At 37.8% G+C, this 121,625-nt stretch overlaps 1 protein-coding gene and 1 pseudogene across 1 annotated transcript; one reads left to right on the top strand and one right to left on the bottom strand.

Annotated features, from left to right (window-relative positions):
* Positions 1 to 4,145: 4,145 nt before the first annotated feature.
* Positions 4,146 to 96,398, bottom strand: LOC125124706 (uncharacterized). The gene is made up of 5 exons (XM_047774732.1): positions 96,261 to 96,398; positions 96,097 to 96,166; positions 95,623 to 96,029; positions 49,043 to 49,150; positions 4,146 to 4,289 (listed from the first exon to the last, which is right to left on the bottom strand). Exons 1-5 carry the CDS (start codon positions 96,396 to 96,398, stop codon positions 4,209 to 4,211), a joined length of 804 nt encoding a protein of 267 aa, XP_047630688.1. The 3' UTR covers positions 4,146 to 4,208.
* Positions 14,764 to 14,860, top strand: LOC125126620 (uncharacterized; annotated as a pseudogene).
* Positions 96,399 to 121,625: the final 25,227 nt, after the last annotated feature.

The following is a 121,625-nucleotide window of genomic DNA, read 5'->3' as shown; positions in this document are numbered from 1 at the left end:
ACCAGATCAGAGCTGCATCTGCGACCTATACCACAGCTCACAGCAACGCCAGATCCTTACCCACCGAGCAAGGCCAGGGAACAAACCTGCAGACTCATGGATACTATCAGAGTTGTTTCCTCTGAGTCACAACAGGAGCTTCAGCCACTTGTTTTTCAAAACAAATTAATGAGTCTATATTCTCAAGTTCAAAAAAAAGAAGTCCTAGTGAGTTTCTGATTATGAACAAATTTATAAATACTTTAGGGCATGCTCTATATTTTTGCAACTGTTAATTTATACCCCTTAGAAAAGTTATGAAATGGCAGATTGAAAGAAATGGTTGAGAACACTCCAAACTTACTTGAAGCACTAAAATTCTCTCTTTTGACATTTAAAGCTCTTTAAGTCTTTAGGTACACACAACAAGACTGACACAATTTTCAAAGGACAGAAGAGTCACAGACTGTACATGTTGTGATAAGTACTTAGTTCTGATTGCTTTAAAAAAAAAGAAGAAAATAATGATTCTCGAGCTACAAAGTAGAGAAACAACAATCTGTGTGTGTGCATTTGATGGTGAGCAGGTGGAAATAGTAAAAAAAAAAAAAAAGCTTGATTCTAGGTCCTAGAATATATAAATAAACAGTGTGCTATTACTCCAAGTGCAGAGGACAACTGCCATAATAAATGCAAATTGAAATCATTTAATCTGGAAAAAAAAGAGATAGTATTAACCCAGCAATTATGCGAAGTACAGTTTGTTAGCATGAGTTGCCCAAAAGAATCAGGTAATTTCACTCTAAATAACTGAATTTTAACAAAGCTTATTATGTGTGTTATTTCTTATTTCTATCCTAGTTTGTTTACTATTCACAATGACAAAAGAATCTCTAAAAAAAAAAAAAAAGCTGCTCAATGACACACTATTTCTATACTGAAAGGGACAGGTAAAATCAAGTAAAGAATTCATTTCTTCTAACTTTCCAACAATTAAACTGGTTTAATTATTAGGTGAAAATATCCTCCTATAACAAAGATCACTAGCCTTATCATATTCCTCTCCCCTGCCACTTTCATCATAAGAATCTAATTTTTAGTTGGTCACACTGTTGCTCAATTAAAAGACATGTCCCAGCCTCAAAAGCAGGGAGGTAAAGCCACATGGCAAAGTGTTGGTTGTGTGTCCTTTTTGCTCCTTCTTCAGTCTTGCTGGATCAAAGATGTGTAGGCTGACTGGAATCTTAACAGCTGTACTGGACCAAAGGACCAGGCTTATACCATAAAGATGGAACAAAGTGAGCCAGGAGGAATCTGGGTCCTTGACAAATATAAGGAAAAGTCATACCACCTTATCTCCAAAATTCTTTCAGTTATGATAGAAATTGAGCTGTAGCTTACTGAAGATATTTCATTTGTTTTGTTATATGCAGCTGAACCCGACCCCAAAGTACACAGCAGTGCTACCGCCCAGTAAAATATCATAGTTTGTGGGACCCAATGTATTAAACTACTTGTGTACAGAAATTTCTTCTGAAATTATCACTATTATAAAGATTCATTAGGTCCAAGTTAATACATTTTAATTTTATGTCAAAAACTCCCAGCAAAATATAATTATTTTCTCTCCAACACTGCTGAATACAAAGAATACACAGTCATCCATCAGAATCCATGGGAGATTGGTTCCAGGATGCTGGTGGATACCAACATATATTTCCATTACATTTTCTGCTGACTTTTTTTTTCATTAATTATTGAGATTTTTACACTTTAATTTAGAATCCTGACTGTCTTCAAATGTTACCCTACAAGTTCCCTTAAAGTCTTCTAATATATTGACCCAAATAATAACACTTCTCACCTCTGCCATAATATGTAGAGCTGTCGTTTTACTTAAAATTTTGCCATAAAACAATTTTTCTATATTTTTAGTGTTTATTATTTATTGTCAAACTTTCTCCTAAAAACTGTCATCCTTAAACCTGCTATTTTATTTCCAAATCTATGAAATACAAAGCTACCGCAGACAGAAAGTGTATATCCCCCCAAATACACTGAATATCCTAACTCCCAATGTAAAGGTATTGGGAAGTGAGGCCTTTGGTAGATAATTAGGTCCTGAGAGCACAGTCCTTGTGAAGGAGATTAGTGCCCTTATACAAAACACACTAAGGAACTCCCTCACCCCTTCCTCCTTGTGGGGATGCAATGTGAAGATAGCCATTTATGAATCAAGAAGCAGGTTCTCCTATTTGCAAAAAAGAAGCAGACTCACAGACTTTGCAAATAAACTTACAGTTACCAAAGGAGAGAGGTTGGGAGTGGGGATGGGAGATGGACTGGGGGTTTGGAATTGGCATATGTACCCTGAAGTACATGGAATGTTTGATCAATGGGGATCTGCTCTATAGCACATAGAACTCTACCCCAAATTCTGTGGTAATCTATGTGGGAAAAGAATCTGAAAGAGAATGGATATGTGCACATGTATAACTGAATCACTTTGTTGTACAGCAGAAATTATCACAACATTTCAAATCAACAATACTTCAATAAAATTTTTAAAAAATTAAAAAAAAAGGAAGCAGGTGCTCACGAAATCTGCTGGAGCCTTGATCTTGGACTCCTCACCTTCAGAACAGTGACAAAAAAATTTCTGTTGCTTATAAGCTACATAAGCTTTTTTTTTTTTTGGCTGTACCCATGACATGTGGAAGCTCCTGGGCCACGGAATGACGGAATAATCCTTAATTACTAGGCTGCCAGGGAACTCCAGATAGTATTTTATTTTATTTTTTTTGGTATAGGCCACACAACCAATGCTCTTCTGTTATAGCAGCCCATTGGACTAAGACAAGAGAATTATGATAAAATTTCTTATACTATTCTGCATTTGTTCTAAGATTCTCATTCCTCACTCCCCTCTATAAATTAAAGGAGAACCTTATTACACTTAGAGGTGCACAGATATCAAGGATATTAAATTTAGATCAAAAGTGTCTCCTGTCCTTTAGCAATTCCTTTCTGGAGCCTAAAGAGATAATGAAAGGTTTGTAGATGTTTTGGACAGAGACAGAAATAGGCTGTTATGATCACTTTAAATAGTTAAAAGATATTTATATTTGAGACTCGCTTCCTTTTTAAGTTTGTTTTAGTATTTGGTTTAGGATGCTCTATCTAAGAAAGCAGATTCATTTGTGTGGCTACAGGTAAGGGTGGCTGTGAGATTCTGGAAGGGGGTAAGTAATAAGTAGTGGGGAGTACACCAATCATTCATTTTATAAACCATCCTGTATGCAATACATAATTTATAAGGATCTATGCCATTGTTGGGGAGAGTGAGAGGATGAAGTGTGGGACCACCATAGGAGCTTCTTTCTCTGCATGGGCTCTGGGGGCTGGTACAAACCACCACAGCCATTTTGGACTCCTGAGCCAGGTACATCCTGCCACCACTAAGGGTCCTGTGAACAGGCACTGACTGCGGCTTCAGTCACCTCAGGGGTCACAGAAGGCCCTGTAACTGAGCAGCAAAATAGATGAAGATCCTGGCCGTCGCGTAGCTTACATTCCAGTAGGAGAAAGGACAATAAATACACATACATTAATCCTATACAATTTTAGAAGGTGATAATCATGGGGAAAAGAAAAAAGGAAAAAGAATGAGAGAGGAACTGTTGGGGTGAGATGTAGGGTATGCGGCAGGACTACCAGGGGACATGAGGGGACATGTGACTAAGACTCGTAGGTGGTCAAGGAATGAGCAAAGTGCCTATCTGCAGATGCCTCCAGGTGGATGAAAGAGCTAGAGCTAAGCTGCTACAAAAGGAGAACAAGGCGGTTGAACCAAGAAAGGGGAGCAAGGGAATTCCCGTCGTGGCTCAGTCAGTGGAAATGAATCTGACTAGTATCCATTAGGACACAGGTTCGATCCCTGGCTTCGCTCAGTGGGTTAGGGATGTGGCGTTGCTATGAGCTGTGGTGAAGGTCACAGACACAGCCTGGATCTGGTGTGGTTGTTGCCGTGGCGTAGGCCAGAGGCTATAGCTCCAATTCAACTCCTAGCTTGGGAACTTCCATATGCTGCGGGTGCAGCCCTAAAAAAGACAGAAAAAAAAAAGAAAGAAAAATGGGGAGCAGATCAGACAGGTAATGAAGAATAGACTGTAGGTACTTGCAGGTCATTTGCTGTATAGACTCGTTTGTTCTCTGCATCAAAGGGAGAGTCACTGCAGAGTCTGGGAAGAATAACATGGTTGGATTTCCATTTCCAAAGGATCACTTTGGCTCCTTAACTGAGAATGGACCTGAGGGAAGGGAAGAGGAAGGTTTATACCCTTCTTGCTTATACAAGGAAATTATGTGATATTTTTGTTTTCCCGCTATAACCCAGGTGGCCTGACCAGGGTGGTTGAGATAACAAGTGGTTAAAAGCTGGGTCTATTTTGAAGGTGGAGACACTGGGATATCCTAATGGATTGTATATGAGATATGGGAGACTTTAAGTGCAAAAGATTTCACCCAGGAAAAGTAAAGGAGAAACAAGAAGCAGATGGGGTTGTAAGACACCCAGGGAGAGAACTAGGCAAGTGTATTCAATAGTTTTTGTTCTTCACCCCAGGTGGTGATGATAAACCCCATGACCCTTTAACATGTTACAGAATACACTCTAACAAGAAGACAGCACTCCATTCAGAGATGCCTCTTACACCAGACAAGTTTTTTCAAACACTGATAAATGGTGTAATGAATTCCTTTGGTTTTCTTTTCAAAATGTAAAGAAGAGGAAGAGACAAAAAATATAGTAATAAGATACCGTGTAAACCTTGAAGATGGATATCATCCAGAGCTACTGACTGGAGATATTTTGTGTAGTGATATTTCTCACAATAGTATATGTTTTATAGGTCAAAATAAAGAAGACCTGTTCTGTCTTACACCACATTTAACGTCCTCTGTGTCTTGAAATGCCAAAACATCTCTGTGAACTGTCACCTCTCGGTCTGATGACAGCTTTACCCTGGCAGCAATGATTATTAAGCAGATCTGTGACAGAGTATAGAACAGTACAAGGTGGGCAAGAGAGAATGAAAACAAAGAATGAAATGGGAGAGATATAATATTAAATCTTACAGGGCAAGTGTTTATTATACTTCATAATTATAATAAATACATATATTTAAAGGCAATGGCTTTTTTTCTCTTTTTAGAAAAATACAGATAAACTTGCATACGGCTAATTTGCTTTTTTTCCTTCCTTTTTCCTTTCTGTTGCAGTAATCTGATTACAGATTGTTATACTTTGCCAGCAGCATTCCCAGGGGGAATAATTTAAAAAAGGAAAAAAACCCTGCAAAAAACAGCACCCATCTGCTCTTTCATCCCTAGTACCATTTCAATGATGTTTATAATTCCCTTTACAGTAACAAAGTTATCTGCTCAGTGATTAATAATTCAAAATACAGTAGGACAAAACCAAACAAATGGCCCAATGTAAGAAAGCAGAATAAGAAGTAAGTTTGAACACAAAGCAGTATCTGTTAAAATGAAGAAAAGCAACATGTTTTATGGTCAGAGTACTGAGCTGTATATTTAAAGATCTAGTATCTAGTCAAGAATGCAGTGGATATTTTTTCCTTCTGAAAAACCTGATTATATTATTGCTACATCATTTGTCTGATGTCCTATTAATTGAAAATTGCCTTATAGCTGCCTTCTACCCTGCTACTTCCTAACTGATTGCAGTTCTACTGGATTTGTTATATCATCATGAAAGAAGGATTTAATTGGTGACAATCCAAGAATCTTTTCTCAACTCCATTCACCCACACCTCTTTAACTTTTCATCTTGGGCCTCTGCATTTTAAAGACAGAAAGAAGGCTGTTCTCTGTAGCTTATCCACCAAATGCATCAAGGGGCACAATTACCTAACTGATCCACTTTTACATTTAACCACTAAAACATTTCAAAAGAACCAGGAATGGAAATAACTCTTGCCTCGACAGTATTTCTATGGAGTTTAACTCTTCCCAATTAAAAAAAAAAAAAAAATCTCTGAAACTGGAGAAAAACGTGGAACCCTTGAATGCAAACTCTTAAAACAACTGGAACTAGTTTTGATAGAAAGTGAATGAAATTTCACATGGGACACTAGTAATGTTCAATTCTGTGACCTGGGTGGTGGTTCCACAGGAGTTTATAGCTATTCAAATTGTCTAAGTTCTATGTATGCATCTGTATGTATGATATTATCACAATAAAAAAGTAATGAAATTTTCTTTAAAGGTCTTTAGGAATTTAAACTTAGGAGTACTTATTCTAGATTCAGGGAGTTGGAAGTGATATTTCAAGGATTATCCCAGACCTCTGACTCTGTATTTATTACACATTAATCAATCCATCACTGTCAACTCTCCAGATTAAAGAATATTTAAAGGTGAAAAACCAGAAACTCTTCCATCTTAATCAAGATTTTTAATCAAGAATTAAGGACATTCATGATATATGTGTTATCACTAATAGATTAGAATAGGAAGCAGAAGCTGCAATTCTACCATCTCCTTACTATCTTCTTAGTATTATTTACTGATCATGGACAGAAACTAATTATGAAACAACCATTCCCTTTGAAGACATAATAAATCAAAAATAAATCAAACCAAAAACAAACAAAAAAACCCCACACAACAACAGACATTTACCTTGAGAGTAAAATTACAATGATGCCATGCTTCTCTTTTAAATGATAAGAATTTTGATTCAACTAAAACCTTAAGAGTTGAAGTAAGTTTCTCCACCACATATGAAGAAAACAAAAGAAATTATTAAATCATAGTCATTTTCTTCCCTTTTCTCTATTACATTAATTTGAATTTTTTTTCTTCTGTCTTTTTTAGGGCCGCACCCATGGCATATGGAGGTTCCCAGGCTAGGGGTCTAATCAGAGCTGTTGCTGCTGGCCTTCACCAGAGCCATAGCAATGCCAGATCCAAGCCACGTCTGTGACCTACACCACAGCTCACAGCAACACCAGATCCTTAACCCACTGAGCGAGGCCAGGGATGGAACCCGCAACCTCATGGTTCCCAGTCAGATTTGTTTCGGCAGCACCACAATGGGAACTCCATATTCATCTGAATTTAAATTTTTACTATCTAGTAATTGACATTTTATTTTAAATTTATAATTATTTTATTTTTCTGCTCACTTAGATTCATACCTTAGCATAAAAGTTCCACAGGGGCTAATACAGTGCTGTATTAGTTTCAGGAAAATCTACTCAATAGTTTGTAATCAACTGTATAGGAAAAAATGGATATATTTATATGTATTGACATTTTAGAAGGAATATAAAAAATGGTCTATTCATAGCTATGTTCACAAAAAACAAACTTAAGCATTTGTGTTTCTTATAGTCTTCCTTCTTTGGGGGAGTAATTCATGTACAAAGAACATAATGGCCAGTCTTTAAGACTGGTCTGACTAAAAATGATGAAATAATCTGCAGACATGAAAAGAATTTACCAGGAAGAGTGGGAAAATGTCATGTTATTTAAAGGCAATGATTGCTAATGTGAAAACTGGTGATACTCAGGTACTTTTTTTTTAACTAATGAAAAACGTGGCAAACCAGGTTAAAACTGAAAGAATGAACTCACTGTGATTAATTTCTTTCTTAGGGGTGGGCAAACAAAAACATGGGCAACTATATATTCAAAATGTAATTTCTTTTAAAATGTTGCTTTAAAATGTTTTAAAATTTTTCAATGAAAAGTTATAAATATCTATATTGATTCCTAAAACTACATGACTTCACCCACACAAAATCTTTCTTTAAGCCATGGTATTTTTCTCTGTGTTACATTATAATTTAAGGTAAGCCACATAATTGATTGCATTATAATGAGTCATACAGATCTTCAAATGACTTATCTAATTTCACTTTCAGTCTAAAAGTGCATATATAATTATGTTGTTTTCTATATGTCTCTAATGTTTCCTCTGATTAACTCTAAATGTGGTTCAGCATCCTGCCCTCTTTGGTTGAGAAAAATATAAATAGCAAAAGAGAGGAAACTAGTTATTCAGGTACCTCTTGCCTTTTACTTGACAAGAATGTGTTAAGATATTTAAATTAATCCCTTACATTTTATGCTTTCATTAGATCACTTAGGTATTGGAAACGAGAGAAGTATACTTATGGGTTGAAATTATCATAAAAGCAAAAACTGTAAGATTAAATAATTTATTAATTTGGTTAAAAAATACAACATTTTTTTAAACTTGTTTGTTTCAGACACTGTGTTAGCCTCTGGAAGAACAAAGATGAATAGAAATGATGCTTATCTGGTATTTAATGGGGCAGGTAGGGATGGCATTTTGGAAAAGGATGGAAGACGAAAGTTACAAGGCAATATGAGAAGGCCTGTAATAGCAGCAAATTCAACATGTTGTGTGGTGCTAAGAGGATGAAGGAAGCAGCTGGTGGAAGGAGAGGAAAACCTCCTAAAACACATAGTAATTAGTGAATTTTTATAAGGAGTAAGAAAGTGAAGGCATATAAGGGAAGGACAGTCCATTTGTACCTCTGGCACATCCCTGGGGAGAGAGAAGAGGTATGGTGTGCCCTTGGCTTCAACTCTGGGTACATGGAAAGCTGTGAATGCAGCCAGGCTATTATGTGTCTGTGGGCTAGAGTGATGGAAAAAAGGAACAGAAGGAAAAAACAGCTTGCTCTTTCTTATCATTCAGGATCCAGATTCCATGTGAGGTGAGAGGCCCTCCCTCATCTCCTTAAATCACCCCCTCCAACCCACTATTACCCTGTTCTGTCACTGCTCTTTGCCTTAGCCGACTCAGAGTGAACATATTCACATGTTTAAGTTGTTCGTTGTTGCCCTCCTCAAGGGATGTTAAGTTTCCAGAGAGCAGGGAGCTGTAGTTCTAGCCCCTAGAATAATGCCTGACATATGGTTGACACTTGATAATATAGGGTTTTTAATAATGATTTTTATTTTTTCCTCAACATCACTGATTAGTAGAGAAATGCAAATCGATAATATAGTTGAGTGGAGGAATTAAATCAACAAGAAAAGGGAAAGGAAGAGGAGAGAAGGAGAATAGGAAGCGTGGCCCACATAAAAAAAGGACAGAAATAGAGAACAATAACGATAAACCAGTCTCAAATGTCCCCCATGGCAACAATTCTTCAGCTGCCCCAGAATCCATTCCTACCCAAAAGTTCAAAAAGAACATTTTGAGGAGTTCCAGTCGTGGCGCAGTGGTTAACGAATCCGACTAGGAACCATGAGGTTGCGGGTTCGGTCCCTGCCCTTGCTCAGTGGGTTAACGATCCGGCGTTGCCCTGAGCTGTGGTGTAGGTTGCAGACGCCGCTCGGATCCCGCGTTGCTGTGGCTCTGGCGTAGGCCGGCGGCTACAGCTCCGATTAGACCCCTAGCCTGGGAACCTCCATATGCCGCGGGAGCGGCCCAAGAAATAGCAACAGCAACAACAACAACAACTACAACAACAACAACTACAACAACAACAACAACAACAAAAAAAGACAAAAAAAAAAGAACATTTTGAAAGGACTATGCCCACCACATAATCTACATATTGCAAAAGCTTGTCAGATTGAAAGCCAGATCATCAGTTGCATTTTATACATATTGCTATTTCAAATGAAAAGTGAAAAAAAATGCAGCTTTAATAGGGAATATTATAATTGAGATCTCAGCCAAGTAAGAGGGTTTTTCAACATAAGCTATTAATCTGTTCAATAATCATATTTGTTAGAGAGTTATGGAGTACTATCGTGTGAACCATAAGTTCAAATTCCTATCCTGAGCACTTCAATTTTTTTTTTACAAACATCACTATATTAATCTGCCTTTTTTGCATTTTACTGTTGTTATATTCAAAAATTCAATCTCCTAGACAAATGGCAATTCAAAAATACAATTCAAGTGATATATTACTCCCCTTGACTACAAAGGTATATTTGCCCATTCGGTTTTTTTTTTTTCCATTCAAATTTTGCAGCAACTGTTACATGATATATTTCTGAATACAAAATACACATTCTGCTTTCTCAATTACTATAACATATAGCAACTTCTACAATCTTTCTTCTCTGAAACACTTAAAATACATTTTAAATTTAAATTAAATCACACAGAAAAGGTACTTATGCTATGTTCTTTGCCATAACTTGAATATTTTAATTGTACTCAATGTATCCTATAGGTTAAAAGTAAAATGTCATGAGCCTCATTATTTAAATTCCATATAGGAAAACCATATTTGACTGAAATATTTTGACATATAAAAGGAAACAATGTACCTAGCATTACTGATCAGCAAAAATTAAATATCTTTTGGTATTATAATTCCCCCTACATTTGAGAAGTTCCTCCAATTTTAGTATACTTTTAAAATTTCATCTTTAGAGATATGAATCCTATGAAAAGATGAACTTAAAAGGAGAAAATTATGAAAGTCCTTGTTCATAAAGAATCTCCTCTTGGAGTTCCCATCATGGCTCAACAGAAATGAATCTGACTAGCATCCATAAGGATGCAGGTTCCATTCCTGGCCTCAGTGGATTAAGGATCTGGTGTTGCCATGAGCTGTGGTGCAGGCCACAGACATGGCTCGGATGGATCCTGTGTTGCTGTGGCTATGCTGATGTATCCTGCGGCTACAGCTCTGATTCAACCCCTAGCCTAGGAACCTCAACATGTTGTGGGTGCAGCCCTAAAAAGCAAAACAAAACAAAACAAAAAACTCCTCTGAACAATTTACAGCCTCACTTCCAATAACAATAAAGTTTTTTCAGCTTAACAAACCAGCCACCAGCAATGGCAGATTTGGCAGATGAGTAAATTTAAGTGTACCCAAGCTCCATCCTCCATGGATAGATGATAACTGGTCACTGCTTATTCTGTATGTATGTACTGAAGCCAACAGGCACACCCTTGAAAAGAGAAGGGACCACCTACATGACTCTGGATATCTTAGAAAACTGGAAACCACTATCCAGCAAACAAGTCATTGTGAGGGCTAGATGTGGCAATACATGTTAAGAATGGCTTGAAAACTATAAATGCAAGATTCATCATACATGCAACCACACCCACACACACACACACACACCCACACACACACACACACAAGATTCATATTACCAGTAGTAAGGACTAAAAATATAAGTGAAGTCATTGATTTCTCTCTTTCCCTTCTATGTAAGATTTGAACCACAAGGGGGGAAAAAAAACCCCACAGATTGAAAAAATAAATCAAAATGGCCCCTGGCACCAGTGTCTCTATACAATACACAGTGTTAAATGCACAGTAAGTAGAGAGATAACCATCTCTTCATGCCCAACTTATTGTAATTGTCTCCTTACTCATCTCCTCACTTGTACCCTTGCCACCCAATAATCTGTTCTCAATACATGGCAATCATAGTGAGCCTTTGAAGCTAAAGCAGTCCATAGCACTCCTCTGCTTATAACGCTCCCACTCTCGCCCCTGCAGCTTCTCATATGAGTCAGAGTAAAAGCTAGAGTTCTTTCCCTGGCATGCAAGGCCCTACAAAATCAGCCCCTCCATTCCCACCTGACACTGGCCTTCCTGCTGTTCTTTACACAGCATCTCCCACCTCAGGGTCTCTGCACTTGCTCTTTCCTCTGCCTAGAATAGTCCTGCCCTGTGTAACTGGTGGGTTCCTCTCTAGCTCACCTTTAGGTCTTTATTCAACTGTCATCTTCTCTATGAAGTCTTCATTGACCTTCATATTTAACACTGCAACCTCCCTGTGTTCTGAGCCTACCCCATCTGCCTTTAATACTCCCTAGGACTTAGTCTCAATTCAGTATTTTACTGTGTCTAATTGCTGACTCTAAGCTCTAAGAGAGGAGGGATTTTTATATGTTTTGTTCACTATTATACCCCTAATGCCTAGCACAGGGGATAGCAGGATGTCACTAAATGTTTGTTAAATTAATAGACATGTAACTTTTCCATCATATATATATATACATATATATATGTGTGTATATATATATATATATGCCACCCGTAAACTTTTCCATCATATATATATATATATATATATATATATATGCCACCCGTAAACTACTACATAAATTCATGTTCAAGTGAAATGTTCCAGAAAGGAGAAAAGACAAGAAATGCAGAACAAAAATGAGATTTTTCTCTTTCTAAAAATCATTACAAAACAAACCAAATCATGCCTAGTGAATCAATAAATTGATCAAACTCAGGAGAGTTCTAACATATCCATAAAATCTTTTATTTAAACAACTACTCAATGTAAAATTAAAGAACACATTTTAAAATTTATCTTTGACTAGAATTTTCAAAAACAAAAAAAGGGAACCATTTAATGCCAAACATTTAAAAATTAATTATAAATGCCTTTGATTCTCCTCTATATGAAATCAGAATTATCACTAAAACAAGTAGAAGATTATAGTACCTCTTCATTTTGGTCCCACCAATACATACACACATAAAAATGAAGTTTGTATTCTGGCCATTATAACAGCTTATTGTACAAGCACAAATAACTCAATGTAGGATCTGTTCCCAGAAAATGTGAGTCCCTGGGGACAGGGGAAGGAAGCATGGCATCCGTTACCTTGGTAGTTCTAGGCTCCACTCTTCGGAATGTGAAGAATCCAAGCCTCTAGCTGCCTTTCAAGCATTGATGGCAAATGAATCAAATACTTGAAAAAAATTTCTTCTAGGAAATCACAATCTTTCAAACAAGATTTCACAAAATTATGATATTTACAGTAGCCGTTTCAGGATTAAGCTTGCTGAATCCTGGTGTCGAGCATACTTTCATGCCATTTTATTTCAATGACCGCATCAAAAGAGAAAAGTAGAGATGTTTGATACCCACAATGTGTTAATTCCCTAATGTCCTGTAGCACTGATGACCTTTATGGAACAAATTTTGTATTTTATTTATTGTCCTTATTATTTCTATACAACTCCTTGAGGGTAGAAATCTTCAATTAAAAAATACTTAATTTGGAGTTCTCTTCGTGGCTCAGCTGTTAATGAACCCGACTAGGATTCATGAGGATGCAGGTTCGATCCTTGGCCTCGCTCAGTGAGTTAAGGATCAGGCATTGCCATGAGATGTGGTATACATCGCACACGCAGCTCAGATTCCAAGTTGCTGTGGCTGTGGTGTAGGCCAGCAGCTGTAGCTCCGATTTGACCCCTAGCCCAGGAACCACTATATGCCTCAGGGTGCAGTCCAAAAATAGCGAAAAAACAAATGAACAAACAAAACAAAACTTAATTTGATGAGGATGAATCCATTTATAATATTATCAAAGAAAAACAAGCTGAAATGTTTATAAACCACAGGATGTAAAGCTGCAGGCACCAGCATGATGTAAAGAGCAGGGCCTGTGCATTCCCCCAGCAAGTAGGAGGGAAAGAGGAAGGACTTCTGGTAGAAATGATCCCCACAAAATCTGCCTTTCGAGTCCTCAGCTTGTCCTTTATTCACTCTCCCTCCCCCTTCTGTTGTCCAATGCATTGCTAGTTTTTGTTATATTAATTGATACATTGAGACAATGACTCAAACCAAGCAAATCGATTTCTTCAATTTTTTTCATATGCTTTTCTTTTAATCTTTCTAATGACACACTGGTGAAACATTATTATCTTCATTTCACAGAGGAGGAAACAGTGGTCTAAGTGAAGTTATATAACTTTAACTTGTTCAGATGTCTTAGAGAAAAGACTTAACCACAGGACTGACTGACTCAAAGCTTATGCTCCTAGTTTCTTACCTGTCTCTCTCCTCTTTGTCTAGAGTTGATTATATGCCCACTTGTGCAGTTTATACACTTTCACATAAATGAGTTTCTCATGATTTATCATGTCAACCAGTTCTTGCAGGGAAACTGTATCTAGTTACAGAATGAAGAGCAGTATATAAGAATAACAGAAAATGGGAATAATATTTGGAAAAGGGGAACATGCAAGGCCCTAAAAACACACTGGACTAGCTTGGGCACACTAGGTGTGGGCATGGGTCAGTGTCAGGCCTGTCTTGAGAGGATGCTAGCTCCAGTAATATTGTTGCATTCTTGTTAAAGAGGAATTACTGTATACCCCCCAAATAACTGACACAGTGCTAGACACAAAGTGGGACTCAAATACCAGGACACAAAAAAGTTTGGAAAGTTGTGATCATGGTTAAAATATGGCTATCCCCCAATTTTTCAGGCTACAAAGAACCACTGAGAAAAAGAAGTAGAGGAAAAAGCCTGAGTATATCTTTAAAGCTTGGATTTCTTTTTTTCTTTTCTTTTTTTTCTTTCTATGGCCATACCTGCAGCACATGGAAATTCCTGGGCTAGGGGTCAAATCAGAGCTGCAGCTGTGGCCTACACAACAGCCACAGCAACACTGGATTCAAGCCACATCTGTGACCTATGCTACAGCTTGCAGCAACACTGGATCCTTAACCTACTGAGCAAGGCCAGGGATTGAACCTGCATCCTCAGAGAGATAGCATCAGGCTCTTAACCCACTGAGCCACAACAGGAACTCCAAACAAAGCTTGGATTTCAATGGACTGTAGGATTATGGTATCTCTGATTACTAAGGTGATAAGATGAAAACATGAGTATGAGTATGTCATAAGAAAGGCAAATGACTAGAGAAAATGTAGTGTGTGCATAAGAAGAGAGAGAGAGAGTGAGACAGAAAAAGAGAGAGGAAGATCGCTTCTCGGCCTTTTGGCTAAGATCAAGTGTAGTATCTGTTCTTATCAGTTTAATATCTGATACGTAAAAACAAAAAAAAAATTAAAAATTTTAGAAAAAAGAGAGAGAAAGAGACATTAACTGAATATTTAAAAATGATAATACCGTAACAGAATGCCATGAAATTCATTTAGCATCTTAAACTCTAAAAATTGTACCACTTGAGCACAACAGTAAACTTTTTTTTTTTCAAGTAAATACTCTCTGTGAAAAGAGTTATCATTATTGTTAGATATTTACTGTGTGCCAACAATGTTACCCAGGGAAGTGCACAAACTACACCCAGTGGGCTTAAAAACGGTATGAAATACATTTGTATTATTCATAATATCACAATATAAACAATTACTCTTAGTTATTGATAAATATATTTCTATTCCACACACAGATATATGCATGTTTCAGCAATTACAGGCATATCTTTGTTTTATTGAGACTTGTGGATATTGCATTTTTTACATTGAAAGTTTGTGGCAACCCTGTTGTTGAGCAAGTCCATCGGTGTTATTTTTCTAACAGCATTCCTTACTTTGTGTCTTTGTGTCACATCTCAGTAATTTTTACAATATTTTGAACTTTTTCATTATTAATTATATTATTATTATTAATTATTATATTTGTTATGGTGATCTATGATAAGTGATCTATAATGTTACTATTGCAAAGAGATTACAACCCACTGAAGAATCAAATGATGGTTAGCATATTTTAGCAATAAAGTATTTTTAATTATATGTATTTTTTTTTCAGACAAAGTGCTATTGCACACTTAACAGACTACAGCAGAGTGTAAATATAACTTTTATATGTACTGAGAAACCAAAAAAAAATTTATGCAACTTGCTTTATGTGATATTCTCTTTACTGTAGTGGTCTGGAACCGAATCCACAATATCTCTGAGGGATGTCTGTACTTATAAATAATTCAAGCTAATTCTCCAAAGATTTAATCCATGTTGAAATGCATCCTTTAAAAAGCTGATGGCACACTTTATAAAAAAGAGCTTAGTAAAGAAGGGTCATATTTAAAAGATGTGCATATTAAGCTACATTTCTCTTTCACACATTACTTCTGCATTTTCAAATTTGAATAATAAGCATGATATTTTTAACAAGATAATTTTCATTTTCTTTGCATATAATAAAAATGTCAGAATCTTAACTTTTCATGTCTACACAATGGATTACAAGGCTATAAAAATGTATTCAATATAAAGGTTTTCATGAGGTTAATAATAAAATGACTAGGAGAAATGAAAATGAGATCAGAAACCAAAAGAACCAGGTTCTAGACCAGGCTCTCCCACATACTAGTTATGTGACCTCGATCCAATTAAAGAATATCAAATCTATGGCTTCCATTAGCCCAAATCTCAACTGATTAGAGCTGACCTGGAAGCTGAAATTTATCCATCCCTGAGCTAGTAAGTTAACTGCTCTGAATGTTGTATTCTGAACTGTAAATAAAAAAAGTTGGCTTCTGGGTTACTCTGCAACCCTAAGACTCTCAGGTAACAAAAAAGCCAGTCAGAGATCTAATATCTGTTAAAAGCACTGTTCCTATTAAATCTGTGAGACTCCTTTAGCCTCCCCCTCTCCATTTTTTTGAAGCAAAAATGCTTAATTTGTCATGTGCTATCGTATTATTAATTAACAGAAGAATACCATTTTGTAATATAACCAACATAACAGGGGAAATGGACATGAGCCACATTTTTTGGTAATCTGAGTATTCTAGGGCCAGTTAGAATGTTAACTAAGATGATTTAAATGCTCCTTATGAAACGAATCTGATCTCTAATATTATCAAATGTCCTACAAAGACCTCTACCACTTGAGCTTAATGATTAGGACTTTCTAGGGTATCTTCTCATCAGAGGAATTTCAGGTAATAGGAGAGCCATGGAGAAGAACAGACAAGCAGTTATGAGTCTGTATCTAAAAATAACCTGAAAGAGTCAATAAACCATGATGATAGGTGGCCCAACAATACATTTCAGTGGTGATGTGTATAAAGTACTGAGATTCAGTATTGTGACAGATGAAGCCACAAGCCAGCAGATACTGTAGTTCTTCAACAGAAAGATCTAGCCAAATGATAGAAACCTTCTCACTCTAATGACTTGAACCTTCCTGCAGTAAAAGATGAAAGAATACATACAAAAATTACATTCTCTTACATAAGAAAACAGGAATACAGATATAAATAATTCTGGACAGAGGTAATATTCAAAACATTTAACAACTGGTTACTACACGAACTGATCAATCAGAATGAATGCCGGCCATGGAACTATGACAGTCACACCAGTGCCTGATGGCTACACATGAGGCCTGGTTATAGACAGGAAATATTTACCTAGTGGACAGAAAGAAATCTATATATGTTGTTAGATAAGTAGAATATTGACCTGGTATAATGGCAAGGCCCAGAAAGAGGGACTAAGTAATCCTTTCTAGATTCTGAGATTTCTAAAGTTAATACATATATGAACAACCTGTATATATTTGAATCAAAGATAAAGTATATTCAAAATTATTTCTCACAAGTATAATTTTCTAAAAACAAAAGGTTCCTATATGCTAATTTTTGGCTTGTTAATTTAAAGACTGCATATTAAAGATCCAAAAGGAGCAGTTTATATGAATATATTCTCAAAACCTAGCTATTTTAATTGTTAATTATAACCATTTCCAGCTTAGTTTTTAAAAAATGAAATACATAAAGATTAGCCTTAAGTGGAGTACCTGGAAGGTGTTTTGTATACCTATGACTTTTAGTCATATTTGGAGCACCCAAACTCTTATCACAAGGATCAAATCTTTACATTAGTAATAACTTACTGAGAGCTTAGCATATGCTTTGAAGTGTTATATCTCTCTTTGAGACTTTTTTTTTTGGCTGTGGCCAGGGCATGCAGAAATTCCTGGGCCAGGGACTCAACCCATGCCACAGCAGTAACCACAGCCATAGCAGTGACAACACCAGATCCTTAACCTGCTGAGCCACAAGGGAACTCCTAAGAGTGCTTTTTATAGTGACCTTCAAAAGATACTGTGATTTATATTTTATATTCCACTGGAATCCTATCTGTAAAAAGGTATGCTTCATGAAAACAGAATTGGGATATTTCAAATTTATAGAAATTTTCTAAAAGTAATATTTACTTAAAATGTTCATTAGGAATTCCCTGGTGGTACAATGGGTTAAGTATTTGTCATTGTCATTGCTGTGGCTCATATTAGGATATAATTAAAAATAAAATGTAGTAAGAATATTAGAACATGATCAGTAAAGTGTCATAAAACAAGTTTACTAAAATTTTATCTTCTTTTATTCTCCAAAGATCATAGTATATCAACATCCCTATATTATCATTCTGGGAAATTAACAGCTTGCTTGTTGAAAGAGGATAGAATAGAGAAGGACAGTATTCCTCTCATAATAAATTCCAACCAAACTGCCTCAGAACATTTTTAATTATCAACTGAAATATTTAAACTGAAAATATTCCTTAGCACACGTTTCTTTTTAAAGTAGTAAAAATTGGAGTTCCCATTGTGGCTCAGTGGCAACGAACCCAACTAGTATCCATGAGGATGTGGGTTCAATCCCTGACCCTGCAGAGTGGGTTAAGGATCTGGTGTTGCTGTGAGCTGTGGTGTAGGTCACAGACATGGCTCAAATCCCACATTGCTGTGGCTGTGGTGTATGCTGGTGGCTCTGATTTGACCCCTAGCTTGGGAACTTCCGTATCTGTGGGTGCAGGCCTAGAACGACTAAAAAAAAAAGGAATAAAAATTAAGGACATTAAAAGGAAATTTTTTCATGTATGGTTGACTGGCTTAGAAAAGCATCCCTACATCACTGTATTCTAAGTTCAGGTTACTCATTACACTCCTTCAATGATGCCAACATTGAAGAAAAAAAGATGAGGAGAAACTAATTTTAAGTATCTCAAGACAGAATACTTTCTAAGTCTTTGAATTTTCTAATCCACTTTGAATTTTCTAATCCAACAGACAGAAAGAGGCCTAAGGTCTGTGTTTTCCATTCCAAGAGTGTGTCAGTTACATGTAAAACCTGTCAAGGAGCATAGGATTACTGGCTAGAACATTCAGAAACAAATTTGTATCCTTAAGGATTGCAGTTCCAACAGAGTGCTAATCCCATTACCTCAGGAAAAAGGCTTGAGGTTGACCCTCTAAATGGATTGTAAGAGGTAGGTAGTAGCTGGTGCATCTCAAAAATGTTCTCTAGAGAAGGCACTAGCAGTTCATAGTACCCTCAAAGGCTTTTTCCTTTCAAAATTAAAAAAAAAAAAGTACATTTATACATTCATAAACCCCTCTTGTTCTATACTTAACCTGCCAACAAAACAATTTAAATTATTAATTATTGCAAACTATAAACAATGAAAGGATTTTGGATGTCCATCCCTGCCAAGTCCCTTATATCAGACAGCTAAGACATTACATACAGAGTGGACATTATTCTTATTATTCATTAGGAATAGGATTTTTTAATTCTATGTAAAAACTTAGTTTAAAAGTTATTTAATTTATAGGAAAATGTATGTAGGACCAAGTTTTCAAGTAAAAATAAACACCTATTCGGGTACCTTTAATTAACTTTAAACAAAATAAAATTTTATATTATTTTAAGTCTCTAGATGACACTAAATACATTTCAGAGATTAAGTAAAAATAAGTGGTAATAGCAATTAACATTTTTTTGACTTCTTAATCTATAGCAATCAGTTTACAAACATTGTACACTTATCCTCATTTTAAGTTGTGGAAAATAAGACTTTATTGGGTTAGGTAATTTATTCAAAATTATAATGCCAGAAAACGGTAGAGTCAGAACTCAAATCCAGATTTTACAAGGCACAAATAAGTTTCATAAACAAGCTTACATATGTTTCATAATACTCTACTGCTAGAAAGTAGTATTATTCTCATAGATACTTCTACTATCTGTGGTGAAATTGACACTTAAAGAGGTTCCCTGACTTGTTCACAGCCTGTTCTGGAGCTTGAACTAGTGCCTCATAACTCCACATTAAATGGTCTTTCCAGCACAGCTTGCTGACATTTAACTCTGGTATTCGATATTTGATCTCAAATCAAATGTCAAAGCAGGCAAACAATAAATGGTCAGGTTCTTATGAAGACTGTTGTTGATTCTCTTCTAAGTATGTTCTTCTGAACTATTAATAAATAATATGTTTGATTTGGGTAACATTTAATTTCCCACCCAAAGCTCAGATCTAAAATTTGCAATGTTGAAGGAAAGATGGTTTTATTACAGAATCTAAAACCACCTGTATCTAGGACGATTCACTATCCAAAATTTCTTCTCAGGAGTTTGATTTTGAAAATAAAATTATTAGTCTTTTAATTCATATATTTGAAAAGGGCCCCAATTAGATTCTTTTTTGTTTACTTATACAAGAGGCTAACATGTTACAGGTCAGGACCCTGTGGAGTTGCTATAGAGCACCAATGCTCAGGCAGAAAAGGCAATTCCTCTCCAGCTGCTGAGATCTCCTGGATCTTTCTTATTTAGAAGACCTTCACAGATCTATCATTAAATTGGGATCAATATCAGTAGTGGATGATTTCCTATTTCCTTACCGTGCAGCATCCTGCAGGGTCTTCTGAAGTCTAATTGGCATCTGGACATGGGTTTTTAGATCTAGCAACAATATGCTAACTACATGGATTATAACCCAAAAATGCTCATTTAGAGAGAGTCCTTATTCCAAAAAGTTTACATTTCTTAATAATAAAAGAGGCCAAAGGAGCTCATGAATTTTTAAGTGATTTATTTCTGCTCTCATAAAACTAATTAGGAAATGCTATCACCTGTATTTAACATTGCTTTGAAGACTCATTCTTTACCTCACTGGAAAACAAATGTTTAGCATGCATTAAGCAAGAAGCATAAAAACTGTCATAAATTGAGTGGTTATAATAAGCAAAATAGTAAAAAGCAGAACAGGAAAAGTAACCAGATGCCAGCTATCACAGTTATACATGGTACCAATTAATTATACTAAGCTTTTTAATACTGTAAGTGTTGGGAAAATAAAGTTAAAAACTTGGAGATTCTATATTTGGTGTGAGAGAGTTTAAATATACAATGCCTCTTTATATCAGTGATTATTACAAATGACAACTTCCATTTGTACAGAGAATGAAAAAAATAAAGCAATGGTGCTATAAAGTTTTGATTGGATTCATTATAAAATTCTCTTCTCTGTAAGTTTATTAAAATGTTATATGAATAGGAGTTCCCACTGTGGCTTCGTGGGTTGAGAACTCGGCTAATACCCATGAGGATGTGGGTTCAATCCCTGGCCTCACTTAGTGGGTTAAGGATCCAGAGTTGCCGCAAGCTACAGCATAGGTCACAGATGCAGCTCAGATCTCGCATTGCTATGGCTGTGGCATAGGCCAGCAGCTGCAGCTTTGATTCGACCCCTAGTCTGGGAACTTCCAGGTGCAGCCCTAAAAAGGAAAAGCAAAAAAAATTTGAAATGGCCCAGAATGAATTCAAACCAGCAAAAGTCTAGATGGGCCAACTATGTCAATGGCAATGGGATACTGTAGAATGTAAGAGCAACATAAACAGGGTAGACACTGATACCTTCCTTTATCTTATGCTTTTTTCCAAGTTTCATTCTTCTTCTTCTTCTTCTTCTTTTTTTTTTGACCACACTCGAGACATACAAAAATTCCCTGGGTAGGCACTGAATCCAAGCAAGACCAGTGACAGTGCTGAATCCTTAACCACTAGGCCACCATGGAATTCTAATACTTCATCTTTTAAGATGAACATCATTCCAACTTCTTTTATCTATTCCCTTTCCTTCAATCTTTATCCTGTTTAAGCAAGACATTTTACTATAATATATTTTAATTACATTATCTTCTAATACTGGTGTCATCAGACACAGGAGATCATGCATTGCTAACCACATTTTTTACTTGTAGACAGAACATAAAAGAACCAGTTTCAATCAACGTCACCTTATTTTGCTAACAGACGAGTTAGCTTATCACCAGGGTGAAAGGAGGCAGTAAAAATAATAGCATAGGATTTTAAATAAAGATAGGAATTTTAAATGGGAAAGAACAAAGGCAACTTTGTTACAAATCTTTGAAAGTATATTAACACATCTCTCTATAGAAAAGGGATAAGGGAGTACCCTAGTGGCCTAGCGGGTTAAGGATCCAGCATTGTCACTGCTGTGGCTCAGCTCAGTGCCATGGCACAGGTCACTGCTATGGTGCAGATTTGATCCCTGACCTGGGAACTACTTCCTTCCCTGGGTGTGGCCAAAAAAGGGTTGGGGGGGATGCAGGTTAACTAAATGATTAAACAGAAAAACGTAGCACACTGAAGCTCAAATAAACACTGAAATAAATTCAATGGTTCAATGTAACAAAGGTTTATGAAGTGTTAACTATGTGCCAGGAACTGTCCAGATGTGTAAACTTCACACAGTAACTGCTAGATCTAAAAAAGAAAGAATTTTTTTAAAAAAAGGGAAGGACAAACAAAAATGTAATTTTTAAAAGACAGAGAAAACTCAAGTAACTTCAAAAGTATTTCATGAAGCAAAAATAGTTAAGGGAAGCAAAATAAGAGTTTATCACACACACAAAGAGCATCTGTTACTGGGTTATCTTAGGCCACCTTCCTAAGGCAGCAACTCTGCAGAATATTTAGCCCTTACAAATCACTGTATTGTTTTCTTTGCTGTTTATTTGAATGAAATGTACATCTTAAATGTACAATTCGATGAGTAACCACCATACCAGTAGGCAACTTCTGCTCCAATCAATCCCTATACCCTCATGGGCAATCCCTATTCTTATTTCTTTCCCTAGATTTAATGTATACATATTTACACATTATACATATTTCTCATGTCTGCTCAGATAGACTATAAGCTCCTTAACCATCGTAAACTTTTTTTCAGAGTTGGTAAGGACTCTAGAACTTTTAATCCAGCTCCCTCATATTACCCACAAGAAAATAAGGAACAAGAGAAAGAGGTGAAAAACCTGGGACTGAGACCAGGGAACCCACATTCTCAGGCCTCTGCACTTTCTATCATATTTGCTAGAAAGGGGATTCACTTTTGCATATCCCATTCAACACCTAGTCCACATGTTCAGAAATCCCTTTTAACTTGAAAAATAAATTAAAGAAGTGAAACTTCTGTCCCACTCAGGAGTACTTTTCCTCATCTTGTCTCTCAGGTGCCCCTTAGCCTTTAGAATAGACACAGGTGGTGTGGCATTGACTGGGGTGAGGTGGAGGGAAATGATGGATGAACAAGTGTCCAAGGAGTCTGAACCAGCAAAGGCAGCTGTGTGCTGGGTGGGTGCCTCTGCATAAACAAACCCTCCCTGCCAGTCTCTCCCGACTAAGTGTCCTTCTCAGCTCCTTCTCTCTTGTTTCAGTTTAATTTCTCATCATGAGGCTGTCTTATCAGCTTCCTCTGCTCTCCCCTCCTTAGGTTTAATCCAGAATGGTTGGGGATGGGAAGGATGCTTACTGTTTACACTCAGAGCAGTTTTAGGAACTGGGTGAGTTTAAATGGCACTAGAATACAGTCATCTGGGGCCAGTCTGCTCAGAGTAACTCCAAGCCCTATACTGAAATAGCTGAGTTATTTAGGGCAGTTTCCTCATTTGCAACATAAGGTGAGAATGAAATGAGACAGTACTTCGGAAAGTGTTGGACACACACTAAGTACTCAATAAATGTTGGTTGTTATTATCCAAAGGACATTGAATAAAGGTCCCTGGTGATCCATATCATATACCCACATTATATAATCATAATAAGATGGATGTATGCAAGTGTACACTATATAGAAACTGTTGACACAATAAAACTGGAACGGAAGGAAGAAATGGGTTAGGAAAGAAGACAGCACAAGTTAGAGCAGGAAAACCTAAATGAAATGATTGTATATATCTTCAGGTAGTCAGGGCTCTGCTTAATTTAGGGATCCCTTCTCTAAACTTCTGCAGCACCTTGTTTACGGTACATGTCTTAGTCCACTGTATCCTTCCCTTTAGGTGAATGTAGACTTCTCAGAAAAAAATGTTTATTACATGAACTAAAATGCATTTTAAATAAAGTTAAAACCCTTTTCTTCCTTCTCAAGCTCAATCCTCACCCTGAAAAATTCCAAGCTTGAAGTGATTATATATTTTATTTATTTATTTTTGTCTTTTGAGGGCTGCACTCGTGGCATATGGATGTTTCCAGGCTAGGGGTCCAATCAGAGCTGCAGCCACCAGCCTACACCACAGGTACAGCAATGCCAGATCTGAGCCACATCTGCAACCTACACCACAGTTCATGGCAATGCCAGATCCTTAACCCACTGAGCGAGGCCAGGGATCGGACCGGTAACCTCATGGTTCCTAGTTGGATTCTCTTCCGCTGTGCCACAATGGGAACTCTGTGATTATATATTTTAAACAAAATGAGAAGGTAATTCAAAGTTTATCTTCAAAGTTTCTTATAATAGATGATGATAAATTTATATACATTCATATTTTCCTTCTTTTCTGTTGGTTTGCCTGCAAAACTCATCCTATTTTTTAGTCCAACTGTGGAGTGATTAGCTTTAAAAATTAATCTTGAAATTCTTGCCAAAGTCCCCAAAATCACTACTGCCCTTTACCATAAGTGTTTCCACAGGAACCATAAGCAATAAGTGCATTCCAAGGTCCTTAAGAAAATCTCTTTCAAACTAGTTCCTTTATTCTTTGACCTAACATTCCAGGAGCCATAGTCTAATTCATTCAGTTTCCCCCATCAGTATTACACTGCATGTTTTTCTTGTCAGCAATCATAACTATGTATCTCTTTGGACAGGGAAGTTTTCCATTATTTAATTACATATAGAATTCATGTTATTATGCACAATCATCTTTATAAGTCTAGACTCTATATGTTTGCACAAGTATCATACATGCCAAAATGCATTTCTAGGACAAGAAAATAATTTTCTTTTTTTTCTTTTCTTCTTCTTCTTCTTTTTTTTTTTTTTTGCATTTTAGGGCCACATTCATAGCATATGGAGGTTCCCAGGCTAGAGGTCAAATCGGAGCTGTAGCTGCCAGCCTACACCACAGCCACAGCAATGCCAGATCCAAGCCACATCTGTGACCTACACCACAGCTCATGGCAACGCCAGATCCTTAACCACTGAGCAAGGCCAGGGATCGAACCCGCAACCTCATGGTTCCTACTTGGATTCATTTCCACTGAGCCACAAGGTAAGACTCTGTCTTCTTTTTAAAAAGTCATTGTTTTTGTGTTTCTAATGTCTTGAATGTATGTTTTACGTAATAATCAATGCATGTTTTACTTAATAATCAACACAAATTTACTTATTACATCAGAACTGAATGAACCTAAATTTCTATCCAATTTTATTCTGATATTCAAATAAAGAAGTATCATTTATCATAATCCATTTCTACCAGTTATAAACGTTAAAAAAATTTTACATCAGCATATTCTTCTAAACTATTTGTGTTGCATTTAGGAGACAGCATGATGAAGTATTTTTATTTGTAGCTAATAGCTAGTGCTTGACCTAATGGTCCAGAACTACAGGACCCTAATTTGAAATAATTTCCAACAACCTTACTGAAAATAAAATGCCCCATCAGCTAAATCTGTTTAGAAACTTTAAGTTTTTAAGAAGCAGTAATTTTGTTATGCTCTAAACATGTTAACCAGAAAAGGGGAATAGTGGATTTCAAAAAAATATTTATTAATGAATATTTCATTAAGTTGCAAACCAATTATCATGAAAACCCCTATACATTAATGTAAACTTTCATAAATCATTTGATGGCTTCAGCAAGAGGAATATATTTTATTTAAACTGACTCATGTGATGATCAGGAAATTCCACTGCAACCACTCTCCCTAAGTCAACTGAAAGCAGATGGTGCCGATGTGTTCAGCTGAAAGAAGTGTTGATCACAGAGTATCTGCCAATCAAACACTTGGGAAAGAAACGAGTTCCATCTGTGTTTTAATTACTACAGCAAAACCATCCAGTGTAACTGCCAGAGCTGCACATTTTCTTAGAGTACAAGAGATATAACACGTACTTTCTTTCATAAATAGAAATAGAAATAGCCATATATAGTACTAGCCAGAACAAAAAATAAAGAGTTCTGTCAATTTAGAATAAAATCTAGTGACAATATGGATATCCTCTCAAAAATATTTGTATTTTGCTGTAGCTCTCTGTGTTATACTCTTTCTCTAAGGGAATTCTAGTAAATGAAAGAATTATACACATAAAAGTGAAGATGTGAGATATGAAAAGTAAAATATTTTTCAAATATTTTGGACACGTAAGAATATACTACAAAAATTTAATAAAATGAGAAAATTAACAAATTTATAAATATGCAAATTTATATTATTATATTTTTATAATCTCATATTGTATTTTAATATATTTGTTAATACATTCTTATATTCACATTACTATAAACATTTATTTTATAAAAAGAAATACAGAATTTTGGAACTCTTCTAGCAAGGAACATCCTGTTCTATTTTCTCCCAAATGATGTCACATTGTTTCAGTCATTCTACTTTATTTTTCTAGTTGCTATTATTCTCATAAATTAATTTATTCTGGGACTCACTTTATTTCACTACTATGCAAACAGAAAATGCAAGATTACAAATACAACTTAAAGTTGGCACTTCTACCCTGGAAGTTTCAGGAGCCCTTAATGACTGGGACATGCTAAGTGAGCAGAAAGGAACAGAGGGTGGGATTAAAGGGAAAGTGCTCTCCTTTGTCTTTCCACCCTCTCACCAGCACCAAATATTTGGCATTAAGGATGTGAGGGTAAATTCAGAGAGTCATACCAATCTCAAAGTTTCAGTTATGTTTTGAAATTTGAGAAGAGGTATGAGTACACACAAATATTGATGATGTAAAGATTTCTAAACCCCACATGTGCATCACAACAAAATAAATTCATTCTTCCATTGAGTACTTATTAAGCGCTTATATGTTAAGAGTTGGAGTATAAAGATGAATAAAGAGATCCCTGCTGTAAAGGATCTCTGAGTCTAAGTGGCCAACTCCTAACTAACCAAATGCAAAACAACATCACATATATAATAACATATACGAACAAAGTGCATGATTAGTGGCAGCGAGGAGGGAAGAAATGATCTTGTTGGGACTTGGGGAGACTTCCAGAGGGAGAAGTGGGTTTTCACTGAGACAAATAAGGCAGAAAGGAAAATCATAGCAGACACGGGGCAGCATATGGAAAGGCAAGGATGCCTGACAGTTCATAATGATTCTCATGCTACTTATTTCTTGGGAATGATGACCGATCGCTTCATATGCTACCAACAGATTATTCAGGACTCAGTCTAAAAAGGGCATATTAAATTTAGCCATTTGATTGTTATTGATGCCTTTTTACAGAATAATTTCAAGTTGAAGCAGGTAGAAATGAGTGAATGAGAAGTGAAGAAGTAGGTATCAGTTTGGCAGTGCAAAGAGAGGAGAGGGAAGTGGGGACAGAAGAAAAAGAAGTAGGAGGGGAAAGGGAAGGGAGAGATGGAAGGGGAACAGGAAGGCGACTGGGAGAGAGCAGGGCTGGAGGAGGCAGATGGGTGACTACCTTGAGGAAAACATAAGGTGGCGAAAAGGTTTAAGATTTGAGCATGTTGAAGCTCATAGATAGGGAGAAGAGACTGGTGGTTGCCAGGGGTGCGGGGTGGGAGGTAGGCAGAATGAGTATAATGTATCAAAAGGTACAAACTTCTAGTTACAAAAATAATCATGGCGATGTAATGTATAGCATGTGACTTTAATTCATAATATTGTATTGCACATTTGAAAGTTGCTAAAAGAGTAGATCTTAAAAGATCTCATCACAAGAAAAAAACATTATGGTAACTATGTACGGTGATGGATGTTAACTGTGGTGGTCGTTTCATGATATATACAAATACTGAAACATGTTGTATACCTGAAACTAATATAATGTAATGTGTCAATTACATCTCAGTTTAAAAAAAAAAGATTTGTGCATGTTGACATGTGACAAAAATGGCTATTCACTGACACTGTGTAGAGGTTCGGATTATTTTTATAATTAATTCAAGAATTATATTTTTATGTTGAATAATCAGAGAAGTTTATACAATCACATAGAAAATGCATATTTTTTCTAAAATAATTCAGTTGATTCTTTTCTTATTCAAATTATCCCCCATATTTAATACTATCTAACTTCTCATAATATTTTTTTTTGTCTTTTGTCTTTTTAGGGCTGCACCTACATCATACGAAGGTTCCCCAGGCTAGGGGTCAAATCTGAGCTGTAGCTGCTGGACTAAGCCACAGCCACAGCAACGTGGGATCTGGGCCATGTCTGCGACCTACACCATGGCTCACAGCAATGCCAGATCCTTAACCCACCAAGTGAGGTCAGGGATCGAACCCTCATCCTCATGGACACTAGTCAGATTTGTTAATCACTGAGCCACCACAGGAACTCCAACTTCTCATAATTTTAATTGTCACTTCTATCCCCAGAATAAGTAGTGACAGGACAGTCACTGTACGCTACCTTGGTACTGGTGAAGAGTTGGTCTTGCCTTAAGTCAATTTTCAGATTTACTATGTAATTCTGGTATCAATTCATTATCAGACTCCGACAGGTGTACAGAATTCAGAATTGAGTATATTAGGATAACACTTACAAAATGTTCTAAAAAACACAAAACTTTAGGAATAGGTCACAGATCATCATTATAACCTTAAAACCACCACCGCTTTACCTCAACCCCGACCCTCAATTAAATGCTATCTCATCCACCTACAAAAGATAACCAGATAACCAATATACTACTGACAGTGAAACTTTTCAATAATAGTTACACTTTTTTTCCTTTTTTAACTTTAAGTTTTTCAAGACTAGTAACCACATTATTCAATTCCTTTTCCCTGCTCCAACAAATCATGATTATTTTTTAAAGAAAATGTCTTCTCTATATAATTTATTTATTAGAACCAAATTACTAAATTTGGAGTAAAACAAGATACATTATTTCTTTGTTATATTGTTACATTAAAGGATTTTACCCATATGCAAGTAAATGTATATAATGATAGATTTATAATTGGGGCCAACATTCCAATTAAATAAAATGATGAAGAGGTAGTTACAATCCACTATAGCAATGGATAAAAGTTCCAGAAAATAATAGATTCTTTACACAGGAGGAAAGCGGAAATTTTAAATTAAGAATAAAAAAGAATCTGGGGAATGACAGGTGAGTAATGGCAAATTCTTCAACATTCTTAAATCTTGGAAACTAAAAAATGACTCAAAGCTACCAAAAACCAACCCAAGTAAATGATTTTATATTTCACTGAAAGCAATAAGGAAATGTCATACAAGGCTTTATGATTTGCTACACAGACACTCTATCTTGTCAGTTGTTCATGCCAAAGAAGTTTGAGTATTTCTTATTCCTCTTTCTTTCTTACTCCAAACCTTCAGCAGTTCTTCTCCACTTTACCTTAAAAATGCGTTCAAAGTCTGATCTCTTATCTCCATTGACTCCGGGTCCCCATCATCTCTTGGCCCGGATCATCTTATTTCCTCCCAACCCATCTCCCCACTTCCATCCTTGGCTCCTTAGTGTCTACTTTCAAAAGTGCAAACAAGGTGAACCTTGTGAAAGGCAAGTCAGACCATGTTTCCCCCATGCTCAAACCTCCCGGTCATCAGCAGCCAGAGGCCTTGTACAACGTGGTCATCCTTGCCTGTCTCACCTCATCTCCAGCTACTCTCAGCCTCATTCATCCCACTCCAGATACACTGACCTCCTGATTGTTAATCAAACACACAGCTGCCCCTAAGGCCTGTGCCCTTGCTCTTCTCTATGAGGAAAGCTCTACTTGCAGCCCTCTGCCTGGCTTGTTCTTTCACCTGACACCTCCTCTAGATCTTCAATCAACTGTAACCCTCTCAGTGCCTCATTCTCTGACCACCCAAACTACAGTTGCAAACCCAACCACAAACACCTTATCACTCCTACCTCTACCTCCCACTTTATTTTGCTACTTAGTGCTAACCACTCTCTAACATTCAATGTACTTTAATAATTTGCTTATTGTCAGTCTGCTCTCACTAGAATGTAAACTCCATGAAGTCAGGGATTTTTGTTTGTACAAATAGCGCTTGACATATGTTGAATCACAAAAAGTATCTGTTGATGAATCAAGTCAGACAGTTTAGAGAGTAGAGAGTTGGTAGTAATACACAAATCTCTTCATTTCCCGTTGGGTGGTTAAGAATTTAGCTAGGTTAACTTTTATGAGTGTTTTCTACAATCCATGCTTTCTTTAGGTGAAATATCCTGCAGCAAGCTACCTCTGAGGTAGTCATAACTAAATGAAGACCTGGCACTTATAATCAGAAATAAGAGATAAAGTCAGGGTAATGTTAATAATTAGAATTTATACATAAATAACCAGAAGAAATTGGTGGGATTATCTCTGATACCCACAAATACTGGCCAAGCATTCAAAGCCTCTTTATAAAAGGCTCCTGGAAATCAGTACAGAAAATATTTAAATGAGCAAGGATGTAACATACTTCATTCGTAAAGACTATATGAAGTCAAAAAATAAAATATCACACCCAAAATAATTTGAATGTATTCTCGACATTCTTTGAAAGCATGACTAAAATAATTCCGTTTGAGTGCCATTGACTGCTACAAATATGACAATCCTAATTAGCACGAAAGAAACTAGAAATTGTCTCTTTCACTAACGTTCCAGGTCATTAGAAGGCTTGAACTTACTTGCAGGTAATTAATATTTCTTAAGTATGCAAATATAAAGTTGAGTTCATTAGATTTCCATTGGAAAATAATAGTAAAAGCAGTGTCTTCATTCTTTTTTTTTTCTTTTCACGGCCGCACCTGTAGCATACATAAGTTCCTGTGCTACGGGTCAAAGAACAGCTGCAGCTGTGGCTGCAGGCCCACACCACAGCCACTGCAACGTGGGATCCAAACTGCACCTGCAGTCGACACCCACAGCAATGCCAGATCCTTAACCCATTGAGGGGAGCCAGGGATCAAACCCACATCCTCATGGATACTATGTCAGGCCCTTAACCTGCTGAGCCACAGTGGGAACTCCAATTATTTTTACTGTCATTCCCAAAACACCTGCCTAGCACAAATTCAGAGGCAGCAAGCTCCCAAGTTTGGTCAAATGTGCACCTATTACTGAAAAGAGCTGAAAGGCACATGAACACATTTCAGGAATGCAGGGACATCTCTTTTTCTGGTAAAAACTTCCCAAGACAGAAATTATCAATTTCTCTCAAAACTTGACTTAGGTTTCTCCACCTCTTCTCCTTATCTGTCCTATGGACTCTATCACTGAGGAGAGAGCACAGTCATCTTTAATTACTCTTGCTTCCTTTTCCATATGCAATCAGTTGCCAAATCCTATAGCTTCTACCAGTGGATGGTTTCATGCATCTTTTTCTCTTATTTTCTCAGCTAGCAAGCCCTTAGTTATTAAATGAATGACTGCATTATCCATTCAACTAGTCCTGTCTCTTGGTGTTTCCATAATCTGATCAATGATTCTTTCATGCACTGATATCAACTGTCTGTTTGTTCATCCACCTATTCTCTCAGCTACAAGATTAAACTCTAATCTTCTGCTTAAAGAATTTCAATGACTCTCTACTTTCCATTAAATTAAATATAGATCTCTTGGCCTAGGATTGAAAGTCCTCTCTAACAATGCCCTACTCTGACCACCCAGTTCTATCTCCTCCTAGTTAATTGCAGTATAGGAAGCAGCAGTGTTCTTATCTCCCAAAACCTCATAGTCATTATCTTCAAATCCCTAGAGCACCTGTAGTATTAATAAATTCATTTACTTATCCATTCAACCAGTACTTACTTATCATCTAATATGTACTAAACATTGTTCTCAGAGCTGGAGGTATCGCAGTGAATAAAATAAAGGTTTCGGCTCTCATAGAACTTATGTTGTGGTGGAGAAAGAAAATAAATCCAGTTGATATGAAAAATATATATTGTTAGATATTAACAAACACTAAAAGAAGAAAAGCAATAAAGGGAGTTATGGATTGTTGTGTTGCAGTTGGGCAAAGTAAGCTCATAATTTTAAGCAGAGTGTTTAGCACAGGTTTCACAAAGAAGCAAAGACTTGGAGGAGATGAGGGCACAGGTCCTACAGAGACCTGAGGGAAGAGCACGCCAGGCAGGAGAAGAGAAAACCTAAGACCCAGGTGAGACACATGTTTGGCTTATGACAGGAAGAGTGTAGAAATAAACTCCAAAGGGTAGATGGGCACCAGCTACTTTAGACCTTGACTTTTGCTGTAAGAAGAAAAGCCATTGGAAGGTTTCGAGGAGAGGAGAAACATGACGTGACTTTTTTTTTAAATCAGTTTGATCATTACACTGAAATTAGATAATTAAAGCCTGGAGTAAAGCCAAAGAATGTTGCAAGACTCTAAGCAAAAACTAGTGATGGCTTGGACCTGAGTGAGTATACTGCGGGTGGTGAAAAGTGGTCACAGTCTGGATATATTCTGAATGGAGCACTAAAAGAATATGGAATATAAGAGGAAGAGAAGAAGGAAGGATGACTTCAAGGTTTTTAACTTGAGCAACTAAAACAGCACTGTCGGAGAGGATACACTGTAAGCCACACATGTAATTTTTAATATTCTGAGAGCCATATTTAAAAGATTGAAAAGACAAAGAGGAAGTTAATTTTTAATGTATATCTTATTTAGTCCAATACAAGAAAATATTTCAACTAGTAATCAATATGAAAAATTATTAATATTTTTTCAAACTCAGTCTTTGAAATCCATATTTTACTTTTTATAGCACATCTAACTTTGGAATAGCCATACTGAGAGTGCTCAACAGCTACATGTGGTCAGTGGCTACCATAGTGGGATAGTGCAGAACTACAATGATGAAGTGTTTTTTTTTCTTTCTTTTTTTGTTACAGGCATACTAAATGTAATGGGGGTACTAGTCATAGTTTAAATTTCAATAGTAAATCATGAGAGGAAATGCAATGTTCACCAAAAAGTGTAGTTAATAAATGATGGTACAACCAAGTAGCTACCAAAGGCTAGATTCCCAAAGAATATATAAGAGTATATAAAACATGCTCATGGAGTTCCCGTCGTGGCGCAGTGGTTGACGAATCCGACTAGGAACCATGAGGTTGTGGGTTCAATCCCTGCCCTTGCTCAGTGGGTTAACGATCTGGCGTTGCCGTGAGCTGTGGTGTAGGTTGCAGACACGGCTCGGATCCCGCGTTGCTGTGGCTCTGGCGTAGGCCAGTGGCTACAGCTCCGATTAGACCCCTAGCCTGGGAATCTCCATATGCCGCGGAAGCGGCCCAAAGAAATAGCAAAAAGACAAAATAAATAAATATCCTGTGAGCAGTAAAGCAGCCCAAAGAAATAGCAAAAAAAAAAAAAAAAAAAAAAAACATGCTCATAGTAAAGTGGGGTGGAGTTAGAGAAAGAAAACAGTGCCCACAAAATTATGTCATGAATGGTGGTGAGAAATAAATATACATACCCATGTGAGTCTGGAAAGGCATAACCTAAAGTAGTGTTAACATTGATTACTTCTGGGATACCTGATACAAGAGAGACTAGGTTTGACACAGGGGAATGGTCAGGAGTTGTGGACACATTATATTTGGGATAATTATGGGATACCCCAAGTGAAAATACGTTGTCTTGAGTCCAAGAGAGAGGTTCAGAAATATAAATTTGGAAACTGTCAGTGTATAGATGGAATTTAAAGTCAAGAGACTGTGTGAGGTCACAGAGACTGAGTTTCAACAGAGAAGAACTTTCAGGGTTCTGAAATACTCCAGTTTTCATAGTCAGAAAGATGATGAGGAACCAGCAGACTGGGAAGAAGAGCAATTTAAGATGAAGCAAAACCAGAAGATGCAGTGTTTGAAAGAGTAGAGAAAGACCACCTGTTTCAAATTGTAACTACAAGCCAAGTCGGGAGGACTGAGAACTGACATTGGCTTTGATCTGAAAGCCACTGTGATGCTTCCTGGAGCAGTTTTGGTGGAGAGGTGGGTTCTGAAAGGAGTGGATGCAAGATTAGGAGGAAATGAACTGCAGAGAACATGTGTACACTTCACATGAGCAGTTTTGCTGTGAAAGGAAACACAAAATAATAGGGGTGTTTGTGTGAGTCTGGTATCATATCCCTTGTATTCTCATCTCTCCCACACTGTCTTAAGTTCCTGGAAGTGCAGAAAGCCTCTGAGTCCAATATTGCTTTTATGGCAAAGAATTTTAAATGTGTGTCCAGCAGCAACAGTAATTTTACACAGGCTAGCACACTGACTGCTGAGGGAAGCAAGTGAGTTACCATGAGAGTAATTCATGATTCAGATCATCAATAGGAGAAACCCCTCAACTCAAGGTAAACACTTCTGAAAAGTAACTGCAATCTGGTAATTACTGGCTGTCAGAAAAGCAAAGTATAAATGTCTTTGTAACTCAGTGAGGGCTTTCATCAAGAATGATCATTTTCTCTTTGTCAAAGCTCAAGTTTAAAAACCACTAAACCCTCTATTTCTCTGACCTTACTGCAAAGATGAAAAAAATCCCAAATATTGAAACTTCAGGCAGATAACTAGTGGTATATCTATATAACACAAAAGACCACAGACTGTAAAACAAATCAATACAAGAGATTGGTAAAGTGAAAAATACACTTGACTAGAAAAATCAATTATTCTTTAAATTTTCAACATTTTACTAAGTCTAGATAAATTTCAAGCTATTATTTTTATACAATCAGTCTTTCCACAATGTTTCAACCTAACTGGGAAATCATCATAGAGCTAATATGTCAGAGGGTAATTCTGGGTAACTATGATGTCTAGCATATTTGATTCTTGGCAAAAGAAGGTCTTCCTCTTTAAGTTAAATTTGGAAAACACAAGGTGTTTCTAAATAGAATGTAGGAACATTATTTTAAAAACTTAGCACCCAAGACTGGGAAATAATGGCCAGAGAACGAGCAGGATAGTGAAACAGTGATGTTGAAGAAATGTCAACTTCTGAGGTTTATAAACTTAGATTTTAATCAAATGAAAACTAACTGGCAATTTAGTGCAGAAGTTTCAATGGGTACATATGACAATCTATTTCACTCACCAAGAAACACTCAAAAATAATTCTACTGGTGCTGCTTCTTTATCTGGTCCTATTGACTTAACAAGACTCCAATTTTTTTTTCTTTTTTTCTTTTTGCCTTTTCTAGGGCCGCTCGCTTGGCATATGGAGATGCCCAGGCTAGGGGTCCAATCAGAACTGTAGCCGTTGGCCTACACCAGAGCCACAGCAACACAGGATCCGAGCCATGTCTGCGACCTACACCACAGCTCATGGCAAGGCCAGATCCTTAACCCACTGAGCAAGGGCAGGGATCAAACCCGCAACCTCATGGTTCCTAGTCGGATTTGTTAACTACTGAGCCATGATGGGAACTCCAACAAGACTACAATTTCTAAGCATAAATCTCAGTGCTCTGTTTCAAAGCCCCTTTTCCTGGGTTACAGATTCTAACTTCAACTTCTCTCCATAACCAACCATGTCCCTTCCTTCTGCCTACTCTCCTTTAATTTCACCAACCTCCTACCCATCTCAAGGAAATACTGATAACTGTACAAACAAGAGTGTGCAGCAGGAGATATGAGGGCCAGAATCCTCGGTGTATACCATGATGCTTTATGATCAGTAGTTCAATAAACAGGATTGGGGTTGATTAAAATAAATGTCACTGTGTGGCCAAAGCGAGATGGAAGCAAGAGTAAAGAGAAGGACTGGGATGGGACACATTCACTGTAAAGTAATTTTCTTTTTTTTTTGGCTTCACCCATGGCATCCGGAAGTTCCTGCGCCAGGGATCCAACCTTTGCCACAGAAGTGGCAACACTGGGTCCTTAACCACTAGGCCAGTAGAAAACTTCTCATTGTAAAGCAATTCCATGTTTGTGAGAGCATGTGTGCTGCATGTGTGGACGTGTGTGAAAAAGAGAAAAAGACATTCTATGATAGAACACAAGAGAAAGATATGGGAGTTTTTAAGTCAGGCAAATGGGACTAAGAGAGGTGGGGGGGGTAAAAAAATTAAAAAGGATAACAATGGGTCTGTCATCAAGTAAATATATCAGTCCATTTAGAGTTTCAGGAAAAATTTACTTTTCAGGCAAATGGAAATACAATGAATTTCTCTAATCCCAAACTGGCAAGCTGGAATTTGCCACTTGGCAAAAATTACCATGAAAATAAAGCAATAATAGTTATTAAGTGATAAGAAAGTTATTCTCCACATATAGTTCTGTTCTTAGCTGAAATGCCTTGAAATTTGAGGTCATGTTGTCCTTTAATTCTGCCTTGTGCTTAGTGCACCGTCATGCACGTGAGGGCATTCAATAGTAATCACTGAGATTGCACTTTGATTGACGAGAGCAAGACTGACCTTTGCCAAGAAGGAAAACAATGCCACCTGACTCCTGTCATACTTTAATATTCCAACTGGCAAGTCATATTCCTCTATCATTTTCTCTTGAGATTACTGGGAAAATTTTTTAGCTTAAATTAATGATGTGTATTCATTCTTGGAAGGTTTGAATTTATAAAAATCTTTGGGCTAGTAAGCTTATTCCCTTCCTCATGAATACTGAAGGCTGCTTGAGGGTCTCCCGTAGTCCTGCCCTTCATGGAGAAAAGGCATCTATTTCTCAGCATGGCCGTGGCTAAACCCAGGAACCAAACCCCTGCCCCCACACCAGTTTTTCTTTTGCAAAACAGACAATAAGCACCAGGCCTGAGTGCAGTTCTCTCTAAACCTCCCACCTCCTGACTATTCCCATGGTGCAGTGGTTGCAGCAACAAATCACCCCTGCACCCCTACCTGCCCCCTGCAGAAGGCAACAAGCATCAGTCTTCTTGTCTCCATGTCTTTTTAGGTCCTGCTGCTCAAACTTTCTTTTCTTTAATTTGCCCCAGGACACAGATTTTGTTTGCAAAACCAATACCCTTTATTTTCATTAATCCTCCCTCCAAAGCTATCTTAGAGGAGTTGATGGGGAAAAAAAAAAAAATGGTTCAGCTATAGAACCTCACAACCCTAACAGAAATAGGGGCCTTCCACAAATTAAAAAAACAAAACTTTCTTTGTAAATAATCCCAATAATTGCTTTTCTTTTTGCAAGTTTGACCCATCTTAAAGGTTGAAGTCAAATTAAAGCAATAATAAATGAAAGGAAAACAAGCGAATGCAAGGTCAGTAGGCTTGTGGTAGTTCTCTGATCTGCAAAGCCTTTGGGAACAGGAAAGACTTAGGACAACTTCCCAGTTCCATCACTTACTTGCTCATTGCCTTTACCTCTGTTACTAGGAAAATCCCCCTAGACACAAAACCCTGAGCTGGTTTTCAAAATAGTCAATGAGAAATCATAACAGTCTTTGAAGTGTCTGATTCTGAAGTCTCCTTCCATCTTCTCCACCACCCACCGACCAAATGCAATTCAGAACCTCAAACTCTCGTCTCCATTAGTTCCTTTATCTCTGATCTCTCTCAAAGATAAACTTTAAAGATAATTTTTAACAAAGTTAAAGGATCAGTAAAGCAACTGAGCCAGTTCAAAATGATTTAAAGATTAAACAGTCTCTTCTATTACAGAGAAGGCAGCTGCTCTGTGAAGCTGTTTTTTTTTTTTTTTTCTTTTTTTCTTTTTCTTTTCTGTAATGAAACAGAGAGATTTCATCTCTACTCACTGTAATTTACCATCGCTGGGGAAAGTCAGTATTGAATTGAATATTCCGTATATGTTTAAAATATGTTTAAAGGTGTTTGGGTTTTGTTCATTTATATTTTCAGTTTTATTTATTTATATCATTTATCAAATCAGTTAACCAGCTGATTTTAATATTTAACTTCGTTGTCAAATAACAGTTTTCCTTTAATGATAATTTGAAAGACAAATCCCATGATGGCATAAAATTAAATTTCGCTTTTATACAGAATTCTAAGGTTGTTTTATCTCTCCAGTACCAAATAGAACCAATGTCACAATAACTACCTCTTGCAAAGAAATGCGTGGCATTCCACAAGTCCTTTTTTTCTAAACAAGGGTCTTAAGGTACTGTCCAGTTTTCCTCCAAAAAATTATTCCAAAATTAAAAAAGAATACTTGCAGAAAAACAGTTGATTTTCTTTCCATCTCCTTTCCTTAGAACCACAGCAAAATGTGATTTTAGGCTTTCTGTCCCAAAGTAATATGCTTGAGTACTTTCTCCTCTGCATCTTCTACTACTAGTGTTTAACAAAGAAGGTTTAAAACTACTACTAACTATAAATTATCTTATGCTTAGTATAGATGGATTAATGTGCTATGAATTGTCTTAAGTTTAAGATAAATACAGGATGTGAACAACATGAGAAATTATATTTGCAACTGTTGGACTTAAGTCTAGTGTTATGATTATGGTAACAGACTGTGTACCTTTCCTAGGAAACCGCATAGGGCATACCTGCCAGATTCATTTGATGGGTCTTATGACTCACATGGCTTAATGACGGATCAATGAACGACAGTGTTATTCAAAGCTCAGGGCTACTAGATCTCAGGCTCTCTAGTGGCCCAGCCATTACCCTTCGGCTTCTAAAGAAACACAGGCTCATTCACATAGGAGTTAACTAATGGAATTTTCACAATCCCAAATCAGCTTTGTTTAATTAACTTCATCTAATGTGAGACTCTCACTAAAAATATTAAGCTGAGAATAGTGTCACTTTATAAGGCTGACATCTGTGCCTCAGAGTTTTGAACATTTGAGTTGGTGAAACATTTTTTTCCTAATATGATTTTCCCTCATTAATTATCTTGAGGCATTTTAACATCCTGGGGATGATGCATTTACTGAACTAGGTCAAGATTTCATGGCTTCTGTTGGCAATCACCAGTTTAAGTTAGGGTTATCAGTAAAAAAGTCTTATTTGCAAATTTGACATTGATAGAATCAGCCATGCATTTTGTAATCCCTGGGGTGGGCACAATAATGGTCCCCAAAGATTTCCATGTCCCAATCCCCCAGAACCTGTGATTCTGTTACCTTACATGATAGAAAGGATTTTGCAGATGTGATTAAGAATAAGGATCTTAAAATGGACTATTTATCCTGGATTATCGGTGGGAGAGGGGGTTACATCTAATCACAAGTCCCTGAAAATGGAGGACCCTTTTTGGCCTCAAAGAACCAGAGAGAGGGCCATGTAAAGACTCATCTGTACCTTCTAGCTGTTAAGATAAAGGAGGGGGTCCATAAGCCACCAAGTCTGCAGTCATCTGTTACAGCAACAAAAGAAAAATAATACACTTTCTGTTATTATACTGGTTTTTAATCACTCCTTTTGTGGGAGAAAGTAAAAGTTGACTGGGAAAAAGTGTTCAACCCCAAATGGGACATGTGGCACCATGTAAATGAAAACTAGACTGTTCAAGTGTAGGCATCCAGGGCCCAAACCTGGCTCTGCCATTAAATGAACACAGAGATTTGGGATAAGCAAGTAACCAATCCCTCACAATTTGAGCTTCTCTCCTCTCACTGGACGAAACGTTTATTTCTAGGTCCATGTCCTCTATACTTCTTCCTCTCATTCTTCTGGACACTGGTTTTATTTAGCTTGTTATCTTTCTAGTGAGAGCCAAAGCAATCCTTTTTCTGCCATATTTCATTGCCTCACATTGATCAAGTCTACAGAGCTGGCATTTCTATATTTCAGCAGGAACAAGTGCAAATATGTGAAAACTCAAAAATTCTTAGTACTACATAAAAATAAAATGAAAACTCTCCTAAACCAATTTTTATAATCACCCTGCCTAAAACTGCTTGGAACCACTTCTTAACTCAAGCATGAAGTGTAATCTTTATAGCACACTCTATATAAAACTGCTACTTGATGGGTTAAGTCAGCAGGAGTATATTTTCATGGATATCTTAAGAGTTCAAAACAGCAGAATGATTTTTTTATTACAAAGAGTTAGCTACTCAATAGATTATATTACCCAAAACATTAATAGAACAAAGAGCAAAATCTGATGTATCATAGCCCAGATTACAATAGTCTTCTTTCCATCACAAATATCATGAAAGTGTTTTAATAAAAGGGTTTTAGAAAGTATGGAAACAGTTAATGTTGACTTAATTTCCTTAACATTTAACATATCATAATCTAAAATAGGTAGTATCATAATTTCTCTCTACTTTTCAGGAACTTTTTTTGATGGCAATTAATGGCAAATTTTTAAACACAAACAGGAATAAGAGTTACAAATAGTTTTAAAAAACATCAAACATTTTAGCGTATTTTTAAGGTAGAAAGGAATACATATAAACATTTATGACATTCAAGATAAGACAGATAACCTCTACATAAAACTAAATTTTTAATTTCAACCTTTTTGTTACACTCTCTCACAACTACATTTTTCACTAATTCTTTAACGAAAGGTGACTAAAGAGCACCATCAATCCACTAATAATACCACACAAAAACAAAGCAAAGGGAGAAAGCAGGATATATTCCAGAAGACTACAAAAAAATTTAAGCAACAAAATGCCAGTTTTAATCAACATCTCTCTAGGAATGGACAGTCTAAACCATTTACTGACCTCTCAGAAAAGCCTGTCCACCTCTACACAGAATAAAGGTTCAGTTACATAAAGAAATGGGAGAATCCCTTTCCCATCCACTCCCCTCCCCTTTATTCCCCTGCAAAGCTTTCCATTAATCAATTAAAAACAGCCTTTGCCTACCATCTCCATTTAAACACAATATTACATTCTTCACAGAATATGCTGAAAGAGTCCCTTGGGAATCAGCAAGAGGAAATAAATGCACAACTAACTCTGCCATATGGACAGAACTCTGGGAATGGAGAGATTCAGACAGAGGCAGTAGAGAGAAAGCTGTGTGTCTCATCATTTAGTGTTTATTGACAGCACACATTATAGTAGAAAACTAACTTTTCAAAGGAAATATCCATTCATGGCTCTTCTATTTGAATGTTTTAAGTGCTTCTACAGTATTCTTTTTGTAAAGCTTAACACAGCTGTCTTAGCCTTAAGAAGCATGGGTATATATTAAAGGAAAATCTTATAAAGCCCTGATTTCATTTGTGACAATAATAGGAACATTATGTTTATTACCAAATTGCAAGATATTTTGAAAAGCATTAAAAGTATGAAATATGTAGGAAATGATGGTTATCAATGTACTTTAAACTTCACATATACCCCATAACTAAATCTTTGTTTTACAACTTAAGTTTTAATTTATTTAAAACACAAATTCTCGGAGTTCCCGTCGTGGCGCAGTGGTTAACGAATCCGACTGGGAACCATGAGGTTGCGGGTTCGGTCCCTACCCTTGCTCAGTGGGTTAACGATCCGGCGTTGCCCTGAGCTGTGGTGCAGGTCGCAGACGCGGCTCGGATCCCGCGTTGCTGTGGCTCTGGCGTAGGCCGGTGGCTACAGCTCTGATTCAACCCCTAGCCTGGGAACCTCCATATGCCGCGGGAGCGGCCCAAGAAATAGCAACAACAACAACAACAACAAAAAAGACAAAAAAAAACACAAATTCTCAATCTGACTTGGCCCTTCTTTTTCATAGTATCTTCCCATAACATCTTAGACAGTCAAATATTAATACTGTTTAAAACTGGAAAAATATATAAAGTATCAATAAAAATATAAAATTCACACCCTTAAAAAAACCACATTTGTGCTGTGACACCTGTCAAAATATTTTAAGGAATTCATATATTTCAAATAATTTGAAATAAAAATCTCTACTGTGTTTGCTATTGCTTCTTACCAGGGAGAGTAGCAAGCATTACATTGTGCAATCACAGTTATTTTATAAGCCCATCCCACATGTGTGTGATTATACACACAAACACACATTTTAAGTACAAACTGTAAGTCTATTCTAGGTAATTGGCTGAAAGGTTCCCATATACTATGATTTCAGTCAGGAGTATATCTTAGAAAGCAAGTAACCATTCATACACTTGAAAGAGAATAATAGAAGCATGGTAATTCTCTGATATGCAAAACAAGGCACTTACCTTCCATTTCTAGGGACGTCTGAAATCAAACTGGAAACCGAGCGGGTGAGGGGCTTTATTACAGGGTGAATCATCCCCACGTAAATGCTCTGAACAACCCCTGGATGCATACTGACATCATCAGGAGAGACTTGGAGGCAGAGGATACTATGGTAACCAAGCAATGTGCTGGGAGACAGAAGCCTTTAATTGCTTTAACAACTTCCTGGGGCTTGAGCTACCAGGCTTGGATTTGCTAAGTAGGAAATGAAGGTTGTCACAGAAGCAGCGAGTGTGACACAGAGCAAGGGGACTCAATGAATTCTGAATCTATTCACTGTGATGTGACTTTTTAATGACAAATGTCATTACATGATTCCATTAGCAACATTCTTCTCACAGCTGAAGCTCTGACGAAGTCACAGGTCAATAAATAATGCTCCTGGGTAGCAACAGTGTAAGTATTCATAGATAGTTTTCTCACTTAAAACACATTAATATTATTACACTACAAACATCCTTTTCCTTGAGGGCGAATACTCGATTCCCTTGAAAAGAAGGTTCACATCTGTGCCTTCGGAGGTCAGAGTACTGACAACAATGAAAACTGATGCTCTCTATTTACTTCTCCAGGAGGCAGCAGCTGCCTGGTCCATTTATCTCTGAACTCCAGTAAATCCCTGCCAATATATCGCTTATCTAGAAAACACTCCCAACGAAATACCTAATTATGACACCCAGATAAAATCAGCAGAACTCTGCTGTCTTATTGTTCCACACAGCCTTCTTGATTAAGTCTCCTATCACAGGCAGAATTACTTCTAACAACCCCAAACTATACATAATTTAAAACTTCCCTTTGAACTATGTCCTCCCCTGCATCTGTCACCCCTTTCACAGGAACATAGCTCCTCTTAAAAATACCAGATTTAAAGTAATTGCTTAAAATAACAATGTTTCAACATCAAACTGAGTCTATAATGATATATCATGCTTATTTGATCAGAGATGCTTTAATAAGTATATAATTTATCTGTACTATAAAAACTATTGTTTTCTTCTTTATGAATATTGGATTGACATGTTTTTAAATAATATCATGGTCCAATTTTTCTAGTACAAAGACTACAATTATAAAGATAAGCAAATAACTTTGCAGATCTTCTTTAAGATACTCATGATACAATAAAAAATGAAGGTTGTCATTCTGTACTGTATTCTCAGGTCCAATCTATTTCAAAGAAACTATTATTATCTCTATTTCAATTAAGATGAAGCTAAGCCTACCTTTTAATGTTTCCCTTGTGAGTAAATACTATATAAATGTATAGCAACAACACTGCTTACAAAAATAATAAAGTGGAATACCAGAGCACCACTTTACAATCTGGATAAATGTAGAGAATTTTAACCTAACTGACAAGTTGGACTGTTCACTACTGTTGAGTTTGGGGAGAGTTCTAAAAGAAGAAAGGTAAGGTCAGCCCTCACAAAGAAATAATAATGCCATTTTCCTTAACTTAGGTAAAGTGAAAAAGCTTTCCAACAAAAAGGAATTACTCCTACCCTTTCGCATGTTTTTCCTGAGATACCAAGTTTGAGAAGCAAAGCATGCAAAATTTACCGTGAAATTTGTGGAAATACCGTAGCTATATAATACCTCTACATATATACACATACATATACATAACATACGATTCAAATTTCAAAATAAATATTTGAAAATGCATTGAAAAATGTGCAGAAGATATATACCCAACTGCTAAGAGTGGTTACTTCAGATAGTTTCAATTACAGAGAATCCTCCACTTTTTATATCATATACTTCTAAACATTAAAAATTTCTTTTACTATAGATATGAATTACTACTGTAATTTAAAAATTAGAAATTCATCTAAATGTGTTCTGAACTTGCAATCCTAATTTACTGGCTCTCAGAGAAGACCAATGACATTCAGTGGATTGGATCCTAACATACCAGGCAGACTAAACGACTCTTACCAGGAGATGATCCACCTATCTAAGCAAAATTAGATTGTGGAAAGCAAAGAAAGGTTATCTAGACCACATGCACACAAAGGGAGCAGGTGTATCGAGTATTCTACAGATGGAATGGTCATAAAGTAAGAGTGCAAGAGGAAAGCTAGTTTGTTAGGTTTTATTAGAAAGGTATAGCTTAGAAAAGAGCCTCTCCGGGTCCTCATGTGCTGAATGCTGAGGAAGCTCTAGGTCACCACCTTCTGCCTGCAGTGCTCACCCCCTGGGCTGCAGGCTAACCAAAAGATAGTTTTGATTGTTCTTGACTTTGAGCTTAATATTAGAATTGTTTTTTAAAATCATCTAAGTTAATTTTTGGAAGTTAATTAATATGATCTTTTCATTGCCATGGTTCTTATAAATATGTAATTTAATTAAATATTTTACACATCATTAAAAAAAAAAAAAAAAACAGAGCCTATCCAAAAATAACATCTATCCAAAAATCTGACGACTACACAAAGTTGAAGGGAATATGGAGGAACAGAAATCAAGTGTCAGTGAAACAAATGGCGCCAGATGGCCAGATTTTGTGCCCTGTTAAAGGGCCTCATGTCTCCAGTGTTCATTCCCTATACCCAGGCTTTATTTAGTTTTTATTCTCCTCTTACTCTACAAAGACAGCTTAATGTTTCATGTTCTTAGTGTTCTATTTCCTCTTGCCACTCCACTAAATCTCTTGATCTTACCATCTTCTTAAAGTAGATCATAAACTCTTAAATTGACAACTATCTCCTGCCCTTGGAGTCTCAAGGATAGCACAGAGAGGCCCTGTGAAATGCATGCCCACATTGGCTACTCTCAGCCCACAGCCGGGCACTAGGACAAAACCTACCCAATAAGAGCACTTGCTCCACCAGGCTCTTACATCTTACTGGTTAACTGCATACCCCCTTTTATCTGTCCTAAATAACAGAAAACCCACTTCTTATTTCCCAGTGGATCTTAAGGCTTCATAGACATCCAAACAATATTATAATTGTCTCAGACAGAAAGAAAATAAAAGAAGGCAAAATATTTTTTCACAAGAAAAAAGATTTAGCAAAGAAATCATCTCATAACTGTTAAAAGTATTATAAACCTCATCTACAAACCCCTGAATCCTTAAATTGAAGTTTAGGGCTCAAGACCCTAGGCTTATTTCTTAAACTGAAGTAAATTCATGTGGCAAGTGCCAATTCAGAAGCAAATGGAGGTTAAACTGCCACTTCTGAGGGGCTATTTGGCCAGGATTTCTAAAGCCTTGACTAGGTAGCTACAGTGGCCAGTCTTCCTTCTCCCTGAAATGACTTTTCTGATAAGGCAAAACACCCTTAATCCTCACCTAGCTTTGCCTAGCTTTGTTAGGTTGAACCTACTTCCCTCCAGCCCAGATAAGCAACATTCTTGGCTCCTCCAGTCTTGATACAATACTTTTGCTAATTCCAGTTAAACATAGGATAAGGACTGAAAAAAGACAGTATATATGGGATTTTATTATCAGCATTTGAGGTTAATAAAACAAATTTATTTGTTAATAAAACAAATTCATACTGATTTAATGAAAAAGCACCACGAGAACTTCCAATAGCAAAGGGTTCTATCTTTCCATCACCCGTAAACCCAGGCATTAACTAAAGTTTCCTGATCCATCTCCTCTTTGCTCCAGTCCCACACTTATCCCTCCAGCTTAGATCTTCTCTAACAGTCATCTCACGACACACTGGTCCATGGGCTTCCCGACTTCAGTGTCTCACCTCTTTAATGTATTACTTTGTTCTTAACAAGTCTTCACAAATCATTGCCTTCACCAGATTACCAGAAAACTCAAAATCTTGACGTGCTCCCCCTGTGGGCCACTGAATCAAGTGCAGATTTTATAGCTTCACTGTAAACCCATCTTGGCCTGCCTTATCTTGGGGCACCTTTGGCTACAGCCAGTTAGACAATCTGATACACATAATTATTTATGCACCCATATTATCTGCTCTTATTGTCTCCTCCTCCTGGAATTCCACTCTTATCTCTCCATTCTGCACTCCCTATCCCAACTCCTCCTGCCTCTCTCCCCTACCAACCTAACCCCACCAGTCTCTCAAGACCAGAGATTGCTTCCTGCCCCCAAATTTCAGTGTTTTCCACCTAGCTAAATGGGTTTAAAATATGCTATTACTTAGTTATTATCATGTATGTTATTTCCCTCTTCCTTTAATCTTCTGAAAGGAAGAAACAAATTCTACATTTGCCTCTTATTCTCAATATAGTGCCACAACTTGCCTTTGGCATTCACTTGATACTTAATGAATAAATAAACAAAAATTGTATTATGTCCTAATATTTTTACTTTGGAAAGTGATATTTTGATTTTTCCAAAAATTAAAATATTTCACTTAATCTTTGAAACAACGTAGTATGGCAGGGCAAGGCATAAATTGGATTTTCACCCCTTAGAAATGAAAAGTAAAAACAGAGTCTCAAAATGATGCAATGATTTCTCTTGAATCACACAGTTTATGGGTCCCCTGGTGCCCCACAGGCTCTTCACCTGGACATCCACTGCTCCGATGACAGCCAGAAAGGAAGTGCTCTCATAGCCCTTCACAGCAAATCCACTGTTTCTGAAGAATTAAGGCTGTTATGGCCTTAATTTTTCTTCCTCACCAGTGACCCATGGCAGAGTCATTCACATCACCATAACATTCTCAAGGCAATTCATGAGGCTTGGGAGAAACACTTCTTGGCACCCATTTCTCCTCCCTATATCCAGCTACAAGCCTACCTTCTCAAAGGAAAAAAAAGTATCTTACCTCACTGATTCAATTATTCTGGGCAAATCCTTGACTTTTCTAAACATCAGACCCTCATTTTGAAAAAGAAAAAAACACGGGTACTACCTCATACTATAATTTTGAAGATAAAGATAATGCATAAAGTACTGGCTCATCAAAACTCTCAATTAAAAAGTTATTACAATTAATAATAATGAACAAAACCACAGAAAATCAGATTATACCACTTTCTTTGAAAGGCTTCATTTGTATTCCAGGACAGTCTTGTAACTGGATGATGAGGAAGCAGAAATTGGCCAAGTTAGAGCTTGAATAATTAAGTGGAGGGGAACTCAGTTTTTTTGTTGATTAAATGAGGGAGTTGGTCTTTTCCAGGCTACCATTCTATGTGCCATGAAAGCATTCTATAGCAATGCTTTAATTTCTCCCACACAAATAAATGCCCCCTTCTACAACCAACTCTAGCAGAGTGCCCAGTGTATGGGTTCTTTTCTCAGTCCATGTAATAGACTAAAATTACTCAAAGTTTTTTCTTAATTTAAATCTTGCTTTCATTAAAACATCTAGGACAATATCTTTATATGATCATTGAATTCATCCATGATTCAACTACCTTTTATGCTTTCTGCAAACTCAACACTGATTATTAAGCCTTCAATGTTTTGAAAATAAAAGCCAAAGGAATTATAGATAATGGCTTACTCTAATACCAATAACCTATTTCAACATTTCATGATTTTAATTTTGATTATAATTCCCAAAGAAGCACTGGATTAAGTTCTAATATACTTTTTCTAAAGAGGTCAGTTGAAGATAAGTTCCCATTTTAGTTTCTCAATTAGTAGAACTTTAAAATACCTTTTCCCTAGGATACGAATAAAGTACTTCAAGAGAAATCTAGAGCATTTGTATGAATCCAAGCATAGATATTGTTTTCATGAAATAAAAGGAAACATAAGAGAGGTTAAAGATGATGGCTGCAGCCTAGGAAGACCAACAGAGCTGAAAGGGTCTGACAGCAGGATGTGGGTTATAATGCCTCTGAATGAAATCCTTTTGTGCAAGGGTCTTGCAAAGGGCATCCAGGCAGGACTGTGTGTTTGGATTTAAATTAATCAAGTGGTCAGTTCCACAATGCTAAGATTCCTTCCGTTTAACTGATGAAGGCAGGTTTACCGGCAGTTCCTGAACGATGTCAATAGTTTTAAAAAGGTCAAATGCAGCAACACACACCAAATGTCCTAGAGTGAAAAGCACCAGTAACTCCTCCCTCTATAATCTGCTGGGTGTGATTTATTAAATACAATAGATATCCCATTTTTAATTCACTGCCCTGGTTTAATTTCCCTTTTTACCTTTTTCCCCCAAAAGCTGAAACACGGTTATGCATTTTAATGATATACATTACAAGATTGCCTGTTTTATTCTATAGTATGTCTGATGAAAACAATACAAATAGCCCAGCTTCCCTACCTCTTTTTGCAAGGGGGTTGGGTGATGGGGCGGAAAGACATGGAGGTGGAACTATTCTAGTCAAGAGGGACCAAGTACAACCAAAGAATTATCTGTGTTATTAACACAAACTCACAAAAAGAAAGCTATAGCCACTGTCAAATAAAAAATGCTCAAGAAACAGCGTTATATAAAAAGTAAGCACTCCAGCCAGGTGGAAAATTCCAGCTGGGTTCAAAACCATGGATTCTAGCCCTTTGGGAGTGTCTTTAAAATCTGGTGTTTCATTGTTTTTCCAAAGCAGTAAAGGACTGAATGCATTCTTGTAAAATATTAATCATGCGTTTCTTGGGCACTGAGTTGAAAAGGGAAAGGGCAGAGAAGATAAGCCAAGGATACTAGAGGATGAAGTGATCAGAACCAGCTCTTGTCTTACAATACCACAGAAACAACTTCCGGCCCAGGGACTCAAAGGAAGTTCCAAGAACTCAACACAGCCCCTCCCTCAGGCTGATGTCCCTGACCTTCAATCAAGGAAAGGAAGGCATTGTGGCATGGTTTTTAGAGCACAGCACTGGGCCTAAATTCTAGCTCTGCCACCTCTAATCCCTGTGATCTTGGGCAAGCTACTTAAACTCCCAGGGCATCACTCCTGTCACCTATAAAATTAAGGAAAGAATAATCATACCTCTGAAGGTTGTTGAGAGCATTCCTCTGAGCCAGGTACAGTTTCAAGTATCAGGAATACAGTGCTGAATAAGCCATAAAAGGCCACTGATTTCAGGGAGCTTGCATTCTGGGTTGGGAGATAAAACAGCACACAATTAAATAAGTAACATAATCTTATATACACGGCAAAAGGCTCTGAAGAATATATCATAAGATGATGGGATAAGAAACTGACTAGATGGGAGATGACTTAGATACAGTTGTCAGAGAGAAACCTTAGTCTCGTAGAAATGGCATTTGAATAAGGAGAAAGAGCAAGATACATAAAATCAAAGGACAGAGTCTTCCAGGCACAGAGATCAGTAAGAACAAAGGTCTTAAGACAGGAATGAGCTCAGAAAGTACAGGGAACATGAAGAAGCCCACAGTGACTGAAGGATAATGAGCAGTGAGCAATAAGTGTAGATACCTATTAGACAATTAATTGAAGGAGTCAAGTAACAAATTAATTAATGAATAGAGGTTAAGGTAGAGGAGAGAGCTGGAAATATAAACCTGGGATTCACTAAAAACACAATTTTCTGTAAAGCACCCACCACAGTGCCTGAGCAGTATGATTATGGGTAACCAATCTCTTCATTCCCACTTTTCCAAGTAACTTAATTGACATTTGCAGTAGGGAGACTTGTCAGCAAAAAGAAAGAAGGAAGTCAGGCAGGGCTGGACTGGTTCAGAGAGAACAAACAGGTCTCATGGTGCATGCCAGCATCTACAAAATAGTAGGAGGCTTCCTGGTGTTCTGAGTTGAGCAGGATTCTGAGGCCAGCTAGGGACCTGTGCAACAATGTATCCCATTATTTGCAAAATATAAAAATGTTACAGAGTTCCAAGGCTCTGGAATTGACATTTTTTGTTCACCATGAGTTTTAAATATTTTTATTTTTGAGAATAAATAATATGAACTAGATACCATCACTATTCCTATTTTATTTTATTTTATTTATTTATTTTTGTCTTTTTTCCATTTCTTGGGCAGGCTCTCATGGCATATGGAGGTTCCCAGGCTAGGGGTCTAATCGGAGCTGTAGCCACCGGCCTACGCCAGAGCCACAGCAACGCAGGATCCGAGCCGCGTCTGCAACCTGCACCACAGCTCACAGCAATGCCGGATCATTAACCCACTGAGCAAGGCCAGGGATCGAACCCGAAACCTCATGGCTCCTAGTCGGGTTTGTTAACCACTGCGCCACGATGGGAACTCCACTATCCCTATTTTATAGTTAAGAAATCTGAAGCTCAGAGAGAATAACTTATTTGCCCAAAGTGACCAGCCTTCAAGTAGTTAAAACTGAGAACCAAATCTGGGTGTCTCTAACTCCTGAGACCATTCTCCTACCTACAGTCAATATACACTTGTTTTGCAATATAAGCTTCTCATTTGCTTTCCCCTGATTACACTTTAAGGGTCTTTCCAGTGGGGCCAAGTACTCTGGCTTTGGGATGAAATCTTCAGTTCTGGCATGTTCCCTGGTTTCTAAGTTCACATGCTGCTTTCTGAGGAAGCACCCAGGCTCAATTCTTTTCTGTGTTGATGTTGGTGAAAAAAATCTTATTTGTTAAAATGCCAAATCCTATTTGATTTAGAGATTAGATAATCTATAAGCAAGCTGCCTTAATTTCAGCAGCTGTTAGAATTCTAAATTATTTTACCAACCACCTATCTAGTATTCAACGCCAACCCTACTCTTCAGCTGATAAGCATCTTATCCAGTTGCATTTAAAAACACACACATAGACTTTATCAAATTGTCACTGTCATTGCTGTTATTGTTACCTTATCCACACAACATCAAATTCACACACTTTGACTAAAGAATAGGAATGTTTAGGAATTTAGTCCTAAGGAACAGGAATATTATTTTTAAGGATTCCAGGGCAATGAGAAGTAAAAACTCTTGTACAGGTTACAGACATGACACAATACATAGGCAGAAGAGCTAAAATATATTTAATCCTGAATTGCTTTGTTCTTTCCCTCCACTGCATGCTTTCCCTCCCATTTATTTTTTGTGAGAAGACTTCACAACAGGAGAAAAGTATGCCATAGACTACCTTGATTTGATTCCAACAAACTAACCAGAATTTGAATTTTTATTAGCAAAAGCCATAGGCAAGAGAAATAATATGCTATACCTATCAGAGTGGTTAGTTTTATTCATGAACTCATGCTGGGTTACGGAGAAAAGAAGATGAAGAAGAAAAGCTAACTTCAAAGCACTGTAGAAAGATGATTAGCTCTCTCACCACAAATGAGAATCACAAGCTACTTTGATGTGTGAGAAATTTTAGTGCCTAAATTTAAAGAAAGGACAGCTATGATACAAGCTTAACCATTTAAATAAATCCAATAATATACTTCTTTTGCATTCTGAGAGCCAGTAATTACCTGAGGGAATAAATAAAATTAGAACTCAGCCTCAGAAATTAAGGCTTAAATGCAAAGCACACAAACAATATTCCTCCCTCATCATATAGTTCAGTGGCAAAATGCCAGCTCTAATATGTTCAGTGTAGAAAATATAACTCTCTATATTGTCATTTTCTAACAGTCACCCACTCCACAAGGTACCATGAGCATTAATGGATGGTACCATTAATGGATGCATATCTTCATCTAAAAAATCCAACTATGTATGAATCAGAGTATTATTCACTGTATAAACCATGTGGCACATGACTTCAAAGACTGTGGTTGTATAAAAATTTGCGCCAATACCACTAAACTTGACAATGATCTAAAATTGCTAACCTTAGAACCCTAACTAATCATTGTCATTTATATGCTGTATGCCACGATCCATCTTCATACAAGAGTTGAGAATTATTAGTATGTATAATTCTTAAAGGTGGTGTGAAAATAGGCTATGGAATATACTGTGTAAATGCCAAGAGAAAATAGAATTACTAAGGAGAAAAGTGAATGGATTAAAATGTGTGATTTTTCATTAACAATGAATCAAAGATATGGGAAAACTGGAAGGTTGATAGCATGCATTTTAAATGGCTTTTAACTTATAAGTATATTAGGCCTGATATGTGTTAAAATACTTATATTTACCAATATGAATATATTTAAATACTCTTCAAACCTAAATACTGGAACATCACAATTTTCTCTTCTCTCTCTTGCCAAACTTACACGTCTCCATCAACATCTACTAGGAAAAATATGCAAGGCAATCTCAAAAAGAATTACTGTGCTTCATTATGCAAAATGAAAATGCAGCTTTTAAAAAAATATTCAGACATTCAGTTCTGCATGCTGCTACAGCAGGTCAAAAGCCATTAGCCACCTGCTGAAAATATATACAAGAAAATAAAATGTCCTTCAAAATTATTTCACATATAGTATTCTCAAAGTAAAATGGGTGAGGTTGTATTCTAAATGTTTAAAAATGCGATGCCTCAAAAAGAAATACACGTACCATGGCAGAAATTAATGAATATTAATGTCATAGACATTATTTAATAATGGTCACATAATTTAGAATATTCACATTAGATAAAATACTGTGCCTACTATGAGAGAAATGAATACATAAAATAGGCAACCACCTGGGAGTTTCTACTGGGCTCAGTGGTAACGAACCTGACTAGTATATATGAGGACGTGGGTTATATCCCTGGCCATGCTCAATGGGTCACTGCCATGAGCTGTAGTGTAGGTTGCAGACATGGCTCAGATCCCGTGTTGCTGTGGCTGTGACGTAGGCCAGCAGTTCTGGCTCCAATTCGACCCCTAGCCTGGGAACTTCCATATGCCATGTGGCCACAAAAAAAAAAAAAAAAAAAAAAAAAAAAACCTCCACCCCACCAAAAAAAAAAAGTCAAAATAGGCAACCACCTCAACACTACATGGCTATTACTGTCTCTCTCTCTCTTTTTTTTTTTTTTTTTTTTGCCATTTCTTCGGCCGCTCCCACAGCATATGGAGGTTCCCAGGCTAGGGGTCTAATCGGAGCTGTAGCCGCCAGCCTACGCCACAGCCACAGCAACTCGGGATCCGAGCCGCATCTGCAATCTACACCACAGCTCACGGCAACGCCGGATCCTTAACCCACTGAGCAAGGCCAGGGATCGAACCTGCAACCTCATCGTTCCTAGTTGGATTTGTTAACCACTGCACCACGACGGGAACTCCCTGTCTCCTTTTCTTATAAAAGTAATAGACTCAATATGATTTCTGGGATTCTCAAGACATCCTCTCTTAGCATTCAACAGTCTTCTGAGGACTGATCCAATAATTCTTTTGTATCTTTAAGACATTCTACAAGTCTATTTGAGTAAAAGAAGCAAAAAAGGAGTCCCTATGCTATTGAGCATCAAAAATAATTCACAAATATATCCTGTTTAGCATTTTGAAACTTGGCAATGAAATGTATGGCTCTCTATAATTTTTCTATTAATAAAACCTATTGGCAATTATTAGATAACTGGCCACTTGGCACTTTGTGCAACCAGGTACTAAGTTAAGTGCTTGATGCATCTTAATGTTTTTGGTCCTCAGAACAACTTTATGACATAGGTAACATCCTATGGCCACCTTACAAGTAAGGATATCAAGGCACCAAGAGGTTAAGTAATTTGCTCATGGTTATACAAAGAGCAGGTAGCTACTCTTCAATGAGGGCAACATAATTTATAGAATGTGAAGTCCTGAACAGGATGGGGAATCCAAGAGAAAGAAAATAAAAAGGGCAAAGTATAAGGAGAGTCAAATGAAAGGATGGAGAGATGCTTTCTCTTTCACTATTTCCTCTAATCTTATTTGTTGACTGTGGTGCTTAACAAAATAAAAAGGTAACAGAATTGTAGCCCAATTTGCAAGAACAAAGATGACTCCAAAAATTAGGGAAGTTCAAATTTTCTCACCAAAAAAACACATGAAAAGATGCTTAACATCACTAATTATTAGAGAAGTGCAAATCAAAACTACTATGAGGTACCACCTTACACCATCGAGAATGGCTATCGTCAAAAAGCCTACAAAGAATAAATGCTGGAGAGGGTGTGGAGAAAAGGGAGCCCTCTTTTCACTGTTGGTAGGAATGTAAATTGGTGCAACCACTGTGGAAAACACTATGGAGGCTCCTTAAAAAACTAAAAACAAAACTATCATATGAACAAGCAATCTCACTTCTGGGCAACTATCTATAGAAAAAATCATAATTCTAAAAGATACATGCACCCCACTGTTCACTGTAGCACTATTTACAATAGCCAAGACATGGAAGCAACCTAAAGGTCCATCAACGGAGGAATGGATAAAGATGTGGTACATATAAAAATGGACCACTCAGCCATAAAAAAGAATGAAATAATGCCATTCACAGCAACATGAATAGACCTAGAAACTATCATATAAGTGAAGTTACTCAGACCGTGAGAGACAAACATCCTATGATATTGAAACAGAAAAAGCCTCACAGACTTTGAAAAACTTATAGTTACCAAAGGGGACAGGTGGGGGGTGAGTGGGAGGGATGGAATGGGGGTTTGGGTTGGCATATGCACACTGAGGTATATGGAACAATTGGCCAACAGGGACCTGCTATATAGCACAAAGAATTCCACCCAGTATTCTGTGATAATCTATTTGGGAAAAGAATCTGAGAGAGAATGGATATGCGTATATGTATGATTGGGTCACTTTGTTGTACAACAGCCATTATCACAACCTTGTAAATTAAGTATACTTCAACAAAACTTAACAAAAATGAAAGATGGATTCCCGCTGTGTGGAACTGCAAACACCCAATGTCACTGTCCAAGCTCTGAGATCACAACTGTTGGATAAACACACATTTTGGTACCATGTCAGATTCAGATTCACGGGCTGGAGGGGCAGAGATAGGTCTGTAAGAGTCCTATACTGGAGTTCCCGTTGTGGCTCAGTGGTTAATGAATCCGACTAGCATCTGTGAGGTTACGGGTTCGATCCCTGACCTTGCTCAGTGTGTTAAGGATCCAGCATTGCCATGAGCTGTGGTATAGGTCGCAGACACGGCTCAGATCTCGCGTTGCTGTGGCTCTGGCGTAAGCCGGTGTCTACAGCGCCGATTAGACCCCTAGCCTGGGAACCTCCATATGCCGCAGGAGCTGCCCAAGAAATGGCAAAAAGACAAAAAAAAAAAAAAAGAGTCCTAGACTACTTACCTATAAACCTGGTTCCTAACAGGGACCCAGGTTAACCTCTGATGACTAACCTCGCAAGGTGTCAGTGGGCTCACTGTGGAGTTGGCTCTAGAATTTCCGGCTTCACTGGCGTTTCTCTCACCCACCTGAGCCAATCTAAACCTGCTTATAAGAAATCTTAAACTGGTGCCCCAAATAATGCCAATGTCCCTTCCAGGGACTCTAATCCAAAAATCTATTAATGGATCACAGGAGTTTTTGTTGATGCCATTGGGTAGTTGGATTTCTTAACAAAAAGACATTTCTTCCTTAAAAACAACATTGCAGGCCTCTAAATCTTCCAATAAAAATTAAAAATAACTCTTGGTTAATAAAATATGTATTCAAACAAAATGCTTCTGTTGAAATAGGGTATCTGAAATATGTCAGGAAAAAATTCAATAAACCCACTGATAATAAGGTTGGAAAAGATTTCCTTTTGCACACCCAAAACAAAGGAAACTGAATCTCTGCTTTAACTGGAGACTGTTGCTATTTGTTTTATGGATAAATGCCAAATTATGCATATTTTTGTGACTTCAGTCAAGAATCAAGGTCAATCACCAGATTTTCTCCCACATCAATAAAACAGCAGCAGCATGAATACAGATATTCCTTATCCCTTTCACCATGATATTTCAAACTCAGTTTTCCCCTGGAGAGCTTCTAAGATGTCTTTGTTTGTCAAAAGAGTAGCCATTAAGAAAATCACTTAGCTAATAAACAAGGAAATTAGCTAGCAAGCCTGATACAAAACAGATAGTAGCAATACTAACAGCAATCTGTACACACAAATTAAGGCAGTAAAGAGTTGCTCTGATAAGCACTTTTAAAGTGTTAGTGGTACACAAAAAATTGAGCACTGCTAGTATTAGAGGTCAGACAGCAGTTGTAAACTTTTCTTCATGTCTCATTTGGTTCCCACAAAGATTTCAGTAAGTTCTGAGCTTTATCTAAGGATGTGCAGAGAAGGACAGAAACAGAAGAGAGCTAACAGAATGTATTAGGGAAGGAAAACACTTCTCCCTTTCCAGTCACTTTTCTGTACCTTCTTTTACTTGATGATTGAAGGAACCAGCTAAACACTTATTTGATTTTAAGAAAAGCCACATAACCTTAAATAAAAACCACAGTGGTCCTGGGGCTTATGAATCTCATGAAAGATGCTGCCACATTTCAAAGTACATGGTTATCAAGCAAAAAATTAACCACAGAGTGTTCATATTTACATTTTACATGATCCATAAATAGTATTTTTAAAGCTAACAATCTTTAATTTTTTTTTTTTTTTTTGCTTTCAACTTATATACAATTGGGTTTCCATCCTCTATAGTAACTGGTATAGAATAAACAGTTGAAGAATGAAGAAGAATTATACACATAATAATTTTTTGGTGGGGAATAACCTCACTAATAATTATAAATTTTACTAAATTTTATATTTTATCAAAGTGGCTTCAGTTTTCCACAAAAATTAAATTTTTCCTAAAAGTTTACTTTGATAATCTTCTCTCTGATTTTAAAGTAGGAAAGAAAACTCCCTTGGTTTAATCACATCTTACAAAATGCTTGAAATGCTTTGTTCAGCCCTGGGTTTAATAATTCCTCCCTTCAGTTGGTCAGAAACATACCTAAATTGGTCAGCACCTACTCCTGCCAATTCATTCCAGGAAAACATCCATTTCCACCTGCTCAAATCACACCTTTGCTCCAGACTGACCCTCCTGACCCTTCTTTCACTGAGATGATGTCCTGTCTCCTCCTCACTTCCATGGAACCCAATCATCATGGTTAGGGCTGCTTGACCCTCAATACACCAAAAATAGAAGATAACCAGTAATAGTAATTCACCTTTCAGTAATCATTTAAATTAGCTTTATAAAATAGAGTCTCAAGGGGCAACTGGCCAAGGATAAACTACTTCAAGTACATTCTAAATTCAAAAGTATAAATAATGAATTTTACTTAAAATTCCCCAATAAAGAAGTTAGTGGGTATATGAATATGTTTAATGAGCTAAAAAAAGAAGGAAATATGCATCAAATTTGGTAAACCAGAAAGTCTCCAGTCAATATAATACAACATATACAATATGTTCCACATATTGCTGAATTTCAAAGTTTTAAGTTTTTTTTTTTTTTTTGTCTTTTTAGGAGTACACCTGTGACATATGGAAACTTCCAGGCTGAGGGTTGAATCAGAACTATAGCTGCCAGCCTATGCCATAGCCCCAGCAATGCCAGATCCGATCCGAGCTATGTCTGTGACCTATACCAGAGTTCACAGCAATGCCAGATCCTTAATCTACTGAGCAAGGCCAGGGATCAAACTGACATCCTCATAGATACTAGTCGAGTTTGTTTCTACTGACCCACAAAGGAAACGCCTGAACTTTTAAGTTATAAATGTAAAAATATTCTACTAACTCCAATCACTTTACAAAATTGATAAAGTTTGTATATGTCTAGGATAAACATGTTGCTATAATTACTCAACATTTTCAAAATCCTTTTAAAATCTTTTACTAGTTCGGTTTTTTAAATGAGAAAAGATATTATATCACTGTTATTTGAGCTTTAAAATCAGTACTTATGTACCTAACTCAAGTACATAATATATATATATTCATATATATATTTGCATTCACCAAATTGTTAAAAGATTTTCTAATAGTTTCAAATTTTTTAAAATTTCCATTTATAAGAAGCTTTTGATTAAAAAATTAAAAACAGAAAAGCACAAATACTTTAGATTTTAATTTATACACATATTTAAATATGTATCTATGTGTTTCTAGAAATTTTAAAAGCAAAGAATCAGGTGTTCTAGAAAAAAATCCGTAAGGCCAGAGAAGTTATTTTACATAATTTTAAAAGGAAGAGAGGAAAAATAGGTCTAAGACATTATTCTAGTGCAGAAACAAAAAAAGTATATATTCTGTTCCTATGAAGACCAAGACTCCTGACTAACCATAATGACGAAGAAGAGTTTTTTTTTTTAGAGAAAAAAAATTATTTCCATGTTACTTGATTAACACTAAACTATACTTGGTAACACTCTTATCTGCTGCCAGAGACTTTCATGTTACTTTTTTTTCTAAAATGGCTCAAGAAAGCACATTTTCTGCTCAAAATCAAATTATCAAACAGTGTGAAACTACCATAAGCCTCAAAAACTGTGAAGTGTATTCTGATTTGCAGGAAAAAATAAACTGATGGTAATTAGGTGTTACAAATTCTTCACTTGACAAAATTATAGTTTGTAGCGCTCCTTTAGATCAGGAGCACCTAGAGTGTATTTAAAAGAGATTTCAAATTACGAAAACTAAATTTGCCATAAAATTATTTAGTACTTATTAGTACACTAGTTTCATTCAAATTCTTCATAATGCTAATCAGTGGCAAAGGGGTGACCATGTATTATATGCCTTTGAAAGCTTATGCAACCAAAGAGATCTTAACAGTCAGTTGTTCGGTAAACAGATAAAAAGGCTTGTGCAATTGCCCAGTGGTTTTTGTACAAACACATTCATTTCCTGGAACTTGGTAAAAGCTTGTTTTGAAAATAACCTTATAGTCTTATCACATGCCACCTATCACTATTGAATTGGTGGATAATTTAGGACAATAAAAATTTCCTTTAGCAGTAATATTTTTCTCCATATTATGATTTTTGGCATTACTTTTGTCACCTCCCATCTCCTCAAACATACACAAACCCATATATATATACATATATACACACACACACATATATACATACACACACACATCAATGTTAAATTTGATATGTCTGAAGTGAATTTCTTAAATTCCATAATATTATGTTTAAATACAAATTATAACTCCCAAACAATAAATAGTTCTAATCTCCATTTATGGAAAAAAAAAGGGCCATAGAATTGCTCACTCTGCTATAAGAAATACTCAATAACCAACTCATTATTATCTTCCTTATTTGGATGGGTACAACTTCTCAACTTCTCTCCCTGTTTGCATATCACCCAGTAAAACAAGTCAACTGCTATTGTGTTTCAGCAATACTTGGTATAATGGAGCACACCCACATGGAAATGTTCACCGAGGCTATACTTTGCTTCACCAAAGCTACACTTTCCTTCAAGAAACTTCTAGCACTTCCTAGTTAACATTCTAGAGACAAGCTATCTGAAGTTATCTGGTTACCTATCATAAGACTGAATGCTTTACAACTAACTGACAAGGTAAGTAAGCTTTTCTCACCCGAGGCTGAAGGAAGGTAATTTACCTTAAATCTTGCATTCAGAAACATACCAAGAACAGAGTTAAGTCATCTATTTAAAAGGTTTGTTTTATTTTATCTTATTCTTTTCCCTTGGTAACAATTGGCAAAATGCTGAAAACAGAAAAATCCACTAAGAAAAAAAGTAGTTGTTGCAAAAGAAATACATAACCAAGTTAATATCTTTAAAACATAAATAGACCTTACAAACAGAAAAGAGGAACACATCAGATTAACCACAAAATGTAGAAATGCAGATGCTAAACATATAAAAATTTTCAAACACCAATGCAAATTAAAATAAATAATCACAATCTTTCACTTCTCAAATTTGCATTAAAAAAAAAATCAGAAGTTCATGGTGGTGTGGCATTAATGAATCCTACTTGTAACCATGAGGTTGCGGGTTCGATCCCTGGCCTCCCTCAGTGGGTTAAGGATCTGGCATTGCCCTGAGCTGTGGTGTAGGTCGCAGATGTTGCTCAGATCTGGTGTTGCTGTGGCTGTGGCATAGGCCGGCAGCAACAGCTCTGATTGGACTTCTAGCCTGGGAACCTATATAGGCCACAGGTGCGGCCCTAGAAAGACAAAAAAAAAAAAGAAAATCAAACTAATTCCAGGATGGGCGATGGGTGTTCTCATATAGACCACTATAGAAGTATAAACCTGCAGTCTTTCTGAAAGACAATTTGGCACATATATATCAAAAGACTTTTCAAATGTTCATAGCCTTTTACCTAATTTTATTTCATGGCATACGAAAGTTCCTGAGCCAAGGATGGAACCCATGCCACTGCTGTAATCAGAGCCACAACAGTGACCATGACAGATCCTTAATCCGCTAAGCCATGAGGGAACTCCTCCAGGGATTGATTGATTGATCGCTTTTTAAGGCCGAACTCATGGCATATGGAGGTTCCCAGACTAGTGGTCGAATCAGAGCTACAGCTGCTGGCCTATACCACAGCCACAGCAATGCAAGATCCAAACTGCATCCACGACCTACACCACAGCTCACAGCAACACCAGATCCTTAACCCACTGAGCGAGGCCAGGGATCGAACCGGCAACCTCACGGTTCCTAGTCAGATTTGTTTCCACTGCACCACGTCGGGAACTCCGTCTAGGGATTTATTTTTAAAAAATAAACAGAGATAGGCCAAAGATTCATCTTAAAGTACTTTCATCACAGTATCACTTATAATAGCAAGAAAGAATGATATTCTAAAATCCTAGTAGTAGAGGATTGGTACAGGCATAAAATAGAAGGAAATGCAGCTACTTAGAAAGCAGCTGTAAAAGAATATTTACAGAATGAGATAATGTTCACTTTTTAATGCTCAGTGAAAAAATGTGCAGGTTATAAGACAGAATAATGATTGCAATCCTAATTTTCTGCCTCCCTGTTTTGTATCTCTGCGTGTGTGCAAATACACATGGACAGAACACTTAGAGTTGCTGACATGCAAACAAATGGTATCAGTGCCTCTCTCTGAATCATAATGGTTAATTTTAAAAATACTCTCGCTTTTGTGTTTTTTTTTTTTTGCACTTGCCAATATTTCAAAATCAAAAAATATAATTCAAGAAACAATGAGGGGATGAGAAACATATTTACTCATAAAAATTTAACTGTATTAGCTCTAATACAGGTGATACTCAATTTCTGATAACTAGATTAACACTGCTCAGAATAATGAAAATAGGAGTTCCCGTCATGGCGCAGTGGTTAACGAATCCGACTAGGAACGATGAGGTTTCAGGTTCGATCCCTGGCCTTGCTCAGAGGGTTAAGGATCCAGTGTTGCCGTGAGCTGTGGTGTAGGTTGCAGACGCAGCTTGGATCCAGCGGCTACAGCTCCTATTCAACTCCTAGCCTGGGAACCTCCATATGCCGTGGGAGCGGCCCAAGAAATGGCAAAAAGAAAAAAAAAAAGAAAGAAAGAAAAAGAAAGAAAAGAGTTTTCCTATAAGAGGTTTGAAACAGACTCTGCTCACAGAAAGGAAGAGAGTGGCACCACTTCTCTACCCAGCAAAAGCAGCCATGTGAAGCAACATAAGATAACCTAATACCATACTATTTAGAAAGGTTTCCCACCCCACCACTTGGATCCCAGAGTAAGAGCCAAGTTACCCTCATAAGAACCAGAGGCTTAGGTGAAGAAGCTATTAACATAGTAAAATAAGCACAAACACAGCCACAAGATCCACTGCTATCTTTGCACAGCTATAATATGGGGAAAACGGTGTTACTGATCAGAGAGGCAGTCTTTCAGGCAAATACCTGTCCATTTCGTGAGATAATATCAATCTTGTTTTTATATAAACAAAAAAGTGTGGCATATTTTATAATAACTAAGATATATTAGTTCCCATAATCTAGTATATCATAACTACATTTTTGAATGCCTGTATTTTAAAAGTTATATTTTCTGCTCAACATCGCTGATTATAAGAGAAATGCAAATCAAAACTACCATGAGATATCACCTCACACCAGTCAGAATGGCCATCATTCATAAATCCACAAATAACAAGTGCTGGAGGGGCTGTGGAGAAAAGGGAACCCTCCTGCACTGTTGGTGGGAATGTAAACTGGTACAGCCACTATGGAGAACAGTTTGGAGATACCTTAGACATCTATACATAGAACTTCCATATGACCCCGCAATCCCACTCTTGGGCATCTATCCGGACAAAACTCTACTTAAAAGAGACACGTGCACCCGCATGTTCATTGCAGCACTATTCACAATAGCCAAGACATGGAAACAACCCAAATGTCCATCGACAGAGGATTGGATTCGGAAGAGGTGGTCTATATACACAATGGAATACTACTCAGCCACAAAAAAGAATGACATAATGCCATTTATAGCAACATGGATGGAGCTAGAGAATCTCATACTGAGTGAAATGAGCCAGAAAGACAAAGACAAATACCATATGATATCACTCATAACTGGAATCTAATATCCAGCACAAATGAACATCTCCTCAGAAAAGAAAATCATGGACTTGGAGAAGAGACTTGTGGCTGCCTGATGGGAGGGGGAGGGAGTGGGAGGGATCGGGAGCTTGGGCTTATCAGACACAAGCTAGAATAGATATACAAGGAGATCCTGCTGAATAGCATTGAGAACTTTGTCTAGATACTCATGTTGCAACAGAAAGGCTGGGGGAAAAAATGTAATTGTAATGTATACATGTAAGGATAACCTGACCCCCTTGCTGTACAGTGGGAAAATAAAAAAAATTATATATAAAAGAAAAAAAGTTATATTTTCTACCTGTTCACTGAGTAGGCTTAATGAGTTAGTCAGGCTCATTATTTTGCACATGAAGCTATAATTTCCTGAATAAACAAATATCAATCAACAAATATTTACTGAGCATCTTCAATGTTCCAAGAATGATGTCAAAAAGTGAAAGAAAAATTTGTGAATATGGGAAAATCATTCCCCGTATTATATACAAGCTACAGAAACTGTATTTTTTCCAAATTTAGTGTAACGACAACTACTGAATATTTATGAATGTGAATAATTATCTCACCCTTATGTTTGTCTTATTAGTTTGTTCTCTAACTGGAAGAATTTTATTACTTTATAATACCATTTTAGTAAGTTTTGCTTTTATTATTGTAGTAAAATATACATAACATAAATGCATCTTTTTAACCATTTTTAGGTGCACAGCTCAGTATTATTAAGTACATTCACAGTCATGCAATCATCACCACGATCCATCTTCAAAACTTTTTCATCTTCACGATCCATCTTGAGAACTTTTTCATCTTGGATAACTGAAACACTGCACCCATTAAACAATGTTGCCCATTCTCTACCCCCACCTACCCAGTCCTGGTCAACCATCATTCTATTTTCTATCTTTATGACGTTGACCACTCTAGGTACCTCATGCAAATGTAAATGGAATCATAAAATATTTGTCCTTTTGTGTCTGGATTCTTTCACTCAGCATATTGTCTTTAAGGTTCATCCATACTGCAGCATGTGTCAGAATTTCATTCTCTTTTTTCTTTGACTTTTTTTTTTTTTAATTTTAGGGACGCAGCCACGGCACATGGAGGTTCCCAGGCCAGGAATCAAAATGGAGCTGTAGCTACTGGCCTATGTCACAATGCCAGATCTCAGCTGTATCTGAAACCTACACCATAGCTCACGGCAACGCTGGATTCTTAGCCTACTGAGAAAGGCCAGGGATCGAACCTGCATCCTCATGGATGCTAGTCAGATTCATTTCCACTGAGCCACATTGGGAATTCCTCATTCTTTTTAATACTAAGTAGTATTTCATTGTATGGACATAACACACTATGGTTATCCATTCACCCACTGATGGACATTTGGGTTATTTCCACCTTTTGGCTACTGTGAATATTACTCCACTGCTGTACAAATACCCATTCAAGCGTCTGCTTTCAAATTGAGAATATATCCCAAAGTGGAACTGCCAGAGGAGAATCTCCCAATAATGCCACTGTTAGCCAACTTCCCTCTAGCAGAATGCACTGCTCTTTGGTAATGTCATCTATAAATATTCTTCCTGTTTCCCCACACCTCTAGCCTCTGCTCTTGAGTATCAACCATCAGGGCAATTAACCTCCAAACCATTCTGTTCTTACAGCCGATATGTTCCCCTCCAACTATTAACACATCTTATCTCTCACTTTCTGATAACACATACTTATTTTAATAATGTCACCACAATGCTCAAATTTAGTCACTTAATGGGAATAATTCAAGCCAACCGAAATAAAAACAAAGCAATATGTTTCAGAAAACATTATGAACTTCCCTCAACACATCTAACTTCATACCATCATAAAAATCAGATGTAACACAGTTAGCCCATAATATAGGTCTGATCATCTGTTACTCAGTAATGTTATAGAAGAATACCCCTTATTTTAAAATTGTAATATGTGAGGAGTCCACTCACATTAATGAGTAGTTTTCAAAAATTATGTAAATATGAATAGGGCATTTCATTGTTGTTGTGAGCAGAGAAATAATCTAGAGATGCAAAGTCAGCATCTCCGAAGCCCTAACTGTAAATTACCGGCCACTTGAAAAGAGAAATGTAGTTCCTATCGAAAAGAGAGTTATTATACCTGCATACAATCCATAATTTTAAGACATCAGTGGCATGATGAAGTTATTAAAGTCTTTCTGACAAAGTAAAGACCATAATAACTCACTACCACCTTCATCAAAGCTGGTGAGCTACAGAGTATATAAGGGTAATTACCCTTTAAGTAAAGTATGTAGGCAGTTTCTTATTATAAGTTTTTACCTTTAGTACATAAATTGCCACATTTTGTTAACAAACAGTTTAAAGTAGACTGAATTATGTAATTAAATTATAAGAGAAAATTACTTCATATCTATTCATTTCTCACCTAAGACATCAAACATACGATTTCTGTTACTAGGGTCCAATGATTGTAGCTACCTTGAAATGTCTATATAACTGCATTGTTTAATAAATCCTGATTTATGCATTTACTATATACATGCTAAATCATGACTTAGAGAATTCCAATTTCTTAGATGGGGAGCTATAGAGAGATACTGGAAATACCTACTATTCCTAAGAACATCCAACATTAATTTTTAATCTAGGTAAAGCCTGACATATTTCCATTCATTCACCAGGGAATCCACACCTCTGAAACAGCAACTGCCCTCCCACAAGAGTATCATGGAATATGATTTCCTTGCTGAGAGGTGCACAACAGTTTCCTTCCAGGAGTAAAGATGATTGGGATCTTGTTGGGGTGGATGTTAGACACTTAGAGCATAAAGTGGCATATTTTCAATACCTGTCACTGAGCCTAGGAAATTTGTCCCAGCCACGGGCCATTCCCAGAACATAAGAACTCCAAGTAGCACCAAACAGTGTTAGCTGTATTTAGAACCTGCCTAGACACATGCCCAAGTTACAAGAGCTCTGTGGGTCTGACAGGGCCTAGACATAGAATCCTAAACTACATCTATTCCTCTGCTACCTGTTCTAACCCCAATCGAAACGGGTTGGAAACTTTGGATAATAAAACTATTTTGAGGAGAAGTAAAATGTTATAGACGAAGCATATCTCTTTGGCCTTGACACCAGCATAATGTTTTCTAAACCAAGGGAAGATTTTAAGTGAAATCCAGATCATTATAACTCAAGAGTGGTGAAGAACAGTCTTAATTTACAAATCTAAGATGCTTCCAGAGGGACTATCTTCATCTCACTGTACGGTAAGGGTCAAATATATCAACTGGGAATTACTTTTGTTACTACTAATTATAGTTTCATGTTGCTTGGTAGATTTCCTTTATATAACTTTTGATGTAGAAACTGTTATGCTATATTCTTGACCTTTATACTATGCATCAAAAGAGTAGTAATTTATTTATTCTTGTTCAGAGTAAATTATTGATTTGCAATTGACTATGTTCAGAATGAGGACTAATGAAATACGACTTAAAAATGTAAAGAATTTGGAGCCTAGTTCCTAACTCTCAACTTTGAGCCAAAAACCCTGAATGTGTCAAAATCAAAAGGTATGGGAGTTCCCATTGTGGCTCAGCAGGTTATGAACCCAACTAGTATCCTATCCAAGAGATGTGGGTTCAATCCCTGGAGCCTCGCTCAGTGGGTTAAGGATCCAGCATACCACAGCTGTGGTATAGGTCACAGATGTGGCTCAGATCCTGTGTTGCTGTGCTTGTGGCATAGGCTGGCAAGTGCAGCTCCATTTCAACCCCTAGCCTGGGAAATTCCATATGCTGCAGGTGCAGCACTAAAAAGCAATAAATAAATAAATAAATAAATGGTACATTTTAATTTATATATATTTAGAAATTACACTACTTTTTGGTGCATATCTACATTTTCTATATGAATGATTCAGAATTCAATTTCTAGAAATCTGATGGTTTCTAATCATTCACACCTCAATGTTCAGAAGTTCATAAAGCTGACAGAAATAACATAAAAAACACTCAGAAACTATCAGTAGCAGCAATTTAGAAAATAAGACTAAGGAGACAGTGAGAAAAATTTTTTTCAATATTAATAAGAACTTACAATTACAGATCACTAACTAAATGCTAACCTATTTTCAAAGTGCTATTACAAATACTAACTCAGTCAATGCTTACAAAAAACCCTATAAGATGGGTAATATCAAGTTAGCAATTTCACAGATGAGGAAACCAAAGCACAGCACAATTTCACAGATGAGGAAACCAAAGCACAATGTCCCAAGTTGGACCTCCTCTAAGTGGATGGGACTCAGTTGACTCCAGGACATGTAGGCTTAATCATGACACTAAACTGCCTCCTTTAATAACTGCAATGAGAAATTTATTATTTCCCATCTTAGTTCTTTATCTGAAAATGAATGTGTTTGGTGTGTACTTAACACAAGATTGGAGGAGTAAATTTATAAAAAGCAGCTTTTGTTTTCCTATAATTTTGCTAACATATTCTACCATCTCTTAATTACTAAAAATAACTTACATAAATGATACAAATATGAGAGATTATAGACTTTTTAAAATGCATCATCTTTGGTTCAATCTGAAATGAAATGGACATGTTTAAAAACAAATTTTTTCAGTGCATATATAGCCTGCAGAATGAATGATTCAGAAAATGTAAAATATCAAAGTGAGGACTCCAAGGACCATACCCCCATCCCCATTTGCTTTGAAAGTTCTGGAACCAAATTTTTAACTAGGCAAGACATCTCTTGGATACTTAAAGGTACCTCATATTCTATACTTTTCTCATTTTCTCTAGGCTTACACTTTCTAAAGGTATTTCTACTTTATTTAATGACATGGCTTTATCAACCCAGAGAGAAACTTTTTCTTTTTACCCAGTTCTCCCCTGGATAACTGGATTCCACAGTTCCCACAATCACAAAATTCCACCACTTCTGTCTCTGAAATGTCCCCTGAGTCTATGACCTCCCACCATTCCTATATTCACTGCTCTTAGCCCCATTTTTCCACCCTCATGATCCTGAAAGGGTAGCAGCTTTTACCTCTGTTTTGTTCCTAAAGTTCCTCACACATGTACTAGAATTCTCTTTTCAGATAAAAATTCTTAGAAGCTTTTAACAGTTTTGAGCTGTTTATAGCAAAGGTTCCAAACTTTAAAGTGCATTAGATTTACCAAAAAGGCTTGTTGAAACAAGCACAGATTGCTGTAGGTGGGGAGGATACGTTCAACTTTCTGATTCAACTGGACTAGGAAGGGGCCCCAGATTCTACATTTTCTACAAGCACCTACGGGGTGCTAATGCTACTGGGCCAGCAACCACATGTTAGCTTCACAACGGGTGCTGTGCATTAGAATTACTTGGGGAGGAGTTCCCGTCGTGGCGCAGTGGTTAACGAATCCGACTAGGAACCATGAGGTTGAGGGTTCAGTCCCTGCCCTTGCTCAGTGGGTTAAGGATCCGGCGTTGCCGTGAGCTGTGGTGTAGGTTGCAGACGCAGCTCGCATCCTGTGTTGCTGTGGCTCTGGCGTAGGCCAGTGGCTACAGCTCCGATTAGACCCCTAGCCTGGGAACATCCATATGCCGTGGGAGCAGCCCAAGAAATAGCAAAAAGACAAAAATAATAATAATAATAATAAAATTACTTGGGGAATTTTTTTTTTTTTTTTGCTTTTCAGGGCCACACCCATGGCATATGGAGGTTCCCAGGCTAGGGGCTGAATCAGAGCTGCAGCCACCAACCTAGGCCACAGCCACAGCAACGTGGGATCTGAGCCACATCTGCCACCTACACCTCAGCTCACAGCAATGCTGGATCCTGAACCCACTGAGTGACAGGAATCAAACCCACATCCTCATGGATCCTAGTTGGGTTTGTTAACCACTGAGCCATGAAGGGAACTCTAGGGAAGTTTTATAAAATACCCTGCTATACCCTAAACCAATTATATACAGGCACTGATTTTTTTTTTTTTTTTTTCAATCCTCCAGGTAATTCTGACTTGCAGACAGTACTGTGTACCTGAAATTTGCTAAGGGGGTAGATCATAAGTGTTCTCACCACACAGAGAAAATGGTAACCAAATGAGGTGATGGCTATATTGATTAGCTTGACTGTGGTGATCATTTCACAGTGTATGTGTACCGCAAAACATGAAGGCAAACACCCTAAACACATACAATTTTTGTCAGGGATAGCTCAATAAAGCTGAAATAAAGCCAAATTTAACCAGATGTCCTCTACTTTTATTTGCTAAATTTGGCAAGCCTACCCATATTTTCATTTCAAACTGGGTCCTACAAATTGTATAACCAATCCTGACTGTGACAACAAATTTAAACATGCATTTTTGTAAGGCAAATGGATGCACTGAGTGATATATGACATCAGCTAAGATTACATTGAATGAAAAACTTTACTTTTTCTTTGAGCCTCATCCTTTCCTGCCCTCACACCCCCCACATAAACACACCCTGATGTATGACTTTCCTGCCAAGTCTCCATCTGTGCGAAGGTGTAAAAGCAATGCTGCCAACTAGGAAATAACTTGGAAATGAAAGCCCATTAGAGTTTCAGATTAAACCAAACAATATGGTGAGTATAACAGAAAGAAAGAAAACTTAAAAAATAAAGATTTTTTTTCACAAAAGCACAATTTCTTAAAAATAAGAGTTAAGTGGAAAAAAGAAGCCTACATGTTTCTGTGCCAATATCACCAGTGAAAAATGAAATGAGAGAGAAAGAAAGCTGGGAATATAGAACTTAATTGATTCTGCCTTTTCTGCTACCTGGAACTTAAAAACCTAATATTGACTTTAGAAATATTTCTAAACCCTGTGATTCTGTTTTCATTTTTAAATATTATGTTTGAAAAGTTTGCATCCACTTCTCAATAAATATAGATGTTCTTCCTTCAAGAGTCTTGCTGAAATAAGGCCTGGATTTTTTTCTTTCTTCTTCGTAGCTGTCAATCAAATATATTATTTGTGTCTACTTCAAACTCATTTTGCAATAAAGGATTTCAAAATCTTCTCTCCTTCCTCTGGGGGAATAACAAAGGGTGAAACAAACAAGGAAAATGACTTTATATAATCCTTCCATTTCAGATCCTGGTTCTTTCCTGCTATGAACTTCATGCCAGAGGTTTTGCTTTACTGTGCTTCAGATATGGACAAGATGAAAGAAGCTCTTATATCCTATAACAAGCACGTTCACCTTTGGTGTAAATGCTGGAGAAGAGTGAAGAATGATTTAATCTTTGAAGAAAATATAATGTGTTCTGAAAGTAGTCAGGTTTGAACTTTTCCAAATGTTTAGGTCTTAAGAACATCAATTTCACAAGCAGGCTATAACAGCAATCCATCCTTCATCAGTTTAATGCTTAAGGCTTAAAGCAAGTAGACTAAAGCAGGTAGCAGACAAAAGCATGGACACAGGCAACAGACTGCATGGCTTCAGATCCCAGCTCAGAAACTTACAAGCCCTCAGACCTTGGGCAAGTTTCTTAGGCTCTTAGTACCTCATCCACATCAGATGGATGATAATAACAGTCACCAGTTCAAACAGTTTTTATAAGCATTAAAAGGTACAGTTCTTAGAACAATGTCTAGTCCACAAAAGCACCATCAAAGTATTGTTATTAATTAGTATTAAAAATATTTCTGGGCTCTATCTATGAATGCAGGACCCATTATATAATAGCTAACCTTCTCACTTATTTTTCCTGATGCATAATGGAGATCAAGATTTTAAAGAAGAGTGTTATTTTACCTTAATAATTCCTTTTAAAAGTCAGCGCTTTTAGAAAACTAAAACCAGTTTACAAATATGGCCTGGCTGAGAGGCATGTAATATAGGGGGGATACTCAAGACATGACGTAGTTAAGAGTGGCTGCACTTGAGCATTTAGTTCTTTTTTCATCTATAAAATGAGAAGACACCAGTAAATTTCTAATATTTCTTGCACACCTAAAATTCTGATTTTGTGACCTTTTACATTAATGTCAAACTTGTCAGAGAGGAATGTGGTGGACTCCTACTTATAAAAAGACCTTTCTGGGGCAGATTTTCTTGAAATTCTTGTTCTCTATGCTCTCATGCTACAAAATTTATCATCCTGATCCTGTACAGTATATACTTCCCACCCCTCCAAAGTCAGGCAATAAAATAATCCCAATGTTAAATGACCAGAAAAACAAGAATGAGGAATTAGTAAAAACATCCATTACTAGCAGAGCCTGGCAGAAAAAAATAATAATACATATTAGCATGGTATGCAACATTTTTATCCATATTAATGAGTATTATAGTATCCTAAAGACATATTTTTGAGCTGGTCAAGACTTTGGAGTAGTGTTCCTCATCCTGGGCAATTTTAACCCCCAGGAGACATGTGGTCAAGTCTGGAGTCATTTTTGGTTATCACAGCTAGATGAGTTCACTGGCATCAAATGAGTAGAAGGCAAGAATGCTACCAAATATCCTCCAATGCAAAGATCAGCCTCTGTAACAAAGAATTCAAAATGTTAAAAGTGCTGAAGTTGAGCAATCTGCCTAGAGCAATGGTTTTCCATGGAGGCAGGACTGCCTCCCAGAGGGCAATCTGGGAATCTGGTCATTGGGGTTGTTATGGGGAGATACATCACAGAAGGTGCATTACTTCTTCATGAAGTACTCTACCATGTTCTACTCAATTTTCAAATGTTCCCTGAACCATGTAGGTGATGATGATGTGTTTATGGTCACCTATGCTTAGAACTTAATTCCATCTTGCATACAGACACAAAGAATTTTTTTGCATGGCTTTATAATTTATATGTTTAGAAATGAAACTGTGTAAATCAAGAGAAGAGAGTTATTTTGTTTCATTTGAAACTTCTCCAAGAGTTGTTCATCATTCTGGAAAAATAACATCACCAGCAACAACATCATTTGTAGTATCTGAGTGGTCTATGCAACAAAGATCTGTATCTGTAGCCTTCACATACACTGTTATATAGGCCAAAGCTTCTGAATAATTTATTATATCTTCCCAAGTAATCATTAACTAAACATTTACATATTAAAAATACATATTATTTTATTATAAACTACTTGATTTGTATTGCTTTTTTATGTTATAGTTGGAGATTTTATATATACATATAGATTTTTAACTATGCATGCAGTCAGGCTATATTACATATGAATTTCATTTTAAAAAGGGCACTACAAAACATAAGCTATGAGAAAGAGGCACTGGATCTAAAAAAGTTAAGAATCTTTGCATTACTGATTATCTCCTTCAACTCTTTCACTTTATCTAAGTCAAGTTGAAGGCCCAGAGAGGAGCTTAGGATCTTCTGATGGCAAGTCCTGGAGGTTTCCACAACAGGTCATTTTCTTCTACTCTAATCTTAGATCAATGCTATCAATACATCTGAGTTCTAAGAACTGCGTGATTCAAATTCACAAAAAATATTTTCTTCAAACACACAATATAAACCTGACCTACACAGCACCAACATATAAAATATTACCATGGGAACCATGACAAGGACAAACTGAGAAAATTGTCATTACCAATCCATAGGAAATCTCAGTTTCATTCATTTGGTTGTTTGTCTATGTAATTTTCCATGTAAAAACAAAATGAATAAAAATGAGAATGACTCATTTTAGAGGTTTCTAATTTGGCAAGATTAAATCACCACAGGTCTAGAATTTCCTCTGGAACAAAATGCCACAGACAAGGCTTTGGAAGGAAACAATAACAATAATCTACTTGAGCTGTCCCATAACTCATTGTATCCATTCATATGGGGTCCAGTTTTCATTTCCCTCTAAATGCCAGGGAGACCAAATGTCTGTTTTGATTACTCTGAGTCCCTAATATGATTTTTGGTAATATAACAATCTCCCTCCTGAAACCTTAATTTTCCCTCTTGTTTACTTGTGAGGCAAACATTAATTGAATGCTTCTTGTTAAAAACACTGTACAGAATACTCTAGGGAATTATAAAGTAGAAGACAAACTGTCTGCTTTGACAGTGTTACCACCTAAAAAAGGAGACAGAACAAATATAAACATATAAACACAAGTACAGTGCAAAATCAAGGAGACTGCAGAAGAGCAATACGCAAGTATTAAAGAGGACGACAAACCAAACCTTAAAAAACAACAACAAAATTCATGTGGAAAGCTAAAAAGCTGATAGGCAATCCTCCCAAATTTCCTTTTTTTTTTTTTTTTTTGGTCTTTTCTAGGGCCACACCTGTGGCACATGGAGGTTCCCAGGCCAGGGGTTTAATTGGGGCTACAGCCGCAGGCCTACGTCACAGCCACAGCAATGCCAGATCAGAGCCACATCTGTGACTTATACCACAGCTCATGGCAATGCTGGATCCTCGACCCACTGACTGAGGCCAGGGATCGAACCTACAACCTCATGGTCCCTAGCCAGACTCGTTAACCACTGAGCCATGACGGGACCTCCCCAGGTTTCCTTTCTAATTTTATTTTTTAAATTTTATTTTTTATTGTTTTGGCTGTACTTGCACCATATGGAAGTTCTTGGTCCAGGAATCAAGCCCATGCCACAGCAGCGACCCAAGCCAGATTGTTAACCCAGTGAGCCACCAGGGAATTCCCAAAGTCCTTTTTAATTGCTTGTGATGCAAGTCTTCTCCTTTGAATTTATTCTATCTGGTGGCAGTTTCTATTCTATCTAGAGGCATATACTTCATCACATCTTCTCCTGCAATTGTAACTAAGCATTTACATACTGAAACATTACTTTGTTATAAACTACTTGATTTGTATTTCCCTTTTATATTACAGGTATATGTGTGTGTGTGTGTATTATATTTGTACTGGTTTATATATACATATATACATATACATATTTATTTATTTATTTATTTATTTAAGCAGATACCCAGTCTGCTTACCCAAGATAGCATGATGCCATTCAAATGTTAAGTCGCAATTAACACAGTTCTGCCTGCAAATAAATTACTACAAGTCTCTCAAGGGCAGAGAAAAATTTGGCAGATGACCTTTCATTTACAGCATCACAGAAGAAATAAACAGAACCATTCCATATTAATCACCAATCTAGCAAAACAACCTTTCTCCTTCTCTTTTATTTTCATCTATAAAAATGGAGAAAGATAACTTCTGTAAAATAGGAGATTAAACCAATATCCTCTCAATTTCTGAAAGAAAATAAAAGCCCGCCACATAGTAAACAAGGCCCAAGGAATGAAGAGCAACACCCCTGTTCCTCACATACGCAAGTATAAATTCAAATATAAATCTCTTACCTCTCAGCTGAAAGGCAGTTTTCTTTCTTTCCTTTTTCCTTTCTGGCGGCACCCTTGGCATATGGGGCCAAGTATCCTGGGGCCAAGGATCAAACCCCCATCACAGCAGTGACCCAACCCACCCCAGTGACAATGCCAGATCCTTAACCTACTATTCCAAAGGAGAACTCCCTGAAAGGGAGTTTCCTTAGTGTGTATTCCACTCTCAGATTTCTTCTGGGAAGAAAAAGCCTCGATTGGGCTAATTTCTAAATTCTCTGGTAGAATAAGTTTCCATCCTTATATAATTAAGTCATTATATTCAGAAATCCTCATTTAAATACTTGATTTTTTTCCATCCAACATTTTATTCATTCACCTTAAATTTATAGAAAATTTGCTATGTTCCAGGCACAGTTCTAAAATTCCCACCCCAATGAAACTTTAATTCTAGAGGGACAGACAATAAGGGGAATGATTTTAAAGTAAATTATATAATATGCTAGACAATAACAAGCTATATGGGGAAAAAATGAGAGCAGGGTAAAGGGATCAAGAATTAGAGGTGAAGGTTTACAAATTTAGACAGAGTAGTCAAAGTAGGTCTTAATGAAAAAGTGACTTGAAGAGTCTCCAATTCATGCAAATATAATCTTTCTCTCTAGATTATAAGTCAATTAATGTTTTTATACGTTGCTTCACTTTTTCCATTTTCACATTACTGTTTCTGTTGCTCCATCTTAATTTCAATAAGATGAAGTTGCACATAAAGAAAAAGGCCTTACAATATAAGCATCCCCCCCACTTCTCTCTCACAAACTTTACTGCATACCCACAAAACAAATCAAAAAATATAAGGTAGCAAGAGGGAAGCCGTGCCCATACACAAAATTTTTTTAAATAAACAAATACATAAAATAGGAATAACCTTCATAACACATGTGTAAGATACAAATAAAAACAGCAAAATTTTTGCTGAGAATTATAAATGCAGCTATGCAACAATGGGAAATATATATTGTTACTCACTAAGGGAAGACTAAATAGTGTAAAGATGGCATTTCTTCCAAAATTAACTGCTAAGTTCAACGCAGCTCCATTAAAAACACGAGGTAGAGCAGAACTGAGGAGACTAATTAATGCTAATGTTACTGTACAGTGGTAATTAAATATGGACACATGTAAGAATCCATCACGGAGTGTATTCTCAGAACACACATACCTGTGTCCCACCTTAGACTCACTAAATTTTTACCAGATCACATAAAAGGAAGAAAAAGAGGCAACATACATGGACTCACAATGAGATCTGAATACAAGCAATGAATACAGCAAGCACAGGATGATTCTATTCTATACCATCAACTCACCTATTTGTAAGGATATGTATTAACAGTAATTGACTCTAGTTGATTTTTTTCCCTTCTAGTTTATGTGTACTTTCTTGACGCCAGGCAATGATTTGTACCACATTTTATTAATTAATTAATTCATTTATTGTCTTTTTAGGGCCGCACCCTCAGCCTATGGAGGTTCCCAGGCTAGGGGCTGTATCAGAGCTGTAGCTTATGGCCTACACCACAGCCACAGCAACACGGGATCCAACCTGTGTCTGCAACCTACACCACAACTCATGGAAATGCCAGATCCTTAACCCACTGAGCAAAGCCAAGGATCAAACCCGAATCCTCACGGATGCTAGCCAGGTTTGTTTCCACTGAGTCACAGTGGGAACTCCCACATTTTAATTTTTTCTAAATGGTAAATAGTTTTCAAAATTATTTAGTTAATTTCCTCACTGATTTTTTTTCATACATTGACCTATTTGGTACATAATAAGGAAGGCTTAAACTCTTCAGGGTTTTGGGTGTTTTGGTTTTTTTGTTTGTTTGTTTGTTTGTTTGCTTGCCACACCACATGAAAATTTTGGGCCAGGAATCTAACTCATGCCACAGCAGTGAGAACACTAAATCTTTAACCACTAGGCCAGCAGGGAACTCACTCTTCATGTGTTTTTAAGTGTTTTGTTCATTTCGAAAAGTACTTTCTGCTAATTATTGCTTTGCTGTTTCTTATTAATTTTCAGCCTGCTGAAAATTCCTGCTCTAACAGATTATAATTTTTTTAAAACGGAATAACTAGATGTCCATAGCAGTAAGCTATGACAATTGAGTATTCAATAAAAATTATATACTAAAGAGTAATTGAGTTTGACACAATGGGTACTCAGTAAATAATTGTTCAATAAATGAGCCAGAGTAGAACTGCTGACCAGCTTAAGGGTCCGACCATAAAAGATCAACAGGAACAACCTGAATGTTCAGCAACAGAATTATTACATGCTCTTTAAGATAAAATCAAAAGCTACAAAACATTAAGGACATTCACAATCCCATTCAATCAGAGACTAGATTTAAAACATTTCTATTTGACCCAGAATTAGCAAGATATTTAAAAGAGAGGGAGAGTAAAGTTTGCAAAAAGTTTTAAGAGACATTATTCTAAGTGAAATAATCTAGCCGCGAAAAGACAAATATTGTATGATTTCATTTATATGAGGTATCTAAAGTAGTCAGATTCATACAAACATATAGTTAGAATGGTGACTACCAGGGGTAGGGTGAGGAGGAAGTGGGGAGTTGTTGTCTAATGGGTAGAGTTTCAGCTTTGCAAGATAAAAAAATTTTTGGAGGGCTGTTGTACAACAATGTGAATATACTTATCACTACTGAACTGTCTATTTAAAAATGGTTATAGTGGTAAACTTTGTGGTGTGTTTTCTGACCACAATAAAAAGTAGATAAAAATCCTTAAAGCAAGGAGTTTCCTGGTGGTACAATGGGTTAAGGATCTGGCATTGTCACTGCTGTGGCTTGGGTAGCTGCCAAAAATTCTTAAAGTAACAAAAAATACTTCATGTTATGCCAAATTACCCATACTGAAGACCAGAGTATAGTGTCATCCTGCCGGACTTGTTTAAAAAAATTTTTTCAGGCCAAATTCCGTTCAACTAAATTATGTAGAATCTGATAAAAGTGGCATTTAAATCAGTGGTGACTAAATAATTATGCAGTTAATGAAGCTGAACTAATTTGTAAAATCTATGTAAAAATTATACATCTAGATACTTATATCATGACTTACTTAAATTTAATTCCAGATTAAATAAAGATATGAAATTACAAAATGACTAAAATAAATATATAGGTAAATATTATCTGACCTCTACTAGACTTGAGATTTTTGTTTTACTTTTTCAGGCCACATCTGCATATGGAGGTTCCCAGGCAAGGGGTCTAATCGGAGGTATAGCTGCCAGCCCACACCACAGCCACAGAAACACCAGATCTAAGCCATGTCTGCAACCTATACCACAACTCATGGCAACACTGGATCCTTAACCCACTGAGTGAGGCCAGGGATCAAACCCACAACCTCATGGTTCCTAGTCAGATTCGTTTCCACTGTGCCACAACGGAAACTCCCAGATTGAGATATTTTTATAAAAATAAAAATAATGAAGATAAATGTATTGAATTTACCCTCAGTAAATGAAATACTGAAATAATTACCTTCAGTAACTGCAGTGCATAAAAATGAAAGATCATATCTATTAAAAAAGAAGAAGAAAAAAAAAAAAACCACCACAAAACCAGAAGGCAAACAAACAAACAAACAAAAATCTTGGACCTCCCATTGTGGTTCGGCAGATTAAGAATCCAATTAATATCCACAAAGATGAAGATGTCGGTTCAATCACTAGCCTCACTTAAGTGGGTTAAAGGACCTGGGTTGCTGAGAGCTGCAGTGTAGGTTACAGACGTGGCTCAGATCCTGTGTTGCTATGGCTGTGGCATAGGCTGACAACTACAGCATCAATTTGACCCCTAGCCTGGTAACTTCCATATGTCACAGATGCAGCACTAAAAAGACAGAAAAAAAAATCTGCAAAATATCTGGCAACAGGTTGATAACCTTAATACACAAATATCATGTCAATATATAAAGAACAAATAACAGATATAAATGTAATAGTCGTAAAAGAACAAATAAAAAATTTTTAAATGGCCAGTGAGCACATGAAAAGCTGTATAACCCGAAAAGTAATAACAGAAATAATAAGAGCAAAAGCTACAGATTACTTCTCTGTATTACACATCTAGTCTCTTTTTGCATCTCCTGCAAATGTTTGAGATACAAAGAAAAAATTTCCCCTATTTTCCAGATGAGAAAACTGAGTCAAAAAAGGTCACATTCCGAGGCAGGCAGTCTCACTTCAGAGCTACTGTGTTATTACCAGACTATACTACCTCTAATAACAAAAAGGAAATAGATTTCTCTCTACTCTGTGTAATGTCATCTAAGGCAGGCCTCCACAAATAGACCCTCAAGTCAAACGCCATGCTGTTGTTGTGTTTTTTTTTTTCAGCCTTCAAGCTAAGAATAAATGGTTTTTACAATTTTACTTGTTGGAAAAAAATTAAAAGAAGAATACTATTTTGTGGCACATGAAAATTAAATGAAGTTTAAATTTCAACAAAGTTTTATATATTATCTAGGGCTGCTTTCCTGCTGTAATGTGGCAGGACCGAGTAGTTGCTATAGAGACTATGTGTGGCCTGCAAAGTCTAAAATGTTTACCCCATTGTCCATTTATAGAAAATTTTTTTGATTCCTGATGTGGGATGTGGTAAGCTGGGATCTCTTCTACATGGTGGCTATAAATGGCAATCAAATACAATACAGGGCAAGAACTTTATATATCTTCATACTTGCAAACTCAGCAGTTTTAGTTTATCACAAAAAAAACTGTAAAACTCACAGAAATTTGTATGGAAAACATATCGTTGCAGCAAGACGAACCCAGGAAATCTGATTCTAGACCCTAGGTTTGGGGCCAGGACTAGCCTGAGGTCCGCACTTAAATACACCAAAGGGAAGAAAAGAGCTTTTGTGTTTAAGTAGTAACATGCATTAAAACTGGTTTTCCTGAAGTTCTATTATTCTGAATTATCAAACAACACTTTAAAATTATTTCTACCAAGTTACTTAAGCATTTTTTTAGGTCGAACCATATCAAACTATAGATATTCAAAGGTTTATAATATATAAATATCATGAAATCAAAAGGTAGATATAGATTAAATAACATCTATCCTGGGTATGAATGAACCCAAAAGTAACAGTTTACTTTCAGCAAAACCTCACATCTGTCGCATAAATTAATTACCTGAATTTGGATTGGTTGTATGCTCTTGTTGGCATTTAATTTGCAAATTTGATTTCTCTTATAACTGCCAAAGTGCTATAAACTAAGACATTTATTCCACATTGGAATGTATTTATGTAGCATTATGACACATGTAATTAAGTCAAACTGGAAATAAGCAAGGATGTTTTCCTTGGAAAGGGAACTAACGATCTCAAAAGTTTGAGGATGCCATGTATATCTCGTGAACTGTATAAACATCCTAGCACATAATTTGAGAAAAAAAAAATCACAATCCCCTTCTGCCCTGTCTCACAAACTTGGTGTTGATGGGCAACAGCAGAGTACAACCATTAGGATGAGGGGGTGGCAAGAAAAAGACCGTTTCCACACACCTTCACCTTCAAAACAAAGGACTTCGCCTTGAAGCCTCAAATTTCTCCTCTGTAAAACAGGGATAATAGTTTACATTAAAGGTACAGAAAGCATTAGAGGTTACTCTAGCCAAGATACACAGCTTACAATAATACCACCTGATATTTACTGAGCAGTTAACCATGTATCAAGAATTCTGCATGCACTTTTGATGCAAATAACATTTTACATACATTGTCTCAAAGAATAATTGCAACCACCACACTGTATGAAATAGGGACCAGTGTATCCTCTGGTTTTAAAGATGATAAAGCTGAGGCACTGAGACAGTCAGTCATTTGCCCAAAGTCACGTAGCTAGTAAGAAACAAAGCCAAGGCTTGCCCATAATGTCTAATACCAGGAAGCTGGTTTCCTTCTCCTCTATACAAAACTACCTCAATAAATGGAAGCAATTATTATGATAGTGGTGTCCACAGCTTACCAGAGTGAGAACACATAAACATTTCTTCTTTTAAATCCAGCCACAGACCTTCAAGGGTACCACAGCGTCTGAGGGGGCCACAAGCCACTCAGGTCATAAACCTTTCCGGAATGTTATTTTCCAATTGGCGTAAGGCTTCTCTCTGTGAAATCTGGGGCATACAGTGTAACTTTATTTTTGAAAGGCTTCAAAATTCTAGCTGACAGCACTGTAAACATCAATTTCCTCTTCTCAGGATGCTAAAGGGTCCCTCCCCTTCTTTCCTCCCTTTGTGTTCCTGTAGCTAAAAACGCAAGACTAAGCCACCAGGCATAAGTACACAGTACTTGCAGGGAAAAGCCAGAAACACTGTTACCAGCAAGTATGCCCCACAGACGAAAAACTGCTTGGTTAACATCACACAGTTGATGAGCTTGAGCCCCAGAAAGGCTGTGCTTTAAAAAATAAAATTGTTTTCGTCTTATTTTCTATGTTTCCTCTGCTTAGAATATAGCACGAATGACAAAGATTTTCAATTTCATTCCTTCCTGGCAAGTGGGTTTATTTTCATTTTTAAAAGGCATTCTAAATGATTATGCTAACAGAATTATAATTTTTAGAAATGGAAAAAAAAGGAGTTCCCGTCGTGGCGCAGTGGTTAACGAATCCGCCTAGGAACCATGAGGTTGCGGGTTCGGTCCCTGCCCTTGCTCAGTGGGTTAACGATCCGGCGTTGCCGTTAGCTGTGGTGTAGGTTGCAGACGCTCGGATCCCGCGTTGCTGTGGCTCTGGTGTAGGCCGGTGGCTGCAGCTCCGATTCGACCCCTAGCCTGGGAACCTCCATATGCCGCGGGAGCGGCCCAAGAAATAGCAAAAAGACAAAAAAAAATGAAATAAAAAAAAAAGTTATTAGGTGACATAGTTCCCAACCACCCTCAACTCTTATACCCTGGAATCAACTACACATTATACTGAAAAATAAAGATTTTAAATTGCTACAAGGCCTAACTTTTTTAGAGAAAATCTAAAATAGCCACCAGCAGTTTATAACTCCCACAAAGCTCAACCAAAGCCCTGCAACTTTCTTTTTCTCCCTGCATAGCTGCAACTTTCAAATGGTTCCACTGTACAAAGTACTATATATGGACTAGCTAAAATATTATGTTTTAAAATACATATATAAGCCCCTCTGAGAACCAATTCAAATGTTACTGCAATGGGAGTGAGGGGGACACTAGAGAGACGTTATTAAAACCATTTTTCAGAGTCTAAAGAAAACATTTGGGAAATATTTAAAATCTGGTTGGGTGTGAATCAGTGGACATTAAGAGCAGTAAGTGATACAAACGAACTTATTTACATAAAAAGAAATAGGCTCACAGACATAGAAAACAAACATGTTTATCAAAGGGAGAAAGTGATGGTGTAGGGGATAAATTAGGAGTTTGGGATTAGCAGCTATAGACTACTGTATATAAAATAGATAAAACAATAAGGACCTACTCTAGAGCACAGGGAATTATATTTAATGTCTTGTGATAACCTATAAAGGAAAAAAAAATCTGAAAAAGAATATATCACTTTGCTGTACACCTGAAACTAGCACAACATTTAAATCAACTATACTTTAATAAAAACAAATGACTAGCAGTGACAGTAATCATCACCATGATAACAGTCAGAGCAGGAGCAGGGGTGGGGAGGAACAGGAGACTAAGTGCTCACTATGTGCCAGACTCCATTCCAAGTGTATTGCATGATCATCTACTCCCAGACAAGGCAGGCTCCTAAGGCAGAGTCCGTGGATTCAAATCCTTGCCCTATCACTTAATACCTATGTGACCTTGAGCAAATTACTTTAACCTATGGGTATCTCATTTTCCTTATTTGTAAATGGAGATAACAGAAGCTACCTCAGGGAGTCCCTGAGAGAATTATGTGTTTACAAAAACATGTGACATGCTTGAACAGTGCCTGCCCCATAATAAATACCAAAAGGGATAGTTTATTAACTATTATTATTATTTGATTGCAGAGAAGAGGAAACTGAGGCATAGAGTAGAAGAGACACGTCTCTCAAGTCACACAGCTGGTAAATATCAGGCCTGAGGTTTGAAGCCAAAGATGTCTGACTCTAAAGTCCATACCTTAACCTCAAAAGGGCCCCTGAATTTTTCAAGTATATTATGTTTTTTATATTTGTATCCCAGGAAAAATGTAGCGAACTCATCAAATAGGATAAAGGGTGTCAGTGAGGTTATGACTGTCCAGGACCTAGTGGATAAGCACCCCAAGGGGCAAACAGCTCCACTGGATGCTGAGATTACACAAAACACCAGATGGTCCCAGGTGTGGCCTGAAGCTCATGTTTTAGGTGGGGCCGGGGGCGTTGGGTGGGGAGTGGAATAAACATATAAATCCCTTACCCTGGAACAACAGTGGATGATTGCAGAACAAAAACAGCAAAAAGCACACTTAAAATGGCCAGGAACAAGGTCTTCCCTGACTCCAAGAACAAATACACTTTTTAAAATGTCCTGCCCTATCTAAAAACCCTCTCTCCTCACCCATCCCCACCATCTCATTGCCTCACTCCTCAGCCCAAACTTATTTTCTAACACATTCTCTCTGCAGCACATTTTTTGGTTGATATTATCACTTCAGTAAATGTTTTGGCCTCCAGTTATTTATGTTTTGGAAGAAAAATATTGGTCAAAAAAACTTAAAAACAAGGAAGAATCAAAACCTACAGATGATGAAGGTTGAGGTAACAATACGTTTACTCGCCTGTCCATTATTTTATTCTTTTCATACAACTTTCACTCTTTTATAGTTTCAGAAAGAAGGTATCTTGTTAGATTTGGAAGATTAAGAACAATTTTTTTTTCTCCAGGTAACACCTTCTTGATAAGACAACAGAGGAAATTTATTTCTACAATAACACTGAAACCTGCAATTCATTGTCTTTTTCTTTAGAATCTTTTTTCACACAAATAAAACTACAAGCAGAAATAACAACCTGTGGTTGTTTTTTCCTTTGGTGAAAATCTCAATGCAGCAATAATAATGAAACGAATTAATGGAAGTACAACAATTAAAAACCTTCTCTATCACATAGCTTTTTGGAATATGGGAGCTCTGCTCTTCTGGTTGACCAAAAAAAAAATAGTCACTTTTCCAGGTAAAGGTCAGGTATCCAATGTCTATTCACTGAATCTGAATGATTTCCTAAAATAAGCTTCTCAGATGTGTTATGTGCCAGACTGTTAGAAAATAAAAAATGGTTAAACTTTTAATCTGGTACCCAGTACACAGGAAAATACCATTACACCAGCTTCTGGTACCTTCCTTCTAGTACCATTCCTACAGCAAATGCTGTCCTAAATGCCAAAATAAGAGGCCATGAGATGATTAAAGCATGTTCACCAAATACAAGGTAGAATCATAAGGTCAAATCTGATAAAACTCTACTAGAGATGCACTTAGGTATTCTCCAACATCAACAAGTAACAATGTATCAAAGTCTTCCCCACACTCTCAAAAAAGAAACACAATCTAAATAAATGATGACAAAAAAATGCATCGATGAGATTTTTTAAGTCTAAGAAAGGAATGAGTTTTTATCAACACGCTGGGGCATCTAATAAGAGAAAAACAACAGACCCAGGTGTTTGGCAGAGAGGGGTCAGCCTGTCAGAGGACCACATGTCGCCTCTGGAAAGTCAAAAAGAAGCATGCTGGGTCAAAAACCAATGGAAGCAATAAAATTTTTCCACACAAAAAAAGTTCACATAAAGATTATATGAATAAGCACGTGGACTGCATATTTTTTTCCATTCACATCAGTACAATAACTGAATGTACTATCAAAATTTGGAAGGGAGTTTCATCATGGTGCAACAGAAAGGAATCCAACTAGGAACCATGAGGTTGCAGGTTCGTTCCATCCCTGTCCTCGCTCAGTGGGTTAAGGATCCAGCATTGCTGTGAGCTGTGGCGTAGGTCACGGATGCAGTTTGGAGTCTGCATTGCTGTGGCTGTGGTATAGACCAGCAGCTTTGCTCTGATTAGATTCCTAGCCTGGGAACTTCCATATGTGGTGGGTGCAGCCCTAAAAAGCAAAAATAAAAAATTTGGAAGAAAAGTTATTGGGTTCTTCTGTTTCTTCTCTTGGCTAGCCCTCTATGCTCTAATTTATACCACTTTGAAATTAATAGGACTTGCAGAACTCTAAAGTATTTATGAATGTTCAGAATTTCACACATAATTTTTTACCAAGTATTTCATTTATTTTGTACTATAGCACATAGGAAACTACATACCACATTCATCTCCTCTATGAATCATTCCAGTAATACAGAGCTAATTCACCAAGTCTGTGATTTACCTTTCTCATATGTGTACTGGATTCTGTTAATATGGGTTGAATTGGGTCCCCTAAGAAGATGTTAAAGTCTTAATTTCTAGTACTTGTAAATGTGACCTTCTTTGGAAATAGGTTCTTCATAGATGATCACATTAAGATTAGGTCATGAGGGTGGGCTATAATCCAATGACTGAGTCCTTATTAAAACAGGAAGTGTGGACATCATGACATAGGAGAAAGGCAATGTGAAGACACAGGGAGAATCCATCTACAAGCCAAGGAATGCCTGGAGCCTACCAGAAGCTAAGAGAGGAATATAAGATTCTTCCTTACAGCCCACAGAGGCAACCAGACAATACACAAATCTTAGAGCCTCCAGACTATGAGACAATAAATCTCTATTATTTAAGCTACTCGGTTTGTGGCATTTTGTCACAACATTTTTGGGAGACTAATACACATGTCATGGGCTGAGGTGTCCCAAGACTGCAGAGTGTGGCTGGAAGCTGAAGATGCATCACAGAACTCCTGCACCACACATGACTCCACACTGGTGGCAACTGGTGTGAAACACCTGCAGTGTAGGTGAGGATATGAAATACACCCATCTAAGACAGTAAAAGTGTCTTGAATTTAAAACACATTTCCCACGTTTTACTTTATTTACTCCTTACAACCACACTGCAGATGAAACAAGGAGGCTGACTACCTTCATCTTATGGACAAAGAAACTGAATCTCAGCCAGTTGAATGTTTTGGCCAATGCCATATGTACACATAGCAGAGCTTGTCTTAGTGCCAAATTTTCTAGGAAGAAAGTCTATAGTCATAAATATTTTAATTTCAAGCAATGCTGGCACTTTTAAGTTACCCAAGGAAGGAAGAAAAAAATACCAGCATGCAGACTGAGTAGGCTGAGGTGCTCAGTGACCCAGGCATCTTGGAGTAAATCAGAAGAAATTGGGGGAAAAAAAAAAACAAAACTAACATGTCACTTGTGAACACAGGCTTGAAGGAAGAGATGGAAATAGACCAACAGAAAGGAATGAGGTGCCATGGTGAATAAATGCAATGTCAAGGAGAAAAATGACTTAACATGGAAGGTCAAAACAAACACTGGAGGAAGGATTTCTGCTGACTAACTGAGAAGTCCAGAGAGGGCTACAGTGGGAAATGGGGTTAAAATAAGAGAGGGGCCCTTCCACTGAGCTAATGGAAGGTTCATCATCAACACAGTGGACATGCAGATGTCACTTTCAGGTGTTTAGCGGGGTGTGGAGAAAGAAGCTGTTCCAGTAGCAGTTGTAAAAACAGGTTAGTGTCCATGCAACCTGGGATTGCGTGGCTTTAAAAAACTGGTTATGAGGGAAGAAAATATAATGAGTCTATTTAGATACTTCAAGTTTCAACTATTGGGCAAGGCATCCGTGACATCTGTCTTTCTCCCTTCCTCCCGGGTATTCTTTTAGGGCGAGAGGGCCCTGTTCCAGCCTCAGACCTTGTACCTGTTGTTTCCTCTGCTGGGTAGGGGATTTTTGCATGGTTAGCTTCCTTACTTCTTTCGGGTCTTTGCTCAAATGCCACCTCTTCAAAAAAGGTCTTTTTTTACTACACTACATGAATGAGGACCCCCCCCCCCTTTTATTCTCCATGCCCCTATTCAGCTACATCTTTCTTTCTAACACTTACTATTATCTGAAATTATACTTATTTACTTTTTATTTACTGAGTAGCTGTCACTCCCATTAATCTGAAAACTCTGTGAGTACAGGGATTTTGTATATCTTGGTCATAGTTGTATTCCCAGAGCCTGGTACAGAGCTTGGCATAAAGTTAAAAACTCACAGGGAGTTCTCTTGTGGCACAGCGGGTTAAGGATCTGGTGTTCTCACTGCAGCAGCTCCAGTTGCTACTGTGGCATGGGTTTGATACCTGGCCTGGGAATTTCTACATGCCATGGGTGCAGCCAAAAAAATTAAAAATTAAAAAAAAAAAAACAGAAATTTTAAAAACTCACTAAATGTGGAATTAAAAAAAAGAAAACCCCATCTTATTCCCAAGTACAACTGATGTTATCCCCTAATAATCTATTTATCCCCTGTAATCTATTTACACTGCCACTTCCCAGTGTACACAACAGGCTTAGCACATCCTATCATTCTACTTGGATTAAAGCAGAAACGACCCAACATCTCCCCACTGCCATTCTAGGCCCTCCCTCCAATTCGTTCCCCCACAGATGATTTACCAAAACACAAATTTCCTGGGGTCACCAGCCTCTACTTAAAAGCATTCTCTACAGTCCTCAGAAGAGACCAAATTTTGAGTGGTCCAAGCCTAGGTATCCAGCCTCATCTCACTCCATCCTCCCCTTAATCCTCCTTAGTTACTTGATTTCACTCTGTTCCCTTCTGTTGCAGGGCGTCTGCACAAACTTCCCTCTGTGGGTGGAACGCTCTTCTTCCCACTCTCTCTCAAATTCTCCTACTCATGCTTCAGGTATCAATCAAGTGTCACTTCCTTGTTATATAAACCCACAAAACCCTACTGCTCTATTCAGAGTATTTACCTCTGTTTGTAACTATGAAATTATTAATTTCTGTCCTTTTTTTTTTTTTAATTAACGTCTGTCTTCATCTGGAACTCTTTGCTCCTGGATAGCACATGAATGTTTTGCTCACTCTTGAATCTCTGGGGTTAAGAATGGGGTATACAGCTGGCAGTGAATAAATATTTGTTGAATAAGTGAAAGAAGGCATCCTATTAGGAACCAAAGAGATAGAAGTCAGTGTCAAATATACAGATATTAAAAATTTCTACAAGTACTCAAGTAAAGCTGAAGACAAAGAGATTAATGAAAATCTGTAATATGATGATGAGCTGATATTAAAACAGAAAGAGAGAGGGAAAGCCTAGGGCAATGCAAATTTTGCAATGGCACTGACTGTAGACTGGAAAAGAATAGGACCAAGAGATCCTATTTCATTAAGGAACTAGAACTGGTTCAAACAATTTACTAAAAGTACATAGTTGTGACTTAGGTAATGACAGTAACTAGGTGAAAGGTTACATTTACATATCCTATTAACAACTCCTTGACTCATCAGTCTCTCTGGAAACATTCATCTATGCAATTAAACCATTCAAAAACTTCCTTCTCGGCATTGTCCTTTATAAAAATTCTCCCCAAAGTCCTTAGTCCCCCAGAAAATGTTTTAAAGACATTTCACTCTGGTCGATTAGGCATACACGAATAGCTAAGCTAGGCAAGGGCCATGGAGGAAATGGCTTATAATACCAAGAACCCACTCTGCTCCTGATTAAAGGCACTCATGTGCGTCTTGAGAAATGTACACACTAAAAAGTTCTCAACACCACAGGAAATCATGGGTTAAAGGACAAGGCCTCATTTGAGACCCTCACTGTTACTGGTTTAATCACCCAACACTAGAATCCATATAATTTGAAATTCTCTGGGGGAAAGAAAAAGCTTATTAGTTTATTTTTATTTCCTTGTTTCAGGCTTCTTTCAAAATAAGATGAAACACTGACGTGCATGAAAAGCAATCTGGTATCATTTCCTTTCATTTGAACCCATCAGTGACTCATGCCATAAACAGCAAGTCTCCTGCATTTGTTTGTGAGGAGGACACACCAGCAGTTTCAACTGCATACTCCAGTCTTACAGAAGCTAGTTTTCCAAAGATGATTTACCACACCCTGCCTGAGAAAGGACAGCATGAAACTGATGAAATTCTGATCTTCAAAAATACAGCAGACAGTGTTTATTTCCAATTTCATGCTGTTTATATGAAGGCAGGCACAGGAAATGCAAGCCTGAAGCAGGAGTTAAGAATTGTGGCAAACAAAACAGAAACAGAAAAATGAAAGCACACTGAACAACTGACGTAACCATACTTAGGGGAGCAGAGGAGGGCAGAGTGTAGGGGAATAAACAACCTTTTTCACTCTTGCAGAAATAAGATTTTTTTTAATTCACTATTTTAAAAAATAAGACATTTAACAAAGTAGCATGGAAACATTAAATTGAGTAAAACCTCACTAACTCAGGCATTTATGCAAGAGATGCTACATTGCTACAAACCCTAATAGCACCTGACTTTGGCTCTTCCAGAAGTTACTGAAACTTGAGAAGGAGTATCTGTGAAAATAAGGGTTTGCTAGTGCAATTAGTAGTGTAAACAAGAGGTAAATGTATAACCCACAACAAGTTCTCTTGAAACACTAGAGACACATCCAGTTACATGCAAACAATCATCACTGTATTTCAAAACTGACATATCTCTTTATAAAAGCTTTCCTCAAAATTGTTCTAAAAGGTAACAACCTTAGCACTTACATAAGAACTTAAAAATAGTAACGAGAAATCTTTAAAATACTCTAAAACTCAGATTTTAAAAAATATGAATTAGATTCATATAAGGAAATTTTTTCATATAAATCCAACAGATAAGTACTAGTTTAAAGCAAATTTCTTCTGGCATAGGTAAATGAAATTCATGATATCTGAAATTTTTGAAAAGGCATTTTGACCCATGGAAATAGCAAGTGGTATTGTGATTCTTCCATAAGGATCTCCACTTTACTATTCTTCAACATTTCTACCACTGTCCTTTGTTTATGCTGTAATGATGTGACTAACAGTCAACTGCACGGTCAACGTAGGTAAAAAAAACTGTCCTGGAGTTCCCGTCGTGGCGCAGTGCTTAACGAATCCGACTAGGAACCATGAGGTTGAGGGTTCCGTCCCTGCCCTTGCTCAGTGGGTTAAGGGTCCGGCGTTGCCGTGAGCTGTGGTGTAGGTCGCAGACGTGGCTCAGATCCCGCGTTGCTGTGGCTCTGGTATAGGCCGGTGGCTACAGCTCCGATTCGACCCCTAGCCTGGGAACCTCCATATGCCACGGGAGTGGCCCAAGAAATAGCAAAAAGACAAAAAAAAAAAAACCAAAAAACTGTCCTTTTTGGTTGCAGCAGTTGTTGGAGAATAAGAAATAATAAGAAAAAGAAATGACAGAAAGAATGTTGTCTTTCACTTACCAGTACTTGTGGTCCATGCCTTCCTCAAAATAAGCTTTCCCCAACACATAGGGAAGCAGAACTGCTGCCGATTTTTTTTTTTTTTTTTTTTAGGGCCGTAGGTGTGGCATATGGAAGATCCCAGGCTAGGGGTCTAATCGGAGCTACAGCTGCCGGCCAGGCAATGCCAGATCCAAGCTGGGGCTGTGACCTACAGTACAGCTCGTGGCAATGCCGGATCCTTAACCCATTGAGAGGGGGCAGGGATCAAACCCGTGTCCTCATGGATACAAGTCGGGTTCATTTCCACTGACCCACAACCAGAACTCCTCTGTCGTTTTCAATGTTTCTTAGCATTTCCCCCTACCTCTGCTGTGTCATTTAAAGTTGTGCCATACCATACTTCTGTGTTTTTGTGTATTTGGGGTTTGTTTTTGTTTTGGGGGGATTTGTCTTTGAGTCCAGTTCTCTCTTTTCTTGAGGCTGTCCTCTTAAACTTCCCAAACAAGAGACGTGGAAATCTTGTTCCTGTTCTCATCCTTTATGTGAGTGCAGGCAGCACAGCTGGGTCGCAGCCGGTGCTGCCTGGGTGCTGTTAGGCTGGCTGTGTTCCAGAACCTCGGTATGAATGTGTCACTCTTGTCCTTTCACGTTAAGCCTGGCTAGTAGATGAAGCTGAAGACAGTGTTCAGAAGTTCAAGCTCCTCTGAGCACAGATCCCCATCTCACAGTCACACATGATTTTGAGGAATGCCTTATACATGGAGAACTTACACTGCCACATGGCCCAGTCTTCAACTGACATTTCTCTATTTTTTCTCCAGCAGGTATGAACTAAACACTGTACTAATTATCCAAACTGAAATATTTCCCTTGTATAAAGGAACTCCGATGAACCTAACACAAAAACAATCATCACTTGTATGCTGTCATAATCAAAAACCTCTGCCTCTACTCATCCAAGAACACAAAAAATCTGCAGCTTTAAACCTTCTGTGATGATGGGAATGTTCTTATATCTGCTCTGCCCACAACAGTAGCCACTAGCCACATGCCACTACTGAGTATTTGAAATGTGGCTGGTGTGACTTAGGAAGTAACATTTTTTTACTCGAATTAATTGAAACAACTCTAAACAATGTGGTTAGTGCCTTTAAAAAATTGTGAAGAATTTGCCTACTTGCACGCTAACAAATAAGCATGTCATAGCTTCACGGATGCCAGTTCACAGAATGAGATTCCTAGGTCAGAGACAAAGGATTGCAATACTCACAGAAAAAGCAGTAGCATTAGTATCAGCATGCTTCTGTCAGTTCTGTGAAGCCCAATTCTCATCCTATGACTGAAAGAGGGTAGACAATACCTACACATTCAATGATTTGCATTAGAGAAAGGGAACCATGAGCCTAGACACCCAAATCTTTTACAGTGGACAGTAAACCTACCTTCCCTTTGCTCCATAGAGGAAGGCTACCTCTATATTCCATGGCTATATGCTACACAAATGTCTTTGAAAAGAAAGTCTACATTGAAAATAGTCAGTGCTTCTGCTCACAAGATGTGCAGAAACCTGAGTGACTAATTGAAAGTTAACTCCTAACAGTGTAGGTTCATACATATCTCTGAAATCCACTCATCTCCCTCTCCTGTTAAAGACCCTGCTTCTAGAGATATTTATTTCTTGCTAAGACCATTGCAAAAGTTTCCTAAATGGTTATCACTACAGCCTCTTCCTAGGCATTTTCTATACAGTAGCCAGAATGTACCTTGTAAACACAAATCTAACCATGTCACTTGTTTCACCTCTGATGTCATCCACTGCTAAGGGATTAAGCCAACCTCCTTAGCAAGTACCACAAAGCCCTGAATGACATGGTTCTGTCCCTGCCTGTGAACACTTCCCTTGCCTCTTCTTCTAAGATGCCTCTCTTTAGCCATACTTTTCGTTTAATAAAATGCAGAGTTCACAAAGTTGTGGCCCTGGGGTGAATACCAACTACAAAATGTGTCTGGTTTGGCCCACACACTAGTTTAAAAAACATTTGGGCCATTTCACATTTATGAAATACGAATTTTAAGCTCCTCTTTAAAAATCGTGGCATCTGGCAACACTTGGCCTGCATCCCAACCTGACAACACTTGGCTGGAACTGAGTATCTACTGTTCCCTTTAGACAAAGCTTGGGTTCTCTGGTTGCCACACCTCTCTCTCCTGCTCTCCTTACTTATTTGTTTGCATTATCTACCTAACTTCCATTATAAGCATCACATTCTGTTCCTCTTGGTCTGGAACATTCTTCAATCCTCCAACTTCTTCAGTTGCTATTACTCATTCTTCAAGTCTGAGTGTATTCACTGGAAGTTTTCCCTGAACACCATCACCCCCTAATTTGGATGAAGTGATACCTTGTAGGACACCCACACATCCACCCAGGCCCCCACCATCCCCTGCTGCCTACCTTCTGTGGTTCTCTGCATTACTCCACACACAAATCGCATATGATTGTAATTTTCTATTTACAAGTCTGATCCTTTCCCAGACTTCTAGGTCATAAGAGGGTGACTATGACTGTCTCGTAACCCATTGTACGCCAGTGCCTAGGAAAAGGCCCAACACTTAGTAGGAGCTCTATAAGTACTGAGTAAATAAACTGAAAAGTCATTAAAAATGGCTAATTCAAAATATCGAGGGTGGTGGTGTATTTATATTTTTATGTACTTAGTGATTTTTAAAATTTGAACTCTTTAATTATCATTTCCTTACCCCCAGAAAACTGAAATAACTACTTGAGTAATAGGTAGGTACTGAGTAACAGTCAATGTGCTAAGCACTTCACATGGATTAGTTCATTTAATTCTTATGACAGTCCTTTGAGCCAAGTATTTCCTTCATTCCTATTTTTGAGATGAGGAAACTAGGGACTTGGGAGATTGAATAACTTAACCAAGGTTACATAACTAGTAAATGCCTGGCAGGACTCAAACCCAGACCCATCAGAACCCAAAGCCAATATACACAATTTGTAAATGTGAGATTTTTTAACGTGCCCTAGATGATAAGAAAGCACACAGGATAAGGAGAAACCACAGAACTATTTACCAGGCAGTTGAAATTATAGTTCTACTCCTGCTTCTACCTGTTCAACATTGGATAAGATGAAGGTCTTATTCTCTAAAGTAGATTGTAGGAGATAAGATGATGGAAACTTCTCTCAGGAAAACTGAGAGCACAGACACCACCAACTTTATTCACAGCCCTTCTTTTCAGCTATTTGTATGTGGTTTCCACAACTAGCTTTTACTGCCTAAAGGAGTTAAAGGGGAGAAAAAAGCTCTTACACTCACAAGAAGCTTTCTGCCTCAATATTCATAACTATTATACAAAACTACACAGTTTCAGGGCAGTGACATGGTATCTTTAATCTCATTTCACAAACAGGAAAAAAAAAAAAGGTACAGAGCAATAACGCCAAGTGTAAAGTTAACTTCACAACCCTCAGGCTGCCCCTCAACCTGTCTTGCCTCATGGGATAAGCTGAATTAAGTTCTCAAGGCCAAGTACTGGTATGTACAGCCTAAGAAATTCTACACATACCAGCAGATGGATGAATTCTTTCTTGAAGTAGAAAAAGAATCAGAAATGTCACCAAGTCACACCAAATACAATCCAGTTTGGTCAATCATTTCCAAGTGGGATTCTTGCCGAATTTTTGCACCAAGCCAAATTTTTAAAAATGGTTTTCAAAAAATGTCTCACTAAGGATATTGTAACTTTTTAAGCCAATTTCCAGAATCAATCTGGGGCTCACTAGGCCATTAAGTGTTCAAGTTTCATCTTTTTAAAAATATTACATTCAATCTCTGCATCTTTTCCAGGCATTATAATAAAAATTTCTTTCTCAAGGAGTTGAGAAAAAGATTGTGTTGACACCATAAATTTGACTTACTGACTGATATTAGAATTGAAATTTCTACAGCTTTTAACATTTCATCGCTACATCATTGACGATTTTCTGAGCTTTCATTTTAAAAACACAGAATTTAGGAGTTCCAATTATGGCTCAGCAGTAACCCCACTAGGATCCATGAGGATGCACATTTGATCCCTGGCCTCACTCAGTGGGTTATGGATCTGGAATTGCAGTGAGCTGCGGGTGTAGGTCACAGACTCCACTCGGATCTGGTGTTGCTATGGCTGTGGTGTAGGCCAGCAACTGCAGCTCAGATTTGACCCCTAGCCTGGGAACTTCCATATGCTGCAGGTTCAGCCCTAAAAAGCAAATAAATAAATAAGCAGAATTTAATTTTTCAAGTATGCCTTCCATTTGATGAAGTGAAATTTTAGTTCAGAAAACGCTGATATAACTAGTTATTTGTTCCAATCTATTAAGTACATTCACCAAATAATCACCTTAAAGGGCCTTCAGTAAATGTATTCTTGACACCATTTTACTTTGCCATATATAATTATTTGAATATATGTGATGTATAAATAAAAATATGAAATAAAAAGATTACTCTCTAAGATAGATTGGAAGTCCCTCTAGGTCAAGGAATGTATTCTACATCTGTCTTTTAAAAGCACATAGCACAATGCATTGCACAATACAGGAACTTATGAATTGCCTATTAAATCAGGAATTCATGAATGACAGGCCATAGCTATTTAACTTCAAATCTAAAGCTGACTTTCTTAGTCTATTTATTTGCTTTCTTCATAAGTACACAGAGTGGGGCTAACAATGCTTCTTGTGCCTGTGATTGTAAACTGAAAATTTACAAAAAATAGAGCACATATAGTTTGAGCTAAATGTCTGAACTTATTTTACTAAAAACAGTTCTACTTCCTGAACTGTTAAAATTAAAAGCAAATTTAAATTTGCACTGGAGTTCCTGCTGTGGCCCAGTGGAAACTAATCCAACTAGTAACCATGAGGTTGCAGGTTGGATCCCTGGCCTAGCTCAGTGGGTTAAGGATCCTTGGATCCCTGGCTTAGCTCAGTGGGTTAAGGATCTGGCATTGCCTGAGCTGTGGTGTAGGTTGCGGACAGACCTCGGATCCTGCACTGCTGCGGCTTAGGCCAGAGGCTGCAGCTCTGATTCCACCCCTAACCTGGAAACCTCCATATGCCGCGGGCACGGCCATTAAAAAAAAAGGTAAATTTGCACTTAGAATGGAAAAGCGATTGTAAAGATTGGCAAATATCTGAAGCAAGCACAGTTCTTATTTCCTAAGACTTGTGCCAATAACGATCTTTTGCTATTTGAAATCCTGTGACCACAGAAATAGGAAAGGTCCATAGCTTTGTACATCGGGTTGGGTGAGGAAGAGACGATTTCAACTCTGAATATTAATAATCAGATCCAGAAATACAAACAAAGCTATTGGCCAAATCATCTAAAGAGACATAATTATGTCTCACACGAAGGACCACAACTCAGAGAATTAGAACACTGGACATGCTGTCAGGCACCTTTATGAGACCAGATACAATGGCTCAAAATTAAGTAACACACTGAGATCATCACACCGGATCGTCACAAGGACCCTCAGCGGTGGGAAAAGCAGACCCGCATTTCACAGATGAGAACGTAAGGTGTCCAAAAGGATCGGGTACAAAGGCTACACCCAACAAAGGTTGGGTGGCTGAAAGTAGGCTTAAATTCCCATTTTCCACGTATCTAAGTAATGGATACTTTCCATCCGGCCTCTGAGATCGCCCTTTGCCGGCGTACAGGGCCGGCAAAACTGCAGGGAGGAGAGCAGAGCTGGGCAAGGACGCGAGAGAAGAGGAGAGGGAATTTCCATAGCTGCTCGGCACTCGCTGATAATCACCTCGGGTCGCTACTTGGCTCCAGCCCTTCTGCCCTCCCAGCGGCCCCAGCTTGCACCCCAAACTTGTCTCAGGGGAGGGTGGGAACCGGGGAGCCTTTCTCCCCTGTACGGAGAGTTCCCCAAATTGAGAAAAGAAACGGCGAATGAAGAATTTTACCCACATGATGAGGCGCAAGGAGAAGTGCGAAGGTGAGGACAGGACGAGAGGCTGACCCCTCACTACTAGCCAAGGCTGTGGCGGTGCCAAGGGGGACTCAGAGAGATAGACTAGAAGTTCCCGAGACCCTCCCCGGCCGCGGCTCTGGAGCCCGCGCGACCCCAGCTTCCCGGGAGGAAATCAACCACCGCCTCGGGTGCCGAGAAGCGGAGGGAGCTGAGGCAGCACGATCCCCCGTCCCGGCCCAGCATCAGCCCAACTTCCTTAGCCCCCTTCCCGGCTCCCAACCTCACCCTTGCCTTGACTGCCCGTGGGTTGCGGCAGCGGTGGCGGCCACGGCGGCCGCGGTACTAACCTGCGCAGCCCCGGGCACAGTCCGGGACGGAAGCGGGAGCCTGCGGGCGGCGGAGCAGAGGGCGCGGCGGGCGTAGTTAGTTGGTAGGCTCCGGCTCTCTGGGCGGGGAAAGGCCGAGCACGCGGCGGCCTCGGCGGAGGGGGCTCTCTCCTGGAGCGCGCGGGGCCCAACCCCGTCCGCAGTTCGCCCTCGGATAAGGGGTTCAGCTCCCAGTCCCTCCCCGCGGGGCGGCTCCGCTGTTGCCGGCCGCCCCCGAGCCCGCCCCGTGCTCGCGCCTCCGCTCCGCCCCTGCCTCCTCGGGCGCGGGGGCCGCGGGGGTTGGGAAGGAGGTCCCCGCAGAGTCAGCTCCCGGTCGCGCGCAGCTTCCCGAGGTTTCCCTGCGGGATTCGCTGTCCTGGGTGTTTGGACTCACGTGTGGGCAGTAAGTGGCCGAGAGCTGGAACTATCGCCGGGGGAAGGGGGTCAAGGCCCGGCCTGAAAGTCTCCCTTTGCTCCGCCCGAGTCCCAAGTCCCTAAAAGCAGCCCTGCCAGGTGGCCACGCCGGCTGCCCGGAGAGAGGCCGAGGAAAATGTCGGACTCTCCCTCCGCCCAGCGCGGGACTAGGAGGATATTTCCCAAGAGAATCAAGGACCCCCTACCTCCTGTTCCCGCCGCAGGTTGGGGGACTCCCGCAAAGAAAGTGTGCGGAACCGGCCAGCGGGGCACCGGGGTTGAACCTGTGGAAAAAGTGCAATTTCCTTTCTGCCCAGTCGCTGGATTCTGGCCACCTCGCTCATGTCTTCGAAGTGCTTTCCTGCCCTCACCCCAAGCCTGGCGCCAGAAACCCCCTTTCCTAGCTTGGCTTCCCACCTCTACGTATTCCTTTTGAGAGGCCTTTTTTCAGCTCGCAGTGCGCTCAACGCGCACACTCTTAGCGCTTCACCCCTAAACTGCAGGCAGGAGCCCAGAAATCAACTCCCTCTCTACTTCATCCCAAAGCAGGGCAAAACAGGGAGCCACGGAGTTGGGAAGTTCCAGCCGAAAAGGTTTATACTCAAGTGGCTTGGTGCTGTGCTTTACTGACCCCACGCACAAACTGATACGCGTTTAATTCAAGGACAGGTGTTTACTACTGCCTTTACTTCCCCTCAGGTAACCTCTAGAGTGTGTTCACCGTGACTTTTCATTCCCCAAACCAGCCACTTCTCATCTTACAAAATCCTATCCTCCTTTCCCCAACTTCTCCCAACCAAACGACCGGCAAGGATATCCAGCTCAGTGCTCTGGTTTTTCCAGGAGCTTTTTCCTTCTGCAGCCCTTGGTTTGCGGGATGGGGGTCGGTAGCGTGAGAGGAGGGATGCTGAAGAAGATGAGGTAGAAGCCACTGGAAGGCAAGTAAGGAAAATGAGAACCTACAAAGAGCGAGAGAGGCTGCAATGAAGGAGGCAAAAGCCCTCCAGCCATAGAGGAACTCCCAGAAAGAAAATTCATTTCTCTGAAGGGAAAACAACAATGCTTGCATTGGATAGATTGGAATATCTGGACTGCCTCCCATAAAGAATTTTCAGCCAGAGGTGGAGAGTCAGGGATACACTTCAGGACCTAGCGCATGCCTTGACCCGCCCCTCTTCCCAACCTAAATTCCACAGAAGGCTGATGATGCCAAGCTCTGGCCAGCGATGAGAAATTCATTCTGTAGTGATGTTAGCTGACAAATATAAGAAAACAGAGCTGGGTCTTTACAGTGGATGGGAAGTTATTTTGTTTAGGCATCCCCTGAGGTACTTCTCTCTCCCTGGCCTGAGCTATTACCTAAAACAAGCAGTTGGGACCCTGTCTTAAGTAAGAAATCACTTTTGGTGAGAAGAGAAGGAAATGGTGAGGGACAGAAGTCCTAAGGCTGGTGATTGTTATTTTTAAGTTCAACTCAGTTCATTTTTATGTCAAGGTAATTTTCTTGTTCAGTGGGTGACCACCTTTCTACCTTAAAATGCAGGAGAATGAGGGACACTTCCAAAGGTACTTGATGGCAAACTTCTCTCACACCCTCAATGTCTTGGTGGGCGTGGCTACAGCTTCAGCTGTGCTGACGGAGAGCCAGTGTGCCTGAGGAAGCTACCACCAAGCCTGGATGTCAGACGTTACAGCCTCAGCACGTCCTACCCTGTGTGCAGTCCAGCCACTGAGTGCACAAGCATAACGTGTATTCATGGAGTGAAGCCAAACACGCCCACCACTTCTCAGGTGAGAAGTCTCCTTTCTCCTGGCCTCAGGGCTTCACCCACCTGAGGCTGGTTCTACACTCTTGAAGTGTCATTACAAAACCAGTCCTGAGTGTCCCAGTTTTTCTGTTACAAAGACTACTTCCAATTTAATTATAAAATCTCCTTTCCTTCCCATATTTCCTCTAGAGCAAAAAAAAGGCTCAGCTGTTGAAAGTTCAAGGAGCTAGAAGAGACTTGCCTGAATAAAAAGTTTCTCTCTTTTCTCTTCTCACTAGAAAAAAAATCGTCTCTGAAATGGAACCTTATTAAACTTAAATCCTTTCTGAGTATGGTAATCGCCCTGTATCTATTAATTATTTTAATTTTATATCAATAATGGACTTTTACTGAAACTCACAGACATAGAGAACAGACTTGTGGCTTTCAAGGGGGAGCGGGGGAAGGAATAGGATGGACTGGGAGTTTGGCGTTAGTAGACGCAAACTATTACATTTAGAATGGGTAAGCAATGAGGTCATACTGCATAGCATAGGAAACTATATCCAGTCTCTTGGGAAGAAACATGACAGAAGATAATATGAGAAAAATAATGTGTGTGTATATATACATGTATGACTGGGTCACTTTGCTGTACAACATAAATTGGCACAACATTGTAAATCAACTTAATTAAAAAAATATGTGCAAGGGAAAAAAAAAAAACCTAGAATCTTATTGTGAAAAGCGTCCAGTTAGTTGATAGGGATAAGGAGTCTAGTTTTCCCCAAGGAAAAATTCTGGTAGCCCTCCTGCCTCCGAAGAATTGAGAGAGTTTATTTACAGGCAGCAGAATTGGTCTCAGGCAGTGTTAAAAGTAGATGCAGGTGGACATTCTCCTATAAACCTCCCCTTTTCTAAATGTGCCTTCATAGCAGCCTTTTTCACCTAACATTGCCAGTTCTTCAAGCCAATTCACCTCACACAAAACTGTTGAGGTCTCAGATACTATTGCCTACTAGTGTTTGTCTTGGAAAAGAGTAGCATTTGAGCACAAATAACAGAGTAAAGGAAGATCCATGGAGACTCCTTCCTGTACTCCTTATTTTTAGATTTTTCTGGTGGTCATTTCATTGTAAAGGTGAATCTAACGGACAGAACTTATCCTGGGCAGTTTGGGGAATGTGCTGGCCCATAGGCTTCCCTGAAAAGAAATAAAAGTATACCCTTTCTCATTAAACAGCACTTCAAATAAGATATGAGCTCCCAACTTTTATTGAGAACAGGAAGTTACCTTCAAATAGTAGAATAAGACTCAAATTGGTTAAATCAAACAGTCAAATTTGCTTATGCATATTCAGAACGATGAGAGAAAATATTAATTTCAATTTACTAGTCATAAAAAAGCACCTTGTGGGCCACATAATGAATAGCCCCATGTTAAATTAGTAATATATGTTTGCTCTTTCGCAAATAAATTTTCCTCTGAAATATAGACATCTGTCATGGAGTCAATTATCTTGCACAGCATGTGCTATAAAAGCACATAAAAGAAATAATAAACTACATTGCTTATTTGAAAGTGATCAGAAATATGTAGCTCCATGCTGGCATGTCTTTAATTTCATGGTGTTAAGAAAAAACTACAGGAGTATGAAATAGCAAACCCTTTCCTACTGGAGTACTAATTCAATTACCTATCATGATATATATAGGAGGAAACATTTTTCCCATTCACTGACAGAAATTCTATGGGACTATTTTCTTGTCTTCCTCCACTAACCCTTGCAGAGAAAACGTGAATATGAAGTTTCCTTTGAAAACAAAGGGATCGCCACACTCTGATCAGCTCTGGGGTGTACAGAAGAACAAGACTGGAACTGGCATTCTAAGGACATAAATTATCATTTAAATGAGGCTAGACTCTTATGAAATTTATGCATCAGACCTCAAGATATGAAAAGTGCAATAAGAGGTAGTTAGGCCAAGTCCAACTTCCTTGATGCAATGCAAATGTGAAACCTTTCTCTCTTCCTTTTCTTGGGCAAACTCCCACTCTCCCCTCTTTCACTGCATGATGCACACATAAATAAATTACCAAAATATTTTTCAGAAAGCTCTGCCAGGTTAAGTGCACAGAGCCTTCTCAAGTACTTCAAATTACTTTCTCTTGTCGCACTTTAAAATAGACTTGAAAAAAAAAATTTTAAGAGGAATATTTTAATAGCTTCCCAGAGAGTAGAATGTGTTATCATTATAGTACAAAGGGCATCATTCATTTTTAATTCTTAGCTCCACAGGTGTTCTCTGCCCAGACCGTGGTTAAAGGGCCTGATTATGATTCATATATCCCACATTCCCTAGGGATTGGTCCATCTAATGTCACACAATCCTTTATTCAGAGGAGAAAAATATATCTTGATTCTAGTGGCTAGGCATAGAGATTCTTGATCCTAACAACATTAAAATCACTTGGGAAGCTTCAAAAATTGTGATGCATCAACCCTGCTTCACACCAAATAATCAAGACTCTCTGGGGGTGGGACCTAAGAATAGATGTACATTTAATTACCTAAGTGGTTTTTATGTGTAATCAGGGCAGCCCACTGGTAGAGTATAAATACCCAGAAAATAAAAACAAAGCCATTCCTGCTTAATATGCTATTTAATATGAGTTCATCTACCTACTAGGTGCAGTTTTTTACTTTTTTTTAATCAAGAAAGTTAATAATTTGTTCTAACAATGTAAATCTTTCATACCAAATTAAGTTCACTTTATCTAGCTTTCTGGCTAAGATAGGAAGGCTAGCTCACAACGAAAGTCTATGACTTGCTCTTATTTTGGAGGATATTGTTCCTAAAATCAAAGCCATGGATCACTACTGAAAAACAGACTTGGGGGAAACTGAATCTTATAAGTCTTAAATTCCCACAAGTAATACCCTTGAGCTATTAAACCATTATCCAATTTAGCAGTTAAAAAACAGACACATGTTATAATTAATTCTATCAAGTCCAAGGTTTAGAAACAAAATAATTACAAGGTCAACCAGGATCATCAATTTTATAGGGATTCAGCACTAATGAAGACCGAAATATTTGATTCCAAAAAAAAAAAAATGTAAAAATGCACCCAGCAATATCACATATAAGTAGTTAATACTTTGAATATGCCTGTGGAATGAAAATAAATCTAACCCCATTAGAGAATACATGAAAAATGTCATATATAATATTACAACATAAGCTATGAAAGCTTTCCCCATACCTAATTTAGTATGACGGAATAAGGAGGAGTGAGGTGGAATGGAGGCATATAAGAAGGATCAATTAATTGGAGAAGTTGAAGAGGGTAAAATACTCGACTGGACAGTGGAGATTACAAGGTCAAGTAAAGTCTAAGTAAACAGTGCTTTTTCTGCAATCCCTTTTTTGGAAAGGTTACTCAAAGGGTGAGGAGTTAGTAAGGCAGAGACAAAGTCTACAAGAGCCACTGAATCACTGGAAATTTCTGAAAATCAATGTCTCCAACACCGCTCCACAAATTTTGATTTATTTGTACATGAGAAATTTAACCTCTTACCAGATGGGCTGACTTAATTTCACAATAAAAAGTGAGAATCCCACATTTTTCAAGTGAAAAATATACAAAGATTTATACAAGTAAATGAAAATAGAAGGATGGGTAGACTTAAAATAGTTGAGTGTATGATCTCAATTTTGTTGAATATGAAAAAAGTGCATTATATTTTGCTGGATTTTCCAAAATAAGTGTGTTAGAAAAATGATCAATGTTATTTTAAAAGGCATAATTCGTACCCTTTGTCATAGTATTCTGTTTCTTTTCAATGACTTGAAAACTGAAAATGATGTACATTTGCTACACAAATAGTTTTCTTTCTCATCATATTCATATTTTATTTTCATTTTACAGCTGTAGATTTGCATCTCTATTTAGGTTCTTAGTGGGATGGCATGGAGATTTGGTTTCTGTAAGAAAACCCCCAGATGAATAAAGAATGACATAGATTTCCCAGTCATACTTAGAAGCAAAAGAAAAAAAGATTGTTGATTTTGTTTTCAACATGAATAGGAAAAAATACTTTTCAAAGCAGCATACAGGAAGTCAGAATACCTGGTTCTCATTATTGTGTGCTTGTTGCTAATGAGTTATATGGCATGTACATCAGTTCTCCTTTCTGGGTCTCATTTTTTCCAATACACAATGAGGGACTGGCCAAGAGAACTGAAAATTTTCTTCAAAAATAACATAAGATTATTTCATGAAAAAACACAAAAATTCATACAAAGAGATTAGACTCCTATGTTTCTGAAATATTGATAGCTATAACAAACTATTTTATGTCTGCATTTTCTTTCTTTTAATTGAAGTATAGTTGATTCATAATGTTGTTTTAATTTCAGATATACAGCAAATTGATTCAGTTTTATATATGAATATATATATATTATTTTCCAGATTCTTTTCTAAGTTATTACAAGATATTGAATATAGTTCCCTGTGCTATACAATAGGAATTTGTTGTGTATTTATTTTATATATCATAGTGTGAGTCTGTTAATACCAGACTAATTTATCTCTTCCCCCCATTTCTTCTTTGGCAACTGTAAGTTTATTTTCTGTATCTGTGAAACTATTTCTGTTTTGTAAATAAGTTCTTTTTTTTTTTTTTTTGTCTTTTTGCCATTTCTTGGGCTGCTCCCGCAGCATATGGAGGTTCCCAGGCTAGGGGTTGAATCTGAGCCATAGCGGCCGGCCTACGCCAGAACCACAGCAATGCAGGATCTGAGCCATGTTTACAACCTACACCACAGCTCACGGCAACACCAGATCCCTAACCCACTGAGCAAGGCCAGGGATCGAACCTGCAACCTCATGATTCCTAGTTGGATTCGTTAACCACTGAGCCACAATGGAAACTCTTAAATAAGTTCATTTGTATCATTTTTTTAAGATTCCATATGTAAGTGATATATGATATTTGTTTTTCTCTGTCAGATTTACTTCACTTAGTATGATAATCTCTAGGTCCATCCATGTTCCTGCAAATGGCAGTATTTCACTCTTTTTATGGCTGAGTAATACTCCATTGTGTATATAAACACCACATCTTCTTTATTCATTTTTCCGATTTAAGACATTTAGGTTGCTGTCATGTTTTGGCTATTGTGAGCAGTGTTGCTATGAACATAGGGGTGCATGCATCTTTTCAAATTAGAGTTTTTGTCTTTCCTGGATATATGCCCAGGAGTCAGATTGCTGGATCATATGGTAACTCATGTTTTCTTTTTTCTTTCTTTCTTCCTTTTTGTATTTAGGGCTGCCACCACACATATGGAAGTTCCCAGGCTAGGAGTAGAAACAGCTGTAGCTGCTGGCCTACAGCACAGCCATAGCAACACCAGATCCGTGCCGCATCTGCAACCTACACCACAGCTCACAGCTACACCAGTTGCTTAACCCACTGAGCGAGGCCAGGGATTGAACCTTCATCCTCATGGATACTAGTCAGATTTGTTTCCGCTGAGCCACAGCAGGAACTCCTGTTTTTCATTTTTTAAAGAATTTCCATGCTGTTCTCCACAGTGCCAGAATTTTCTTGATGCTTCAGAAGCCATGTCCTATGCCTTGAGTTTTTAGTAGAGTATTGTGCTGGGAGGATGCTTTAACGGGCATTTATAAGTTCCTAAAATACAGGCCTGAACGTCCTGAAAGGACACCTGAGACACTGAATGTCTGAATACTTGAAGCAGATAGGGAGGGACTGGTCATTTGTACTCTGGTCAGTGGCAGCCACCTTGCTCCCACAGCAGAGCAATCAGAGAGAGATGGTCAGTGGGGTCATTGTGTAGGGACACAGGAAGTGGACTCTGTGAAATAGCAATAGCTAGTATCCAGGTTTGTTTCCCTGTCTGCATTGTATCCATTTTTTCATTCCCATATCCTGGCTTTGCTGAATTTGGAAGAATAAAGGGAAAGGTGTGGGTCAAGTCTTAGGGAAGAGCTGGAGTGACATCTATAATAGTCACAGCAGTGGGCAAAGGATGATAGCGTGAAGGCAGGAGGGTTGATCAGAAAGATTCAATGATGGAAGAAGAAACCAGAGAGATGAAACCTGAGTAAAACTCTACTGTTTCTTACATTGAAGTTAAGGAATGCAAATGAGCTTAGAAGCTGGGAGTAACTCCTGGGCAACAATCAGCAAGAAAACAGGGTCCTCAGTTCTACAACCCCAAGAAATCAAAATCTGCCAGCAACTTAAGTGAGCAAGAATATGGATGCTCCCTTGGCACCTCTGGAAGGGAACACAGCCTTGCCAACATCTTGATTTTGTCCTGGAAAGACCTGCTTTGGACTCCTGACCTACAGAACTGTAAGATTAAAAAAATCTGTGTGTTCTAAGCTGTTAACTGTCTGGTAATATGTTACATCAGTAATAGAAAAGCAGTCTACCCTAGATTTTGAGTGGAACCTAAGACTTATGCCTCTTCATCTTTGACTCCTGGTACCTTGCACAAGATTGACATTTAATTTGAATGAATACAGATGAAGAAAGTAAAATAAAAAGGGGTAAAGGAGAGAGGGAGTATTTTAAGTTCCTGGACCCCAGTTTCAGTGTGTGCATGTGTGTGTGTGTGTGTGTGTATGTGTGTGTGTGTGTGTGTGTGTGTGTGTGGTGTTCTCCACATCAACAAGCAATTCTCAGTCACCAGCAATTCTGACACTATGCACCCAGAGATATCATCAGATTCCTCAGGTAAAGAGCTCAGTCTCACAAAACCAGCTTCCACTTCATATGCCTTCACAATCCCAGGTTCTTCTGACTGACCACTAACTGGCTACAAAGGGAGATTCTTACAATGCCCTACAACTCGGGATGCCAGTTGCGAGTCCAGGTTGCTACCTGTACTTCTGACCAACTGGCTATACATCGGAAGTTCCCACAACCTTCTCCTTGGTTTCTCTTAATTTGCTCAAGTGGCTCACAGAACTCAGGAAACCCTTTATGCACTAGATTACTGATTTGCTTTGAAAGACGTTAAAGGATACAAGTCAACAGTCAGATGAAGAGATAAATAGGGTGATGCTGTGTCTGGAGGAGATACTGTCCTTGTGGAGCTGAGGGCTAGGCATGGTAGAACGTGGACGTTCTCTGAAGACCCTCCTTTGGGGGGTTTTGTGGAGAGTTCCAAGATGATGGATTAATAATCATGATTGAGTAATTCATTGGCCATGAGGTGAATGAAATTCCAGCCTCTTTTTTCCCCAGAAATCAAGGAGTGGTACTGAAATTTGGTTCCCCTGGCAACCAGCAGTCAGCCTTAGGTACTTTCCTAAAGTCTCCTGATTAACATAAACCAAATTGTGGTGGAAGGAGCTTGTTATGAAGAACAGGACACCCATTTCACCTTTATGACTCCGAAGCATTTTCTGGAACTGAGGACAAGAGACCAAATATTATAACGAAAGATATTCTCATTGCGTTTATCACTCAGGAAATTCTGAGGAGGCTGGGAGCTATGAGCCAGGAACTGTGGATGAGGACCACTGTTTTGGGGTTATCTGAATCTATGACTTTTTTTTTTCTTCTTCTTCTTTCTATGGCCACGCCTTCGGCAAATGGAAGTTCCTCAACTAGGGGTCTAATTGGAGCTGCATCTTTGATCTACAGCACAGCTTGCAGCAATGCTGGATTCTTAACCCACTGAGCAAGGACAGGGGTCAAACTTGCATCCTCATGGACACTATGTGGGGTTCTTAATCTGCTGAGCCACAATAGGGACACCTGAACTGTGACTCTTGCATTGAAATTCTTAAGACCCCAAATAAACACATTTTTATTTTATTTTATTTTATTTTATTTTATTTTGTCTTTTTGCCTTTTCTAGGGCTGCTTCCTGTGGCATGTGGAGGTTCCCAGGCTAGGGGTCGAATCGGAGCTGTAGCTGCTGGCCTAGGCCAGAGCCACAGCAACGCAGGATCCAAGCCACGTCTGCAACCTACACCACAGCTCACGGCAACACCGGATCATTAACCCACTGAGCAAGGCCAGGGATCGAACCCACAACCTCATGGTTCCTAGTCGGATTTATTAACCACTGCACCATGATGGAAACTCCAATAAACACTTTTTTAATTTGCAACCTCCTGAATTATTTCTTGGTTAGCACTTTGCCACCCAGTTTAAGAGGTAGAACACTGCCAGAACCTCAGAAGGCCCTACATGTTCCTCCTCGCGTCACACATTCCTCCTTTCCCCAGAGGTGGATAACACTGATTTTTTGGTCATTCTCTTACCATTCCTTATAGGTTTTCCACTTTTGGATGTATTCCTAAACAAAACATTTTTTATATATTTTTGGAGTTTATAAAAATGAAACGCCATTAAAACAATTCACAAGAGAATTGAGGTATGTATACAAACATAAATATATAAATACGTTTAAATGTGTATTATGTAATTAACAAGATTATATATTAAATTCGCTTGTGAATCATCTTTCCTTCCAGTCAGCATTATGATTTGGTGGGGTTTGTTTTGTTTGCTTTGCTTTTTAGGGATGCACCAAAGGCATATGGATGTTTCCAGGCTAGGGATCGAATTGGAGCTACAGCCGCCGGCCTATACCACAGCCACAGCAATGTGGGATCCAAGCCACATGTGTGACCTGCACCACAGCTCATGGTAACGCCGGATCTTTAACCCACTGAGGGAGGCCAGGGATTGAACCCGAATCCTCATCGATCCTAGTCGGGTTTGTTAACCACTGAGCCACGAAGGGAACTTCTTGATATGGTGGTTCTTACATGTTGATGTAATTCTACATCACTTATTTTCATTGCTCTTTGTGACTAGGTTTACAATGTGTTTGTTCTACTCATAATGAATATTTGAGAGATTTCAGAAATGTTACTGATATAGATAATACTGTAGCACACATTCACATCCAGGTTTTCTAATGCATATGTGAAGAGTTTCTTTGGAGACTACACTAAGGAGCAGAATTGGTGGGACATGCAGTATGTGCCTCTGCAGCAGTACCAGGCAATGCCAAATTGTTCTCCAAAGTGGTTGCTCTAATTTCACCCTTAGTACTGTTCTGAGTTTCTTAAGTGGTGTTTCTGCCTCTACTTTTTCCCTAAATCAGTCTATCCTGTCCACTACTGATAGCCTGGCCTACCTAAAATGCCACTTACAGCATGTTTTCCTCACATCCTAAATGCTAATTTTACTCTATCAGCTTAATGCCTACATCAACAAATCCAAATTCTTTTGACATTTTTTCAAGGTTCTTTTGACTTCTCAATGAAAATTTTTTGTGCTAAATAGGCTGATCTTTGTAATTTTTTTTCCCTTAATGCATGTTCTTTTTTGCTTCTGAGCTTTTGCTGCTAAAACTCCCTGCCCAGAATCTATCGCATTCCTCTCTGCTTCCTAAGTACTACCCATTCTTCAATGCCTATTGATGTATTTGAAAATCCAGTTGGCTTTATTTCATGCTTCCTGACTCGGGCAGCCTCCCATCTAGTAAATGGAAAGCACTTTGAAGAGTTGTACAAAATGGAAGGTTTTTATGGAAGGAGAGTGGAGTGAAGAAGTTATTGACAAAAGAAAAGAAAGAACTGTTTAAGGCTAGGTCACCTTCTCTTAGGGAAAAGATGAGGTCTACCATGCAGTTTACCTCTGTCTTTGAGTGATGGTGTTGGCCTTCATGACAGATTATCTCTACTGATGATGACCAGAAAATTCTAGACTGGTGAAATAAGGTTACTTTCCAGGGAAGGTCGAACCTGTGATTAGGTTAGGTCTTAAATCTAGGTTTGGTATCACGGATTTTAGCAAAAATGATTCCATTTTGGCTCTGTAGTTTTCTCTTTAACTCCTTCTTTTCTATGATATATTCCCTGGCTATTTCCATCTGCATTCCCTGAGGTCTCCTAGCACTAAAAGTAGATTATCCAGTCATTCATTAAAACACTGTTTGGGGGTATGTATTTCATGAATTCATAATGTGTGCAGAGAAAAACCAGGGACCTAAGAAAGGTAAGGAGCTTGCTTTCAGAACAACATGCCAATCAATTGTGCATCACTTTTCAAGCAGAAGCTGGATGATAATTTGTCATGGATGCTTAAAGAGGAAATCATGGGTTACCTGGTAAGTTGGACCTGATCATCACCAACTGACCCCTTCACTGTATGATTCTATGGGTCTGTAACTTGCCATGAGATATCTGGCATAGAGAGCCCTCAACATTCTCATCTCAACCTTCCTTTCTTCCTCCATCTCTTAGCAGGCACTGACAAGACCCTATGCTCTAATCCAATTGATCTTTCTGTCTTTCCGACTCATTCTTCCTGCCTATTTCCAAATCTCTACTTGGGCACTTCCCTCTGCATAGGGGAACTCGACAGTCAACCCTGCTGAGCTAAGTGCTCTCCATCCTCCAAGAAATGTCTAGGAGGCCTCTCCATGCCATCTCAGCCTACCACGACCCTCTTCTTTAGGAGAATTTTTGATGTTCAGTGTGTACTGCCTCATTTGGTTAGCAGTCTTTTTATGTATAAACATCAGAATCAGGAACCATGACTTAAACACAGCTGAGCACAGTGTCTTGAACAGTATTGTTATTCAAAGATTAACTCTGGACTGACAGTTGATGTATACTATTGAAATAACTCTGATTCTGGTTTCTATTTTGGTTTTATAAATGGCAGATACATTTTACATTCAAAGAAGATTATATTTCTTATGTTGGATTTACTCACATCAGCAAGATTTATGCTTGAATTCTGAACTAGAATATTGTTTTGTGATGGTCCTTTTTGTTTGTTTGTTTTTTACTTCACCTGGTTCCTAGTATTAATTACATAATGAAAATCATGATATGGGATGCATACAATCCATAGATGTTGCCAGACTTCTATTGTATCAACAGTAGGAATACTTGGCATCTGTAACATTTCAATATGATATAAATTCTCTATTTCTGACCTAATCTTTCAGCTTTCTGAACATTTTCTATTGTTTTCTTTGTTAGACCTAAGAAAGACCAGCTTCTAATGCAAGATGGTTTGACTTAGGATTACTGAAAATTGTATCTTAGTTTTCAAATCTTAGTATTTTTTGACACATAAATTTTCTTTTAAGTCATGCCTCATTTAAATGCTAATGTCTGTTTTCATGCAGCTAGTTTCTTGTTCTCCTCTATATATCCTCAGAACTGATCTGAGTGTGGAGATTCCATTCACTTCAAAGGAAACTTCATGCTTGGATCCTCTCCACAGGGGTGCTCAGACTAAGACAAGAAATGATCCCTTTAGCTTCCACCCTCCCCTACTGCATGTACGAGGAAAATAAAATAAAAAGAAAGATTTCCCAATGCATTTAGAATTCTAAGTAATTGAATCAGTACCATATACTGGAGCATTCATACAGTATGGCTAGTTCACAGTCTTAAAGACGTTAACACTGGGGCATTAAAGCCATGTTTGTATGGCAGAATTTTCAAACAAACCTATGCTATGTTATCACTCTCATGTGCAAATGTTGGGAATGGTCTCATGTTGTGGGAGATGATTGGCTGCATGATAAATAGACATACTTTACATACAAGAAATATTTTAATGCGAGGTCAAAATGCATTACCTTAATGTGGTTATAGATAGTCGTTAGCTATTAAATGTCCAATAGATGTCTTGTTTTTGGTGGTTTGTTTTTTTTTTTTGTCTTTCTGCCTTTTCTAGGGCCATACTTGAGGCATATGGAGGTTCCCAGGCTAGGAGTCTAATTGGAGCTGTAGCTGCTGGCCCACACCACACTGAGCAAGGCCAGGGATTGAACCTGCAACCTCATCATTCCTAGTTGGATGCGTTAACCACTGAGCCACGATGGGAACTCTCCAATAGATGTTTTTTATCAGTGGTCTGCAAATTTCAATTAATCCTTTATTCAGCTGATATCTTGTATCTTAACATTCTTTTTTTCTTTTCTTTTTCTTTCTTTCTTTTTTTTTTTTTTTTTGGTGGGTGTTAGCCTTAGAACATTCATGATTTAGAGCTCATCAGTTTGGAGATAGGAAAAGATTATTTAAGTTGCCAGTACTCTTATTCTCAAAAATAGAGTGGTAAAGAAGTTTCAACCAAGTGTCTTTAGGGCTTATTCATCATCCATTCATTCTTCATCCAACAAACATTTATTTATTGAACATCTAATATGTGCTAGTTACTATTCTAGTAGCTGGGAAATTCTAGTTGAACTAAAGAAGAAAAAGATTTGTTCTAACAGAACAGTGGCTGTCAAAAATGTGTTTCCTAGAGCCCTAGGGGGTCTCTTACCCCTTTTAAGGGGTCAGGAAGTCAAAATGTGTCAACATTTGAAATATTTGTGAAACTCAGTGAACCAATATTTTTCAAATGATGAAAAATTTGATGTTGCTAAATTATTTGGGGGTAAAAGATTCATTTAAAATGCAAAATGAAGAGTTCCCATGGTGGCTCAGTGGTTAACAAATCTAACTAGGAACCATGGGGTTGCGGGTTCGATCCCTGGCCTTGCTCAGTGGGTTAAGGATCCAGCATTGCCCTGAGCTGTAGTGTAGATCACAGACGCAGCTTGGATCCTGAGTTGCTGTGGCTGTGGCGTAGGCCGGCAGTTGTAACTCCGATTGGACCCCCTAGCCTGGGAACCTCCATATGCCTAGGGTGCAGCCCTGGAAAAGATAAAAATAAATAAATAAATAAATAAAATGCAAAATGAACATACTCTGGTGGCTCAACAGATTAAGTATCCCACGTTGTCACTGCTGTGGCTCTGAATACTGCTGTGGCTCTGAATACTGCTGTGCTACTGGTTTGAGCCCTGGCCTGGGAATCTCTGCATTCCAGGGATGTGGCTAAAAAAATACAAGATGGACTAGTTGATTTTAATGTAAAGAACTGTTGTGAGTAGTGTTTTATAAATGTCTGTTAGACCTGGTGATTGATTTTGCTGTTGAATTCTATGTTCGTGCTGATTTTTGTCTAGACGTTCTATTAATTGTTGAAAGAGTGGTGCTGAACTTTTGAGCTCTCTTGTAGATTTGTCTATTTCTCTTACAATTTCTTTTTTACTTTTTTTGTGACATTCTCCCCAAAACTTTACATTCTTCCCAACTATGTGAGCCAATAAATTATCTTACTGTTATGCCAGTTTCAGTTGCACTTCTACTCTTACAGTAAATTTGACTTATGACTTAGACTGGAGTGAAAATCGAACCAGTCATTCCATGATAACATTATTTCTCAAACTAGTGTCTACAAATGCATTTTTGGATGTCTGGAAAGCTATATATAAATTTTAAAGTGTTCATTTTCATTTCAATTATAACTTAATTAATGTAAAAATAGTCTGTTATCTCTGGATAATCCTCTTATTAATTGAGGACCGATGTGATTTCATCACTTTCATTTGCCACAAGTCACTTTGTAAACTGAAGAGAAAGAAATCTTTTTTTTTTTTTTTTTTGGTCTCTTTGCCTTTTCTTGAGCCGCTCCCATGGCATATGGAGGTTCCCAGGCTAGGGGTCGAATTGGAGCTATAGCCACCGGCCTACGCCAGAGCCACAGCAACCCGGGATCCGAGCCCTGTCTGCAACCTACACAGCTCACGGCAATGCCGAACCCTTAACCTGCTGAGCAAAGCCAGGGACCGAACCCACAACCTCATGGTTCCTAGTCGGATTCGTTAACCACTGCGCCATGACGGGAACTCCGAGAAAGAAATCTTGATGATTTCATTAGACATCAAGCTCTGGAACTTGATTGCCTGTGTTTGAATACTGACAATATCTTATAACTTACTCTAACCTTTTGTTGTTAGTGTCTTTTTCTCTAAAATAGAGAAAATGATACTAATGATACTAATCTCATAAGCTTGCTGTGAATATTAAAGGAGTTGATATGTGGAGAGATCTTAGAATAGTGTCTACAACATATCACATGCTCAATAATGTTCTTATTACATAAACAATGTTTTTGAATAAATGAAGAACATGTAACATCAGATATGCTATGTTTTGCTACAGACTGAATAAAGAAAATGGCAAAAGAAATGATTTATTTTACACATATTCATTCAATGGAATATTATATAGTAGTTAAAATGAATGAAGTGATATACCATGCAGTAAAATAATATGGATGGTTATTGCAATTTAAGAATAAGGGGAAAAATGCTTCTGAATATTAGAATATCATTTCTCCTTCTATTTAGTTATAAACTATAAAATTAAAATATATTCTTTTTAGAAATATATAAACCTTTTAAAGCATATATAAGACTATGTATTGAAATAAAACCTTCTTTTAAAAAGCAAAAAGGATGATAACTACAGAATTTAGGATGGTTGCCATGGGTGGGAAGAGCCTAGGAAATAGAATGGGAGGGCTATATTGTTAGAGTAAATTATTGTCAAGATCTTAAGGTTTATTTTTATTTTTTTTAATTTATTTCTTTTAATGAGAGTTGCAATTTCAGGTTCTATCTCCCTGTTTCCCTTTTTTCTTTTTGCCACACCTATAGCACATGGAAGTTTCTGGGCCAGGGATCGAACCTGCACCACACCAGTGACCAGGACCACAGTGGTGAAAATGCAGGAGCCTTAACCTTAATCTGCTAGGCCATCAGAGAACTCCTTAAGGTTTATTTTGAATAGTGGGTTTATTTCTTTTATAACATTGTAAAATTTAACTCAATCACTAAATTATAGGGGGCCATGAAGAGATCAATGATTAGAATGTGTCCTGAACTAAAGATTATGATTTATCTAATTTTGTGCATCTGAGTCCCAGTGCAAAAGGGAGAGAGAAATGTGTTACACATGGCAGAGGACAGTATACGCATGCTAATGAAACTTGCTACCAGAGCAGTGAGTATTCATGTTAGAAGGGGTAATTTTGTTTCAGTAAAAATCATCTGTTACATTAAGTCAATGTTAAGGATTCGAGCTGTTTTATTTAAGGTTGAAATTAATTTGGAATTTCAAATGAACAGTTGTCCAAGTGCTTGTGCAATGAATTTCCACCTAGTTTTTAGTTTACATTATGTTGGAGATAATGCAATAATAATTGGAGAGGCTATCAAATTATTTTTATTTCAAAAGGATTCTGTTCTTTACTTACCTTTAGGAGACACAGCATTGTACTTTCAGTGGTTCCATTCTCAGGTTCCTTATTCCAGAGATCCTCAAAATGAAATCTAGGGATGCTGAGACAGTTTCAGGTTATGCCACCTAATGTATAAAAGACCCCACAATTGTGAGGTTAAACTACAACAAAACAGTTAAATTGTCTTTTTCACTCTCACTCACAACTGTATAGTGGAGTTTTCTAGGATCTATATGACCGGTGAAATCACAAGAGGTGACTGTAGAAGCAGATGAGAGAAGTCAGAATTAGCATTTAATTCTGGCTATTAAGTTAGACATTAAAGAGATTTGTCAAAATGTAAATAAGGACATTTTTCTCATTATTATTTCTTTCACTGTGGAAAATATAGGGCATTTTTTTTTCATAAAAACATTATTAGTGTTTCCATGTAGTGGATTTATGATGATTATTTTGAAAATAAATAAATTTTTTAAAAATTTCTGCTTTACTTCCTAACACTATACATAGTAATAGATATTGTTTACATAAACAAAAACTCTTTGGGGTCCTCAATAATTTTTAAGAGTGTAAGGGATCAAAACCTTTGAGTAGTTCCCGTTGTTGCTCAGTGGGTTAAGGACCCTATGTTGTCTCTGTGAGAATGCAGGTTTGATCTCTGGCCTTGCTCAGTGAGTAAAGGATCTGGTGTTGCCATGGTTGTTGACCCCTGGCCTGGGAACTTCCGTATGCCACAGGTATGACCATAAAAATAAAAACCCTTTGAGAACTGCTGCTTTTGCCTATCCCCGCTTATTTTTACATTTCAGCTAGGAGTACAGTGAAATTCGTAAGATGTGAAATACTGTCATGTCTCACGCTATATTGAGCAGGTGGGACTTTATACATGACGAGAGGAAACGGGGAGGCACAGAAGGTTGTCAATGTGACAGGCTCTTGAGAGAACTTGGACACAGACTCCTGGTTGAGAAAATGTAGGTGGGCAGGTGGGCCCTATTGGATAGACAGACTGGCAAAACCTGTGGATAAGCTCAGAATAAGCTCAGAATTGTCACATGAATACCATAAAAGAACACAAAGACAGCATGGGAGGGGGAAACAAGAGGATGTGGTCATGGATATCTGCCCTTGCTTTGGCAATTCATTGTGCTTTCCCTAGCCTGACATGGCCTACGGAGTAATGTCTCTGGTCAGCTTGCCTGGAGGACCAGAACATTGAGAGAAGGATGGCATTTTTTTTTAAGATAATGTGCAAGTGTACACAAACACACACACACACAATGAAGAATGCTCAGATCTCTGTCAGATACATACAAATCACTTCCTGTGAGCTCCCGGAAAAAAAAATTACATTTACTAGGTAATCTCTATTTCAATATTTGATGGAAAATGCAATGTCTGGTTTTTGTTTTGGAGTGAGATGAGCCATATTTTAGGAATTAATAAATGTTTCTCAGTCTTTGCTTAAATCCCATAGGAAGAGAAACCTGAAAAACTCATCAGGAAACATATTTTTAAAGGAAATTGTTCCATATGTGAAGGGTTCAGTAATAAAACCTGTGAAAAATACATATTTTAAAATCTAATATCAGGAGTTCCTGTCATGGTGCACTGGAAACGAATCTGACTAGGAACCATGAGGTTGCGGGTTCAATCCCTGGCCTTGCTCAGTGGGTTAAGGATCTGGCTCGGCTCGGATCCTGCATTGCTGTGGCTCTGGTGTAGGCCAGCAGCTACAGCTCCGAGTTAGACTCATAGCCTGGGAACCTCAGTATGCTGCAGTTATTTGTCTTTTTGACTCTCACTCACAAGTGTATAGTGGAGTTTTCTAGGATCTATATGGCAGGTGAAATCACAAGAGGTGACTGTAGAAGCAGATAAGAGAAGTCAGAAGTTACTTTTAATCTGGCCCTAAATTTACATTTAATTCACGGCCCTAAAAAAAATCTAATATTAACTTAAATACTTTTATTTCATGAAATTGGTTAGCAACATCATCATTCCATGCCCTGCTTTGTGATTCCTCAGCTTTTTTTTTGTTTCCTCAGCAAAAAACAGATACTGTTCATTTTCTTAAGATTTGAAATATCTTTAGACCCATGAATCCGTTCGCCATATAATTGACAAATTACTCCTAACTCAGAAATTTTAAAAGAAGAATTCTGCTTCCTTAACTACTTGACCAGTAAACTTCGGTCACTTTTTCTCATGTTTCATGTAATTGTCTCACACAGACATTTGTTTTGTGCATATAAGTGCTACCCACACAAATGAATTTATGACAGGATATCTGAGGCCATGGCATGTGCAAAGATTGTCGCTTTTCTCTGTCCTTAACTCAGGCTGTCATTCTGTTTAGTTTGGTGTCTTAGAAAGAATGTTCCAATATTTCTATTTTTCCTATTGCTCTTCTGAGGATCGAAAACACAGAAATTATCTTACCTCAACAGAAGACACTGCTGGTAACAAGAAAGCATGGGAATCTTCAAAGATCTCTTTTAAGGATGGAAATTATCCCATAAATTCCTGCACGCTTAAGAGCCCTTCATTATATTTTCTCTGCAGGCTCTCAACTTTCATCCTCCATCCTTCCCTCAACTCACCCCCCATCCTAATAACTCGTCCTAAATTTCATTGCTTCCAGTAGAAAGAGAACCTGCTGAGATCCAACTCTCTATCCATCAGGGCACAGTTCTCTTAAACTGATGTGCCTAACCACTAATACTAAGGAGAGGAACAAACTGATTTTAAAAAGTCAATAAAATGCAAACTTTGTGAATTCAAAAGCAGTGTTTAGTATTTCTGTATTCTGATGCATTTTCTGGTATATTCGCAAGTAAGGCACTGCAGAAAAAATGGAGGGGTGTTGGAATGAGCTAAAGAATAGGATAAGATGCTTGTCATTTTACAGTTCTACTGTAAACAACCTGAAAAAAATTTTTTCTGTTCAGCTGCTAGTTTTCACATTCTGACTTTGCTTTAAAATGCACTCAAAGGAAAACAAAAACAATTATATGGAAATAATTTGGGAAATGAAATATTTAAAAAAGCATTTGATATTGAATTATAATTATCCATCCAATAAAATGCTTTAGTTTCTGCCTCTTGTCTACATATAATCTACAGTCTATATTCTAGTCTCATAAGTTCCAGTGGTTGAATTAGATAGCTATTGTGTTGATATTATACCCTTCCTTAATTATTTGAGAAAAGAAAATTGCTTTCACTAAAACAAAAGTTCACTTGATCCTGGAATCTTTATAAAAATCACTGAGAACTTCATCTGCAACTTGTTCCTGCCTGGGTCCAATTTTTCTGACATATTGCCCATCAAAAATATAGATCATCTTTTATATTTATTAAGAAAGTTCAAGTTTGTCTCATATTTGTCAGCACTGTGAGGCATTCATCAAGAATGCCATACGAGGAGTTCCCATTGTGGCTCAGTGGTAAATGAACCTGACTAGTATCTGTGAGGACACGGGTGAGGATCCCTGGCCTTGCTAAGTGGGTTAACGATCTGGCATTGCCGTGAGCTGTGGTGTAGGTCACAGACATAGCTTGGATCCCACTTTCCAGTGGCTGTTGTGTAGGCAGGCCAGCAGCTACAGCTCCAATTCGACCACCAGCCTGGGAATCTCCATGTGCAGCAAAAAGACAAAAAAAAAAAAAAAAAGCGTGCCATATAAGAGATGACTCACTCAAAAACATAGCCCTGAAAAAAAAAAAAAAAAAAAGAGTGCCATACAAGAGATGACTCACTCAAAAACATAGCCCTGAATTAACTTAAGAGCTTGAAAAGTAAAATGCTATGGAGAGCACTACTGTTTACCAATAAGGTTAAATAAAATGACAACGTGGTAATATATTCTGCTCAGTCAGAGACTTGTTAACATTAACAGTTGTGCATGAATGTATATGTGTGTGTATAATGAAAATATAAGTGGCCTCTAAGTTTTTATTATTTATTTCATTAAAAATTTTAACTGCAAGACAGTAATCCTTATATTGATATCCTAAAAGAACTAAAACCACACTTATTTCTGTAAATTGTATTGGTTGAGGTCCTAAATTTTCAGTAGCTTTTTGATATCCTTTGTGTTTTTAAATCTGCTCCTCCATTTCTTTTATAATATAGTTGAGAGATAAAACTCATCTTGCTTTAAATGGAAGGGGTAATTCAATTCTAATGCTAACCAACACTGATGGAGTACTTATAAATAAGAGGAGATGCAAGAACACTGGAGTTAGATGCTTATACATAAAGCCTGCTTCTGTCCTTACTGGCTGTTTGAAGTTGGGCAAGTCACTGAAACTCGCTGTTTCACTATTTTCCCATTAGTAAAATGGAGCTAAAAATATAACCTACTTCTTAAGGTTGTGAGAAAGATTAAATGAGACAATATATTTAAATTGCTTATCAGACTATCTGGTACCTAGGTGTCCAGTATGCCACAGATTGAATGTTTGTGTCCTTCCAAGATTCATATGTTGAAACCTAATCCCTAGTGTGATGGTATTTGGAGGTGGGGGACTTTGAGGGTGATTAGATAAAGCAGCACTAATGGGATTAATGTTCTTATAAAAGAAGAGAACTGCGAATCAAAACTACCAGGAGATACCACCTCACACCAGTAAGAAAGGCCATCATTAATACGTCCACAAATAACAAGTGTGGGTTGTGGAGAAAAGGGAGCCCTCCTGCCCTGTCGGTGGGAATGTAAGCTGGTACAACCACTCTGGAGAACAGTATGGAGGTACCTTAGAAATCTACACATAGAACTACCATATGACCCAGTAGTCCCACTCTTGGGCATATATCCGGACAAAACTTTCCTTAAAAAAGACACATGCACCTGCATGTTCATTGCAGCTCTATTCACAATAGCCAAGACATGGAAACAACCCAAATGTCCATCAACAGATGATTGGATTAGGAAGAGGTGGTATATATACACAATGGAATACTACTCAGCCATAAAAAAGAACAAAACAATGCCATTTGCAGCAACATGGATGGAACCAGAGACTCTCATACCAAGTGAAATAAGTCAGAAAGAGAAAGACAAATACCATATGATATCACTTATAACTGGAATCTAATATCCAGCACAGATGAACATTTCCACAGAAAAGAAAATCATGGACTTGGAGAATAGACTTGTGGCTGCTTGCAGGGAGAGGGAGGGAGTGGGAGGGATTGGGAGCTTGGGGTTAACGGATGCAAACTATCGCTCTTGGAATGGATTTACAATGAGATCCTGCTGTGTAGCATTGAGAACTATGTCTAGATACTTATATCGCAACACAACAATGGGAGGAAAAAGTATGTATACATGTATGTGTAACTTAGTTCCCATGCTGTACAGTGGAAAAATAAATAAATAAAAAAATTAAAATAAAGGTAGCCATATTCTTCCTGTGTTGGGATCTTCTATCCAGACTGCTCCTGAATGCTGTTGGTCTATAAACTGAAGTGGTCCATAAACTGAAGATAAGTCAAATGTATGGCAAGAGAGATCCTCCCTACCACACATACCTCTCTGGAATTTTTCTATTATTATCCCCTCGCCTTTGATAAAGTCAAGTTTAAATATTTCATCATTGTTTCTGGCGTGCTATGGAATGTAAAGGGTAGATGTATTTGTGCAAGGTAAATGTTACAGGTGTAACAGTGCTTCTTCCCATGCAACGGAAAAGTTAGTCTTGGAATGGAATGATATTCCTGCCTTAAGCTCAGAGAGGAATTTAAAAGAATAGGTTTCCCTGGGAAAATTTGAAATGACAGGTGTATACCGGAATAGAAATTTCTTCACGTGCACCCGCATGTTCATTGCAGCTCTATTCACAATAGCCAAGACATGGTAACAACCCAAATGTCCATCGACAGAGGATTGGATTCGGAAGAGGTGGTCTATATACACAATGGAATACTACTCAGCCACAAAAAAGAATGACATAATGCCATTTGCAGCAACATGGATGGAGCTAGAGAATCTCATACTGAGTGAAATGAGCCAGAAAGAGAAAGACAAATACCATATGATATCACTTATAACTGGAATCTAATATCCAGCACAAATGAACATCTCCTCAGAAAAGAAAATCATGGACTTGGAGAAGAGACTTGTGGCTGCCTGATGGGAGGGGGAGGGAGTGGGAGGGATGGGGAGCTTGGGCTTATCAGACACAACTTAGAATAGATTTACAAGGAGATCCTGCTGAATAGCACTGAGAACTTTGTCTAGATACTCATGTTGCAACAGAAGAAAGGCTGGGGGGAAAAAATGTAATTGTAATGTATACATGTAAGGATAACCTGACCCCCTTGCTGTACAGTGGGAAAATTAAAAAAAATAAAAAAAATAAAAAGAAATTTCTTCAGAGAGCTTTGGTCTTCTCTATAATTTAGGTGGATGACAAAGTTATTTACTGGGAGTAAGGGTGACAGGTGTGGGTTAGGGGCCTTAAGATGCATTTTCCAACAATTGCTATGGCAAATGCAATAGAGAATCAATTAGAGTTAAGTTAAAAAAAAATTGCTGAGTAGTACTTGGGGCCCAGTTGAGTTTAATTCAATGCAGTTAAAAAGGTGGGGGGGGGGGGCAGTTCTATTCTTTACATTATTTATAAAGATGGTGAAAATATAAGAGAAGTTTTTCTGGAGGAGCTCAGTTTAAAGCCTGCAAGAAGGAAAATGTTATCAGTGGTAATCAAGGATAGCAAGGAATAGGTATAAAAACAGAGTGTAGTTTCCAGTTGAGATAAAGCAGACACATTTACACACTGGCTGTACATCCAAGTAAATTTTTAAAATAGGATAATGTAAAATCAACTGGCAAAGTCCATTGAACAAACAATTAAGTTACTTAATGGTCTGTGCCTTTGTTTAATTGGCTAATTTCTGAAAATACTCTATTGTAGGTTACAGGCAATTTTAAAAGGATAATAGATATAATGAAACAAGTAGCAGGAATATGAAAAGAGTAAATACAATTAACCAGTTGAGATATAAATTAAATTTAGTCCTTGAACTTAAAGGTGGGATAAAAGTTTTATATGTTATGGCTCCTATTAACTGTGTTTTACTTTTCCTAAAATTTCAGAAGCAGTTCTGTGGGCTGTAAGTATAAGTGAGAATAAAAAGACATGGAAATAATCAGAAAACAATGGCCTGTTTCTACATGGTTTCTACATCGTTTCACTTATTAAGCAGGTAGCAAGGGCTCTTGACTATCTATAGCCTGCAGTGCTAACCTCATGAACTGATTTTGGAAGCAGCCTGGTTTCTTCTTTCAGAAATTCGGAGATACTGAATAGCACATGTCGGACCTGGAACTCTGCCATTATTATTCATTCATGTAGGTGCTGAAGGCAGGAACAATTTTAAGAGAAGCCTGTTAAAATGAAACCATCTTCAAAGAGAAAAAAAGAAAGAAAAGAAAGAAAAGGAGGAAAGGAAGGAAGGAAGAAACCATCTTGGTAAAGAGCAACCTGGATGTGAGGAATAACTCCATGTTCATTTCCACCTCTGATACAGGGCAAATCCTTTTGTAGAAAAACAGCGAGAGGGAAAGTCAAGAGCATGGGTACTGGCAGAGAGTGAAAGAAAATCAAAGGCATATTTCTCCTTCACATTTTTCCCTAGGACTGGGAAATGCTAAGGTTGTTTTATTTTGATTTTATTTTATTTTTTGTCTCTTTAGGCCCATGCTAGCAGCATACTGCAGTGCCCAGGGTAGGGGTCAAATCAGAGCTGTAGCCACTGGTCTATACCACAGCCACAGCAACGCCAGATCCAAGCTGCATCTGTAACCTATACCATAGCTCACGGTATTGTCAGATCCTTAACCCACTGAACGAGGCCAGGGATTGAACCTGTGTCCTCGTGAATACTAGTCATATTCATTTCCATTGAGCCAAAGAGGGAACTCCCTAAGGTTGTTTTATAACTCTTGCTAAGAATATTAGCAACCATATCCTTCTGTACATATTGTTAAACTCCCTGTGCGATTTCTTTTACATCTTAAAAGTTCTTCTTTAGTAAAAACAAACAAACAAACAAACCAATGAAGAGGAGTTCCCGTCGTGGCTCAGTGGTTAATGAACCCTACTAGCATACATGAGGACGTGGTTCGATCCCTGAACTTGCTCGGTGGGTTAAGGATCTGGTGTTGCTGTGGCTCAGATCCTAAGTTGCCGGGCCTCTGGTGTAGGCCAGCAGCTATAGCTCTGATTTGCCTTCTAGCCTGGGAACCTCCATATGCTGTGGGTGCAACCCTAAAAGACAAAAAGACAGGAAAAAAAAAAACCAATGAAGAAAAAAACCCAGTTTTTCATTTAAGTTTTATAAACATTATATATTTAAAACTCCATGCTGAAAAGTTGTATTTTAACCCAGTTACATATAACTAGCCATTAAGAAGCCTATATTTTTGGAATCAATTGATGACAGTTTTTTTTTTTTAAACAGAAAGGTATGAACTCTATTTTAAGATTGTCAAACATGTATCATTTCCCCTTCCAATATCTTATTATAAAGTGTTTAAAAATTTAGAAAAGTTAAAAGAAAAAGTGTACACTAAATAGCCATATATCTACTTTCTAGATTCTACAATTAATATGTTGCTCTTTTTTGCTTTATTAAATATTTACT

Source organism: Phacochoerus africanus, chromosome 4, assembly GCF_016906955.1.
Source record: "Phacochoerus africanus isolate WHEZ1 chromosome 4, ROS_Pafr_v1, whole genome shotgun sequence".
In the NCBI taxonomy this organism is placed as follows: domain Eukaryota; kingdom Metazoa; phylum Chordata; class Mammalia; order Artiodactyla; family Suidae; genus Phacochoerus; species Phacochoerus africanus.
The sequence above is the reverse complement of the archived record's forward strand: the minus strand, read 5'-3'. Positions and strand labels throughout refer to the sequence as shown.

Excerpts from the sequence above, each read along its gene's own strand:
- LOC125124706 (XM_047774732.1), bottom strand. The coding sequence starts at position 96,398 with ATGAGCGAGGTGGCCAGAATCCAGCGACTGGGCAGAAAGGAAATTGCA. Across the intron at positions 96,167-96,260 it reads ACCTGCGGCGGGAACAGGAG|CCGGCGTGGCCACCTGGCAG; the intron begins GTAGGGGGTCCT and ends CTCTCCGGGCAG. Across the intron at positions 96,030-96,096 it reads GAGCAAAGGGAGACTTTCAG|TCCAAACACCCAGGACAGCG; the intron begins GCCGGGCCTTGA and ends CCCACACGTGAG.